The sequence below is a fragment of the Octopus sinensis genome, linkage group LG20 (genome assembly GCF_006345805.1).
Source record: "Octopus sinensis linkage group LG20, ASM634580v1, whole genome shotgun sequence".
NCBI lineage: Eukaryota > Metazoa > Mollusca > Cephalopoda > Octopoda > Octopodidae > Octopus > Octopus sinensis.
This window is the reverse complement of record NC_043016.1, coordinates 23,205,087-23,312,687: the sequence shown is the minus strand read 5'-3', so window position 1 is coordinate 23,312,687 and position 107,601 is coordinate 23,205,087. Positions and strand designations below refer to the sequence as shown.

At 37.6% G+C, this 107,601-nt stretch overlaps 2 protein-coding genes and 1 long non-coding RNA gene across 5 annotated transcripts in view; 2 read left to right on the top strand and 1 right to left on the bottom strand.

Moving 5' to 3' along the window:
• The window catches only part of LOC115222494 (dynein assembly factor 6, axonemal), a 62,264-nt gene extending 48,822 nt beyond the window's left edge, over positions 1-13,442 (bottom strand). The window contains exon 1 of the mRNA XM_036511617.1: positions 13,233-13,442. Coding sequence (XP_036367510.1) covers positions 13,233-13,442 — 210 coding nt within the window. The remainder of the gene's footprint in view (positions 1-13,232) is intronic.
• Positions 13,443-26,232: 12,790 nt separating this feature from the next.
• On the top strand, positions 26,233-37,787 carry LOC118767277. 2 transcript variants are annotated; one of them, XR_005003183.1, is made up of 3 exons: positions 26,233-26,281; positions 28,723-28,726; positions 37,594-37,787. It is a non-coding gene; the product is annotated as an uncharacterized LOC118767277 (long non-coding RNA). The 2 variants fall into 2 exon arrangements; XR_005003182.1 differs by having other exon boundaries at positions 26,253-26,265.
• Positions 37,788-48,183: 10,396 nt separating this feature from the next.
• LOC115222568 (OCIA domain-containing protein 1) lies at positions 48,184-86,066 on the top strand. 2 transcript variants are annotated; one of them, XM_036511740.1, is made up of 8 exons: positions 48,184-48,438; positions 53,012-53,087; positions 59,520-59,573; positions 65,445-65,492; positions 66,518-66,641; positions 81,478-81,629; positions 84,334-84,522; positions 85,823-86,066. In XM_036511740.1, the coding sequence occupies exons 1-8, from the start codon at positions 48,328-48,330 to the stop codon at positions 85,870-85,872; spliced, it is 804 nt and encodes a 267-aa protein (XP_036367633.1). In that variant the 5' UTR covers positions 48,184-48,327; the 3' UTR covers positions 85,873-86,066. The 2 variants fall into 2 exon arrangements, with proteins under 2 accessions (XP_036367633.1, XP_029648705.1); XM_029792845.2 differs by having other exon boundaries at positions 48,185-48,438; positions 84,334-84,528; positions 85,829-86,066.
• Positions 86,067-107,601: the final 21,535 nt, after the last annotated feature.

Sequence of the window (107,601 nt, the reverse complement as noted above, 5' to 3'; positions counted from 1 at the left end):
GGAAGGAAGGAAGAAAGAAAGAAAGAAAGAAAGAAAGAAAGAAAGAAAGAAAGAAAGAAAGAAAGAAAGAAAGAAAGAAAGAAAGAAAGAAAGAAAGAAAGAAAGAAAGAAAGAAAGAAAGAAAGAAAGAAATTGTATGCATGTGGATTAATGATGGATTCTCTCGTCTCGAACAACAAATGAGGGATCATTAAAATAAAGCGGTAATCACGTGTCTCTTGGGGCCTTGCAAACCTTTTAGCAAATGGAACAAGCTGAGGACTCAGTATGCTTAAATGCTTGTGGATCATTTACTATGTGTTTTCTTGATTTGACAGCACGGCCTGCTTTGCTTCATGCCACAATACCACGACAAGTAAGGTTTCCATTTAGAGGAGCAGCGTGTTGCCAGCAGGCCTTCCAATTTAATGCATGATATATGGATTTAACTAATCCATTGGTACTTACCAAATAAATTATTATTCCATGATGTTGGCTGCCCAGAGATCATAATCTTATGAATATTAACTGGTGAAATAAATATGTAGGTGCAGTTATCTTCCCTAACAGCAGCTGCCTAAATTAGCTGGCGATGGGATGGTATCATATGGTGTGGATGTGCTGAACTCCGAGCAATCTCGAAAGCTCACGGAACAGACAAGCTTCAAATTGGCATCCATGGTCAGTGGTAATTCTAGAGGGTGCTCTGAAGCAAGATATCCACCTGGAGATGAGTGCTCTGGTCATGGAAATGTCCACAAGAGAGATGGCTTCAGGCCATCTGGAGAAGCAATTGAAGCAGGTCAATATATAAGTAGATCTGCAACTGACCGGCCAAGGACCAACCAGGTCAATGTGTATTTGACAGAACTTGGTGTCCAGTGGCTGGAAGTGTCCAAGGGATGCTTACATGTGATGATGCACCTTGGAACACTGACATGGTAGATAGATAGGCATGTGACCAAGCAGTAATAGACTGACACCAGAAAAAGTGGGCCAAGATAAGCATTGTGTGGCCACAATGCCAGGGTGTGACAGTGAATGCAGTGCTTCAAAAACAGTACAACGGTGATATTCAGGAACGAGGGGTTACCATTTTAGATGGTGCCGTTCTCACTGTGAAGCCATCTAATGGTGACTCTGTTCAGAAGGCTGTAATAAGTCATTTGATAAAGAAACATGGTACAATGAATTCATAGAACGAAACTGTAACTTTATATACCTTTACACATGGTCTCAAATATATACAAGTTGAATGATAGTGGAAAGAGTTCATGAATGAAGGGCCATGTTCATCTTCTGTGTACATAGAGAATCAGTGTAACACACACACACACATACAGTATAAGCAAGATTTAATGCACACACATGCATACATACAAACATTCATACATACTAATATAGACACACACATACATACAAACATACATACATTTATGCATGCATACATACATTCATACATGAATACATACATATGTACATACATGCATGCATGCGTGTGTGCATGCGTACGTACATGCATGCATGTGTACGTACGTACATACATACATGCATGCATGCATGCGTGCGTGCATACATACGTATATACATACATACATACATACATACATACATACATACATACATACATACATACATACATACATACGTACATGTATGTATGCATACATAAGTAACCCAAGTATGGCTCTGTGGTTAAGAGGTTTGTTTCTGAAATCAAATTCTGTCTGTAGATTCTATTTAATTTTGGAAGTGAAGAGACCAGTCTCAGAACCATAAAAAAAATGGTCCAGTTAATCCTTTGATGATAAACCACACCATACTGAAACTCCTGGTAAATTCTCAGGTCTGCAGTTTTTGGTGGTTAATTGAGCCATTTAATTTCAACGTATCCTCATCACTCCATAGAACCTCTATTGGAATGTGTGCTGCTTCTGCACATCTTGTCAAGCACCCCTCACAAAAACCTTACCCATTAGTCTGGATCATCTTCATTGAGAGTATGGACTATTCTTGGAATGTAACTATTCCAACGATGGTGCTTCAAATTGTGATGGACGCTTAATTTTGAAATTCTTATTTCACTTGGGCTTGCTGCAACAATTTGTCATGCCAAGAATTCAATACTTTGAAGATGTGGAGTTTTGTTTCCAGTAAGATTGAACACGTCCACACTACTAGAGTAATGTAAGGGTCCAACCTTGATGAGATTTTCCCAAACAGTTGGTTTAGACAAGGAGGTTCAGTAGACTGTCTCTTGCATTCACCAGATTTCAGTCTACAAGATTTTCTTTTGTAGCGATACTTAAAGGATAAAGTTTACAGCACAAAATTGGAGCAGTCAGTGAAATGAGGCCAACTATTGAATGAGAATGTGTATTAATACCAAAAAAAGAAATGTTTTTTTGATGTTAGCAATTACATTGCTTCAAGTTAGCAGCAGTACCTGGACCAGAACAGTCATCAGTTTGAAAAAAAATAAATGTCCGTAAAATAATTCATTTCTGTCTGTCTGCTAGTTTGTTTTTGTGTACGCATGTGTGTGTGTGCGCATGTGTGTGTGTGTGTGTGTGTGTGTGTGTCAAAAACATTGAAAAATTTTAACTGTATCATCTTTTTATCATATCAATTTTTCGATTTTTCTATCTATTTTTATATGTGTATATGTGTGTGTGTGTAAATATATATATATATGCGTGTGTGTGTATATATATATATATATATATGTGTGTGTGTGTGTGTGTATATATATATATTTCAATATATATATATATATACATATATATATTTATTTTATAGAAGGAGCTTCTACAGGACTAGAACTGTTTCATTCAAAAGAAATCATCTTTTGAATGAAACAGTTCTAGTCCTGTAGAAGCTCCTTCTATAAAATAAATTAATTTACTCTGCTATGTATTGAGTACCTTATTTACTGTGGTTAACCCCGACTCAACCCGGGACCTACATATACATATATATATATATATATATATATATATACATACATATACACACACACACACACACAAACATACATGCACAAATGCGTATATTAGCTAAAAAAACCTAACTTAATTGTATTGTGTTGATATGATTCACTCACTGACGGGGGGGTATTGTATCCCACCCAGTTTAACAAGTTTCAGTTGCTGTTGCTCATGTTGTTGTTGTTGATGTTGGCAAGTTTGTTGTTATTGTTGGATTTACCAACCAAAGCATAAAACATACATTAAAATATTTAGCATTTCAAGCATAACACTCAATATGCATCGTTCAACAACTGACAGATTAAATGACGGGAGGAATGTCACACTTGGTGCCTCAACATAGAAGAAATGAGGGTGTCTATATTGTTAGTTGTCTCGACCTGCAAGAAATAACAGCCACCTGTCTGTCAAGTGAAGCTTTACTGTCTTACACAGAAAAAAAAAGGATACGCTGGATAAAGCAGCCCTGGGTTCCCAACAAGCAAGTAAAGGATGGGGTGGTCATGAATGGAATGCATTTCATAATAGATCTTCTTGATCAAGGAATAAATAACAGCAATGTAAAAAAGGAACAATCAAAGGGAGGCAATGCACTGCGGTGACTCGACTTTACTCACATAACAATTCCCCATCCTCTCTGCTATCTTTACAGCAGACAGTGTGAGGCAGTGATGGTTGTCTAATATAACAGCCAAATTTTTCCTCAACAAACAACCCATTGTCTTTAAAATAGTGACAAATACACTTTGAACAGGAGACGAAACTTCTATATAATCAACTGTTCTTTATTCAAAGTAACAGTGAAATTTCCCCTTCACAATGCCCCTTTTATAATCTTTAACAAAGGGACTACATAATCGATGATGGAGCTTATGCGTAGTAATTTTACCTCCTCAATGTAACACCCATAACTACATCTTCTTATATACATATATATATATATAAATATATATATACATATATATATATATATAATATATATATATATATATATATATATTATATATATATTATATATATATAGGTGTAGGAGTGGCTGTGTGGTAAGTAGCTTGTTTACCAACCGCATGGTTCCTTGTTCAGTCCCACTGCGTGGCACCTTGGGCAAGTGTCTTCTACTATAGCCTCGGGCTGACCAAAGCCTTGTGAGTGGATTTGGTAGACGGAAATTGAAAGAAGCCCGTCATACATATGTATATATATGTATGTGTATGTGTATATGTTTGTGTGTCTGTGTTTGTCCCCCTAGCATTGCTTGACAACCGATGCTGGTGTGTTTACGTCCCCGTAACTTAGCGGTTCGGCAAAAGGGACCGATAGAATAAGTACTGGGCTTACAAAAGAATAAGTCCCGGGGTCGAGTTGCTCGACTAAAAGGTGGTGCTCCAACATGGCCGCAGTCAAATGACTGAAACAAGTAAAAGAGTAAAAGAGTAAAAGAATATATATATATATATATATATGAGAGCTTATATGCCCCATTATTAGACTATTTTCCTTAGTCATTGCATGGTGATCGCCATAAGCTTTAGGCTTATATAAAAATACCATCATTATTATTTACAGGATTGTAAATTCAGCGCCGTATAAAAAAACATTTGTACTGAAAGCATATATATATATATATGTTATGAGAGGTAATGGTGTCAATAAGACCCAAAGGTGTCAAGTAATGCTGAGTAAGTGCTATGTAGACAGACTGTAGTTAAGCTCCAGGTTCGATGATTATGCGAATGAGGAGTCCAACGTAGGTCAGCATGTGTATATGTAAAAAAATTAACAGAATGAGATAAAAATCCAAGGGTGTTAAAAATTACAGAACATTTATAAATAGGTCTTACGGCTGTTTCCAGGATATTTTATATATCCGGGATATTTTATATAATTCTAGAATAACTGTTGCTTAACCATTTTCTCACACCGTCTCCAATGAAGGGATATATAAAATATCCTGAAACAGCTGTAAGACTTAATTATAAATGTTCTGAAATCTTTCACAGCCTTGGATTTTTATCTCATTCTGAAAATTTTATATATATATATATACATATATATTATATATATATATATATATATATAATATATATATATATATATATATATATTATATGTAGAAAAATACAAACTGGGACAAGAATGTAAAACATTTAGAAGACGATACAGAAAACATGGACGGGACATTCGAAGCCTTCAATCTTCAGTCAAGAACCGAATCATACTTGCAATTTCGGCTGGTTAATCTTGAGATCGCTCCAATCCAGCCAGCCCCAAAGGAAAAACTAAGCTACGAGCATTAAATATCTTGGAAAAAGGATCGAATGTATACGGACGATGCCACGCGAATATAAATACAAAAAACAATAATAGTAATAACAGGACAAAAACAGCGGGTGTCTTATGACTATAGACAGTACAACTTAGTTTAGCTGGCGTATTTGGAAAAAAATGCCTTTTTCGGCAGACGAAGACAACGATGTTCTCGTGGTGCTGGTTAGAAGCCGAAAGGCTGGTTGACCAGCGGTCACATGAGAGGAGAAGAGAGAGGAAAAAAACGGGGGCAAAGGAATCAAAGAGAGAGAGAAAGAGAGAGAGAAAAAGAGGGACGAAGACACCAAAGGGGGGAGAAGAGAGAGAAAGAAGGAATTAAAGAGGGGAGAAGAAAGAGAGCGTGCCAAGGATTGGCTTGGCGACAGAATCAGTGAGGTGCAAAGTGAGAAAGACAGAGAAATGTGAGAGAGTGGGGGAAGAGGAGACCAAAGAATCAGAGGCAAGAAAAAAGAAAAGGAGGAGAAGTAGAGAGAGAGAGAGAGAGAGAGAGAGAAAGAGACAGATCAAAGTAGAGTGCAAAGTGTGAAAGGCAGAGAAATGTAGGAGAGAGAGACAGTGTTATAGAGTCATACCAAATTTAAAGGAATATGTACTTACATACAAGGCCAAAGAGGGTATGGACGCCGCTATATATATTATATGTAGAAAAATACAAACTGGGACAAGAACATAAAACATTTAGAAGACGATACAGAAAACACAGACGGGACATTCGAAGCCTTCAATCTTCAGTCAAGAACTGGATCCAACCCTTTAGAGTTGGAATTTTTGAAAAGTAAAAATTTTGCATTATGTAGCTTGTTATTCTCTTTAAGTGAACATTTTTCTGGTTGAAATACACCGAAAAATTGTGACACAGAAGTTTAAAAATATATATATATATATATATATATAATATATATATATATACACACACACACACATATATATTTTTTGAGACCCCCTTCAGTCATGACTGACCATAGGATTGCACCTAAAAAGTTACCCTCCCAGGCACAAGTCCGGGCAAGGTTGTTTATGGAAGACCAGCAGTCACCCATGCATACCGGCCTCTCCTCTCCATACCACCAAGGGAAAGGCAAAGGCCATTACAGCTTGGTACCTGTAACGTTGCAACTCATTTCTACAGCTGAGTGAACTGGAGCAATGTGAAATAAAGTGTCTTGCTCAAGAACACAACACGCAGCCTGGTCTGGGATTCAAACTCACAACCTCACAATCGTAAGTTCAACATTCTAACCACTGAGCCATTTGCCTTCACGTATGTATGTATGTATGTATGTATGTATGTATGTATGTATGTATGTATGTATGTATGTATGTATGTATGTATGCATGCCTGCATGTGTGTGTGTGTGTATATATATATATATATATATATATATATATGTATGTATGTATGTATGTATGTATGTATATGCACATACAGGCATTGCTCAAGATTTCTCTGTTGAAATTTCATACACCTCAGTCTTTCAAAATCTCGGGACGTGCAAATCTAAAATGTATAAATTTTGAGGATTGCCTGATGTGAAAACATTTTCATTCCCCACACTTATAAGTTGCACTATGTAAACAGACAAAATACATTGCTGACTTTAAGCTAGAAGTTAGGGGGAAGACATTCTATTCAAGAGTCTATTGTACTCAAATGGATACAGTATATCTATTTTTTTCCTTTCTTCGTATTTAATTAATTCTAATATTTTTATGTTCACCACATCGAATACATTATCACTCACTTGACTAGTATTTGCACAGTACATTAGTACTTTTATTTACACCCCATTACGTTCTGTGTTCAAATGCCACCAAAATCTGTTTACTTTTCACATTTTTTTTGGAGTCAATTAACAACAACAATAGCAACATCAACATCATCATCATCACCACCACCACCATCATCACCATCACCACCATCACCACGACCACTGCCACTGCCACTGCCACCACCACCACCCATCTTTCAATATCTATGTTGACACGGGTTGGATGACTTGACAGGAGTCAATGGGCCAAAGGACTGCATCATACCCCAGTTTCCACTTTAGCATGGATTCTATGGCCGAATACCCTTCCTAATGCCAATCACTTTACAGTGTACACTGGGTACTTTTGACATAGCACCAGCACCAGTAATGTTGCTGTGCAACTTGCAAGACCACAAACCCCAAGGGGATGGATTTATACCCGAATTGAGATAATAGTATGAGAGAAGGGAGCCAGTCAATAAATGAAATATCTTTCTATCTAGGGTGGGTAAAATTCCCAAGATCCATGGACAAGTCTCTCCAGTGGTCTTTGTCCCCCATCATTGCTGCCATGTCCTGTGTCTCCCAGAGACTAGTGTCTATCCTTAGGACATCAACATGTCATCCTCGGTCTCCCTCTTCAAGTGTGTTTGTGTATTCAATAATATTAATATACAAGCAGTATAGCCCAGTGTTGCTCGGGCTTGTTTTCTTTTCAACCCTTTAGAATTGGAATATTTGAAAAGTAAAAATTTTGCATTATGTAGCTTGTTATTCTCTTTAAGTGAACATTTTTCTGGTTGAAATACACCGAAAAATGGTGACACAGCAGTAAAAAAATCATTAAAAAATAGGGATTTTCATAGAAAAAAAGTACCTTTTTGATGTAAATAATTTTTGGTGTTAACATGGTCCAAGCCTTCTACTCTCAATTTTGGTTAACTTGTCCCACAGGGTCTCAGAGGAGATAGTGCTAGTTGAAGGCTACCAAACCTATTTCTTTACTACCCACAAGGGGATAAACACAGAGAGGAAAACAAGGAGAGACAAACAGATTAAGTCGATTATATCGACCCCAGTGCATAACTGGTACTTATTTAATCGACCCCAAAAGGATGAAAGGCAAAGTCGACCTCGGCGGAAATTGAACTCAGAACGTAACGGCAGACGAAATACGGCTACGCATTTCGCCCGGCGTGCTAACATTTCTGCCAGCTCACCACCTTAAACCTGCCACACACAGACAACTTCAGCTTTATATATATAGAGATTAGTCATATACTGAAAACCAATTCAGTCGGCAACATCCTTTTCCCTATAAATTTGTTGTATTGTGATATTGCACAATAAGCACAACTGTTTCTTGTTTCCGACTTACAAGGTTTTAACCTCAGGTTTTCATTTTCAATCAAGATGTTCAGTCATAAATTACTTTGCACTGTTGAACAATAAACATGGCTGCTAACACATCGGTGCTTAAACCTTTTGATACCAACTCACCTGAAACCATTGCCTTTGGCTTTATGTTACAACCTTCTTATTTTATAGTGATCTAAATTAAAATTTCCCATCAAAATTTCATGCTAATTTATCTTCCAAACAAAGCTATTTTACAAAATATTGTTCATGCTTTTCAAAATTAGTTGAAGCAATGATAGTGGGTATTATTGTCGACAGCGATTTGCATTGGACAAAACACATTGCTAAAATTGCCAAGAAGGCTGAAGGTGTCTTGGCATCACTTACCAAGTCCTTTGTGAGCCGCTCTCCGGCTATCTATCTGAGGCTTCATATAGCTATGGTGCAGCCTCACCTGGAATTTGTATCACCAGTCTAGAACCCCTATCTTGCCCAGGATATTAATCGTCTGGAAACCGTTCAGCGATGAGCAACCAAGAGAATACCCTCCATCAGGCATTTGCCATATTCTGAATGCCTTACTTCCCTGGGCATGGATACATTAAAACTCTGAAGTCTGGCAGCTGACTTGGCAGACACCCATAAAATTATTAACCATCTTACTAACAATAACTCTGAGCACCTTTTCAAACTCCACCTGTCTAACACCCGTGGACATGTTTACAAAGTCAGAAAACAGCACAGCTCCCATGACTTTCGGAAACATTCTTTTCATGCTAAGTGTTGCTGAAGCATGGAACAAACTGCCAGCATCTGTTATTAGTTGTCGGAGCACTGCATCCTTCAAAAGTTCCATGCTTCCTGAGATTCGCCAACACTACACCTGATTTTCTCCCCTCTATACACACACAAGCATGTATCTGACTCATACACTGTTCACTTTCCTGCATATGATTTATATGCACTTTTGACAAGTTGTGGTGCACCTGAGCACTGTATATAATAATTTCATTATTATTATTATTATTATTTTATATATTTCAATGGAAACACGATAACACAAGGGTTAAAGTGATCTAAATTAAAACTTTCTCATAGTGATTTATGTTCTCAAAACCAGCTTGATTATGACCAAGTTGTTGCTAAATTCTTTAGCATTTTCAAAGTTAACTAAAACAAAGGCAGTAGATTTCAAGAGAAATATGGTAACAAAGGGGTTAACCATCCCAGAGCATGGTGCATGTTTCATTCTGGATTTTATATGTGTGTGTGTTATATACATACATACATACATACATACATACATATATATATATATATATATATATATATATTATATATATATATATATATATATATATATATATATATATATATATATATATAAATATATATATGAATCTGTGTTTATTCAGTTATTTTTATTTTGGTGAATAATAGCATTTTAGCTAAGGGATTTCATTGCTCTAATTTCTGGTTCAATGCATTTTCTGTAAAACTGACAAGGGAGTGTCTGCATAATTCAGGTAGAATAAATAATACACAAGGTATTTTTTTTATTATTTGAAAACACAGGTTTATCAGTTAGCACATCGATGAAACACAAACACATACACATACATACATACATACATATATGTGCACTTATACACCCACACACACACAAACATGCATATATACACACATATAAGTGCATGCACGCTCATACACACATGCACAAACACATACACACACACAGTATGGGCTTCTGCACAGTTTCCCCTCACAAGGTTATCAACTTGCGACTATAATAGAAGACAATTACCCAAGGCCCCACACAGTGGGTCTGAGCATAGATGAGCACATGATTCTTATTTATTTATTGCCCACAAGGGGCTAAACATAGAGGAGACAAACAAGGACAGACAAACGGATTAAGTCGATTACATCTACCCCAGAGCGCAACTGGTACTTAATTTATTGACCCTGAAAGGATGAAAGGCAAAGTCGACCTCAGCGGAATTTGAACTCAGAACGTAGCGGCAGATGAAATACTACTAAGCATTTCGCCCAGCGTGCTAACGTTTCTGCCAGCTTGCCACCTTAGATGACACATGATTGCAAAGTAAAAACTCTTAAGCATACAATCATAATGTTTATTTCATTTAGTATATCTCCTGGTAACATTCATTACGTCCAGTTTCAGAACTACGATAAATGTTACAAACATGTTTAAGCTATCTTTCAATCTATCCCACATTTGTGTCATCGCCATCATCATTGTTACCACCACCACCACTACCAACACCAACGCTGTCATCATCACCATCATCATCATTTTAATGTCCTCTGTCCCATGTATGCCTGGATCAGACAGAATTCACTGAGGCAGGTTTTCTACAACCAAATATTTTTCGTGTTGCGTGTTTCCAGGCAAAGAAATATTCCCCTAAGACTGGACATGCTTGCAGAGAAGATCATAAACAAATGACACCACTTGCATGACAGTGGTCCTCGTTTACAACTACAATGTTACGAGGGGCGTTCAATAAGTAATGCCCCTGACCCACTTGCAGTTGTTTGATCTAGCTGAAATTTTGCATGTGCACTTATTTATACCTCTATAGATTAAGTGGCGAATTACAGCTCTGAATTAATTGTGGTTTCTGATTTACAGGTGTTTGAACTGAGTCAAGTGTGAAATGGAGCCTTCTACAAAAACGGTCTCCACAGCTGTATCAAACGATGGGAGAAATGCATAACTCTGGGTAGTTCCTATGTAGGAAAAGACTAATAACTGTGCCAAGTGTCGTTGCTCTACTGCTATTGGAAGTGGGTCAGGAGCATTACTTATTGAACGCCCCTCGTATGTCAGGATTAGGAGACACACATACACACACACACACAGATATACAATATAAAACAATACTTGACCACGTGTGTCTTTGGCAATCCGAATAAAGTTACATGAACTTGGCTGTGATCTCTTACTCCAACCACTATATTCTCCTGATATTGTGCCATCTGACTACAACTTGTTTTTGTCTCTACAGAACTCATTGCAAGGAAAAACATTCAATGATGTAGATGGAGTCAAAATGCATCTAGATTACTTTTTTTCTTTAAAACAAGTCAAATTTCATGCTGATGGAATATTTAAACTGTCTGACAGATGGGCAAATGTCATTGATAATAATGGAAATTATTTCATTGAATAAAATTTATTGAAAGGTCAATTATTTATATCCTATTTTGCATATGAAAAACACTCAGAGCTTTCCAGACAACCTAATATATATGACAGGCTTCTTTCAGTTTCCTTCTACCAAATCCATTCACAAAGCTTCGGTTGGCCCAAGGCTATAGCAGAAGACACTTGTCCTAGGCGCCATGCAGTGGACTGAACCCAGAACCGTGTGGTTGGGAAGCAACCACAGAGCCTGTGTCTATACATACACACACTCACACACACACACACACACACACACATACAGGTGTATATATAAAAATAGATTTGGATGCTTAATTTTTGAAATTCTTATTTCACTTGGTCTTGTTGCAACAATTGAGACTTTGAAGATGTGGAGTTTTATTTCCAGCAAGACTGAACACTCCCACACTAAAAATAGCAGCCAAATGCTCTTTCTAATGTCAACCAATTCACAGAGTATACTGGGTGCTTTTGGTGGTAAAAAAGCACTAGTAAGATTGCCATGTAATTCACATGACCAAAGAGCTCCCTTGACAGAGAAGTACAGTAGACAAGGAGTTGACTTCATGTGAGATATTAAAAGGTTAAAGAATGATTGGAGGGAAAGGAAGAGATTTGTTGTAGTGGAGAAGATGCAAATTATCCTATATTACTTGTGGGTGAGTGGAAGTAAATCAGGTGGAGCTGAAAATAGAAACAAAAGATGGCAGTGACAAAGTGTCAGAGCATACACTTAAAGTACAAGAAGAAGAATAGAAGATAACATGAAGGCAAAATGATAGCCACTAACTTCTGTCATATGAGTTTAGTTTCAGTTTGGGTTTTTTGGCTCTAAAACCCCTAAAAACAGACATAGAGAACTGAAATTTTCATGTAGCTTAGACATAGAGCTTTCCAAAAAGATACAGTATGCCAAGATCAGATGATGATCAAGGTGTACGCAAATAGGCGCAGGAGTGGCTGTGTGGTAAGTAGCTTGCTAACCAACCTCATGGTTCCGGGTTCAGTCCCACTGCATGGCATCTTGGGCAAGTGTCTTCTGCTATAGCCCAGGGCCGACCAATGCCTTGTGAGTGGATTTGGTAGACGGAAACTGAAAGAAGCCTGTCGTATATATGTGTATATATATATATATATATATGTGTGTGTTTGTGTGTCTGTGTTTGTCCCCCTAGCATTGCTTGACAACCGATGCTGGTGTGTTTACGTCCCCGTCACTTAGCAGTTCGACAAAAGAGACCGATAGAATAAGTACTGGGCTTACAAAGAATAAGTCCCGGGGTCGATTTGCTCGACTAAAGGCGGTGCTCCAGCATGGCCACAGTCAAATGACTGAAACAAGTAAAAGAGTAAATATTGAAATGAACAAATGAAATTAAACATTAGCTTTTTGGTCAATATACACCTTATTTACTGTACAAAAAGTATTAAATGAATCAAAAAGGTATAGTATAGTATAGGTATCATGCCAAGATCTGCTGATGATTAAGGTGTACTAATCTAGCTGAGCATTCTCCATCACCTTGATATGATGCTGGTTGCCTTTCATAAACACCAGCCTCTCAGAGTTATCATCTGCAGCACTGGCTGGGATTGCAGTGTTATACTTGGTAAACAGGTCAATCAAGACCTGCTCACCCAAAAAAAGGCAACTTCAGTCAGGACCGCCTTCAAGATGGCCTCTAGCCAGGTCTTCACCAAATTCTGCACCTTGGATTTCAGTGACCTGTGGCTTCTGCTCTCCCAGAACCGAGTGATGTTCCTGAAGAAATCATCTTCATCTTTATTGCTGGTGGTGCTGCTCTCCTCATTGGTCTCCATTATAGCTATCTCTACAATGGTCTCCATGGTGTTCATTACTCTGCTAACCTAGCTGTTATTATTCTGCTCCAGCCAGAACAGGTGAAACTTGAGGGGGAAGGTAATGGCCAGCTGGTACTCCAGGTCTTCTAGGAAGAACCCAAACCATTTTGTGATGCCTGCCAGTATCATGTCTACAGGAGATGTTTGAACTTGGCTTCCTTCAACTTCATGACAGTAGATAAGCCTGGTACTCCCCCTGGATTTTATCCAAGGTCTTGACAACATTAGACATCACCTTTGATTTCACTTGCCTCAATAGGTCTTTGCAAGCAAGGTTTATTGTCCAATGAATGAGGGATACTCATAAGTGGGCTGGTTACACCCCACACTCTGATGTGCTTTTAACGTTCCACTGGCACTAGTGCCAATCAGGTGGTACTGTCATCAGCCTTCATCCTCCAGCTGAATAAAAATGCCTTCACCTTCCATAAGAATAAGCAATAACTTGATATGCTGATAACTGCTGTTGCTGACACTGTAAGTTTGTCTGTAATGTGATAACGTCATAAGTGAACACAACTCAAAACTACAGAATTACACAAAGCTCCTCAGCTAGCTGCTACTGTGTTGACCAATCACATTTACACATGTACATGTAGTCAGCTAATATCACACCTTAGGGACTCTTTGAGACATGCCCACAATATACAATAGCAAACGTATGAATTTTGTTTGTGGACTTACAGTTAACAGAATTTTAAAGTTAGTGGAACATTATAATCGTTTAATTAAATTGCATTGTCAATAGTAACTTTATTGTAAATTTTTAGGAAAAGTGTTTTGGTATTAAATTCTCTCCAACAGCAAATTATACTAAAATTTATATTATAATAATTATATTACTTTCCAATATCAACAAGTACAGGCCTCAAACTTAGAGGTTTAGGCGATTAAATCACCCCTTAACATAAGCAAGCCCTATGATATCCACCCACTGACAGACGAAAGCAAAGTGGAACTCAGTGGGATTTGAACTCAGAACACAGACATCAGTAACCAAAACAGATGCAATACCGATTCTCCCAACAATTATGACTTCATGAAGGCAGCAAACTGGCAGAAACGTTAGCACACTGGGTGAAATGCTTAGCAGTATTTCATCTGTCTTTACATTCTGAGTTCAAATTCCACCGAGTTCGACTTTTGCCTTTCATCATTTCAGGGTCGATAAATTAAGTACCAGTTGTGTACAACAGGTGATAGGGCTGCTTCACCTATTGTAGAGAGCACATCTAGTGTTAGGGTTGCCAGCTATTCATCTGTCTCAAATAGGAGTATTGTGGTTCCTTGTTCTTCTGCTTGGGTAGATGCTCAGCTGGGCAGGGGAAATCTGTCATCCTATTGTTCTCATAGATTAGGTTTCCTTCTGTGCTGCTCTAGAAGAACTGTATCCATGTCTGCTCTAGACACAAATCACACTAGAGCTGGGGACATAGAGTTGGGTAGGGGTGATGCCGATCGTAGATATAGATAGTAGGTAGATTGGGGAAGTACATATTGTACATAGCTAAGGAACCAAATATAGATATCTAAAATGAGCAGCTCCACTTTCTATGATACCAACTTACATCCATATTACACGCTACCTTTTAAAATGTAGGTTTAGCTGAGGCTCCTTCCCACCTTGGCCTTTTCTAAAGGCAGTATTGACATTGAGTAGACATTCTTGGACAAGTGAAAATGAATTCATTCACCTAGTGACATCACTAGAACCAAATACAACAGAAAGCAAAGCAATGGAGAGCTGCCATGACATATACTCAACAGCCATTGACTTCTACCAACTGCAATGGAAGACAGGCATCAATGGAAGCTTGTTTTAATGAAACCCCACTAACATTGATCCCATGATCAGATGAAACTCCACAAGACTCAAACTATTGTGTTCAATGGAGATTTTAATGGCCTAACCGGAGATATTATAGGGTCCTCATTCTCAAAGAGGCCTGTTGAAGGTTGCTCCAGCAATTCATGTAAGTTTAATATATATTTACACTGGTAGGATGATAAAAGAGATGAGTGGAAGAAAGGCAGGGAAGGAGGAGAGATGAGATAAAAAGTATTGATAGCAAACAAAATGTGTGAAAATGTAGATGAAGCAGTTCACTTGATACAAGGAGAGCCTTCAACTGGGGTCAATCAAGGAACCCCACAGATCCAGGATAAGCCTGACCACAAAAGGGCTAAGCCATTGGCCACCTGTTGTTTTCCAATCTGCAGGTGTATGCTTAGAGTACTATTCACCCTAATAACTTTTACCACAGTCACCAATTTTGAGAGATAAGCTGGAGGAGAGCACTTTCGTCTCCAGCCTCACTTTTCTTTCTCTGTGGAGCTTCTAAAAGGGAATGTGGCTCAGCCAAGGAGCAAGATATCTGTACTCAATCTTTTAAGCCTGATCCACCACAAAAATAACAAATAATGATAATCACAATAATGATGATGATAATACTCTTCAAAATGCCTTTTTTTTTTCAGTGATTGATTATGGTACTTTTAACAGCCATGAACTTAACCAAATGAAAAGAAAGACAGACATCACAATGACCTCATTATCAAAGAATTTGATGACAATGATGTTATCAAAGCTACCCAACAATTTCTGAAAGTGTCTACATTTACTAACAAATATTTGTACAATAAAAATATACATATCAACATTCTTGTTTTTCTTCAGTCATTGGTCTATAATATTGCTAGGTGACTGGCCTGAAGTGTTATTTAGTTGATGAAATCAATCCCACTACATATTTTAAGTCAGGTTTTTATTAATCTGTTTTGTTTTTTTGTTTTTTTTGAAGCTGCTAATTTGGAGGGATGAACAGAAACCAACACAGTGAGAGATAGGGGTGCATGCCTGCACACACACACACACACACATTCACTCACAAACATACAACTCCTTTCACTAAAGTAAATCCTCAGAAGAATTACCCCTATTCTTCTCCAAATTTTGTGGACTTCATTCTAATCTAGATCTCACTCAAAGTCTTATACCCACACACAAGCCATACATCCTATTCTTCTCAGACACCAATCACCAACCCATCTCACTGGTACAGGCTATACTTTCTATTTTATGTCACCCTGATAGGTGGTGTCTGTGCTTACATAGACACCTCTCTTACCTGCTACTCACCTTTCTCACTTGCATATCATTAGTATTGACACCCAGCTACTCTGTATCACAGCCTCCCACCATTACCCCTCAAATTGAGTTTGTACCCTGTGATGCTCTCCTAACATCTCAAACTACCAGCATCTCTCTGATCACATATATCACTTCAGGGTATATGCCTTACTTCAACCTTCTCTGAATTCATTGGTGACATCAACATTCACCCTTACTTGTGGCTCTCTCATCCTTTATACGTATGTTCATTTATATTCATATATATATATATATATATATATATATATATATATATTGTTATATTTCGGAATGGTCATATTGCCAGTTTAGCCAATAAAAACACACGCACTATATATTTGGTGTTATTTTGCTTCAGTGATATTATTTTTTACATTAATCTTAATCTTATTTCGGCCAAAGTTCTTTCGTCACACTCCTGTGACCGCATCAGTGGTCCTTTGTTTTCTTCTCACTTACTTGTGTCTCTCCTTACTAACCGTCAGCCATTTTGTATTTCTATTGATACAATAGAAATACAAAATGGCTGACGGTTAGTAAGGAGAGACACAAGTAAGTGAGAAGAAAACAAAGGACCACTGATGCGGTCACAGGAGTGTGACGAAAGAACTTTGGCCGAAATAAGATTAAGATTAATGTAAAAATAAATATCACTGAAGCAAAATAACACCAAATATATAGTGCGTGTGTTTTTATTGGCTAAACTGGCAATATGACCATTCCGAAATATAACAATATCTGTTTCAACACACGACTTCACATAAAAAATCTTGCACAACAAATATTTAAACGTATATAGATATATATATATATATATATATATTGTTATATTTCGGAATGGTCATATGCCAGTTTAGCCAATAAAAACACACGCACTATATATTTGGTGTTATTTTGCTTCAGTGATATTTATTTTTTACATTAATCTTAATCTTATTTCGGCCAAAGTTCTTTCGTCACACTCCTGTGACCGCATCAGTGGTCCTTTGTTTTCTTCTCACTTACTTGTGTCTCTCCTTACTAACCGTCAGCCATTTTGTATTTCTATTGATACAATAGAAATACAAAATGGCTGACGGTTAGTAAGGAGAGACACAAGTAAGTGAGAAGAAAACAAAGGACCACTGATGCGGTCACAGGAGTGTGACGAAAGAACTTTGGCCGAAATAAGATTAAGATTAATGTAAAAATAAATATCACTGAAGCAAAATAACACCAAATATATAGTGCGTGTGTTTTTATTGGCTAAACTGGCAATATGACCATTCCGAATATAACAATATCTGTTTCAACACACGACTTCACATAAAAAATCTTGCACAACAAATATTTAAACGTATATAGATATATATATATATATATATATATATCATCATCATCATCATCATCATCATCATCATCATCATCATCATCATCATTTAACGTCCGCTTCCCATGCTAGCATGGGTTGGACGATTTGACTGAGGGCTGGCGAACCAGATGGCTGCACCAGGCTTCAATCTTGATCTGGCATAGTTTCTACAGCTCAATGCCCTTCCTAATGCCAACCACTTCGAGAGTGTAGTGGGTGCTTTTACGTGTCACCAGCATGGGGTCCAGTCAGGTGGTGCTGGCAACGACCTCACTCGAATCTTTCTACACATGCCACTGGCACAGGTGCTAGTAAGGCGATGCTGGTAACAATCACGCTCAAATGGTGCCTTTTACATGCCACCAGCACGGAGGTCAGTTAGCCTCTCTGGCAATGATCACACTCGGATGGTGCTCTTAGCACCCTACTAGCATGGGGCTTAAGTGCCAGTAAGGCAACGCTGGTAACGATCACGCTGGAATGATGTCTTTTATGTGCCGCTGGCACGGAAGCCGGTTAGCCACTCTGTCAACAATCACACTCGTATGGTGCTCTTTGCACCCCGCTAGCATGGATGCCAGTCATCAAATATATGAGCAAATATTCAAACGTTTACATTCAAAATAAGATATTACTATTGTTAATATTATCTATGGTAAATATTAGTAATATAGTCATGCAAAATGCACCTTTTGAGCATTGGGACTCATAGAAGCAATGACAAATGACTGAGACCTTTGGCAGTATACTGTGCTTGAGAAGAAAACCCATCAAAGCAGAGTTGATAACATCATTGTCATCTTTGTAGATAATGGTGTCACACAACTGGCATCCATGCCGGGGGTATGCAATGGCATCCATTTCACTCTCAGAATGGTTGATATTAGGAATGGCATGTAGCCATAGAAACCATGCCAAATCAGACTGGAGGCTTGTGCAGGCCCTCATCTTACCAGTCCTAGTCAAACCATCCAACCCATGCCAACAAGGACATCAGACATTAAATGATGATGATGATAATGATCCATCTATATATCATCATCATCATCATCATCATCATTGTTTAACGTCCATCTTCCATGCATGGATAGGACAAACATCCATCATAAGTGAATGAAACTATCAAGGGTCATTTAAATAAATCTAAATTATTGGCTACCCACAAAACGTTTGGAACTGCATGTGCCAAAAATAATAAACCATAGACTGACCAATTTGATTTGTTGCAATTACAAGAATTGAATGACACAATCCTGAAAACAAGGTGACTATGTACTCAAATCATTTAGGTGCCTTTGTTCAACAACAATAGCAAAATCAAAAGAATGTCTTGGTGGACCTAGTTGGGCAATTCTATTGCAACTGTATCCAAGAGCAAAGATTGAAGGTAAGTCTAAAAAAATTATTTTGAAAATGTATTTAATTAACTACATAGCTTATAGAATATGGAATCATGATTAGCTATACATTACCATTGTGAAGAAGGGTTTGGTATCAAAACTGAGAGGGGGAAAATATTACCAGCTTCTATAGTACAGAATAGTAAATTTACTGTACATCATCATCATCATCATCATTTAGCGTCCGATTTCCATGCTAGCATGGGTTGGACGGTTCAACTGGGGTCTGTGAAGCCTGAAGGCTGCATCAGGCCCAGTCTGATCTGGCAGTGTTTCTACGGCTGGATACCCTTCCTAACGCCAACTACTCCGTGAGTGTAGTGGGTGCTTTTTACGTGCACCCGCACAGGAGCCAGACGGAGCTGGCAAACGGCCATGGACAGATGGTGCTTTTTACGTGCCACCAGCACGGGGGCCAGGCGAGGCTGGCAACAGCCACAAACGGATGGTGCTTTTACGTGCCACCGGCACGGAGGCCAGGCGCGGCTGGCAACGGCCACGAACGGATGGTGCTACGTGTCACCGGCATGGGGGCCAGGCAAGGCTGGCAATGGATACGAATGGATGGTGCTTTTACGTGCCACCAGCACGGAGGCCAGTCAGGGCGGCGCTGGCAACGGCCACGATCGGATGGTTCGCTTACTTGTCACCGGCACTGGTACCACAGCTGCAATTTCCATTGATGTTGATCGACTTCGATTTTGGTTCTGCTTTCTGATATCTGATTTGATTTGGTTTAATTTTGATTTTTGATTTTGATTTTGATTTTAGATTTTCACTTGCCTCAACGGGTCTTCCTTCGGAAAATGAATTCCAGCTAAGCAATTTTTTAACTTAATACAGTTTAGTAAATTCAGCTTGTTCAGTTGTCACAATATTCCTCTGACACTACGAGACAAATTATAAACAAAATTGCTATATATTTTGATTAGACATTTATAAGGGTCAGTTAGTCACTAATGTTATCTGTAGTGCTGAGGATTCCACCTACACCTCTTTTCACTCACCACAAGAATATAATTTGATAAAACATTCTCTCATGGAGCTTACATTGCCTTCCATAACAACAACTGAATGGGTTCACTGCTCCCCAACAGTCTGAATAACACTTTCAACTGCATTACCTCACTTCTTTTAGCACTACACCACAATATATATACATGTGTGTGTATGTAAAAAGGTTGAATTATATCTTGTCCTTTAATTTGGAAGATTCCAAAAAAAGATTTCTAATATAGACTCTTCATATTTTGCTGGTAGCTTACTGGCATAAGTTTGCAAATATGAAAACAGCACTTGTATATGGTGTGTTATGTGAATTTATGGGAAGGAATCCCATGAAACTCAACAAATTTGTTAAAAATGGAATAGAGAAGATGTTAAAATGTAAAAGAACTTTAATTCATGCGGACGATCGTGTCGAACAGCAATATTAAAATCATGCAAATTCATGGTTGAATAGAAATAATTAAATTAATTTAATTAAATCAAATTATCACATATATCACTGTTCTCTTCAGTGCAAGAAGTATAAACAAAAAAATCTTTTTTACAAAGGACTTGGTAAAGAAAATGAAGAGTCTATATTAGAAGTCTTTTTTAGAATCCTCCAAATTAAAGGATGAAATATAATTCAAACTTCTTATATATATACGAGCAAAACGCCCCCCCCCCCTATCGAATGGACGGTGCTGAGTTGTCAAACATTTAAACCAAATTTTCTCAAAACAACTTGTCCGACTGTTCCATAGCCCCCCCCCCTTTGAGAAACACTGATTTAACCTAAATTTGAGACACCAGCAAAAGAAGAAATAAAGATAGACTTTTTTTCTATTCCAAGGAAAACGATTTTACAAATGCACGTTCCCACGGCTTTATCAATCGCATTCTCACCTGGAATCGATTTTTGTAATTTTTTCAGGACTTATACACACCTTGATAGCATCGGTATCTACATATCAAATGTGAGCGCAATCAGATGAAGGATGCCCAAGATCTTAGAAGACACACAGACAGACAGAACAGATTTTATATAATAGATTGTGTGTGTGTGTATATGAGGAGGTACCCAAAAGTAATCAGAAACGTTCTCTGTTGGACAAGCCCATTATAGTTCAGGCTTCCACCACTAGTAGCCTGAACAGCAGCATTGAGTGGGGTCATGCTGTCATGTTTTGCAGTGTTTCTCCAATGTTTGTGATTTTTGTGATTGCTGAAACAAAGGAACACCGTGCTTCCATGAAATTCTGTTTTCTGCTGGGGGAAACGGCAACCAAACAGTTATCATTCATGCTTCAAACAGCTTATGAGGACACTGCCATGAGCAAAACACAAGTTTACCAGTGGTTTTCACGCTTTAGGACCGGTCACTTGTTACTTGAAGACCAGCCTCATTCAAGGCAACCCTCAGCCTCCTGAACAAATGAAAACATCACAAAAATTCATGAACTGATCCTGGAAGTCTGTCACCAAACAATTGATGAACTTGTAGATATGACTGGTGTGTCCTGGAGCTCCTGCCAATGAATTTTGAGTGAGGAACTGTGAATGAAAAGAGTTGCAGCAAAATTTGTGCCTCACTTGCTTACAGAAGATCAAAAGCAGTCACAACTGAATATGTGTCTTGAACTGAGAAAACAGCTGGAAGTTGATCCAGACCTGTTTTTGAAGGTCATCACTGGTGACAAGTGCTGGTGCTATGGAATTTACAGATTTGCAAGAGGTGAAGAAAAAATGACAGAGCTATTAAAAGGCATCATTTCGCAAGAGTTCCAGCACTGCTTTGAACAGTAGATAATGCTTCTGAACTGATGCATTGCTTCAAATGGACAATACCTTCAAGGCAATAAAAGTGTAAACTGAGTGAATAAAATAATATTGCAAAATTCTGGTTTCTTTTGGGTATCTCCATGTGTGTATACAAACACAGTCATTATGCGAGGTGTACAGATTCTCAATATAGAAAACATGTACTAGCTCTCTAATGATTTGAACTTAATCTCCAAAGTCTTAAAGAGTGGCTATAAGAGAAAACCAGGTGAGCTGATATGGAGATAGTTATGCAGATAACCACAATTAAACTTGATGTATATAAATATACATATATACATCATCATCAACATTGTTTAACATCCGTCTTCCATGCAGGCATATTATTGAGGTAGTCTGCAGAAGGACCTCATAGAATTGGTCCTTCTAGTCATTAGTCAGCCCAGCCTGTGGAACATAGGCAGAGACAAATGTATTGGGTTGTCCGGGAAGTTCGTGCCGATTTATAGTAGCTTACCTTTCAACTTATTTTAGAACATGGTTGAGTCCATAAAAGAGGATTTGACTACACTTCCATTTAGAGCACAGTTTAAGCTATCTTTTTGTGGAAGAAGGTTTATGTTCCTATAACCTGTGTTAATTCTGTAACCCTTTAAAATGGAAGATAAGAAAGTTCATTTTCAGCACTTGATGCTTTGGGAACCAGGCAAAAATTGCTGTAGCTTGGCTAGGATGTGTTACCCCACCCTCCATATTCACCAGATATTGCCCCTTTGGATTTCCACTTATTCAGGTCTCTGCAGAATAGTCTTAATGGTAAAAATTTCAATTCCTTGGATGACGTAAAAAGATACCTTGATGAATTCTTTGCCATGAAACCACCTCAATTCTGGGAAGAGGGTATTTTCAAGTTAAAGGAAAGATGGAGATGCATTGGGCAACAAAATGGTTCATATTTAATTGATTAAAAATGTAATGGCAAGTATTTATTGAACTTTTTCTTTCCTTTAAAAATCGGTACAAACTTTCCGGACAACCCAATAATTATTAATCTATTTATGATAGGTCCCAACTTCACAACTCAATCACATACTCTGACTAACTCAGTTACCTTGTCTACCCATTTTTCTGCCAAGAGTATGCCCACACCATCCACTTCATCACTCCTGCCTACCCAGAAGAATTTCAACATCTGTTTCTCACCTGTGAGGAATCTAGTAGAGGCCCCCCTCCCATTGCTCCATCATTTCAATAGTCTCACTTGATCTTCCCTCCATTGTACCAACATTGATGGTCGCTGCCCTAAAATTGTGTATTTGAGGGGGACAATGGGAAGGTAGTTGTTGTGGGGCTTTTGTCAATACCTGAAAAGATCTGCACAAATGCTTGCCAGATAGCAATAGAGCCTGGTACATCATGTATTCAATTCAGTGAGGTACAATTTCCCCATTCCCATACAGCATACAGATTAAGGGACAGTAATGAGAGGGGTAAAGAGGGCATGAAAGTAGTCTTATATGTCTATATATATACATATACACAGTATATGTATATATTCAGAAAATCATCATCATCATTGTTTAACGTCCGCTTTCCATGCTAGCATGGGTTGGACAATTTGACTGAAGTCTGGCGAACCAGATGGCTGCACCAGACTCCAATCTGATCTAGCAGAGTTTCTACAGCTGGATGCTCTTCCTAACACCAACCACTCCGAGAGAGTAGTGGGTACTTTTACGTGCCACCGGCACGAGGGCCAGACAGGTGGTACTGGCAACAGCCACGCTCAAATGGTACTTTTTACGTGCCACCTGCGCAGGAGCCAGTCCAGTGGCACTGGCAACAACCTCGCTTGAATGTTTTTTCCCGTGTCCCCAGCACAAATGCCAGTAAGGTGACGCAGGTAATGATCATGCTCGAATGGTGCTTTTTACGCACCATCAGCACAGAGACCAGCTTATTGCTCTGACAACAATCATGCTCGTATGGTACTCTTAGCGCTCCACTAGCACGGATGCCAGTCATCGAATTTGATTTTGATATACAAGCAAATAGATATTTATGTGCCACCACTGTAGATGCTAGCCTAGTGGAAACATGGTGTTATTACCCAGCATTTACATACTACATTATAGTGTAAACAGAAAGTATCAAGTGGACTGAGTTAAGAGACAATTGCAAGTTTCTCTACCAGCGATGGGCTTAGAATTTATCCCTATTGTGGCCCAGTTCATATCATCAAAGAAAAAAATGGATGAGACATAACTGAACAGCAGAACTCTCTGAAAAACCAACTTTCTTCTCAACAGCAGCTTGTCCTCTATTTTCATTAATGAAACAGTGAATTTTAAGTTCCTTAAAACCTTTTCATAACCATTTTTTTAATGAAACACACTAATTTACTCTTTACTCTTTTACTTGTTTCGGTCATTTGATCGCAGCCATGCAGGAGCACCGCCTTTAGTTGAGGAAATTGATCCCAGGAGTTATTCTTTGTGAGCCTAGTACTTATTCTATCGGTCTCTTTTGCCGAACCGCTAAGTGACGGGGACATAAACACACCAGCATCAGTTGTCAAGCGATGTTGGGAGAGACAAACAAAGACACATAAACACACACACATATATATAAACATATATACAACAGGGTTCTTTCAGTTTCCGTCTACCAAATTCACTCACAAGGCTTGGTCGGCTTGAGGCTGCCCAAGGTCTCATGCAGTGGGACTGAACCCGGAACCATGTGGTTGGTAAGCAAGCTACTTACCACTCCTGCTTCTATTAAATTGAATTGCCATCAGAGATTTTAAGGGATATAGAAGTGTGTAACTTCGTATATATTGAAGTTTAAAAAAGAAATTTAAAATGAACCATAGCTTTTGGTTTGTCTATGCATGTTTTCTTTTTGAGAAGAATCTCCAAACAATGGTTTCTAAATAATTCCATCACTGGAACCAATACTATGAATATATATATATATATATATATTATAATATATATATATATATATACATATATGCACATATTATGCAAAATGTAATTTAGATTCACTTGAATAAGATACTTAAATTGAGGCACCTTGTTAGGACAAACTAATTTGCACACTCAGACAATATCAGGTAAGTCTCAAACACTATGCAGAATTCCCCTTGATATTCCCCACCTGATATTCTTGCAGTGTATGCAGATAACATGTCCTAACTCAGTGAATAAATCCACTCTTGTTTGTTCAGACATGTACTTTATATAAATCAACTGGATGTCTTATAAAACTATTCCGCACATATAATAACAGCCATTCCAACAATCCAACACACCTCTATCATCAGCTACTCCACACATATCTTATGGAAAGACACTTTCCATAATACTTCCAAAGTGCAGATTCCAGGTGAGTAAAATATGAGTAACAAAGACATTTAAGTGGCCATAATGAACTGACACTTATACATCTTTGTTACTCGTTTATGTGTGTGTGTGTGTGTGTGTGTGTGTGTGTGTGTGTGTGTGTGGTGTATGTGTGTATGTGTGTATGTATGTGTATGTATGTATGTATGTATGTATGTATGTATGTATGTATGTATGTATGTATGCTCAAGGTACTAGCGACTCAGAGAGTTGACCTGGGCGCCATGTGCTCGGGAACATGGAGAAGGGCATGACAATGACAAAGAAATTTCCACAACCGTCAGCTTGTACATGCCGAAGTTCAGCTTGCTCAGGCACCAGTAACCCTAGGGCCAGCCATGCATGCATGCATGCATGTATATGTGTGTGTGTGTGTATACAGGGTGTCCCGAAAAGATGTATACACATAGTGGTTTGGCAAAAGAGAACGATAGTATAAGTACTAGGCTTACAAAGAATAACAAATTTACAATTATTTAAGGTGTGTATACATTTTTTGGGGACACCCTGTATGTATGTATGTATAAATTTATGTATGAATGTATGTATGTATGTATGTATGTATGTATGTATGTATGTATGTATGTATGTATGAATGTATGTATGTATGTGTGTATGTATGTGTGTATGTATGTATGTATGTATGTATGTATGTATGATGTATGTGTGTGTGTGTATGTATGTATGTATGTATGTATGTATGAATGTATGTATGTGTGTATGTATGTGCGTATGTATGTATGTGCGTATGTGTGTGTATGTATGTATGTATGTATGCATGCATGCATGCACGCATGCATGCATGCATGCATGCATGCATGCATGCATGTATGTATGTATGTATGTATGTATGTATGTATGTATGTATGTATGTAATAAAATGTGTAAAAGCTTGGCCGGGCCTAAAAGTCATATAATGGCAACAATCATGAATCATTTCTGTAAATCTTCTTGGCAAGGGCTTTTGTTGTGTAAGGAAGATGCTCCTGTGTGATGTACACACATACACACATTAATCACAGAGAGAAAGTTATTAATTAATAGGTAAATTTAATCAAATTAGTGATGTTCAGAGTGGTTTCATCAACTTTCAGAAAGACGACCAAAATATACATACCGTGTGTGTGTGTGTCTGTGTGTGTGCATATATGCATGAATGTATGTGTGTATGTATGCATAGGAGTGGCTGTGTGGTAAGTAGCTTGCTAACCAGCCACATGGTTCTGGGTTCAGTCCCACTGCATGGCATCTTGGGCAAATGTCTTCTGCTATAGGCCCGGGCCGACCAATGCCTTGTGAGTGAATTTGGTAGGCGGAAACTGAAAGAAGCCTGTCGTATATATGTATATATATGTATGTATATGTTTGTGTGTCTGTGTTTGTCCCTCTAGCATTGCTTGACAACCGATGCTGGTGTGTTTACATCCCCGTCACTTAGCGGTTCGGCAAAAGAGACCGATAGAATAAGTACTGGGCTTACAAAGAATAAATCCCGGGGTCGATTTGCTCGACTAAAGGCGGTGCTCCAGCATGGCCGCAGTCGAATGACTGAAACAAGTAAAAGAGTAAGTATGTATGTATGATGTATGTATGTATGTATGCATGTATGTATGTATTTATGTGTGTGTGTGTGTGTGTGTATGTATGTATGTATGTATGTATGTATGTACGTACGTATGTATTTATGTATACACACACACATACGCACATAATACCTGCAATTATACATACCTTAGTTGTTCAGCTTTAGTTTTAGCTGGATGCTTCCTTGAGCTGTTTGTTTGAAAAAGTGCTCACGTGGTAACCTTGGCAACGGATTAAGTTTTCCAGTTTAATCTCGTTTCCTTTCGTTCTTCCCGATTTATTTCACGTGCAGTTTTTTTTCGTGGCTAGTAATTCATTGGTGGACCTATACAAGGATTATCTTCTTTATATATAAAAGTAAGGTTGTGCGTCTGTCTACTCTGATTTAGATTCCTAACTACTCCCACATTTTGCGGTGCAGTTTAACCAAAAGCGGGTATCTTATAGTCGTGATTCATATCGAGCCCTTCTGGATATTAGCGCGAGTCTACGATGAGTCTACGATTTTAAAAATAATTTACCATCATTGTATCCATTTTAATGCATATTTTTCTAAATATAAGGGAAGTAACTCTCTAAAAATGTCTACGATGCGTCAACGATTTTTAAAAAAATTTACCATCATATTTTTTCCCATTTTAATGCATTTTTTTGCTATTTTTTGGCTATAACTCTCTAAAAATGCTTTATAGTTATTTCCCTTACAAACCCGAGCAACGCCGGGCGATACTGCTAGTATTATATATAGAGGGAAGGGTGGGGGAGAAGGTGGGGACAGTTAGATTCTGTATTATGTAATACATTACTTGTTGGTCAGTGCGTATCAAGGTTTATCACCGCATCAGAATGCAAAGACACTTTTGGTACTCAACCACACCTTAATTAACAGGAGTGAAAGGCTAGCCAAGACAGAGGATACTCTGCGTTCGTGGGTGGGAGGGAGGGATGGACGACTACCCACATTCCCACCCCTTCTTGCTACACGTCTGCTTGTGATTTAACGGTCTGCGTAGAGAGTATCTCATACTATGAAGAATGGACATATTTATTAATATATATATATATCAGTTAAAGATCCTTCGGCGTAACTTCGGTATAGGTACCGGAAGTACCGGATACATTTCAAGAAAGTGTTTTTTATATATATATATATATATATATATGGGGGGGGGGTTAGGGTTTGTGTTAGGGGTAGGAGAAAAGGGTTTCTGTTATCTTCAGAAATGTAAACAAAGCCACTTACGGTACCTATACCGAAGGATCGTCGATCCTTCCTTATATATGACTTTCAGTTTTATGCTGGCGAAAGAAATCACTGGAGAATTTTTATCTAAGTAAATAATGGTTAATACACCGCATTCGGTATCGATGACAACGCATTGTAAACATCCGGTTACGGTGCACGCTAGCTAATACGATTCTTCGCCGCAATATGTCTGTTGTCAACTTTGAAATTACGATAAAGTATGACATAGAAATTTTATATACACTCCCTGATACGTATTAAAAGCTCTACAATTTGATTTAATTTTACCTAACACTACTTACAAATATAATACCATATATACATGTATAAAATACAGGAATTAGCGATACAACGAAGATGAGTTACGTTTCCTTTAGATACGCTCTTTTATACACGGTGGTGCGAAGTTTAAGTGTGTGTATGTGTATTCATATCGTTTATCTTTTGCTTGTATCAGTCATAAGACTGCGGCCATGCTAGGGCACCACCTTGAAGAATATTTTTAGTCGAATGTATCGACCCCAGTACTTTTTTTTTTAACCTGGTATTTATTCTATCGTTTTCTTTAGCTGAACCGCTAGATTACGGGGGCGTAAACACACCGGCATCGGTTGTCAAGCGGTAGTGAGGGGGACAAAGACACACACACACAGATACATACATATATACATACATGCATGCATACATACATACGACGAGTTTCTTTCAGTTTCCGTCTACCAGATCCACTCACAAGGCTTTGGTCGGCCTGGGGCTATAGTAGAAGACACTCCCCCCGACATACCATGCAGTGGGACTGAACCCAGAATCATATGACTAGGAAGCAAGCTTCTTATCACACAGCCACGACTGCACTTGTAGAATAGAGTTAGGAATTTTCTCGTGCACAAAAAAAAAATTACTTTGGAAATTTTTCCCCCAATAGGTCACGTCAGTTTTCAGCTGTTATGCCCTTGGTGAAGATGAGGAATGTGTGCTTATCAGATTTTCATTTTCACCAAATGCAGCAACCTGAGATTTTGAATCAAATTTTGTTAAAATCTTGATGATACTCATGCTCAAGTGGCGGCACGTGGCTTAATGGTTAGGTTGTCAGCACCATGATCGTAAGATTGTGGTTTCGATTACTGGACCAGGCGACGCGTTGTGTTCTTGAGCAAAACACTTCATTTCACATTGCTCCATCCCACTCAGCTGGCAAAAATGAGTAACGCTGCAATGGATTGGTGTCCCGTCCAGCTGGGGAACACATACGCCATAGAAACCGGGAAACTGGGCCTATGAACCTGGCTAGGCTTTAAAAGGGCGCATTTATTTATTTATGCTCATGCTCAAACCATACACAAGATTCAGCAGGCCTTTGGTAATGACTCCGTGAGCAAAACTCAGATCAAGGAATGGTACAACCACTTCAAATATTGCCACACCTGAGTGAAGAGCAAGGCACACTAAGGCAGGCCATCCACAAGCCAAATCAAGGTGCCAATTGAGAAGGTTTGGCAAATACTGATGAAAGACCATCATGTAACAATCTAAGAAATTGGAGGATTTATGCTTGCAGAGAGTGTTGGCAAAATTTGTCCCAAAGGTACTGGTGGAGCAACAGAAGCAACTCTATAAAGAAATCACTCAGGACATGTTGGACTGTGCAAACCATGACCCAAACTTTATGAAGACTATCATCCATCGCTAGTTTATCATCTCTGTTCAATGTGTGTGAAAATGAAAATCTGACAAGTACACACTACACATCTGTATTCTAAACAGCCAGATATTGACATGGCCTGCTGGTACTAAAATTTTCATGCATGCACAAGAAGGATGGTGTCACTTCCAACCCAAAATATTTTGTCCACGTGGCATTAGTTTTAGCAGGAGACAAAAATAAAATCAGATACTTTTTAAATGCACCTCATACATATTGAATTGTCACCTTTGATAGAGAGAAAAATGGTCATGCCGGAACATCTTTGATCATAGGTCTACTAAATGAAGATAGATGAGTTTTATCAACAGCAACAGCACTGTCACTACTGTAACAAATAGAGCATATGGTAATATTTTACCATTTTACTTATGTAATTTCAGAATTGTACTTGCCTAACAAAAATACAAAATACTGTTAACTTCATTTAAACGTTTATTATTTGGTGTCAAAATTTTCGTTGCATCACTCTTGTGGAAATTTCATCAATGACCAATGTCGCAGTTGGTGCAACAAAAATCTTGACACAAAATGGTATAAATGTTTAAGTGAAGTTAACAGCCGTTGTGTATTTTTGAATGGGTTTTCAATGCTGAAAGTGGTTTATATAATTGTTTCTCATCTAGGTACATGGCCGTCAATTTTGACGGAGGAAGATAATCAATTACATTGATACCAAAAGGACGAAAGACAAAGTTGGTACTTGGTAGAATTTGAACTCAAAATGCAATGAGTCAGAATAATTGTCACAAAGAATTTTGTACAACTTCCTAATGATTCTGCCAGTTCAGTTAATTTTATTAAACTAGGTTTTGGCGGGCATTTTTCAGACTTTCACATTAGTCCTTTAGCATTCAGGATTATTCTGTTAAATTATTTACATTGTTTTCAATTAATCATGCATTATCTCATAGCTTTGAGATTTCAATGATTTGGTCATATTTTTAGAACAACATTGTAGGAAAGCTGTTAGAGGCAAGATCTAGCCAGTTTGAATATAAAACTTGTAGAATATGTGGGTCAGATACAGCCTTTTTATATACTAATGGCTTAAATATGTACAACATTAAAAAAATATAGATTAACAATAAACTAATTATAGCAAGCTACTTTGGGTTGAGGTGATGATTGCTCTGGTGGAAGAGGTGAACAATTTTTCCAATGGAATGTTGAAAATCAGTGAAGATGTAAACAAACTATACTTCTTATGCAAGGAGGGTAGCTGTGGTCTTAAATCTATATTTATGTCATATAAAACAGACATTGTGACACTGAAGCAGCCGGGGGAAATACAGGAGGAAGAAAACATGTATGGACAATGGATAAGGAGTTTGCAAATCTAGTACCTAAGATACTCTTCTAGTTTCATATCTATTATTATTAATGAAACAACAGGATATATACCAACCTACAGTGGTGAGCTGGCAGAATTGTTAGCATGCTGGACATAATGCTTCGCAGTATTTCACCAGTCGTTTAGTTCTGAGTTAAAAATCCGCCAAGGTCAACTTTGCCTTTCATCCTTTCAGGGTCGATGAATTAAATACCAGTTGCTTACTGGAATCGATCTAATCGATAGGTACCCCCCTCCTCCACAATTTCAGGCCTTGTGCCAATAGTAGAAAGTATATATACCAACCTGCCTGGAGAAAAGCATAACTGAATTTTGGTTCTTAAAGAAGGAATGTGACTCTTTCATTCATATACTACAAATGATCGAGACTATCTGAGATGATAAAAATCTGCAAGATTTAAAAGATAGTAAACTTCCTTAAGATTTAAAAGATGGTGAGCAAGACAAAGAGTATTTCATGCATGCATGCATACATACACACACACACACACACACATACATACATACATACATGCATACATACATACATACGTACGTACGTACATACATACATACGTACATGCATGCATACATACACACATACATACATACATGCATACATACATACATACACACACACACACACACACACATACATACATACATAGTTCTTATTAGAACAGAAAATTTCTTCGGATGTGTATTTAAGATTTGGCTTTCCTTCATTTGCCATAATTGTTTAGTCTTATCTCAGCTCATCCAGCTGAATCGTTCGCATTCTATTCTCGTCAAAGTTTCTGTTCCCATTTTTAGACAAACACCATCGAAAGAAAAACAGGAATAAACAGCTTTATTATAAACAGAGAGAGGAAGAGAGGGAGGGGGGGGAGAGTGTGTGTGCGCGTGTTTGTTTGTGTGTGTATGTGTGTGTGTGTGTGTGTGCAGGCGTTTGCAAACACACCTGAGAACTGAGAAAACTTCAGAAAAAAGTATGATACAAGGGAGAACACTCTTATAATACTTTAAGGTAAATATCAAAGAAAAAAGACGAAAATTACACACACACACTCGCTAATACATAAAGTACTTCGAAGAATACGCGTTGAATGGTATTCTCGAGATTTTTTTTGTTTTTGGGGGGGTTTTTTTCAACATCAGACATCAGCAAATATTCATAAAATTACGAATAATTTAGGGCTGTGACAAGTTTATTGAGTGAAAGAAGAGAAGTAAATAACTTAAACGAAATATGGCAAATCTGGAAATTTTATTACATATATATATTCTTTTTCTTTTTTCTTTTTACTTGTTTCAGTCATTTGACTGCGGCCATGCTGGAGCACCGCCTTTAGTCGAGCAAATCGAACCCGGGACTTATTCTTTGTAAGCCCAGTACTTATTCTATCGGTCCTTTTTGCCGAACCGCTAAGTGACGGGGATGTAAACACACCAGCACACAAACACACACACATACATATATATATATATAATATATATATATATACATATATACGACAGGCTTCTTTCAGTTTCCGTCTACCAAATCTACTCACAAGGCATTGGTCGGCCCGGGTCTATAGCAGAAGACACTTGCCCAAGATGCCACACAGTGGGACTGAACCCAGAACCATGTGGTTGGTTAGCAAGCTACTTACCACACTGCCACTCCTGCGCCTATATATACTCTTCCTTTATTTTATCCTTTGTGTGCATGTAAAGATATTGTAATTTGGTGGTTGATTTGTTTGGTCACTGGGGAAAATGCCATGTGGGATTTTTTTATGGTTCTGAGCCTAAATCCTGCGGAAGACAACTTCGCTTTTCATTCTTCAGGGATCAATAAAATGAAATATTAGTCTGGTGATGGACGGGATTTACATGACTAATCCCTGCCCTCTCTACGTGTGCGTGTGGAGAGAGCAGTCCCTTTTATATGTCGATATCATTTATCTTTTCATCTCTTGCTTGTTTCAATCATTAGACTAAGGTCATCCTGGGGCAACACTTTGAAGAATTTTTAGTCGAATGAATCGACACCACTACATTTTTTTTAAAGCGTGGTACTTAATTTATCGGTTTCTTTTGCCGAACGGCTAAGTTGCAGTTACATACACATACCGACACCGTTTGTCAAACGGTGGGAGGACAAATACACACACACACATGTATATATACGACGGGCTTCTTTCAGTTTCCATCTACAAAACTCACTCAATGCTTTGGTTGGCCCAAGGCTATAGTATAAGACATTTTCCCAAAGTTCCATGCATGGAAACTGAACCCAGAACCATGTGGTTGGCAATTAAGTCTGTGTGTATATGTGTGTGTGTGTGAGAGAGAGAGAGAGAGAGAGAGAGAGGAGGGAGATAGATTTTTGGTGGTGGTGGTGGTGGTGGTGGTGGCCATCATCATGCGATCTAGCATGCTGCATTTTTAACTTCTAACATATTCATTACTAGACATGATTTACTGCCTTGACTGTTTACAAAAGAAAGATGCTGGTAATATAACTGGTGACTGAGAAGAGAAAACTGCTAAGTCTTGTAAAAGTTTAACATCGTGTTTGATTGTCCAAAGTTGTTTGTTGCCCAAGATTATCTGTCCGAATGTCTAAGGTGCTCTGATCTTAGTGGTTTGCCTTCTGTGAGTGCCCAAGGTAGTCTATGCAAGCACCAAATGGTCTTTAAAGGATGAAAAGAGAACAAATTCTAGATCACCCAAAGAAATAGATCATGCCATAGCTTCACGCTAATTGGTTGATTTATAGATCAATCACATGAGACCATGATGGCTTGTTTGTGATCCTTAACAGAACATCTTATATTTGGGGTTTGAATCCCTATATATCACACCAACCACAAACCAAATGTATCTGTTCACCTCCAACGATAGAGAGCAGTCACCATATTCCATTCCATAACTGCCATTTCTGAAGAATGCAAGGTTACATAATCGGACTGTTACCTAACACTCTGTTGAACCCCTAGTGCAAAACCAATCGGTAACATCAGCCATAATAGATGTATAATACTGTACACTTCAATTAATATCTATCTATTTATATATATATAGATACACACATATATATATATATATATATATATATATATATACCAGAGTAAGCACATAAAGTGAAACAAGGTGGGAGAAAATAGTACTCGAATACCAGAGGTAGAGTAATATGCTTTATTAAAAAGCAGCAAAAATATCACAAAAACTGTTACTCAGAGTTTCACGTTCACCAGGAACATGAAACTCTAAGTAACAGTTTTGTGATATTTTTGCTGCTTTTTAATAAAGTATATATGTATGTATGTATGTATGTATGTATGTATGTATGTATGTATGTATGTATGTAAATATGTATGTATGTATGAATGTATGTAAATATGTATGACTGTATGTATGTACTAGAGCCTATTGCAGCTTCTAGCTTTGCAAGCTCATGTCAAACTGTACAATCCATGGAAAACAGATGTTAAATGATGATGATGATGATGGTGATGGTAATGATGATGATGATGATAATGATGCTATATGAGCGTTTTTAAGGTAAACTTAACAAAAACGGAGGTTTTAGTAAGTAGGAAAGGGAGGTCTTTGATATATTCAGGAAAATGGTCTTGCTCAGTATGCAGAATGGAGTAGGAATAAACTCCATATGTTATACCCAATGTAAGCTATGGACACACAAGAGATGTAGTAGAATGATAGGTAGGCTAGATAAGAACATAAGCTTTGTATGTGATGGATGCACTGGAGTAGTATACACCAAAAATATGTCCTCTTAAATGCTCTGATGGCATTCTTGAAACAGTTGATAACTTTTGTTATCTCGGAGATGTAATTAGCAAGTGTGGTGGTTGCTTTGAAAGTATAGTAACCAGAGTAAGGACATGAAGAAAGTTCAGGGAACTTCTACCTTTATTGGCAACAAAGGTCTTTTCCTACTGCTTAAGAATTAGATTGTATGATGCTTATATTAGAACTACAGTGCTGTATGGTAGTAAAACATGGACCTTGAAAATAGAACACTTGAGAAGACTGGAAAGAAATGAAGTTAGCATGCTCCATTCGATGTGTAACATAAACACTGATTGTCCTCTGATTCACAGGTTCTTGTCAAACATCCACCTCATGCGAGCTTGGAAAATGGATGTGAAAGAATGATAATGATGATGATGGGATACGTATACTCCAAAGTTTCATATATATATATATATATATATATATATATATATATAATATATATATATATATATATATATATATATATATATATAAAATATTATTAGAGACAAAACCACTATTTTGCAAAACAAACAAGGAAAGACTTAATCAATACATAAAATTTTAATAAATAGTCAAAAAAAACCGCCACTACAATTGTTTCTTGTCTTGATCGACAATCTTCAGGTGGACTTCCAATAAGTCAGTTTCAAATTATATATGTATATACAACTTATAAACAAGGGCAAAAGAAAAAAATTTTAAAGCCAAATATGCCGAAAATAGACAAATCGTCAATAACCATATAATTTATCACTGTAAGCATGCGTCTAAAAAATTCCGGGCCAACCAAAGCCTTGTGAGTGGATTTGGTAGACGGAGAATGAAAGAAGCCTGTCATATATATGCATATATATATGTATGTGTGTGTATATGTTTGTGTGTCTGTGTTTGTCCCCCCAACATCGCTTGACAACCGATGCTGGTGTGTTTATGTCCCCATAACTTAGTGGTTCGGCAAAAGAGACCGATAGAATAAGTACAAGGCTTACAAAGAATAAGTCCTAGAGTCGATTTGCTTGACTAAAGGTGGTGCTCCAGCATGGCCACAGTCACATGACTGAAACAAGTAAAAGAGTATATTATATTTATATTTATATTTATTTATACGAATTGTACTTATTGTATCATATTACTCATTGATGTGCAGTTTTGTTCTATATTATTGTGTTTGATCTTGATGTTCATATGTAGTTGGTTAATAAATTATGTGAATGGGTATTATCTGGTAGTTGATTATTGATTAAAGTGTATTTCTCCATTTTCTTATTTTGTATATATATATATATATATATATATACATTTGATCTGTAACCGTTAGTCCAGTAAAATTATATTTGGCTTCAGTAATAATTATGGATTAGATATTATACACACATACATGCATATATATTCGTATATAGATGTATGTGCGTTTGTGAGTGTGTGTGCTTGTGATGGATTCTCTTATTGTGTTTGTGTGTGTGTGTGTGTGTGTGTTTGTGATGGATTCTCTTATTGAAGGTGTATGATCATTCAGCTTTTGCCAAAAAAAAACCTGTTTATAGTGATCAAAGTTATGTGCTGTACATTAAACTCATTCCCTCCACCAAATGAACATTGCCTGAACAGGTACGCTATGTACCAATGCATCAGATGTTGAAGTAATTGCTGAGCAATGTGAGATGAAATGTTTTGCTCAAGAACACAACACATCATCCAGTCTATGTGTGTGTGTATTATATATCTTTTAGATTCATTTATGGTAATGTTAAGGGTATGCAAACAGAGCTCCAATTTCATTATGCCGGCTGCTGTCTAATTATACTGACTAGTAAGTCAGTTTTTCAAGGTTGCATCATGATTATACCAATATAATGTAGGATAAATATAACAATAACAATAATTCTAGGATGGAATTTATAAATATTTAATACATTGCTACATATGTTTCCACAAGTCACATGAGTTTGACATCAGAGTCTGTATCCTTAAGATTAGCACAGTATAGTTGTATTATCTATGGTCATTCAGTTGATCATCATCATTTATTTATTTCATCAAGCAATATTGATGAAATGAATTAATAATGATAATCAACTGGATGCCCATGGATAATACAGACTATAATACTGTGTTAATTCCAAGGATACTGACTCTAATATCAAAATCATGTGATTTGTGGAAATGTACATAGCGATGTATTAAATATCTATTAATTCCATCCTAGAATTATTGCTATTGTTATATATACATCCATTTATTTTCTCATCTTTCTTTCTGTTGAAGAGCATAGGCTCAAAATGTAAAAGACTTTCTCACCTTCCCGAGCGTTAAACTAATACACCTGTTTGTTGTTTACACACCTGTCTTCATTTTTTTTTAATTGTAAATTCCAACTATATATATATATATGCGAGAGAGGGCCCAAAAGAAACCAGAATTTTGCAATATTATTTTATTCACTTGGTTTTGCATGTTTACACTGTTATCACCTTCAAAGTATTCTCCATTTGAAGCAATGCATCAATCTAGAAGTGTTTTCCACTGTTCGAAGCAGTGCTGGAACTCTTGTGAAGTGATGCCTTATAACACCTCCGTCATTTTTTTCTTCACTTCTTCCAAATTTACAAATTCTGTAAAAGCACCATCCGTTCGTGGCTGTTTGCCAGCTCTGTCTGGCCCCCGTGTCGGTGGCACGTAAAAGCACCATCTGTTCGTGTCCGTTGCCAGCATCGCCTGGCCCCGTGCTGGTGACACGTAAAAGCACCATCCGTTCGTGGCCGTTTGCCAGCTCTGTCAGGCACCTGTGCGGGTGGCACGTAAAAAGCACCCACTACACTCACGGAGTGGTTGGCGTTAGGAAGGGCATCCAGCCGTAGAAACACTGCCAGATCTGACTGGGCCTGACGAAGCCTTCCAGCTTCACAGACCCCAGTTAAACCGTCCAACCCATGCTAGCATGGAAAGCGGACGCTAAATGATGATGATGATGATGATGTAGCACCAGTTTTTGTCACAAGTAATGACCTTGAAAAAAAGGTTCAGATCAGCTTCTAACTGTTCTTTCAGCTCACAACATACATTCAGTCATGACTGCTTTTGATCTTTCATGAGAAAGCGAAGCACAAATTTTGCTGCAACTCTTTTCATTTGCAATTCCTCACTCAAAATTCATTGGTAGGAGCCCCAGGACATACCAGTCATATCAACAAGTTCATCAATTGTTTGGTGACGGTCCTCCAAGATCAGTAAAATTTATTTATTTTCCTATATAACATATAACGTACAGTTCATGAATTTTCATGTTTTCATTTGTTGGAGAGATTAACAGTTGTCCTGAATGAGGTTGGTCCTCAAGCAACAAGTGACCAGTGGTGGCTCATAGATAAAATTAGTTGGGGTGCTGCTTCAGAAAATTTTTAGCCATTGTTTTAATATTGTGTAAAAGGAAATATACATATAAAGAGAAAATCTATACATAAACTTGAACGGTTCACATTTTAAACACTGCCAGGTAGTGTGTTTAATTTCTTCACTAAACACCGCCACAAATTCCCCCTTGTTTTTCAAAAATCCCCTCTAAATCACAAAATAAGGTGGGGAAATGTGCCCTATTTTTCAAATCCTGGCAGCAACAGTGAAGCTGGAAGCAGGATAATAATCTAATTCTGCACTTTATCACATTCAAGAATATAAACACGTTTTTAAGTACAACACACACAGAGTCAAAAAGAAACACTACCTTTCACCTGGTACTGAATTTCATGCAGTGCTCTCTCTCCCTTGTGTGAAGCTTCCTATCTCAGACATATGAACATGCCCACAACAGCCCAACACTGCGTCGTTGGAACTGTGAAGCACAAGCTCTATAAAGCATTTTTGTATTTTTTCCTAAACTAGGGGATGGCTACTGACATTAAACTTAAGGATTATATAATGTACATGTATAAAGAAAGAACTAAAGAAAAAAAGGACTCATTATATTGAATGCTATCAATAATATTCTTTTCTACTCTAGGAACAAGGCTTGAAATTTTGGGGGAGTGAGCCAGTTGATCAGACTGATCCCAGTACACAACTGGTACTTAATTTATCGACCCAGAAAAGATGAAAGGCAAAGTCGACCTCGGCAGAAATTGAACACATAACATAAAGACAGACGAAATACCACTAAGCATTTCGCCCGGCATGCTAAAGTTTTTGCCGGCTCGCCACTTTGTCAATGCTATCGATAATATTGAGTGGAAATAGGGTGTACTGCAGTTTCACAGTTCCTATACACAAGCCACCACTGCAAGTGACCATTCCTAAAGCATAAAAACCTCTTGTATACTTGTGTTTTGCTCATGGAAGTGGCCTTGTAAGCTGTTTGACGCATGAGAACTGTTTCAGCAGCTGTTTCCCCCAGCTAAAAACAGAATTTCACAGAAGCATGCTATTCCTTTATTTCGGAAATCTCAAAAATCAACGAACAGGGGAGAAGCACTGCAAAACAAAGACACACCACATGGCAGTAAGACCTCAGCAGACAATGTCTGTTGGCAGATCGATGCCTGAAGTTTGCATTAAGTGGCTACTAGTGGTGGAAGCCTGAACTATGACAGGCTTCTCCCACAGTTACAGTTACTTTTTAGTACCCACTCATATATAAATATTTGTGTTTATAGGCACAAAAGTGGCTGTGTGGTAAGTAGGTTTCTTACCAACTACATGGTTCCAGGTTCAATCCCACTGCATGGCACCTTGGGCAAGTGTCTTCTACTATAGCCTCGGGCCAACCAATACCTGGTGAGTGGATTTGGTAGATGGAGACTGAAAGAAGCCCATCGTATATATGTATATGTGTGTGTGCGTGTATCTGTTTGTTGTCTGTATTTGTCCCTCCAACATCGCTTGACAACCGATGCTGGTGTGTTTATGTCCCCGTAACTTAGCAGTTCAGCAAAAGAGATCGATAGAATAAGTACTAGGCTTACAAAGCATAAGTCCTGGGGTTGATTTGCTCGACTAGAGGCAGTGCTCCAGCATGGCCATAGCCAAATGACTGAAACAAGTAAAAGAGTATGTGCCTGTGTGTGTACATATATACACACATACATACATATATATGTGAGTGTGTGTGTATGCATATATATATATATGCATACACACACACTCACATATGTATGTATGTGAATGTATGTATGTGTGTATATATGTGTATGCATATATATATATGCATACACACACACTCACATATATATGTATGTGAATGTATGTATGTGTGTATATATGTACACACGGAGGTTAAATAGAATTAAAGAGTGATTTTTTTTTGTACACAAGGGTCAAAGTTCATGACATTTTTTGTCAATGGAATGTCTTACTCTATTGTCAATGTTAAAGCTTGGTCCATATAAATATTTCACATACAATCAAAGTGGCTGTGTTGTTCTATATCAGCAAGACTTATTATATTATGTAGTAAAATCAATAAAAACGAATAGAGTGAACTTGTCATGAGGAATGGAAGATTGAAAGTTTTGGGCAGAGTGAAAAAAATGGCTGCAACTGATAAGGAAGGCATGAACACGCGGTTTCATATATGAACAAGATGTGGAAACAGTGGGAGAAATACGAAGGTAAGAATAATGGAATGAAAAGAAGCAGGCAAAATCAAGAGTGAGGTGAAGGTAAAAGATGAGGTAATAGAAGAAATGAAGGATAAGAAATGGTTTAATGAACTAAAAGGAGGTGTAAAAGAAGAAGTAAAAACAGCCATTTAACCCTTTAGTATTCAGATTACTCTGTCGAGTGTAAAGTTTATTTATTCACTTTGATTTGAATTAACCCTCTTGAGACATCCAAGTCTATTGATCAGCCCAAGTGAGACAAGGTGAAAGGACTTTGAGGCCTGATAGAACAAATGTTGTGAATGGTTGGTTTTGAAGTGTAAAAGCTAATCAGAGATTGTCTTTCAGTAGATGTATCTCAATCGAAAATAAATATTTGGTCTTTTTGGCTACACATACCAAAACATCGGATGCCCTTCCTAATGCCAACCACTCCGTGAGTGTAGTGGGTGCTTTTTATGTGCCACCGGCACAGGTGCCAGATGAGGCTGGCAAACGGCCACATTCGGATGGTTCTCTTACGTGCCACCAGCACTGGTATCACAGCTACAATTTCCATTGATGTTGATCGATTTTGATTTTGATTTAGTGCTAAATTAATATCTTCAACTGCAATGAAAAAAAAAATACATAGGAATTACAGAAAATATATCAGTTGATCCAAACATACATAGCATTATCACATGTTTGGTTTAAAACCAGAGTTCACTGGGGTCCTTTTATCTACAGAGATAATGTTATCAGGTCTAGACAGTGTATATAGCACATAAGTCCTCCAAGTATACCTTACTGCAAATCAGAGTTATGGATGAACTCAGTTCACAGACAATAACATTATGAAATACCACCTCACTCTCATAAATCAGTTCCCTTCATTTTACCATGGCAATCCGCTTCATTGATTGATGGACAGAATGCTATTGCATCTCTGCTTATAATGCATTTGATTAGATTGTATTCATTTCAAAATTAACTCCCCTTTTCTTTGAGAGCTGGCATGCTTCAATAAGTTCCATTGAACCTTGTGGCGTGCAACCAATCAAAGCATTTACTGATGAATTGATATTATTTCTTTCTTTCTTCCTCTTGTTCCTCTTTTTTTCTTCTTGTTTTTGTTTTTCTTTCTTCACTCAAGCTTGTTTTCTTCGGTTTGGGATTTGTATGTCAATGCAGTTTTGTATTATATATGTATGATACACAAATGTGTTATTTATGTAACTATTATCTTTGCCACATTTTCCAAAATATATAATTAGAAATTTGAAATTGAGAAGAAAAAAAATAATTAATAAAATCAAAAATTAAATAGGTGCAGTTATGACTGCATAGTAAGAAGCTTGCTTCCCAACCACATGGTTCTGGGTTCAGTCCCACTGTGTAGCACCTTGGACAAGTGTCTTCTACTATAGCCTTGGGCCAACCAAAGCCTTGTGAGCGGATTGGTAGACAGAAACTGAAAGAAGCTCATCGTATATTTATATAAATATATATATATATATATATATATATATATATATATATATATATATATATATATATGTGTGTGTGTGTGTATATATCATCATCATCATCATCATCTATATATATATATATATATATATATATGCATATATGCATATGTTTGTATCTGTGTTTGTCCCCCCACCACTTAACAACCAATGTTGGTGTGTTTACGTCCCCAATAACTTAGCAGTTCGGTAAAAGAGACCAATAGAACAAGTACTAGGCTTACAAAGAATAAGTTCTGGGGGAGATTTGTTCAACTAAACGCAGTGCTCGAGCATGGCCGCAATCAAATGACTGAAACCAATAAAAGAATAATACAAAAAAAAAACTACCATTAGATTTTTTTGTTTTGTTTTGTCTTCTCCAACTAATAGGCAGATTTCAAGTGTCAGAGCAAGGAATTTTGAAAGTCATCTATAATTCCTAACTTAAAAATTCTCCAGGGAAACTGCTCAGTCAATCTCCAAAAGCGACCAGAGTGTTTCTCTCCTACAAAACATTATTGCAATATTCACCACTATGCTCATGTAGCAGGGATGTACTTGACTTTTTTCATGGTCCTAGGCCTCCGTCCCCATACTTTGTTCATTTGTTCATTTTTTTCCTTTCATTCAATCAGCCATCTGTCAAAGGATTGCATAGATTGAATCTTTAAGAAATCGACAGATAAGAAGTATAGGATATCAACAATTGTGGTCTATATACTTAGCTAAGTTACTTAATCAGAAATCTACTTCTCTAGAATAAGACCGGAATCAAGAGAAGAAAACATTTAATAATAATAATAATGAAATTATTGTATACAGTGCTCAGGTGCACCACAAGTGCTCAGGTGCACCACATAGATATAACACATAGTGAGCTCGATAAGGAGTAAAATTAAGATGAAATTAGTTTAATAAGAGTAATAGTTTAGCCAGAGAGCTAATTAGTAAACTCAAAGAGAATACTAAGAAAGACATCACATTTGAAGTGCAAGTGGTAAGAATGTATCTTAAGCATTTCTTTGATGCAAAACACGAAAACAGTGCTAAGCTAAAGTATATGCTCTTAGACACAGGGTAGATGAAAGATGTTTACTGAGTCTGGTTGGCAGAGGTGCAATCTAGACCTTGGTGGGAGTGTTTTTTAGTGGTCTCTTGACTATACTGGGAAAAAATATTTGACTGCCGTTTTACCAGATCAAGCAACTACGTGAAGGTTACCTCATTTGGTGGTGGTGGTGGTGGTGGTGGTGGTGGCAGCAGCAGCAGCAATAGTAGCAGTAACAGTGACAATGACAGAAAGGAGGGTTAAACAAATCCTGGTGAATTGTTAAATAACAAAGAAGCTGACTGACTCAATCTTCATCCCAAGCAGTAAAAAAAAAAAGGAAAGAAAGAAAGAAAAACACAGAGGAATCCTGTTTTCATAAAAACAGTGGAAGCAGTCAGAGAGCAGTCAGAAAGGCAAAATCACAAAGCAATACACTAGGAAAAGTTCAGTGTGCATGGGCACAGAGTGATGAAATGAATCGGAAAATTGGAAGCACATCACATAGAACAATCAACTTTCAATATTGGGGTGGTCAATCTGTATTGAAGTAGATTCAGTTAAGAGATAAGGATTTGATAAAAATGGGATGCAAAATTTAAAAAAAGAAACCAAGGGGAATGTTGGAACATGTTTTCTGTTGCTGTAGACATGTTTCTCTCAGCTTATACTTGAAAACACCATCCTGTACTCCATCCGCTGGAAGAGGTTATTTACAAAGTGGTGCAAACGAGGAAGGATAAGGGACCGCAAAAAAGGTATTAAATCAAAAGGTATTAAGGCGGCGAGCTGGCAGAAACGTTAGCACGCCGGGCGAAATACTTAGCGGTATTTCATCTGCCGTTACGTTGTGAGTTCAAATTCCGCTGAGGTCGACTTTACCTTTCATCCTTTCAGGGTCGATAAATTAAGTACCAGTTACGCACCGGGGTCGATGTAATCGACTTAATACCTATGTCTGTCCTTGTTTGTCCCCTCTATGTTTAGCCCCTTGTGGGTAATAAAGAAATAGGTATTAAATCTGTGAAGGGGCAAAATAAAAAAGAAGGGAAGACTGTAATCTCCCTTCACATATGTACTTGTAGGATGTCAGCAGTGTTAGATAACTGAGAGAATGTTAGTGGATGAGGAAGGGAAGTAGGCAATGCTAACAGAAATGATGAACATGGTTTTGAGACCTGAATTAGTTCTTGTGCCAAATGCAGTTCATTGTATGGACGGCATGAATTGACTGTGTTATGGCAGACAAGGATACAGGAAGCAAGAGGAAGGAAGGCTCGAAATTATACAATGTTAATGGAAGAATATCAGAGAAATAGATGAAGGGCAGTGCTGTGAATGATGGAAGTTAGGTGTAGGTAATTTGCAAGTTTCACAGTTAGAAGGTGAATTCAGACACTGAATGTGATTGGATGTGAGGTAGAAGGGTGAGTGAGGCAGAAGAGATGATTCATATTGGATAATGTAGATATTGGCAAAAAACACCAGAAAAGATACATCTCAGTGGTACCAGGGGTTGTGATAACGATGATGATGGACGTTGTTACAGCAACAGCAGAGGAAACAAAGATTTTTTGGTTAATATCTAATTTAACACCAGCCACCAAAACAAAAAAAAAACACAAGTGTAATAGGTGCAAAAAAAAATGTGTAGTAAACGAATCTGAAAACCAAACTTTGCTCAAATGAACCGGGGAAGTGAGGGAAAAGAGGACTTTTGGAAAATTCGCACGATACAAGTTTTTCTTTCAAAACTTTCAAGGAAATGGATTTTTTTAATGAAATTTTATATAAATACCTTTCAAATGGCATAAAACTTAGATAAAACTTAGATATGTTTTGACCAAAGATTGGTCCAGGCCATGTCTAACTTAATAGCACCACCTGATAGGATTATTCGAATCCTGTTTAAGTCAAGTTTTGTTTATGGTTCATTCAAGTAGTGAGTTCTTGTTGGGTGAGTTGTATCCAATTATGGGTGGCTTATCTGGTATTCTTTGAAGGAGGATTACAATTATAAAGAAATTTGTGGGGAAAAGTTTTTCCGAAGGCGTGGGGAGAGGATTTTGGAAAAATTCACGCAATCTGATTTTTTCCCTCATAATTTTCAGGAAAATTGGTATCTTTTAATGAAAGTTCATACAAATACTTTTCAAATGGCATAGATTATGATTATAAAGAGATTTGTGAGGAAAATTTTTCCAGGGGGTGGGTAGAGGGGTTTCAGATCAGAAAGACCACATAAGTTCATTTTTTTTACTCCCCCAGACCGATTTTGGCCAATTTTTTGCACTTAAAACTATGGGAGGAGACTTTTCAGTGAAAAATCAAAAAAAAATTGTAAATATTTTCAGAGGAAATATTGTGATATAAGGGAGATTTGGCTGAGGTTTCTAGCACATTCCAAGACAACCCTCCTCATTTCTTCCACACTTTCGCATGTATTGATGTTTTTCAGTATTTTCCTCCCCATAAACACATTTATACTATTAAAAAAAAAAATTGTAAATTTATGATTTTTTTTCAACCCCACTCTGTACCCTGATTGTTTAAATTTTAAATATTGGAGAGCCTGAGGTCATTTCTGGCATTTATCCACAGTGATTTTTTAAAATAGATATGTAAAAGATAATTCATTTTAATAGCATACTTTTCTGTAAGAAAATGTTTTTTTTCTTACACACACATGGCCTCACTTAATTAAGGTGGGAATACAAATTTAAATTACCAATTTTTTACATTATTTACATTTGACGGATATTTGTCCTCATCTTGTTTGTTGTTAACACAACGCTTCGGCTGATATACCTTCCAGCCTTCATCAGGTGTCTTGGGGAAATTTCGAACCTGGGTTCTCATTCCTAAGGTATTTTTCGATGCTATTATTATTATTATTATTATTATTATTATTCAGGTCACTGCCTGGAATCGAACCCGGAATTTTGAGGTTAGTAGCCTGCGCTCTTAACCAATATGCCATATGCCTCGTAACTTTGAGGAAAATATAATCCTTTTGAAATCATAAATTAGGCTTTTCCTCAAGAACTTAGGATGCTAAACATCACTATGAAGGGTTCGGGTCTTTACTTCTACTATATATATATATATATATATATATATATATATATATAGTAGAAGTAAGGATGTTTAGCATCCTAAGTTCTAAGTTCCTGAGAAAAAGCCTAATTTGTGATTTCAAAAGGATTATATTTTCCTCAAAGTTACGAGGGAAAAGTTCGGATCTTGTTAATCTTGCGAATTTTCCAAAGTCCTCTCCCAACTCCTAGTCGCTTTTCGTGCATTTTTGCTTTCAGATTCGTTTCCTACGTGAGTGTGCAGTAGAAAGATATCCATTTTCCTCAAAGTTACGGGGGGAAACATCGGATCTTGTGAATTTTCCGAAGTCTACCCCCTCGGAAGAGATTTTCCCAACAACTTTCTTTATAATCGTAATCTATACCGTTTGAAAGGTTTTTTTATATAAAATTTCATTTAAAACAGACCATTTTCCTAAAAGTCACGAGGGAAAAACATTGGATCTTGTGAATTTTCCGAAGGCCTCTCAACTCCTCCTGTTACTTTCTCGGCATTTTTGTTTTCATATTCGTTTCCTACACCTTTTTTTAACACCCGTTGCACTTTTTTTTCTTTCGATTTTGTTTCTGGGTAATAATGTCAACATTAACACTAGATGTTAATTGACTTTTTTCCTTGTAATTTTTTGATGCTCCTTCTATTAAGCTATTCTAACATTAGACTTAACCATTGAATTTACACACAACGTAAGCCGTTTCGGCAGAATTCTGTTTTAAGAAAGCCATAATAACCCCTCATAACTTATTAGTTTTGGGAAGTTTCAGAAAATTTTTACGAATTTGAATTCTACACACGGGAATTCACACGACTGGGATTTAAGCCAAAAATTTGGACTGTCCGTATTTTAAACAATGATTTAGAAATTTTACTTTATATATAGGCGCAGGAGTGGCTGTGTGGTAAGTAGCTTGTTTACCAACCACATGGTTCCGGGTTCAGTCCCACTGCGTGACACCTTGGGCAAGTGTCTTCTACTATAGCCTCGGGCCGACCAAAGCCTTGTGAGTGGATTCGGTAGACGGAAACTGAAAGAAGCCCATCATATATATGTATGTATACATATGCGTGTGTGTGTTTGTGTGTCTGTGTTTGTACCCCTAGCATTGCGTGACAACTGATGCTGGTGTGTTTATGTCCCCGTTACTTAGCGGTTCGGCAAAAGAGACCGATAGAATAAGTACTGGGCTTACAAAAGAATAAGCCCCGGGGTCGATTTGCTCGATTAAAGGCGGTGCTGCAGCATGGCCGCAGTCAAATGACTGAAACAAGTAAAAGAGTACATATATATATATATACTCTCTTTTACTATTTATATATATATATATATAGTCGTGTGAATTCCTGTGTGTAGAATACAAATTTGCAAAAATTTTCTAAAAATTCCAAAAAAATAATAAAGTTATGAGGGGTTATATGGAGTGCGTATTGCAGAACTCCGCAGGTGCTTATAGTCAACACTCTGTTCGAATAATAATGCCAATCACCTGCTGATAAAATTTAGCAAATAAGCAGTTAGAAACCCCGTTTACGGATTAATGTTTAACAACAATGACTTGATAGCATTGGTTGTCTCGATACAATACCGTTTCTCTTTCTGATTCTGTTCGAAGTCAAAATTAAGTAAGTTAATTAAGCCGCCACGGACGAGTTATAAGTTACCAAAGACGTTGATAGTTGTCTCCCTTTACGTTACGGAAGTACTGACAGAATTACCTATTTCTTTACTACCTACAAGGGTCTAAACACAGAGAGGACAAACAAGGACAGGCAAACGGATCAAGTCGATTAGATCGATCCCCAGTGCGTAACTGGAACTTATTTAATCGACCCCGAAAGGATGAAAGACAAAATCGACCTCGGCGGAATTTGAACTCAGAACGTAGCGGCAGCCAGACGAAATACCGGCTATGGACGGAGGTCACCCGGTTAAGGGTGGCGACGAGGATCCGGATAGAGTCGGTCCGTGGAGGAATTTTAAGAATCCCTACCCAGAATCGAATAACCCTAACTTGCCTCAGGTGAATTCACTAAATTTACGTCTTTATCTGCTTCCATTATTTGTTTTACTTACATGTGCATCTATATATTTAAATATTATTGTTAGTAGTAGTCGTAGTGGTGGTATCTTGTTACTATAGACTGGGACTTTGGATGTGTTACATTCTCGCAATGACATCTGTTATTCCGTACATCAGACACGCTTTTAAATGCTGCTAAGTACCGTCGAAGAATAAAAGCAGATTTTGTTTTGCATGCTTGATGAGTCTGCTAAGTTACAAGTCCATGTGCCATGTGTCTCTTTAAATGTAATCATTGTTCATGTGAAAATAAAATACCATAAATGTTCCTCTTAATTGGGAATGGTGGGGGTCATACTGTGCCGAGGAAAAAATTTAATCCTTCTTTAGATAGGCGTCCCTCTACCAGATTTGTGTTTAGAAAGTGAAAAGAAATGTGGTTGTTAACCAACGGATTGGAAGGCATAAAGCAGAGTGACATTGAAAAGAAATGAGTTTCCGATCCGATCCGATTTGCAAGGACGTTGCCTCTTGTTTTATTTCCCAAAACGAAACTGATGTTATAGTCGACGCAGTGCTTGATATCGACAGAAATAACTTTGCCTTTCAACACGTCCAGAGTTAAGAAAGACACAGTCCTTTCCCATACCCCTCTTCTCTTCTTACTACTTTCAAAACGAAAAATTTACCCTTTCTTACTTTGTCGAAAAGGTAATTTGTGACGGCTTTATTAAGACATCTTAATTTGAGGTAGGCTCAATTTGAACTACCTCTTGCCTGTAATTTAAACTATGACCTTGTGTTTATAGGACGTGTGCTGATTTTCTAGTCCTTTTTTGAGAAGTTTTGGAGCTCTGAGTGCCGTATAAACCGTCAATACTGAAATTATTAGGAGTAACATTCTCACGACGGTTGGCGGTCATAAAGATAAATACCTGTACTGAGGTATAAATACCTGTACTGAGGCGATTCGGCATATTATATTACATTCCTTTGTAAGTGCATACCATTTGTATTAGGATATCAGTAAACTCTTTAACGAACCGAATTTCACTGGCCTGTTTTAATTACCTTGTGGAAAGAAATCATTTTTGTTTTTGTTGTTGCCTGCCTCAAGTCAGTCCTAGTCAAGTACACCTAAGATCAAAAGTATTCAATCAATGACCATGCCTTATTTGCATGTCTCTGTGCTTAAAGTATTCAGAACAACTTTTGCCTGGTTCGATATATCTCCTCGCCTTACGGAAAACAAGGATGTGGTTTTGAGAGAAAGAAATTTGATTGCTACTTCTAGCATTTCTAGCAACCACCTATACGTTCCCTCTTTGGCTTAGAAAGAAATCTTTTATATCAATAAGATGCGAAACATGTACAGATGGAACAATCCATTGAGGACTGGAGGTTACTTTAGCAATAGCCCAAAACTGAGTACTTCAAAATTTTTATTGTCAAATCCTGGTATATCTTCCATTCCTTCATTCATACATTCCTTTAGAATCGATAAAATCAGTTCCTGTGATGAACTGTTCAAAAGAAAGTACTATTCTTTTACTATGAGACAGATGCTTTCCAAAACTCTTTTAAGCCCCAATCAACACTACCCTTATGGTGAAAAGAAATAATGAAGTAAAGGTAATATGCTTGTTGATAGGTCCCTATGATTTAATGTCCTTCAATTAGAGACTTGATCCAAATGTTTGCACCAACAAGACAAACACTGTTAAATGCAACCAATATGATAGATTAATTCTTTCATTGCCAGAAACCCAATAAACCCTTTAGCATTTAAACCAGCCATATCAGGCCCAAATATTCTACCTGTTTTATGCTCAAACACCCAGGTCTGGCCTCCCACATCTACCCTACAGTGTCATTCTAAAAGCACACAATCACATAATCAAACTTTCAATTCCTTGAGATAATGTATGATCAATTCAAAACAATGTGAATATAATGCATTATATTTAACAGAATAATCTGAATGTCAAAGGATTAAATAAACCATGTGTTTCCATTATTTTTTAAAAGAATCAAGAATTTGGTGGAAAATTTAATAAAACAACCAGCATTTTCTTCAACTTTTCTTATGAATTCATCCATGATTGCCCCTGGTTCAATAATACAAATTTGATGTTTAAAGTGATCTAAATTAAATTCTTAAATCAAAACTTCATGTTAACCCTTTAGCATTCAGATTACTCTGTCAAATGTAAAGCCTGTTTACTCACATTGTTTTAAATTAATTGTACAGCATCTTGTGACTCTGAGATTTTGATGATGTCCCTGTTTATTTTTAGAATGACTTTGTAGGGTAGGTGTGAGAGGTCAGAGCTGGCTGGTTTGAGCATAAAACAGGAAGACAATTTTGGCCTGATATGGCCGGTTTAAACACTAAAGGGTTAAAGTATATGCTAAACAGCAGCATAATTCTGCTAAAGTTATTTTACTAAATTCTTAATTATTTTCTAAATTAAACGAAACAAACACAGTGTATTTCAACAGAAATATGGTAAGAAAATGTTTTAAAGCTAGTATTATTTGACTCATAACTTGATGAAGAGTTTTTTCATAGAACCATGACATGTGGCTTTAGTTAAAACTGGCCATATCTGGCCTAGATATTCTTCTTACTCTATGCTCAAACTAGTCAGATCTGGCTACTCTCACCTACCCTACAGTGTCATTCTAAAAATATACAATCACATCATTGAAATCTCAAAGCTACAAGATAATGTACGATTAATTCAAAACAATGTGAATAGATAAGCTTTACATGTGACAGAGTAATTTGAATGCTAAAGGGTTAATAATAAACACATTGGAATAGATATAATTTGTATGATAGAATTGGAAGCTGTCTCTGACAGGGATGATATTGAATGAGTTAAGTCTATCACCGAAAAAGAAGGTATAGTTCTTCAAGTGGGTTTCTACACAGTTTCTGTCAAGATTTGAAACTTTTATAGAAGACCCTACAAGATTGTAAAGTGAATTTTTTAATCACACAGCGACATGACTAGAACAAGATCACAGATCTACTTTGTCAGAGGTTACACAACAATGTACTCATGGTTGGGACATCTTTGATCATAGGCTTCACATACGTAGCCAATGGAGAGAGGCTCTACGAGTTATATGTATATCTTGTATACACACACGTGTGCATACAAAAGTAAGTTAGATAGCTGATGGTGAATTCATCTTACTACTTGCAACCCGCTTTTCTTCAAAATCCTGGCTACGCTCATGGCTCTGCATTCAACCAGACCTACCTAGCATTAAACAAATCAGTCAGTTCCACTTGTGTGGAGTTTGTTGTTCTCCATTTCCATCACACCTAACACAACTGCTTTTATTTGAAAGATCAATCTATCTATAGGTGTTGCTGTGTGGTAAGAAGCTTGCTTTCCAACCACATGGTTCCAGGTTCAGTGCTACTGTTTAACACCTTGGGAAAATGTCTTCTACTACAGCCTCAGGCCAACCAAAGCCTTGGTAGTGGACTAGGTATACACTTGCGTCGGAAATTAATTAGCACTTCTCAAATTTCTACATTTTCTTACATTTTCTTAATTTAATTAACTTATTATCAGAAATGAACTCGTTTTTAATCAAAAATTTATTAAAACATATCCCAGCACACCACATAATTGTTATTAATCGTGAAATTTAGTCAATATCTTGTTGCTCCTCCTTTGGCAGCAATGACAGCTGCTACGCGGGTCGGCATGCTGTCTATGAGTGCCTGCAGGTACTGTGCAGGGATGGCCCCTCATGCAGCAAGAAGTGCCCCAAACAGCTCGTGTCGGTTCCTGTATTGCTGCACATTCAAATCCCTACCCAATCGACTCCAGAGGTTCTCAATAGGGTTCAGGTCAGGTGACTGGCCAGCACGTACTCCTCGCCACCAAAGAGGTATCCCATACTATCTCAACGTACTTTGCTGCGTTGATGTTGCCTTCGACGGCATAGAGCCGCCCAACACCACTGTAGCTGAACGCCCCTCACACCATCAGACCACCCCCACCATGCTTCATGGTGAGCAAATCAAGGGTGCTAATTAATTTCTGACGGTAGTGTATGTCTGTGTGTGTGGCTTTGTGTCTGTGTTTGTCCCCCTTCCCATCACTGCTTGACAGCCAGTCTTGGTGTGTTTACATCCCCATAACTTAGCAGTTTGGCAAAAGCGTCCAATAGACAAAGTACTAGTCTTAAGAAATAAATCCTGGCGTTGATTTGTTTGACTAAAACCCTTCAAGGTTGTGCTCCAGGCTAGCTGCAGTCAAATGACTGAAACAAATAAAAGAATATGTACACATACACACACACACACACACACATTTGTTGTTGTTGTTGTTGTTGTTGTTGTTGCTGCTGCTGTTTGCAGAATCATGTGCATGCCAGGCAAGATGCTTAGCAGCATTTCATCCTTTCCAAGTTGACGAAATAAGTACCAGTTGAACCCTGGAGTTGATGTAATTAACTAAGCCACTTCCCTGAAATTGCTGGCCCTGTGCCAATATTATCATTGTTATTGTTGTTATTATTATTATTGTTATTTATTTTTTAACAGAAAAATCTAGTGACTTTGAGTCGTGATGAACTCAGAGTTCTTCATGAATGCAACAGAGAAAGCTTTTGGTATCGAAGTAAGTTACTTATTTTTTTTTTTAACTTGTTCATTAGTTTGTTTGTTTAGCATCCATTTTTTTCATACTAGACAGAGACTTAAAGGGGCAACATTTTATAACTGAATACCATTCATATTGCCAACCCTTTTTTTTTTATCAAGTAAGGGATTTTTTTTTTTATTCCTTTAATCTTAAAAAGCACAGTGCAACTGGTCATAATGTTCACAAAGAATGTAAACATCGTGTCACCATTTCTTTCAAACAGTGACAAACAAACCTTTGGAGTGTCAGCATTCATGCGTGTGCGCGCACACACACAAATGCACAGGCATGCATATATACATCACACGATAGTTGTAGACAAGAATCATTGTCACGAAGGTGGTTTCATTTGTTTCCAAGATTCCATAAAAAACATGTCCAGTCAAAAGGAAATATTTCTTTGCTTGGAAACAAGTGAGAGTTGACAACAGGCAGTGCATCAGGCTGTAGAAAAATCTACCTTAACAAAGTCTGTCTTATTCATGCAGGCATCATGGGAAAGTGAACATAGAGAAAATACCAAACGAGTTCCCTATGGATACCGTATTTATTACAACGAGTGGCTTGTAAACGTATCTAACGAGCGAAAGCGAGTTAGATACGTTTACAAGCCACTCGTTATAATAAATACGGTATCCATAGGGAATGAGTTTGGTATTTTATTTATTACACACGAATAACGACCATATTTTATTAACCCAATAACTAAATTCTTCACGTTTAGTTGTAACTTATGAATGACAAAAGTAGTGCCGTCACCGTGACCTTGGGTCATCACCATGAATTGACCAATCAGAAGCAGCGCTGTCACCGTGACCTCAGGTCATCACCATGGATTGACCAATCAGAAGCAGCGCTCGCAGTATCTGACATATGTTAGATACCAAAAATATCTCAAAGTGTTCTCACTCACATGTGTGTAATAATAACCCTTTAGTATTTAAACCTGCCATATCAGGCCCTAGTGTTCTACCTGTTTTATGTTCACACTGGCCAAATCTGGCCTTTCACACCTACCCTACAATGTCATTGCAAAAATTAAGTCACATCATTGATATCTCAAAGCCAGCATTTCTCAACCAGAGTACCATAGAACACTAGGGTTCTGCGAGAAAGAGTGAGATAAATTAGTGCTAATTTCATGATCGCAATGTTTGTGTGTGTGTGTGTGACATTTACTATGTGAACTACAATGAAAAAATATGAGAAAGACATGGTATATAATTTTTTTGTGCAGGGGTTCCTTGATATGTGTAATTTATTTTAAGGGTTACGTAAGGGGAAAATACATATATATGTGTGTGTGTGTGTGTATATATACACACACACATACACATATATTTACCTATTCATCAATTGGTCTTTAGAAATGGATTAAATAGTTTTTATAAACTCAGTTAAAACCAGAAATATGACACGACTGCTACTACTAATACAGGTTTCTCTACCTGCTAGAAATAGCAGCCAAATCTCTCAAATTTTACCCTACCTTGTTGCATTACTAAAGAAAAGCAATGTTCACATTGACTAATGTAACTCTAGATATACAAAAGGACAGGATAGTCCATGGCTGGAATGCCTTTGATCATAGTTTTGCTTAATCAGAGCCTGCTTAGGGCTAAACCACAATTACTACTACAAATGTTAACTCTGATCAGAATGCTAACATTTAGCTGTACACCTAAGTGGTAATCACATAGTGGTTACTACTACCTCAGCAATGAAATAATGATAATGATGATGATGATGATAATAATAATAATAAATGCCCTGATGTAATACCAGGCACTGGCTCTCATGGTTTCTGATCTTAACTGATTGGAAGTGTTATCATATACATTGTTTTGTCTTGGTATAAAAGATGAGCTACAGCAAAAACTCTGCTCAATACCACAGATTTACTTGTCAGTTGGTTGTTTGTGCATCTCGGATCATGAGCAGGAGTAGTGTGGGAGCACCAAAACCATGTGTTAAGAAGAATTCTTTGAATAGTTCTCCTCTGGAAACATGGGTGTTTTGTTCAACATACTTAAACGACCCTTATTCAGGGACCTTTTGAACAGGATGGGCTACTCAACCTGGGCCTCGCCTGCCAGGTCATGCACTGCTTATCTTGATATGAGATCACCATGTTATGCACATATGGTTGTGATGCATGTGTCTGGTGTACTCTTACCTGATGGGGAGTCATGATGGGTATATTAGGATTTGTATATTTGTACCCCGGTGTCATTTTGATGGCATGTGCTGCTCTCTTTCTCAGTAATAATAGTATTAATAATAATAATAATAACAATAACAAGAGCACTTAGAGAGTGCAAACCTCCACCAAAGCAACATCAACGATTAGCCAGAGATGATTTTTAAAATTGGAATATCTGAAATAAACGCAACTGCTCTGACAAAGGAGAATACTAAAAGTGAACCTGACCACTCTCAAAAATTAAGTAGAAAAACAGAAAAAATAATCCAGAATCCTTGTCCGGTACCAACCAGATCGATCCCAAAATCTAATCAGTTCATGCCAGTCATGAGGCCAAAGATCCCTGAAAGTTTCATCTGAATCCATCCAGCGATTCTTGAGATATCTTGTCCACAGACAAACAAACAAACATAACTGAAAAAATACCTCCACCTTCGCTAAGGTGGAGGAAATAATAATAATAATAATGATAATAATAAGCTTGTTGTATATAGCGCTGATTGCGCTACAACTTGTCAAAAAAGAGTAAAGAGGGCTCAGAAAGTAGCAATAAGTTAAGAAAAGAATCATAGCCAAATATACATGAATAAGTACACAGAATAAAACCAAAAAAATGATAAACAAAAGAATCATAAAGAATAAATAAATAAGAAGTCAAGAGTAGTGTTGACAAATTTCTGGAAGCATGGAATTTTTAAAGGATGCAGTGTCTTGACATCTAACAACTAATGTGAGTAGTTTACTTCATGTTTCAACAATTCTAAGTGCAAAAAAATATTTCTGAAAGTCATGTGTGCTGTGCTGTGTTTTTTATGATTTTATAAGTATGTCCATGAGTGGTAGAGGTATTGAATTCAAGAAGGTAGCCAAAGTTGTTGGTGAAAGATGGACTCTAGATCCGACCAAGTCATTGTCAGACATCATAACTGTAGTGTGTCAATGCCCAGGGAAGCAATGCTCCAAGATATGGTGATTGACTGACATTTGGTTGCATGTCTCTGAACAGCTTCCACTAGATCAATATTCTGGACAATAAATATTCAGAAAGCTACTCTTGTTTGAGACACAGATCTGGGTTTTTTTATTCATTTTTTTTTTAACAGGAAATGTTTCTACTCACTGGAGCTACCAACCTCCATGCCCAATTCCCCTAACATTGAAGATCAAATTCATGTTTAGTAGCCTTCTTTTATTTTGTTGTGCTCCTAGGCAACCACTCTATAAAGATCCCATTGTATCACTTAGTGATTGGGATCCACAGCCACACTAAGGACACTCCACTTGGTCACTCAACATACCATCTTAAAGAGGATTATATCTATGGCTTCAATGGATAATTTAGTGTTAAGCACATAAAACCTGAAAACTTGTTTATAGCTGACTTGGGTCAAAACAATAACAGCAACTACATCTTAACTATTCTAAACATCTTCACATGCATTTAGTTTACCCACAAGTTATGTGGGCCACTTCAAATTCCTGTCTGTTGTCATATAACCAATAAGTTCCACCCTAACTTTAGGGTTATTTCCTAGGTAAATTATAACTGACTTGTGTGGTCAAGAAGTCTACTTTGCAGCCATATGGTCTGGGTTCAGTCCCACTGCGTGGCACCTTGAACAAGTATCTGCTACTATACAGCTCTGGGGTAACCAATGCCTTGTATTTGAATTTGATATTTGCAAACTTTGGAAGCTACATGTGTGTGTGTATTTGTCTCTACTTGACAACTAATGCTTTTTTTTTATCTCTATAAATTAGCAACTCAGCAAAAAAAAAGAGCAATAAAATAAGTACTGGAGTCAATTTAATCAGCTAAGTCCTTCAATGCAATGCCCCAAGCATGCCAATAGTATAATGATTGTGACGAGTAAATGAATATAGGCATAGGAGTGGCTGTGTGGTAAGTAGCTTGCTTACCAACCACATTGTTCTGGGTTCAGTCCCACTCTGTGACACTTTGGGCAAGTGTCTTCTACTATAGCCTCAGGCCGACCAAAACCTTGTGAGTGGATTTGGCAGACGGAAACTGAAAGAAGCCTGTCATATGTATGTATGTTTGTGTGTCTGTTTGTCACCCCAACATCGCTTGACATCCGATGCTGGTGTGTTTACGTCCCCGTAACTTAGCAGTTCAGCAAAAGAGACCAATAGAATAAGTACTAGGCTTACAAAAAAATAAGTCATAGGGTCGATTTGCTTGACTAAAGGCAGTGCTCCAGCATGGCCACAGTCACATGACTGAAACAAATAAAAGAGTAAAAGAGAATAAAACATCAACTGCAAGACGACCGTTTCTATTTTGATATGGCTGTAAAAAGAGTGAAACAACCGTATCACAATATTTCCATATTTCCTACTAAGATTCCATATTCTCTACTTCTAACCATTTCCCATTTCTTTATTTTTCCTCATCATGTTAATGTCTACATTTTCATGCTTGCATGGGTCAGACAGTGTTTTTTTTTTTGAGACAGGTTTTCTAGTACTGGATGCCCTTCTTGTCGCCAACCCATATCTGTTTCCAAGCAAGGTAATATTCACACCCTCACATTCACACAAACACTCATTCTCATTAGAGGCAGTGAGCTGGCAGAATCGTTAGCATGCCAGGCAAAATACTTAACGATATTTCATCTGCCGTTATGTTCTGAGTTCAAATTCCACCAAGGTCAACTTTGCCTTTCATCCTTTCAGGGTCGATAAATTAAGTACCAGTTACACACTGGGTCGATGTAATCGACTTAATCCCTTTGTCTGTCCTTGTTTCGCCCCTCTGTGTTTAGCCCCTTGTGGGCAATAAAGAAATAACAAACACTCATTCTCACATGCACAAACATTCACACACACACACACACACACACATCTTTTATCTGTTTCTACTTTTCATATATTTCATTCGTTGGACTGCAACCATGGTAGGGCTGTCTTGAAGGGTTTTAGTCAAAGAAATTGCCTCTAGGATTTATTTTTTAGCCTGGTAACTATTTTATCAATCTTTTATGCTGAACCACTAAGTTACCAGTTGTCGAGCAGTTTATGGAGACAAACACAAACTCAAAGACAGACACACACACATATCATCAGCATCTTCATCATTTGTTCACTTTCCATGCTGATATAGGTCAAATGGTTTGACAGGTACTGGCCAGCTGGAGAGCTACCCAGGCTCTATATGTCTGTTTTGACAAGCTTTCTACAGCTGGACCCCTTCTTAACACCTACCACTTTACAGAGTGTTCTGGGTGCCTATTACAGGCGCTTTTATGTGGCACTGGTATGGACAATTTTACAGGGCATGACAGGCTTCTACACAACTTCTATCAAAGGAAACCTGCTGGAACTACCTCAAACAATGTCAGATTTTACCATGATGGGATCAGCCTGGGGTACTTTTGATCAAGTATCAAAAGATATGACACCCATCGAGCAGAAACCTTCATCATGCCGAGCTCACTGTGTAGAATATTCTCAAATCTCTCGGAATATGCTAATAGCATTGGCTATTTGATTTATAGTCAATCATCTTCCATCCATCATCGTGTGGTGAACACGATCAGTGGTGGTAGTTGCAGGACCCCCTCCTAAATTCAGCTCCCCACTTTTGCTATGTTGATAAACCTGCAATGTCATCCCTAATGTAGGAACCTCATTAGCATGAATGTCCTTGGGGCTAAACCTTTTTCTTGCCAATGCTTGATAACACCACAATGCCAAAATTTGTTCATTTTCAAGAGAAGTCGGTACTAATTACTTTTGAAGACTTCTTTGAACAATCAGATGTCAGTTTACCTGGAGAGAAATAATGCAGAGTTGAAATCAATGCGTGCAAGATTTCACAGATATAGTCAGGTTATGGACATTTTAGCCCACCCTTGTATGTGTGTGTATATATGTTATATATAAGTGTGTGTGTGTGTGTGTAGACAGACAGACAAATACAAGCTTCTTCAAGTTTCCATCTACCAAATCTACTTACAAGGCTTTGGTTGGCTCAGAGCTATAGTAGAAGACATTTGCCCAAGTTACTGCTACACAGTGGGATTGAAACCAAGTCCTTGAGGTTGGGAAGCAAACTTCTTAACCACACATCTTTGCCTGCTCTTTAGAAAAAAAAAGTAGTATATGCATTTATGAGTTATTTTATATATTTTGTAATTAATTTGTTCCCATGTTAATTGTTGGTTTTTAATTATATTCTCCAGGTTTACCAGCTAGTATGATATTTATTGGTTTAACACAGTTTGCTGTCAACAAAGGTAAGTTTGTTTTTCTTTCTTTCTTAAGTGGCAATAGGTTCTTTGATAAAAAAAAAAAAGGAGCAGGGAAGGCTCCCCAGCTGGTTCTTTCTGTTATTGTTTAGCTCTACATCAGGTCAGTCCTGATCAAGTAGACATGATTGATTAGTAGATGCTCCAAACATGCCCCTTCCTAACTTATATTTCATGACTACATTATCTTATGTGTTTCTTACTCTTTTTAAAAGCTGGCTGTGATTGGAAAAAAATATGACTGTTACCTCTAATAGGTTAGATAGATTTCATATAGAGGCACTCTTATTGCTCATCTCACAGTTTGTTACTCTTCCTAATATTAAACAGTGTGTTCTGCTAGTTTTTTCAGTCAATCCATTGCTTGGCTTAACATCACCACATGGCACCTTGCATACCTTTCACTAAGTCTACTTTTAAAGCAAATATTCTTGCCATGTTTCTGGCCTAAGAACAGCTTTTCCTTTCTCTACTTCCAACACTCTTAGAAACACGGATTCAGGGTCATGCACACCACACCCTCCTCATCTAATTTTAAAAGTATCTCTTCATTAACAAATATAACATAGAGCATATTTGCTAGACAAATATTAAATAGGGTAACAGGATTATCATAAAGTAATGTGTATTTGATCCAGTTAAAGGCCTACTATCAATGTTTTGGGGTGGTAGAACTTTATCTAAACTACTTGTTTGGGATTTGGATGCCTTTAACAGAGTCCACTTTGTTACAAGCATTCAAGCCAGGTTGCCTGTTTAAGGGTACCTTCCTCCCTTTGTCTTTCCCATCACTCTTGGAGACACTAAATAAGTTGTGGGTGTTGCATGTGTGTATTACTGTCTACTTGCCTTGACTTTGTGTGAGTGTCACCATCATACAGTCTTCCATAAAAACATGCCTGGTTATGGGGACGGGAATCACTTAGTTGAAAACAGGTGAGGGCTGGTAACAAAAAAGGATATTAAGTTGTAGAAAATTCACCTTAACAAATTCCATCCAACTCATGCAAGTATGGAAAAGTGGACATTAAAATAATGATGATGGTATCTCATTCATGATACTAAAGTTGTATGGTCAATAAGACCAGTGTTTTTTATCCTTTTACGCTTGTATTTCCTCCTTTATCAATTGACTGTCCTGATTTTCTTTCAAATATGATAAGAAAAAATAGTCTTTCATACATCATATGATAAATATTGATTTCAAATTTTGGTACAAGACCAACAAGTTTGGGAAAGGAGGTAAGTCGATTACATTGTCCCCGCTACTTCACCAGCACTTATTTTATCAACCCCAAATGGATGAAAGGCAAAGTTTACCTTGGCAGAATTTGAATTCAGAAAGAGTGGCTGTGTGGTAAGTAGCTTGCTTACCAACCACATGGTTCCAGGTTCAGTCACACTGTGTGGCACCTTGGGCAAGTGTCTTCTACTATAGCCTCAGGCCGACCAAAGCCTTGTGAGTGGATTTGGTAGATGGAAACTGAAAGAAGCCCATCATATATATGTATGTGTGTGTTTGTGTTTGTCCCCCCCAGCATCACTTGACAACCAATGCTGTTGTGTTTACGTCCCCGTAGCTTAGCAATTTGGCAAAAGAGACCGATAGAATAAGTACTAGGCTTACAAAGAATAAATCCTGGGGTTGATTTGCTCGACTAAAGGCAGTGCTCCAACATGGCCACAGTCAAATGACTGAAACAAGTAAGAGTAAAAACTGACTGAACGTAGCTAAGCATTTCACCTGGCATGCTAATGATTCTTCCAGCTCGCTGTCTTAACATGTTCTTTTAAATATATTGAATAAACTGTGTATTGTAGGGCAATTAGAAATTGTGGATTTAAATACATTTATATATATGTATTTTTTTTTGTCTGAAGCCCAAGGACTCCTAGGGCCAGTTACTTGGTTTCTATGGTATATAAGTGACCAAGATCACAACATTCCTCCAAAACAGGTTGCCAGTCTGTTGCAAGGTATGAAGGCTAGTAATTTTGATGGGTGGGTGGGTGGGCAAGTCGATTACTTGGTCAGTACTTTATTTTATCAACCTTGTAGGGGTAAAAGGGGTAAAAGACAAAGTTGACCTTGGCAACATTTGAACTCAAAACATAAAGAGTTGGAAGAAACTTTGCTAACAGTTCTACCAACTCACTGCTTTACACTTACATAACAAATGTACTTACGATTACCCAAAATACAAGCTGGCACTCTGCCAGTTACGACAACAAGGGTTCCAGTTGATCCAATCAACAGAACAGTCTGCTCTTGAAATTAACATGGAAGTGGCTGAGCACTGATAGATACACATACCCATAACATAGTTCTCAGAGAGATTCAGCATCGCACAGAATGTAACAAGGCTGGCCCTTTGAAATACATGGTACTACTCTATTTTGCCAGCTGAGTGGATTATGGCAATAGGGTATAAAGTATTTAATTCAAGGACATAACATGCCACTGGGAATCAAGCTCACAACCTTACAGTTGTGAGCCAAATACCCTAACCACTAAGCCATGCACCTTCAGTCACAAAATATTGATGTTGCATTTAGTGACATCTATATTTTGATCATAGACTCTAACTAATAACGCTAACTTATGGCAATCAGAAATGTTGAATGAATGAAACATTGGTTTTTAGAATAACCTATATTCACTGAAATGTATGTAATTTAGGCTTCACTGATTATATTTTGTTGTATGATTGTAAATTCAACTCCTTTATAAACTCTAAACTAGAACCCAAAGTTTTTTAAAAAATTGGATATAGGTTAAAATTCTTATTGGAATATTTGGTGATAAAATTATCATGTGGATTATTAATTAAGTTTGAACTAAATGGAGAAAAGATTCCATCCATCCATTTATTTTCTATGCCCACTATTCCTAAAAGGGTTATGAAGATAGAGTCCTCATGCACCTTCTCCAAAAGGTCTTACCAGAAGCAACCATCATTACATTTACCAGCTGGCTTCCCAAGTCTAATCAAAACTATGGATATTTATTATTCAACTGTCTCATTCTTGGTCTACCCATAGGTCACCTGCTGATTGTCTTGGCTTCAAAATTCTAATCACCTCTGTAGTACCAGGGCTGTGACCTCTCAAAGTAGAGAAGAAGTGGCTCAACTTAGAGAAGTACCCTGAGTTAAGCATCCTATTGAGTAACATTTGTCCAGAGATCCTTCAGAGGAACTCCATTTCAACTGCTTTTGTTCAGTGGCTGTAAATTAGGGCATGACTTTGAAGGTGTATGTTGATGGTCAAAGAAGTTATTAAAAACATCATTTACAATAATTATGTTTTATATAAGAGGCATAGCTGTATCGTTAAGAAGTTTATTTCTCAAACATTTGCTCTCAGGTTCAATCCCACTGTATGGCATCTTGTGAGTGGATTTAGTTGACGGAAGCTGAAAGCAGTCCATCAGATAATACACATGTATATGTGTGTTTGTATCTCCTTGTCTTGACCTTGCGGGATAGTTGTAATCAAACGTCAATGTTATACTATGAATATTCTTTCCAATCTTTTGTGAAAGCATGCCCAGCCATAGGGTTAAAATACTTCACATGGAAGTAAGTGAGAGTTGGTGGAAAGAAAATCATTCTGCTGTAGAAAATTTAACTCAGCAAATTTCATCTGATCCATATGAGCATGGAAAAGTGGTCGTTAAAATAACAACGATGCTGCCATATCTCCACTATTCTGCCCAAGTTGATGTTTTGAGAAAATTTAATATCAATACATTTCTCTTTGAGCATAATTTGTACCAAACAATTACGACATCCTTTTCAAATAAGCTGAAGCATTCATATGTATAGAATAATACATAGTATGAAGAAAAAATTTTATCGACTTATACATCTACACGTTTTACGTATTTCAAAACTGCAGACGTATAGCTATTCAATCATGGTCCCATTTTAATTTAACAAGTAGTTTCTCTGTCGTTTTTGTTTTACTTTTTTTAAAACAAAACAAATAAAGCTGAAGATAAGGTAGGGAAGAGGGCAATGTGAAGCAAAATGCTTTGCTCAAAGATACAATGTACCACCTAGTCCGCGTATGACATTAAGACCATGTCTCCCATCCTCAAATGTTAGGCTACACATGCTTGTGAAAACATTTTAAGAGTTTTCTTTTAGCAGAGGGTTTTGTAAGGTTTGTGCAGATATTGCAAAACCAAGTTATATACTAACTTAGCAGTTAGTAATGCGTGAACAGAAAGCTTCAGCAAATAAATTGTATGCTCTTATATGTTTGAATTGGTAATATTTTAGTTTATGAAAAGGTAGTGAGCTGGCAGAATCATTAGCATGCTCTTTTACTCTCTTACTTGTTTCAGTCATTTGACTGTGGCCGTGCTGGAGCAAATCGGCCCCAGGACTTTTCTTTGGAAGCCTTGTACTTATTCTATCAGTCTCTTTTGCCGAACCACTAAGTTACAGGGACATAAATACACCAGCATCGGTTGTCAAGCGATGTTGGGGAGACAAACACAGAAACACAAACGTATACACACACACATACATATATAAGACGAGCTTCTTTCAGTTTCTGTCTACTAAATCCACTCACAAGGCTTTGGTTGGCTCGAGGCTATAGTAGAAGACACTTGCCCAAAGTACCATGCAGCGGGACTGAACCCGGAACCATGTGGTTCATAAGCAAGCAACTTACCACACAGCCACTCCTACATCTATGCCGGGCAAGGTGTTTAACATCATTTTGTCCACCTTTACATTCTGAGTTCAAATTGCACCTCGGTTGACTTTGTCTTTCATCTTTATGGGGGTCAATTAAATAAGTACCAGTAGAGTACTGTGGTCAATGTAATTGACTTATCCTAAATTTGCTGGCCTTGTGCTAAAATTTGAAACTAATATTTACTTTATGATGAGAGAAAAATCAATCCATCTTCATCAACATTTTACTTTCTACTTTTCTTTGCTTGCATAGAGATCAAATGGAATTTGTTGATTCAGATTTTCTATGGCCAGATGTGCCTTTTTTCTTATCAACCCTCACTAAGCAAGGTAATAATCCTCTAGTCTATTAGATAACAAACAGCTTCACTGAAGAAATGACAAAACACCAGGATGTCTAGCAATGTAGGCACTTCACTTAATCAATCCTCTCTTCATATTGCCCTCTTCCCTACCTCATCATCCCTACATATCTCTTTGAAATACCATCAATTCATTCTCATTCTCTCCTCTAAATATGAATGGCCATGTAGCCCCTTAACAATGAATACCTGCTCTAACCCCAACCTCTTCTCTCATATCTTGACCTGCATCTTACATAAGGATTCAACCCACCTCCTCAGATTTTCTAGACTTGCACACTGCATGATAGCCTCACTGTTGCCAGTGGCACATAAAATAGCACCAAGTGGTTAATGTCAGGAGGGGCATCCATCTGTAGAAACCATGCCAAGGAAGACACTGGAGCACAATGCAGTCTTTGGACCTATCAGATCCTTGTCAAACCATCCAATCCAAGTTAGCATGAAACATGAATGTTAAATGATGATGATGCTAATATATATATATAAAGGCAGTGAGGTAGCAGAATCATTAGCACACTGGGCAAAATGCTTAGCACGGTGTCTCAAATTTAGGTTAAATCAGTGTTTCTCAAAGGGAAGGCCAATGGGACGGTCAGACAAGTTGTTTTGAGAAAATTTGGTTTAAATGTTTGACAACTCAGCACCGTCCATTGGACAAGATAAAGATATATCATATATACATAAACACACATATCAGTGTGTGTGTGTGTGTATGATTTGTTTTATTTAGCCAATATTTTGTTTCGTTTATATCTTAACCTATGAATAATTCTATCTTTCAGGATATCTTAAACCACATCCAAAATTTGGAGCAACTTTAAAAAATATAGGTATGTTGTTTTGTTTTGTTTTTTTTTTCTTTTCTCTTTTTCTTAATACACATTTATGTTAAAAAGGCTAAACAGAACAAGGGAACAAAGTTTGAAGAATATGAAATATGGTATAAGTTTAATGCTTGTAAAGTTGAAATGCAAGCAAAGTCTGGTTTAAAATAATAGCCTTATTTTCACTCATATAGCCTTCTTTTAGTTTCCATCTACCTAATCCCACAAAGCTTTGGACATCTACCAGAAGACACTTGCCTAAGATGCCATACAGTGGGGCTGAACCTGAAACCACGTAGTTGGGAAGTCAAATTGTCAATCACACTGCCGTGCATGAAATTAGACATGCAGAGGATGAGTTTATTAGCCTGAGAAATTTTTTAAACCAATGTTGTGGCCGTTGCCAGCCTCGTCTGGCCCCCGTGCCGGTGGCACGTAAAAAGCACCATCTGATCATAGCCGTTTGCCAGCCTCGTCTGGCACCTGTGCAGGTGGCACGTAAAAAGTACCCACTACACTCACGGAGTGGTTGGCATTAGGAAGGGCATCAAGCTGTAGAAACACTGCCAGATCAGACTGGGCCTGGCGCAGCCTTCTGGCTTCCCAGACCCCAGTTGAACCATCCAACCCATGCTAGCATGGAAAACGGACGTTAAACGATGATGATGATGATGATGTTTCTCATAGGACTGAGCTGTATAAATTAAAGATAGGGTGGAGGGCAACAAACTTCCATATTTGGGACTTTTTAAACTCTATTTTTGAGAAAATGAACCTGTACAAAGAATTATATGAATGAAAACTCTATTTTGTCTTCTCATTATTAAAGAGAAAAAGACAAAAAAATTTCTGTAGTATTTATGTGTGGGAGATGGATCTTATTTGTCAATATGAGAACTACTGTTTTGGCTGTCTTAAATTGCCTTCTTTAGCTTTATAGAAATAGCTCCATTTACTGACTTCTTGTTGCCAACTATCTTAATTCTCTTTCCAACCATTTTGCTGACCATTTTAATTCTCTTTCATTCCAGGTGCTGGTTTAGCAGGTTATATTCTTGGCAAATTATCTTATCAAAATGAATGTAGGAAAAAAATTTTATCTCTCCCTAACAGCAAGCTTGCTGAAACTCTTCGACAACGTTTCTCAGGAGGCAGGTAATTTTCTCTTTCCCCTTAAATAATTGCTTCATTATTTAAAATTTACTTTTCTTGATTATTTTAGTTCATTTCCCCTTTTTCCTCCTCCCCAGTAATTAAAATACAGTTCAATATTGATCACTTGAAAGGTTGAAGGTATAGCAGTAGAAAGAGCCAAAAGCCATCACCTATAAATGTGTATGGCTTGGTAACATAATAATAATAAATAATAATAAACATTGTGTACAGTGCTCAGGTGCACTACAACTCATCTAAAGTGCATATATAATCAGGTGTAGTTTCGGCGGATTTCGGAAAGCATGAGGGCCTTAAAGGATGCAGTGTCATGGCAGTCAACAACTGACGCAGGCAGTTTATTCCATGCTTCAGCAACTCTGAGCGTGAAAAAATGTTTCCGAAAGTCATGGGAGCTGTGTTGTTTTCTGACTTTGTAGGCATGTCCACGTGTGTTAGACACATGGAGATCAAAAAGGTGTTCAGTGTTGTTGTTGGTGAGGTGGTTGACAACTTTGTGGGCGTTTACCAAGTCAGTCGCCAGACGCCGGAGCTTCAGTGAATCCATGCCCAGGGAAACAAGGCGCTCAGAATATGGTAGGTGTCTGATGGAGGGTATGCGTTTGGTTGCACGTCTCTGAACCAATTCCAGGAGGTCAATGTTCTGAGCAAGATAGGGGTTCCAAACTGATGATGCAAATTCCAAGTGTGGTCGTACCATAGCTGTATACAGTTTTAAATAGATGGCTGGAGAGCGGCTAACAAAAGTCTTGCTGAGTGATGCCAAGACACGTGCTAGGCTTTCACTATTTGTTTTAGGTGTGTTTAGTAGGTGGAAGCCAGGATGTTGAATCAAAAGAAAAAAACAAAGCAAAGATAATCCAAGAAGACTAGTAGGGATTCACTTCAACAACATTTGTTTTTAACACTTTAGCATTCGGATTATTTTGTCCAATGCAATGCTTATTTATTCACATTGTTTTGAATTAATTGTATTATTTCATAGCCTTGAGATTTTGATAATGTGATTGTTTATTTTTGGAATGACATTGTAGAGTTGGTATGAGAGGTTAGGTCTTACCAGTTTGAATATAAAACAGATAGAATATTTGGGCTTGATATGGACGATTTAAATGATGAACAGTTAATGGCAAAAATAACTGTAAAAGTTAAGCAAATATGCTGTTGGGAGTAGAGTAATAGACATGTTAGACAAAATCCATCTTAAAGATTAAGATAAAAGGGTTTTTTTTTTTTTTCAAGTACTGAAGACGCAGGAGTGGCTGTGTGGTAAGTAGCTTGCTTACCAACCACATGGTTCCGGGTTCAGTCCCACTGCATGGCATCTTGGGCAAGTGTCTTCTGCTATAGCCTACCAATGTCTTGTGAGTGGATTTGGTAGACGGAAACTGAAAGAAGCCTGTGGTATATATGTATATGTTTGTGTGTCTGTGTTTGTCCCCCTAGCATTGCTTGACAACTGATGCTGGTGTGTTTACGTCCCCATAACTTAGCGGTTCGGCAAAAGACACCGATAGAATAAGTACTGGGCTTACAAAGAATAAGTCCCGGGGTCGATTTGTTCGACTAAAGGCGGTGCTCCAGCATGGCCGCAGTCAAATGACTGAAGCAAGTAAAAGAGAGAGTAAGACAAGTGTGTTTAAGCTCACTCTGTCTGAGCAACTGGAAGCAAATGATAGAGAATGCAAAACAATATAAGAGTTCATATGGAGAGAAGTAGTGGGAGACAAAACTTGATGAGAGAGGGTGGGAAAAGAGAAAGAAAAGCTGGGCAAAGGTAGGGGTTGAAAGGGAAATTAGAATAAGAGGAAAGCTAAAGGATAAAACAGGAATTACTGTATTGGGGCTGGTATTACATACAAATTTTAGTGCTACATTTAAGGTATATATATTATAATGTACCTACCTCATTACATATGATATTGTTAGAAGGTGAGGAGGGGTTTGGCAGGGGGGGTGTTTTCTTTTTTTTTTTTTTACCTTGTGTACTTCAAAGTAGTAAAGGTGAATGAATATAAAAAAAATACAGAAGTGGAAAGACTTCAAAAAAATATGACTAAAGTAAGGGAAAGAGAATAAAAAAAAGTTGTGAATATATGTTGCTTTTTACACTTCCTTAACCCTTTAGCATTTAAACCGGCCATAACCGGCCAAAAGTATTCTTCCTGTTCTATGTTCAAACTGGCGAGATCTGGTCTCTCACACCAACCCTACAATATCGTTTTAAAAATTAACAGCTACCTCATCAAAATCTCATAGCTCCAAGATAATGCATGATTAGTTCAAAGCAAAGAGGATGAAAAGTATTGATTTTGGTAGAGTAATGCGAACACTAAAGGGTTAAGTACGTGATTCTATATTGAGCATGTCTCTCTCTTCTCTCTCACTCTCTCTCTCTCCTCTCTCTTCTCTCTCTCTCTCTCTCTCTCTCTCTCTCTCTCTCTCTCTTTTCCTCTCTCCTCTCTCTCGTCTTTTCTCTCTCTCTCGTTCTCTCTCTCTCTTTCTCTTCTTCTCTCTCTCCTCTCTTCTCTCTCTCTCTCTCTCTCTTGATTGTGTCTTAATCTCTATCTTTATTCCAATATGCCAGAAGGAAAAAAAAGAGAAAAAGAAACAGTTTTATGTTATAAGTTTCACAGACATATCACCTCTATCACCACTCTCACTCTATTCACCCCTATATCTATTTTTCTATCTATCTATCTATCTTTCTTGTTTGTCCCTTACTCTGTCTCTTTCACTTTCACCATTCCAGAAAGATTGGTACAACTACTATTTCGACATTCTAATCTTCTATACCGCCTATATAGTTAATATAAAGTAGGGTATTGGGATACTGTTCCTCTCTTTCTACACTGCCTATATATTTCTGTATAATAGCCTATATATTTCTGTATAATAGGGTATGGTTTGAAAGAGATTTGGCAAATATTTTCCAAAATAAACAGTTTTCCTACGAGGTTGACAAGTAATTAATATGTGATAGGCATCACTTCCCATCAGCATTCAAAGGGAGATAAATCTGTCAAATGATTACCAAACTTCACACCCACATTTCACAATATTCACAATACAAACATAATACTACCTCTATTCTACTGACCCCACCCCACCCAATTATCATTAAAAAGTTTTGTATACCTGATGAGTGGATTGCACAGTTGTGACTCAATCTCAATAAAATTTGTAGTTCACCTTTTTGTCTAATAGTTTAATAAACTATATCAACATGGCATAAAGTATTCTCATGCCTGATATGAGTATATACATACATACACACACACACACACACACACACACACACACACACAGCAATCACACATATGCACTGTGTGTGTATTATTTATTTCTGTCAAATGAATTGACCTCAGTGTTTATTTTTTTTAGCCTAGTTCTTATTTTACCAGTATCTTTTGACAAAAAAAAAAAAGGTTACAGGGATGCAAACACACCAACACCAGTTGTCAAGTGACGATGGTGGAGGGATCGAAAACAGACACAAACATACATATACAGTAGGCTTTCAGGTTCCATCTGCCAAAACTGTTCGCAAGGTTTTAGTTGGCCTTATGCTGTAATAGAAGACACTTGACCAAGTTGTCGTGCAGTGGGACTGACCCCAGAACTAAGTGGTTGGGAAGCAAACCACATAACCGTATGTGTATGTATGGAGTGTTAGATATTGATATATATATATATATATCGTTGTCATCATCATCATCATTTAACGTCCATTTTTCGTGCTGGCATGGGTTAGACAGTTCAACAGGATCTGATGTATCAATGGACTGCATTGTGCTCCAATGTCTACTTTGGCATTGTTTCCACAGCTTTACACTCTTCCTAATGCCAACCACTTTACAGCATGTACTGGGTGTCTTGTCTTGTCTTTTTTTCATGCCATCAGCACTAATGAGATTGGCATGCAGCTTGCAAGACTACAAACCTAATGAAAGAAAACTTTATGCTAGGAGACGAAGGGTTAAAGTATGCAAGAAGTGGGGTGGGGAGTGAAAACCAAATTGACCTGTCATATAATTTGCATACTGCTATAGGTGCCACTTTTTCAAGGGCTTCCAAGCTATTAATTTTGGTTCAGTGGTTCTGCTCATGTTTTATTGCAGTAGTTCTTACTTCAGTTCTTACTGTATTTATTTTTTTTTATGAACAGCTGGCTTGTTAATTAATGTTTTGCTCATACTCAAAATACTTTAACTATTAAAGTTCTGTCCTGCAGATATTCTCACCTTTCCCCAAGTCACAATTCAACTAGTATTGTTAAGGGTAGCAGTCTTCTCTATGAGAAACAAAGTTTAGCCTCGTTTTAGAAAGAAATTCCCGTTGAAAGACTCTTTTTTTCATCATGTGTGTTATTTTTTTCTTCATAATTTTCAAGTATACTGATTATTAATACCTCAGGTGTTGAATTACAATTCACTAATATTATTTACTTATGGTTAATTTATTATTATTATTTATTTATTAATAATCTAATTAGTAAATTAATACCTAGGAGTCAATATTCTGTAAATAGATATGGAAACACATCTGTGTAACCAGCTTAACTGTATTTAGCCTACTTTGGCATGTGACAATACATAAAATATGACAATACATAAAATATGACAATACATAAAATCACCATGATCATAATGTGTGTTTGTACTCTTTCTATCACTGCTTTGTGCACCTTCTCACAAAATTGTTCTGATCTGGCAGTCACTATTATTGACTATAATCAATATTGACTGATTTACAATCAAGAAAGCTTTACTTTCTGGTCAGCTTAGGCTGGTATCTTGATATCTGGTGCTGAAGAGAACTCATGAGTTCAAAATACATCCATCAGTCAATAGAGGGTGCTCTGAGCTGACTATAGTGTTTTGACAGCTTTTATCTTAAATATCTCTCAAGTTTATTTAAACTGGTCTTAAATTTGTATTCTTTCCATTACTGTTTTAGACATCTTCTCACAGAATTATATATAAATCTGCCAAGAACTGCACAGATTGGTGTTGATATAGCAACCATGTTGACAATATCACTAACATTGTGTACATTGAAGATTTCCAGTGTTAAAACCTTCTTGATTTTCTTCTCATCTGGCTATTTAATTCGCTTAAAAACTATTTCTCTTTTATGTGTTTCAGTCATTTGACTGTGGCCATGCTGGAGCACCGCCTTTAGTCGAGTAAATCGACATCAGGACTTATTCTTTCTAAGCCTAGTACTTATTCTATCAGTCTCTTTTGCCAAACCGCTAAGTTACAGGGATGTAAACACACCAGCATCAGTTGTCAAGTGATGCTGGATGGACAAACAGAGACACAGAAACATATACACACACATACATATATATATATATATATATATATAGATATATACGACAGGCTTCTTTCAGTTTCCGTGTACCAAATCCACTCACAAGGCTTTGGTCGGCCTGAGGCTATAGTAGAAGACACTTGCCCAAGGTGCCACACAGTGGGACTGAACCTGGAACCATGTGGTTTGTAAACAAGCTACTTACCACACAGCCACTATAAGTTTTAATACTTATTTAATTTTATCTTTTATTCAAATCATTAACCTTCATCATCATCAACAATTATGACAACTATTGCCTACAAAAGCAAGAGTGAGCACACTTGTGTACAATATATTGGAGTTGTGTATCAGAGAATATTTAGTTCCTTAAATAACAATGTTATGTGAGAAGAAATTTGCTTAACATGTTACAAATGCATTAGAAAGCTAAAGATTTGTGTTCTTAGTTTTGCTTTAAAATGAAATCAGAATTTATAGGGGTAGGGTCCAGTCATTTAAATTCACCACAGACTAGTTTTTTGGATAAAAGCATTGCAAAAGTTGTTAATGTCCAAACACACACACACACAATGGGCTTCTTTCAGTTTCCATCTACCAAAACTAATCACAATGTACATTATTTACATTTGACGGATATTTGTCCTCATCTTGTTTGTTGTTAACACAGTGTTTCGGTTGATATACCCTCCAGCCTTCATCAAGTGTCTTGGGGAAATTTCGAACCTGAGTTCTCATTCCTAAGGGATTTTTCGATGTTGTTGTTGTTGTTCTTATTATTATTATCATTATCATTATTATTATTATTCAGGTCACTGCCTGGAATTGAACTCGGAATCTTGGGGTTAGTAGCCCGTGCGCTTACGCCATATGCCTGTGGGCAATTATGGAGTGAATTTTAGGGCTTACAAATCTAATATTTTTCTATCCTTCCTTAATACCAGTTCCCATATGTTGCTCATATCTGCACTTGGTCTGCTTAGGAGGTTGTTGTGTCCTAGCATATGTACTGCTTCTTTTAGTTTTCGTATTTTCCAGTGTTGGTCTCCATTTTTCCATACATGATCAGCTATACTCGAATTATCAATACCTCCTCGTGTCATAGCTTTGCAATGTTCGTCTACCCTTATTTGAGGGTGCAGCATGTTTTGCATTTTTATAACCTTCCACAGCTGCATGGGATGAAGTACATGCAGTTAAAATAATAGACAGAGAACACCACTGGAAAATACAAAAACTAAAAGAAGCAGCAACAACCTCCTAAGCAGACCGAGTGCAGATATGGATAGCATATGGGAACCGGTATTAAGGAAGGATATGAGAATATTAGAGTTATAAGCCCTAAAATTCACTCCATAATATGACTCCATGGGCATATGGCATAGTGGTTAAGAGCGCAGGCTACTAACCCCAAGATTCCGAGTTCGATTCTAGGCAGTGACCTGAATAATAATTTGTTAACAACAAACAAGATGAGGACAAATTACTGTCAAATGTAAATAATGTACATATTTTCTCATCTCTTAAATATAGAACTGTATAATCACAATGTTTTGGCTAGGCCAGAGCTTTAATAGGGTCATTTGCCCAAGATGCCATGCAATGGGACTGAATCCCAAACCATGTGGATAGGAAGCAAACTTCTTACTGCATGTGCTATTAGATCCTGAAAGCAATTATAATTTGATTAAATAACTAGGTTTTAAGTTAGATAAAGATATGGTACGAGATCTGATCAACATGTATCTAGATTGGTGCTATAAAAACAAAACTACAACACATACCAATTTGGCATTTAATCTCTTTCAGAGTAGTCCCCTTCAGAAGCCTCATTCTTAATGCAGCACTGTTTCCATTGATGGAAGCATTCCTGGAACTTGTTTCCTGGGATAATCAGCAGCTGCCTCATTGCATTCACTTTGATCCTTGACATCCTGAACTCTTCTTTCCTTCAAGCGGGATTTGATTTAAGGTACCACACAGTGGGACTGAACCCGGGACCATGTGGCTAAGAAGCAAGCTTCTTACCACACATCCACACCACTCTTGGGATGTTTTTCTCAGTTCTGCTGGTTGCGGGTCTCCCAGCAAGTTCATCACTATCAACATTTTTCGCCCATCTTGGAAACATCTGAACTGCTCATTCCCTTGTGTGCGGCTCATACAATCCTCTTGACACACTTTCTGCGACTTTGCATAGCCTCTGAACAGGTATTGCCAAGCTTTTGGTTCAACTTTCTCTGTCATGTAATTGTGAAAATTACTTGGTGTTGTTAGAATTATTAACCAGGATTTTCCTTTGTCTGCCAGAACTTATAGAAATATATACAAACATATATCATACCTATCTAAAACAACATGTAAGGAGTTCAGCAATCTAACTGGATCCAATGTTTTGGATCATATCTGTGAAATGAAAATATGATCCATGTATTGTTCCATTTCTTTGGATTCTACTCCAATACATCTAATGAGAATCAATTAACTTTTACTTTGTTCTATGTTTTGTCGTCAGGTTCTACCAAACAATTTATGAAGGTTTGGGTATATAGAAAGTTCCTACACTTGCTATCTCTTCTCTCTTTTCCCCTATCTCCCATCCATACTTCTAGTGCCTCTGTCTCCTCTCACTTCTACTCACTCTGTGCCTTGAGAGGCTACCTGGATGCTTTTTCACCACTTTATCTCTTTGAAGCTCCTACTAATCATTCTCACCCTCTCTTCTAAATGGGAGTTGCCATATCACTTCTCTACAAAAAGAAACCCGCTCTACCCACTTTTCTCATACTTTAAACAAAAAGTGTCCCCATCCCTTAAAGTTCAGTCTTGTGAGCTGCATGGTAATCCAGTACATGCTGTAAAGTGGTCGGCATTAGAAAAGGCATCCAGCCATAGAAATACTAAAGAATTAAATATCGTCAAATCATTTCTCAAAGATCTGGAAAACATCTTGGTTAAAAAAAAATATTTACTTTTTAAATTTTTTCTCATTTCGATCATTAGACTATAGTGATGCTGGGGTCCTGTTTTGAAGGGTTTGGTTGAACAACTTGACCCAAGTACTTATTTTATTTTTAAGTCTGGTAATATCTGTCATTCTCCATTGCTTAATCGGTAAGTTATGGGAGATGTAAACAAGCCAACACTAGTTGTCAAGCAATGGCAGGGACAAACACAGGTATAAAGACATGCACACAGATATGAATGTGTGCCTGCACCTATAATCTGAACATTTTACTGAAATGTTTAAGCATGGACTTAATTTCCATACTGGTACCAGACAAGGCCTTGTAGTTTTACTGTTTTATCATTCAATAACTGACAATTCTTTGGTGTGTTATTTTCCAAATGTAGAAAATACCTTGCATCTCTCTGTATTATTCATGGTTATCAACTGCAATGAAAAATCCCATTTTTAAAATTGATCATTATGAGTCAAAACAGTCTCACTGTAATGAGCATTGAATGAGAAATTCTGTGTATGAATTGGACGTTCAATATCAATAGATTTTATTGTCATCATTATCATTTTTTAAAGACCACATTTCAGTTTCTGTTTACCAAATTCATTCACAAGTCTTTAGATGGCCCAGGGCTTTAGTAGAAGATGCTTCCTCAAGGTACTGCGTAGTGGGACTGAACCCAAGACTATAAGGCTGGAAAGTAAGCTTCTCAACAACCGCAACAATACTTTCCAGCTGGGGCATGTATCTTTTACTATAGCTTTGCTTAACTCAAGTTTTGTGCATGAAACTGAGTAGAAAGGAACTATGTGGAAGCATGTCAATTGGATTGTACCCATAATTTAAAAGTACAACCATGTCACACAGTATCACACTTAATTCTCTCTGAGGATTACATTAAGGGAACATGCATCTGTGTTACACTCAACCACTTGGACTATAATCAGTTAGCTGATCATTCAGTTGATTGAGCAATTGGTAAATGTTAGTGACAGGAAAGGCATCCATGTGTAAAACAATGCCTCAATGCATTTTTCATCAAGCCCATTGTAGCATGAAAAAGCCAACTGTAAAACGCACATGGGGTGGGGGGTGTTGTGAGGGCTGTTCAAGCTATGTACAAAAATGGATTAAATAATGTGAGAGTCAAGGATGAATTCAGTGACAAATTTATTAGGAAGATAAGTGTCCAGCAAGGCTCAGTATTCAGTCTCTCTATTTATCATAGTCCTACTGGTCATCACATAGGATTTCAAGACCAATTGTCCACAAGAAATCTTCTATGTTGATGATCTAGTTCTCATAGCTGAATCTATAATGGAATTAGAAAGAAATACCGTGCTTGGTGGTTAAGCTTAGAATCATGTGACCTCAAAGTAAACTTAGCAAAAACTAATGTTTTAATAATTCAAGAAAATGGCCTTGCTCAATATGCAGAAAAGGAGTAGGTATAAATTCCATTCACTGTACTCAATGCAAGCTATGCACACACAAGAAGAGTAATAGAACCACAAGGCAGGTTGACACAGAACATAAGGTTTGTATGTGATTAATGCACTGGAACAATATGTATTATTAGCACACTGGAAATAGTTTCTCTTAAATGCTTGTATGGCTCACTAAAAATAATCTGTTATCTAAATGACATAATTAGCGGGAAAGGTGATGATTCAAAAAGTATAGTAACCAGGTTAAGAATTAGGAAAAAGTTCAGGGAGTTACCACCACTGCAGGCAACAAAATCTATCCTCTCTGAGTGAAGGGCAAATTGTATGCTTGAGTTAGAACTGCATGAAAGTGAGACTTACGAAGTTTCATTGAATGCAGAAGACTTGAGAACATTAGAAAGATATGGATCTCGCTTGTTCAAATGGATGAGTAATGTTAGTATGCATGAATGCTCAAAGTCAAATGAGCTAAGAGGGGGGGGGGGGAGTCAGGTGTAGTGTGCAAGAAAGAAGACTACAATGATATGGGCATTTGATGCATATAGATAATGACTGCTGTACCATGAATTTCAAGCTAGTGGAACTTGCAGATGAGGGAAACCAAAGGAGGAAGTGGCGAAGGCTGACCTGAAAATGCTGCTTCTACTGTTGAGGTCAGAAAGAACTGTTTGATTGGCAGTATGTAGTGCTATAGAGAACCCATCCATTCATAGCAAAACATACCTTGACACAAGTGTTTAGAAGCCTATATATATATATATATACGTTTTATCTATTATTTTGCACATTACTTAATCATCGTTATATGTTTTATCTTATATTTAATCTTTTTATAATATGTAATTTTTCTAAATGGTATAACTTAATTTTTCATTATTGAATTGATAAAAGGTGTTTTTTTTCTAATTTATATATATATATTTTGGGAAATTTGATTTAGTATTTCTAAACTGAATTTTTCCCTGTAAGTTTGAAATTATATTCCCTCATATTATTATTATATATATATCATCATCATCATCATCATTTAGCGTCCGCTTTCCATGCTAGCATGGGTTGGACGGTTCAACTGGGGTCTGGGAAGCCAGAAGGCTGCACCAGGCCCAGTCTGATCTGGCAGTGTTTCTACGGCTGGATGCCCTTCCTAACGCCAACCACTCCAATCATCATCATCATCATCTATGTACACATACATGCTTGAAATTGGATGCTCTAAATGCACAACAAATTACCATATCAGGCTGTGGCTCTGAATAATAACTAAGTTAAACTCCTGCTGCTGATCCAGCAGATGGAGCATTCATACAGTTTAGGGCTATTGCATAGGATGAAATAAAAATTGGAAGGTATTCCAATTAATGCCAATTCTAGTTGGTCTTTCATCTTACTCTTAGCTCCAAGAGCCTTCAGTGCTATCAGTACAATGTGCAGCAAGCTGTCATCCAGCATCCCAATTGTTGGCTTTCCTTTTTACTCAACTTGGGTTGATTTCCATCACTATCATGTTGTCCTGGAATGTATTGTGCCACGTCTTCCTTGATCTTTCACTCGGTCTTTTTCCTCCTTTTGGTGTCCACTCCATTGTGATGGTAGCATGTCTGTGCTGCGGTAACCAAAGTACATGGCCAGTGAACAGTATCCATTACTTACTCCTACTCTCTCTTTTACTTGTTTCAGTCATTTGACTGTGGCCATGCTGGAGCACCGCCTTTAGTCAAGCAAATCGACCCCAGGACTTATTCTTTGGAAGCCTAGTACTTACTCTATAATTTTCTTTTGCTGAACTGCTAAGTTACAGGGACGTAAACGCACCACCATCAATTGTCAAGTGATGTTGGGGAACAAACAAAGGTACACAAACATATATATATATACATACATATATACGACGGGCTTTTTTCAGTTTCTATCTAGCAAATCCACTCACAAGGCTTTGGTCAGCCTGAGGCTATAGTAGAAGACATTTTCCCAAGGTGCCATGCAGTGGGACTGAACCCAGAACCATGTGATTGGTAAGCAAGCTACTTACCACACAGCCACTCCTGCGCCTTAATCCATGTTCTGTATTATTTCATACTATATAAGGCAGATTTTGAAGAGAAGATGCATGTCATTGATGCGGTCACAAATAGTTATAAAAGGACTTTGATAAACAAACAGCTGATTGATTGTTTAACCAACAAATTAAACAAAAGATTGGTTAGATATTTAACCGGCCCACTGATTGACTAACATTAAAGAAGTGATATTGAACCATGAATGTGTTAATTTGGCATAAGCCCCCACCCCACTCCTCGCCAATCCAAAACACTACAAGATTTGTTTCAACACACAAATTCACATGAAGAATCTGCAAGCCAAATATAAAAATGAAGTGCACCACTGTCTCATATCTTTATTGCTTACTCCCCCTTCGATGACCCTCTCCCATCTCACTGCCTTCCATCTCTCATCTCTCTACCATTTCTGCCCTCACCCTTGTCTAGGCTCACCAGTGAGAGGCTATGTTGGATACCTGCCACATATATTCTAGCACCCTACCAGCCAGCACTCTCTTATTGCCAACTAATTCCTACTTTGTCCCTTCATCCCATCATCAACTCTTAACCTTTGTTCACCTCTTCTATTGCCAATCATTCCTCTATTGACTCCACCACTAGATATCCCTATCTTTACCCATCATACTCTTGCCCTTTCTAACTTCTCACCCATTCTGGGTTTTCTTCTCTCTCCCTCTCATCCCTCTCTAACGTCATGCCCTAAGTTACTACTGAGCACTCTCTTCACTTGAACTCCTATCCCCACATACTCTCAACTATTTCTGGTCTTTCTTCTGCCATTAGTCCATCTCCTAACCACGAGAAAATGCTCCCAGCACCGTGTGTAAAATGTCTAGCAATAGGAAGTGCATCTAGCTGCAGAAATCAAGTGAATGTAAGTGATAGTGATTATGTATATTTATTGTTATACTTGGGGATGGTTATCTGTTACCGATTGAACACGCGCAGCGTGTCTTTAATAGGCAAGAGGTGACCATCCCCAAGTATGACAATATCTCTTTCCAAACACGATTTCACATCAAGAATCTTGCAAACTTTGTGTGTTCAGCTACCAGCCCAAGCTCCGTTGCTCGTCAGACTGAGAAAAGCAAACTGTCAAAGTATCGGCTGCTCTCTGACTGGGTTACCACTGCCATAAGTTCATCGTGGCAGTGGAGACCTCCAACATTCTTGGACCCTGCAAGTGTGAGTCCAGTGAATTTGACTGTTCCAGCACATCTCCCTCCCCATCCTCCGGGACAACGCCTTTTCTATTTTGTCTACTGGGACCATAAGGCAGTCTGTAAGAATTTCGTAGCTTACTACATGAACAATAAACTTATACAATACATAAACGATGTGTATAATTTTTTCTACAAATATGTCAGTGTGACCTATATCTTTCCAATTATATTGATAATAGTGAGAATGTATACAAACGATTACATGGGAATTAATATTTTTAATCAAGATATAAGACTAGGTTTTTTTTTATTGAATCTGTTTTTATTTAATTGTTTTGGGGTTGTTTTTTTTTAACTACATACTAATCCAAAAGACACAGACGTAGACGTTAGGTCTCAGAAGTTTGCTTTGTAAATGTACAGCTCACACACTGTGTCGCATTTTTTAGCAATATTCTTCTAGTCCTGTCGACTGATTCCTTGTATGTTGAATTTGGCAGGCATAAACTGGGAAATACAGATGTAAAATAAATTAAAGAATTGGCAAATTCGTTAGAGCATTGGATTGAATGTCTTTGTTTATTTGTTTTGGCTATTTATGTTTGAGTTCAAATCCCACCAATGTTAACTTTCCCTCTCAGCCTTCTGGGAACAACAAAATAGTACTATTCAAGCACTGAGGTCAATTTAATCAGCCATTCCTTTCCAATAATTTTTGGCTTTATGCTTTGCTAGAAATTATTAGTTTTTGTTTTGATTGCTTGTTATTTTTTTATTTTTTCAAAAATAATGTTTCTCAGTTTATTTATTTACAATATTCCATTTAAAATTTTATCTGAAGATAAACTATCTCTCTTACCAGGTACTGCATTCATAAACATGAACTGTACAATATCTTTGTCTTAGATGCTTATACAAGGAATTTGTCTTATATCTCATTATATGTTGGCTAATTGAGATATTCAGTAAACAAAAATATGCAGTGTAGAAATGTTGACTGGATATATAGATATGGTGTGTAGATGTTTAACAGGATATATAGACATAAGGTCTAAGCAAAACCCCACTCTGGACTATGTGAATGAGAGGAAACCATCTAAGAATTTCTGAATGGCATAGGATATGGCATTGGGTTGTAGTAAAATGAACTTTTATGAGGTTTTCAATATTGTTTTTTGTTTTCGTTTTTTAAAGATACAGTATGATGTTCTTTTTATTATATTCATTTTTTGTGATTAGAGTTATTAGAGTTTTGTGATTAGATTAATTAAATAATATTTTACAGCTTAGAGAAGTGTTCATAAACTACAAATTATAAGAACAAAAAAAATTATCATTTAAAAATTGATTCGTGTTTTGTCTTCGGGGGTGCAGGTGGGGGTTCTGAAATCTGGAAAAAATTCCACAGTAAACTACCCTGGTGCACAGTGTGCAGATTCAAGCAATAAAAATGATGAATACATTTTGGTGGTAGAGTGAATGTAAAATTGTAAATTTCTATGTCTATTCTAATTTTGGAAAAAAGTTAAACATTGACTCCATTTTTGTCCTACACTCTTATAGACCCTGTGGTTATTGAAGAGATGGATAGAAACGGTGTGTAGATACTGACTAGATAGATGGACATATTGAATATAGATGCAAGCAGGATATATCTTACATATGTTTTTTCTGAACAGATATTTAACTTGATACACACCCACCTACATTCTAAAATCACAATACATATTGATCAGCCACATATCTTGTGAGTCTCTGAATTTACAAAATTAGCTAAGATAATTAAAAAGAAGTGGAGAAAGATATTTTGCTAATGCCTTTTCAGGTTCTGAAATTTGCTTTTTTTGTTTGTTTTTTTTATATAGTCAACCAACAACAGAATTTGTTCCCGAAGTTCCTATGGATACTACGCTGACGACAAGCGATACAAAGATTTTTGAAGATTCTAATGTCTTTCAGTCAAAGGCCGAACCAAAAGAACCACTTCCCACCTTTTCATTAGGTGACCAGTCTCAGGGTAAAATATATTGTTACTTTTTAATTTTACATTTTTTTTGGAGGAGGAGTGAGCCGGCAGTGGGAAGGTACCAATTTTTAAAATCGTTTTCCTCATTGGACATTATAAGAAAATTATTATGCTAGATACAAAAAAGTCTACAACAATAGATTATAGCTTTCTGGATGAACAAAAAGCGACTCTAGATTGGTGTGGGGTCAGTACTATGGAAGAATTCCAGGTGCATGAAAGCTTAGAGATGGAGGTATATCTGAGATGAGAGAAAAATACATCTTTAACTTTAAAAAGATCATATTGCTATGGTTTTACTTCCACCCCAATGCCATGTGGTTTTAGAAAATTCTTCAGTAGAGGATATGGAGTTACTCACTTCAACTTCATATAATTATTCAACCTGTTAGAAATTCTGCACATTACCCCCTACTATTTTAAATATATATATGTAGATAATAGGTCATATATAATGTATATATTTTTTTTGTTTCTTTTACTTGTTTCAGTCATTTGATTGCAGCCATGCTGGAGCACTAACCTAAAGTGTTTTAATCCAAGAAATTGGCTCCAGGACTTATTCTTTTTAAGCCTAGTGTTTATTTTATCAGTTTCTTTTGTTGAACCATTAAGTTAAAAGGACATAAACACATCAACACTGATTGTCAAGCAATGGTGGGGACAAACACACACACACATAAATACATACATACATATTTCAGTTTCCATCTACCAAATCCACTCACAAGACTTTGGTTGACCTGAGGCTATAGTAGAAGATGCTTTCCCAAGGTGCTGTGCAGTGATATGTATATATATATATATGTATGTATGTATAAAAATGTCTTTTATCTTTTATCGGTCTCTTTTGCCAAACTGCTAAGAAACTGAAACATAAACACACCAACACCAATTGTCAAGTGGCGGTAGAGGACAAAGACATACACAAATAGACATATACATATATATATATATATATATAAAGTGTGCTTCTTTCAGTTTCTGTCTACCTTATCCACTCACAAAGCTTTGGTTAGTGTAAGGTTATAGTAGAAGACACTTGCCCAAGGTACCACACGGTGGGACTGAACCCAGAACCATATGGTTAGGAAGCAAGCTTCTTAACACACACACACACACACACACACACACACACACATACATACACATATATATAATAAAAAGCAACAAGAGAATGAGACCTCGATATTAGAGAAATAGAGTATTATTTTATATGTTAAAATTTAGAACAAACTGTAAAAGGTTGTCATTATAGTAATCAGAGTTTCGAACGTCAGAACAAAGAGCTACGATGCTTTCTCATCGACTATCTTTATATACACATTACATATACATCATCACCATCATCATCTTAACTCCCACTTTTCCATGCTTGCATGGCTGATAAAACTTGAGATAGATTTTCTGTGACCAGAAGGTTTTTCTGTTGCCATCCCTCACCTGTTTCCAAGCAAAGCAAAATATTTCTCCTTGTAACTTCAAGCATTGAACAATTCATTTGTACACAAATGACACTGAATGAGAACTTTTGTTTTGATCAACATGCAAACATCAAGGCAAGAAGACACAAATGTACACACACACACATGTGTGTATGCCATATAAGATCTGCAAATCTGATGGAGGCCTCAAAAGACATGTTAAGATCTACTAAGATTGAACTTAATGCAACTCTTGGTGGTCCAAAAGCAGATATGCAATTTATGTAAGTGTCTTTTTAAAAAATTGGTTTAAAAAGCCACATCAGATGCCATTATAGATCTAAGGTGTAAGTACAAGAAGTGGTCAGACTCTGCATAGGGAGTAGGCAACCACCATATATATATATATATATATATACACATGCACACACACACACACACACACACACACACACATTTATATATGACAAACTTCATACAGTTTCTGTCTGCCAATTTCATTCATAAATCAGCAGTTGCTGTGGAAGGTATTAGTTTGACAGTGTATCAAACCTTCAACAATGTGGTTCCTAAGCAATGTTCCTATCCACACAACCATACCTGCATCTTATATTTGTGTGTTTGTGCATACACACGTACTGTTATGGAGGCAAAGTGGCTGAATTCCCTTTCAAGTGATGAGTCTCTCAGAGGGAAGATGGCTGAGTTCCTTTCAAGCATTGGACCTCATGAAGGCTGAGTTTCTTTTGAGCTTTTGGCCTCATGGAGTCAATGACCAAGACCTTTGGCATTAAGTCATACTTCAGAAAAAGACCCATCAAGACAAGCAAAATCGTAGTCATGGCAGATACCTGTGTCACCTGTGCCGGTGAAACGTAAAAGCACCCATTACACTCTCAGAGTTGTTGGCATAAGGGAAGGCATCCAGTCTTAGAAAACCATACCAAATCAGACTGGAGTTTGGTGCGGCCTTCCAGTGTGCCAGCATGGACAACGGACGTTAAATGATGATGATGATGATGATGATATATATGTATGTGTGTGTGTTTATGTGGGTATGTCTATTTTTACTCTATAAAACTACTGTTGTTTATATTGTGTTCCTTTATGCCCTATAACTTAGCAGTTCAGCTGTTAAAGATCAATGAAACAAGCTGTGAGGTAATATGATTGATTTCAAGGTGGGTCCCCTGCATGGCTGTAGTCCAGTGGTCGAAACCAGTGAGAGAATAAAAAACAATCAAAATTACTTCATGGTTTTTCTCATTCAGATGCACAAAATCAGGAATACAAATCATATGAAGACCTCCGACGCCAGAATAGGAAGTCATATACAGAAGGCCAATATTCAAGATGGACAAAACAGACAAAACCTCCATCATCACCGCCACCTTCTGTTCCTGAGTCTAGACAAGAACAAGATAGTATACCTATTAGAGTACCAAGATCTTCATCAAATATGCCAGGTAATTATTATTATTTTTATTATTTCTTAATTGCTTAGTCAGAGGAAGAGGCTAACTGGTTGTGGATCTAACACTGCACTGTGATTGCCTCTGAATATGGTTTAAGGGGAAAGTCTCCCTTTTCTCTGACTGTTCTCTGCAGTGACTGCAGCCTTCACTTGTTTTGCCACCAGCCCTTGCCAGTGGAGTTTGGTAACAGATAACCAAGTAAGAAAGAAAGTAGCCAGCAAAGTCTTTATTTCTTTATTCCAAATTGCTACCCAACTTTATGAATTACAACAGAGTAAAAGAAGAGTAGTACTAATAATTTTATCCAATACCTCTGTGACAGGTGCAAAGAAAGTAGTTATCCTCAGACTGGAGACCTGATCCAAATACTTATAACAGGGTGGACCCTACTAGGATGAGATGTCAATGTAACAATGGGTATTGGATTAAGTCTTTCACTCTTGAACAAAAACAGCCTCTTTCTGTGAGCTTCCACATTTCGTCCATCTTCACATTCTGAGTTCTAATTCCCCCAGGTCATCTTTGCTTTTCATCCTTTCAGATTCAATAAAATAAGTACCAGTTGAGCACTCGCGTCAATGTGATCGATTTACCCTTCCCCTGAAATTGCTGGCTTTGTGCCAAAATTTTAAATTAATATTAGTCTGTAGAGAGAAGGTAGATAACTCAGCTTGCTTAAACTTCACATTGCTTAGAGTGGACAATGAGACTATTAGAAGCTCTAGTTTGTGAAGTCTAAGAGGCAACAATGGATAACAACAGATTATGAATTTGAGATCTAGACATAAAGGGGAGAAAGATGAAAATAATAAATAAAATTAAAACTTTATTGCTTTTTGTAATAAAAGTTGTAATAAATACTTTAATTCCTACATTTACATGATTTTCTTGTGAAAATTTTTTTAAAAAATTATACTTGTAAGGGTGCCTGAACTTTGCTTGCTTGGGGTACCATCAGACATAAGGGTTTGAGTCTGCTTTTAGTTATGTATTGTTGATGAATAGAAAAAAAAACACAGTGTTTGGTATGTGTTTTTTGATTTGTGTGGTACCAAGTTTATAGTGCTATTGAACAAAATCTACTGAAACAATACTAATATAATATTGGTATTTATTTTATATTCTAAAGAAAGATTAAAGTTTAACTTAGATTTTGTGTGTGTGTGTGCAATTCAGAATGTAATAAAGATAAATTTAAACACTATAAAACATCTTTTTAGTGCAATAATCTACCACTAACATCATTGTCACAACATTCTTAATTATTTATTTGTATTTGTTTTGCTTTCAGTTAAATCTAAAAACGAATATGGTGATGTATGGGAAGAAGAATAATTTCCTTTAATACAGTGAGCAAATTGTTTCTTTGCATTGCTAGATTAGTTGTGCTTGAATTTCAAGTTAAAGGGGTTTTCTGTAAAAGGATGGAAATAATTCCCCTCTTGGTTATTGGACTGACTGGAATTTGTTTTGGTATAATAAATACATAAATGAACAGTTTTGTTCATCATTCCATGTTACCTTTTTAACTTGGTAGTCTTTTTTATTTTATATTTTTTATTTTTCCCCAAAATATTTGTGAAGTTTTTTGTTGCTTCACACACACACATATTGAAGCAGAATCAGCTGTAATGTTAAGGTTTTTGACTATTGATCACATAGTTCTATGTTCAGATCTTGTCAGTTGATATCAGTGCTTGCTGTATTCTTTAACTAGATACCTAACTCTGGTTTCTCCAGTTTTCCTGACTGACAAATAATTACTTGTTTGCTACTGCATAGATGTCTGTTTAGTGGAAGAAGGTAGGAACAGCATCTACCGTTAAAGATATTTGCTTCCACAACTACACCACCTCACCTATGAGATCACAGTTAAATGGATGTAAAGTTACTATTTCTATCGAGTCAAGGAGCTACATAGAGGCATCCTAGATGACACAGAGTAAAAATTTTTTTCTCTGATAAAATGTAAAGAATGCATTGTAAGTGAGAGGTACCAACAGTCTCAACAAAACCAATATTGAATGAATTGGTTCACTCCTGCTACGTAGCACCTTGGGTGTCTTCTAGTATAGCTCCAGGCCAACCAAAACCTTGTGAGTGGATTTTGTAGATGAAACTGAAAGAAGCTTGTCTTATGTATGTGTGTGTTATGCTGTGTCTCTCACCCTCTGCTTGACAACTAGTGTTGGTTTATTTACATCCCCAAAAGACCAATAGAATAAATACCAGGCTTAAAAAATATAAGTATTGGGATTGATTTGTTTGACTAAACCTTCTAAGGTAGTTTCCCAGTATGGTTGCAGTCCAATGATTGAAACAAATCATTGAAAAGAAGATAAAAAGGTATACAAATCATTTATAAGCGTGTGGTAAGATGCTTGCTTCCCAATCACATGGTTCCGGGTTCAGATTGTTTGATGCCTGTGTGCTATGCTGCATGATAGTGAAACATGGGCCATGACAGCCGAGGACATGCATAGACTTGAAAGAAAATGAAACTAGTATGCTTCGCTAGATGTGCATGTTCAACAGAATCTAAGCATCTTGAGAGAAAAGTTAGGCATAAGAGGAATCAGATGTGGTGTGCAAGAGAGATGACTGCACTGGTATGTGATGTGTATGGATGAAGACAGCTGTGTAAAGAAGTGCCAATCTCTAACTGTGGAGGAAACCTGTAGTAGAGATAGACCCAGGAAAATATGGGACAAGGTGGTGAAGCATGACCTTCAAAATTTGAGCCTCACTGAGACAATGACTGGTGACCAAGACCTTTGGTGATGTGCTGTGCTTGAGAGGACCCATCAAGCCAAGTGCACCAGTGCTGGTGGCACATAGAGAACATCTTTTGAACATTGGGCCTCATGGAGACAAAGTGGCTGAGTTCCTTTCAAGCATTGGGTCTCACGGAGGTAAAGTGGCTGAGTTACTTTCAAGTGTTGGGCCTCACAGAGGCAATAACCGAGACCTTTGGCATTATGTTGTGGCAGATACTTGTGTCGAGCAAATTGGTATGTAAACGCACCATGGTGTCATGCAAATGGCACCCATGTCGGTAGCATGTAAAAGCACCCATTACACTCTTAGAGTGGTTGGCATTAGGAAGGGCACCCAGCTGTAGAAAACCATACCAAATCAGACTGGAGTCTGGTGCACCCTTCCAGCATGCCAGCCAACGTCCAACACATGTCGGCATGGACAACAGATGTTCAATGATGATGATACATACATACATATATGTATGGAGTACTTTTTTTATTGAATTTTCTATCACAGATCAGTACATTTTATATATATATATATATGCTAGGCTTCTTACAGTTTCCATCTACCAAATCCACTCATAAAGCTTTGATCAGCCTGGGGCTTTTATGAGAAGACATTTGCCCAAAGTGCCATGCAGTGGGATTGAACCATGTAGTTTAAAGCAAGCTTCTTACCGCACAGCCACACAAGCACCATTAGGTCACAAACTGCAATTTTTTTTTTTATTAGTAATTTATCATATACATGAGGAACAGTGAGAATAAGAAACATGATATACATATTCATTAATATGTTCTGTTAAATTAAAATGTGAATTTGCTGACTGTTGTTGTATTTTATCTTTGGAGAACACTTTCCTTTTTCAGACGAATGTGTGTTCAGAACAGATTTGATTCATTAGTGTTAATAGGACTTTTATGATACCACAATGTTTCAACCTAGTTTTTTTTTTTTTTTTTTTTTTGTCACTTCAGTCAGAGCTACCTCTAAATCAATGAATCTAAGCAAGAATTACAGCTTGTGTTTATAGAAATCAGCAAACAAATTATTTTCTAATCCATACTAATGCCTGCCTAACTGAAAGGCTCAGGTTTTGCTGTGTGGTAAGAACCTTGCTTCCAGCTACATATTTTAGGGTTCAGTCCCACTGCATTCGTGTGTGTGGTCTTTGTTTACAACCCAATAACTTAGTGGTTTGGCAAAGGTAACTGATAGAATAGGTTCCAGACTTTAAAATTTTCTTGCCTGTCCAATGAAATAATTTCCATTTTCCAAATTGCAATGATATTACAGAAATAATTTAACAGTAGTAGTGATTTATCTCATTTTTCTTATAATATTTAAGATTTTATGCTAATAAAAATTAATTTTACTTTTTCATTGTTGACAAGGCTGTTACACTTCGCTATCTACACAAGTCTAAGAATTTTACTTACCTCCTTAGGACATTTTTGTTCAAAAAGGGTGAGTCTCACGAGCCTGGTGAATATTAAACCACCAGTAGAAGTCTTTCAATTTTAATCCCCATATATAGGCCATCATGACCTAATTGTTTTAGTAGCCGGGGAAAGACATGTTTCTTAAATAATAAGTCAGCTCATCTCAAAATACATATTCAAAGAGTGTTAAACGTATCATTAGCTCAATGACTATTACTATTTTTATCATTTTATCAAATATTAGTAAACAGCTGCAGTTCTGATCCAGTCTTATTAGACCTCACCATATTTGATAGATAACTCATTGATTAAAGTACTACAAAAATACTACATCAGTAGGTGAGAAAAATTAGCTATTTAAAAATTAAAATAATGCAACCTAGGTTGAATACTCAGGGACGCCATTTGCAAGAAAAACCATCAACTAAGTTATAGTGAGCATTTAATACCTACTTCAAAATAATTACTCAGTGAGGAAGATAACAGTAGCTCAATGACTAGTATTCATCATCTTCAGCAATTCAAAGTCCACTTTTCCATGCATGCATGGGTTAGACAGAATTCATTGAGGTAAATGTTCTGGTGGTGGATGCTGTTCCTATTATGAACCTTCAAGCAAGGAAATATTTCCCCATGGCTAAGATATGTTCTTCATGAAAGATGTGACACAAATGACACCACTTGTATGATTTCGATGCTCATTTATAACTATCTTATGGTGTCAGGATTAGGGGACACACACACACACACATATATATATATATTTAATAGGGAAGGCTAGTTTATGGGATTACCACGGGTTTCCCGTCCATACAGCTAAACCCTTTATGGACAGGAAGCCCACAGCAATCCCATAAACTGGCTCTGCCCATTTAAATATAATCTGCTCTATGTCTTAGAGTGTGCTTCTTCTCCGGATTTATGTTTTCATCATCATCATCATCATTTAACGTCCGCTTTCCATGCTAGCATGGGTTGGACGGTTCAACTGGGGTCTGGGGAGCCCGAAGGCTGCACCAGGCCAGTCAGATCTGGCAGTGTTTCTACAGCTGGATGCCCTTCCTAACGCCAACCACTCCGAGAGTGTAGTGGGTGATTTTATGTGCCACCAACACAGGTGCCAGACGAGGCTGGCGAACGGCCACGCTCGGATGGTGTTTTTTATGTGCCACCGACACAGGTGCCAGACGAGGCTGGCAGACGGCCACGCTCAGATGGTGTTTTTATGTGCCACCGACACAGGTGCCAGATGAGGCTGGCGAACGGCCACAATCAGATGGTGTTTGTTACGTGCCCACAGCACGGAGGCCAGTCGATGCGGTACTGGCCATACAAACATATATATATATATATATATGTATTATTAAAAACATGTGATGGAGGAAGTTCAGAGAGCAACTACCTCTGTTGGCAACAAAAGGACTCTCTCTGTGAAAGGTAGATTGTATGATGCTTGTGTGAGAAGAGCTATATTTCATGGTAGTGAGACATGGGCTCTGAATGCAGAGGATATGTGTAGACTGGAGAAGAATGAAAGCTGTATGCTCTGTTGGATTTGCAACATCAGTGTGTATGACTGACAAAGCACAACTGTGTTGAGAGAAAAGTTAGGTATAAGAGGAATTAAATGCGGTATGCAGAAGAGAAGAATGTGTTGGTTTGGACGTGATGGTTTTGCTAAAGAGTTGTATACAAAAGTGCCTGTCATTAAAAGTTGACAGTACTTGTGGAAGACATGAGATGAAATGGTAAGGACCAATCTTAGGATGTTAGGGCTCACAGAGGAAATGACAATGGACTGAGATGTTTAGCGATATGAGGTTCTAGAGAAGACCCACCCACGTCAACAAAACTGAGTGCTAGAAGCATTGTGTCTCACCCACATGTAACATACTTTACCCCAAGAAACTGGACAACACCTCTTCTAAACTGCATCATTCTCTTCCTCACATTTCCTCTTCATAAAATATGATTGTCTTCCAGTCCCCTTTCCTTCCCTCACTGACCTGCTCACTGTATTGCTGCTTTCCCTCACCCCATTTTTATACCCAAGTCTTCACCAGTCACTGCAGTCCCCACTCCCTACTTGCACCTTCTTGGCAATGCCTGACCGCGTATATTATGAACTCCATACCTGTCTCTTCCTTACTCTACCATTACATTTATGCTCTGATCCTTGTTACTTGTGAGTATACCCTGGCACTTCACCACCATCTCTCTCCTGCTCTCTCTCTCTCTCTCCCTCCCTCTCTCTCTCTCTCTCTTTCTCTTCCCTCTGGCTGGGTAGCCATATATCTCCTCTACAGCAGCAAACCTGTTTCTGACCTCATACTTGATCACTCTCTCTCTCCTTTTTGCTTTTCCCACTGACTAGGTAACCAAGTATCTCCTTACATCAGCATATCTGTTTCTGTCCTCTTTCTTGTATCTCTCTCTCCCTCTCTCTCTCCTCTCTCTCTCTCTCCTCTCTCTCTCTCTCTCTCTCTCTCTCTCTCTCTCTCTCTCTCTCTCTCTCTCTTTCACACCTCCTCTATAGCAAGAGACCTGTTTCTGCCACTTTATTTCTCTGTCATGCTCTAACTTTCCATCATTTGACACTGGATCACTCCCAATGACCCCTCCAGTATACCAAGACACTTGTTTTTGCCTCTCTGTCTCTGTGTCAGACCCTAACTTTTCATCATCTGACACAAGTTCCTCTCTTCAAATGCCCTTGCCTTAAAATTCCTTATCTTGCAAGTTTCTTGATGATCCTGCCTGTGCTGGTGCCATGTAAAAAACGTCCAATCCACACTGTAAAGTGGTTGGCATTTTGGAAAGGCATTCGGTTGTAAAAATCAAGCCAAAATTAACCTTGCCTGTGCTAGTGCCATGTAAAAAGCACTGAGTGTATTGGGAGAAGGTTGAGACTGGGAACCTGTCGTTGCAATCATGATGGAGTATGCAGGTACGATAGGATGTACTTCCTTTCATGTGAGCAAGGATATTCAGGTAAATATCTGGATGTTGGGCACTCTTTAAAATTGCTCTCTTCTCAACCAGGCACAACATGCACTTCCTATTGCTATTGAAATATACTTTATTTAAAGCAGCAGAAAATTCAACAAAACCTGTTACTCTGAGTTTCCCGTTGCCGTTCATCGGACAGTTTTTGCTAGAATCTGCACAAGTCTTTTTTCCGCCTTGTTTCACATTTATGTGTTTACTCCGGTATATATATATATATATATATATAGCAATAAGAAAATGGAGGAGATCAATAGGTGGTTCATCAACTTTTAGACATTATATTATATTAACCTATTTATTTACTAAACTGATAATTACAATAATATACATACATATAACATTATTCTTTACATATAATAATAAGATATAAAATATAGTAATATATAAGAATACCAGTAATTATTATTAAAAACATGAATATAAATTGGGAAAATAACTTACAGCTGTTTCAGCCAATAGATAAAATACCTCATTCTACCTTTATTACTCAAGTGGATTGAAGTAATAGGTAGATGAACATGAGGTACTTGTATATATCTATAGGCTTTGTCGGGACATAGTGGGTAACTGGAAATTCCTATGGGACAGCTTACTGAGTGCTACAGACCAAATCTTCAGCTTGTGCAAAGTCCCTTCCAAACCTAGAGTAATGTGATAGTGGAATAATATAGTAGACAAGGCCATTAGAGCAAAGAAACAGGCCTGGAAACCCTGGAAGAGTGGGAGTATCAGGGAACTTGTACCAGATAGCCAGAAGGGAGACTGGGAGACAGGTATACATAGCCAAGGGAGAAGCAGATAAGAAGTTTGCCAATGTTCAGTGACAAGAGGTCCAAAGAATTGAAGTATTTCAGATTGCAAGACAGTGTGTGAGAGAAAATTGTGATGTCACAGGAGAGAAATGTGTCTGCATGGTTGATGGTGCACTTGCTTTTAATGGTTCTGCAAAGAAAGAGGCTTGGAGAAGCCATTATAAAGGGCTGCTGTATGTGGAAAATGTTGACCCAGTAGAAGGTCCAGCTACTCAAATAGACAGTACCCTGGTAGATAAAGCAATTAAGGATATGAAGTCAGGAAAAGCCCCCAGCCCATCAGGAATCACTGCTGAGATGCTTAAAATATCCTGAGGTGTGGGTCATGGCCTAGTCACCCGTATTGTAAACTAGGTGGTTCACAAAGGAGTCATACCCAATGACTGGTGTAATATATAAGAATACCAGTAATTATTATAAAAAACATGAATATAAATTGGGAAAAATAACTTACAGCTGTTTCAGCCAATAGATAAAATACCTCATTCTACCTTTATTATTCAAGTGGATTGAAGTAATAGGTAGATGAACATGAGGTACTTGTATATATCTATAGGCTTCTATATAGCACTACAGTCAACTGCTACAAAGGTAAAGGTGATGCTTTAGATAGAAATAACTGCAGGGGTATCAAACTGCTGGATCAGGTGATGAATGTCACAGAGAGGGTCATAGCCCAACTAATTAGGGAGAGAGTCTGCTTAGATGGGATGCAGTTCAGTTTTATGCTAGGTAGAAGCACCACTGATGCTATATTCCTGGTATGGCAACTGCAGGGGAAATACCTAGCCAAAGATAAACCCTTATACTTGGCTTTTGTTGACTTGTAGAAAGCCTTTGACAGGGTCTCCCAATCTCTTATCTGGTGTGTGATGTACAAACTGGGGATTGACGAATGGCTAATAAGAGTTTTACAGGGGTACCGTTAGTAAGGTAAGGGTCAGCAATGAGCATTGTGAAGAATTCCAGGTAGAAGTAGGGGTTCACCAAGGATCAGTCCTCGGCCCCCCCCCCTCTTATTCATTATAGTCCTCCAGGCAATAACAGAGGAATTCAAGACAGGTTGCCCCTGGGAGCTCCTCTATGCTGATGACCTTGCTCTCATAGTAGAATCACTACCAGAACTAGAGTAGAAACTTCAGGTATGGAAACAAGGTTTAAAATTGAAGGGCCTTGGAGTCAATGTTGCAAAAACCAAAGTCCTATTAAGTAGGAAGGCAAACAAATCCCAAACCCCTTCAGGTAGATGGCCCTGCTCAATCTGTAGAAATGGTGTAGGTAGAAACTCTATAAGATGTATCCAGTGTAAGCTATGGACATGAGATGCAGCAACACCAAAGGAAGGTTAACCAGGAAGAGAGCTTTCATGTGCGGCGGATGCACAGAGGCAATAAACACCACAGATGCTCAGAAAACTGATTCCATCACATGCCATGGGAGAAACTAGAAGTAGTTGATAGCTTTCACTACCTAAGTGACCAAGTCTGTAGTGTGGGGGGCTGATGCTCGGAGAGCATTGCCACTAGAATAAGAATAGCCTGGGCAAAGTTCAGAAAGCTCCTACCTCTCCTGGTGACAAAGAGCCTCTCGCCCAGAGTGAAAGGTAGATTGTATGATGCATGTGTGCAAACTGCCATGCTACACAGCAGTGAAACATGCGCCCTGACTGCTGAAGACATGCGTAGGCTTGAAAGAAATGAAGCTAGTATGATCCGCTGGATGTGTAATGTCTGTGCACACACAACAGAGTGTAAGCACCCTGTGAGAAATCTTGGACATAAGTAGCATCAGATGTGGTGTGCAAGAGATGCAACTGAGCGGGTATGATCATGTGCTGCATACGGATGAAGAGAGCTCTGTGAAGAAGTGTCACTCTCTAACAGTGGAAGGAACCTGTGGTAGAGGAAGACATGGGATGAGATGGTGAAGCATGACCTTCGAATGTTGGGCCTCACAGAGGCAATAACAAAAGACTGTGACCTCTGGAGATACACTGTGATTAAAAAGAACTGGCAAGTAAAGTGAGATCACAGCCATAGCCTACACCATTGTCGCATAACCAGCCCATTAAAAAGTACCTTTGAATCATCAGGCGACATTCCATGCTTCAGGAGACATATTGAGTCAAGTAAAATCAAAAATCAAAATCAAATCAAATCACAATCAAATGGAAATTGTAGTTTTGGCTGATGCCAGTGCTGCCTGACTAGCATGCAATAAGCACCATGCATGCATGGGTCATTGCCAGTGCCACCTGACTAGCTCCCTAGCCAGTGGCACATAAAAAGCACCCACTACACTCTTGGGGTGGTTGGCGTTAGGAAGGACATTCAGCTGTAGAAACACTGCCAGATCAGATTGGAGCCTAGTGTGGCCTCCTGACTTGCCAGACCCTACTCAAACTGTCCAACCCATCCCAGCATATAGCATATGGAAAACGGACGTTAAATGATGATAATGTATATATATAAGTTAAAATTTAAGGTGAAAAGGCACATGTGTAGATAAAGATTATTTAATCTATTTTAATATGTGCTGAGTCGACCAGTATCGCTTTGCTAATCATGACTCAGTGTCATGAAATCATTATAAGCTTTTGATTTAATCTTGCGTAGAAGCAGGTATGATCTAGTTTTGTGGTTATACAGGAGAGTATAGCTCAAATCAGTGAATATAATGTATTTAGCTAAAGGGATAATCAGTGGATATAATAGTTCTTAGCTAAGGGGAGGTAAATCTTTTTTCTGGTTGGTTTTTCATTTGTGAATTCCATTATATATTCATGTTAAGTTCTGGTTTATATTTTTCAATAAATGTGACCTCTTTATTTAGTTGTTGCTTAGTTGTGTTTTTTTCCATGCATTGGTATAGTGGAAATATTGTAAATTATGGTTGGCATTCCTTAGCACATTTGTCTATGTGACCATTGAGTGGTATTTAATGGTATTGGGCTTGGTAGATTTGTTGTCTGTGTAGTGTAGCTACATCTTAGGGACATTCCTGTTGAACCTATATAGTTCCTACTGCAGCCAGAAAATGAGATTTTCAGAGGTGCAAGTGAAGTCAGTTTTAATTTTAAATTTTTATCCTTGCTTAAAATGGAATTCTGAGCCTTCCATTATGTTGGGACATGTTCCACAGTTCGGTCATCCACATTTTTTAACTCTTACTCACAATATTTTTTAGTATAGTTTTGCATTTGTGAGTATCTGTTTTAGTGGTTTGGGTTGTTTGTTGCTTTTAATAATTTTATGGGTGCGTAGAATTTCATACAGCTTAAGGTCCTTATGTAGTATGGGAAGGTTTTGGATAATATTGATACATATATATATATATATATACACACACACACACACACACACACACATATGGAAACTCAAAGATCCATCAAACAGTCAGAGGTTTAGAAGCATTCTGATTAAAACATTTGATGAGAAAGTAGAGGAGGTTGTAACATATAATGTAGTGGACAGCTGTAAGTTCTTATGAGACAACCTTGGTACTTTTTCTATTTAGTCTGTTGTATATTTTAATGTTGCCTTGTGGATATATTTTTTTAATACATCAACAGTCAGTTCCAGTATATGGCACCTTGGCTAAGTGTCTTTTACTATAGTTCTGGGCTAACCAATGCCTTGTGATTGAATATGGCAAATGGAAACTGTGTGGAAGCTCATCATATATGCACGTGTGTGTGTGTGTGTGTGTGTTTATATAAGTGTGCCTTTCTGTCTGTGTTTGTCACACATCCTATCACTTGACAACTGGTGTTAGTTTCCTTACATCTCTGTGACTTCATTGTTCAGCAAAAGAGACAGAGAGAATAAGTATCAGGCTTGACCAAAAAAAAAAAAAAACTCCTGAGGTTGATTTGTTTGAGTAAAGTCCTTGAAGGCAGTGCTCCAACATGGTCACAGTCCTATGACAGAAACAAATAAAAGGTAAATTGTAAATTAATTGTGTTAAATATATGAACTGCAGTGAATGTGTCCTTATGCTCACTCAATCTGTTTGAAACAGCAGTCAAATCTTCTTCAAATCATACCCTGCCATCTTAACAATAGTGTTTTGGGTTGTATGGGTCTGGGCTGAAATGAATAGATTATATTCTTAAGTTCATGGCTATAATAATGTTGGTTTTGTTTTTTTACTTTGTTTATACACAGGTTGGTTTTTATGAAACAGACCTATGACATGAAGCATTCCAACCATGTCCAACTCATCTCTTTGCAGAACTACATTAACTAATATGTACTTCCATTTTTAAGATTGTAAGATGTGATTTGAGGAAGATTTGGATGTTATTTCTAGTAGGTAGAGCAACAAACAAGACTTTCATCATATGTCTGTTTTCAGAATGAATGTTGTTGTTGTGCTCTGAATGTGCCTGGACTGTACAGTTAAGATGGTGTTGTAGTAGCATTGTGAAATATTGGAGATATGTTTGTACGGGTTAGGTATCTTGTGATAAAGCGAGTCCTAAATGTATTCCATTTAAAAGAGACATACCTATCAACAACAATTCTTGATATGCTACCAGACGATAGTGCAAGGGACATAACTGTTTTTATAACTCAAGTTGACATTTCCTGCTGTTCAACTGTTACTATTTGTCTGTATACACACATCATACATTATTATTATTTATAGTTTACATTGAAAATATTAAACCTATTTGTTTCATTTTAATCCAAATAATTTCAGTTTTCAATTTACATTAGTTATTAATTATAAAACTCTTTATTATTATTATTATTATTAAGGCAGTGAACAGGCAGAACTAGCAGAATCAGCACAGTGGACAAAATGCTTGGTGGCACTTCTACCAACTCATTTATTGAGGATCAATAAAATGTCAGTCAAGTACTGGGGTTGATATAATAAAGCTTCCTCTCAACCACCTCTTCAAATTTGCCGGTTTTTGTACCAAAAGTTAGAAAGAATTATGAAAGTCATGCTATAAATCAAAAAAAAGAAAATTTTAAATTATAATTTATTAAAAATAGAATTTACAGATTATACAAAATATTTTAACAATTTTTAAATACAATACTTAATAATATTTAATTATAAAAATATAATAGCATTTTTTAAAAATATAGAACGGCTGTGAGAGTCCATCAGAATAAATTAGGAATCAAAGAAGTCCATAGGGAAAGAAATGGTTGAGAATAATGATGGGTTTAGCAAAATACCTTTATCATCATTAAGCTGGTATTTGGAACATAAATCGACAAGAAATTCTGAAGTAAGATGGTTTATTTTAGATCATTTTAAAATAGGAGGTGAGGTGAGCTGGTATCAAAAGGGTTACAGCTGCAATCGTGAACTAATACAAATCATAGAAATTCATGTTTTCATTGAACTTTTGAATTTGGATAGTGTCTATTCATACAATTCATTGAGTGGTTTTATATAAAGATTTAAAATAGCTTGAAAAATGTTTTTCAAATGTTGCAACATTTTATATAATGTTTACAAGATTAGGTCTAAAATGTAGTAACAAAAATTCTAGTTTGTTAGGATTAATGTCAGGAATAATGGTCATTAAGAATGTCAGGTCTAATTACCCTGTCCATTTTGACTGAGTGATTAATATCTTAAATTAACTAACTTGAGATAAGCAAAGTTTCAATCAATTTAAAAGAGACATATATATAATATATTATTAGTTAATTAATCATATGGTATAAACTTGTAGCACATTCACTCTCTCTGAGGTCATTGGGCATTTGATTAATGAGAGAGATGTAAGATATGAGTTAATACAGCATAAAAAGTATTAGATTGTGTATTTGTTCCTTTTTGTATCTGATATTTGTTGTTGGTCTTCTATAATAATGAAGTTGTATCCCTTAATTTGTTGCTCTTGTATACACATACCAAGAAGAAATCTTGTGGAATAGATGTTATTTTAATGAGAGAGCGGCTAACCGGCTTCCATGCCAGTGGCACTTAAAAGACACCGTTCGAGCGTGATCGTTACCAGCATCGCCTTACTGGCACATGTGCCGGCGGCATGTGTAAAAGATTCGAGTGAGGTTATTGCCAGAACCGCCTGACTGGCCCCGTACCGGTGGCACGTAAAAGCACCCACTACACTCTTGGAGTGGTTGGCGTTAGGAAGGGCATCCAGCTGTAGAAACACTGCCAGATCAAGATTGAAGCCTGGTGCAGCCATCTGGTTTGCCAGCCCTCAGTCATTCATCCAACCCATGCTAGCATGGAAAGCGGATGTTAAACGATGATGATGACGATGATTTTGTAATCACCTGAGGAGACACTTGTACACTGACGGATACACCTTAACCAGATATTCAGTATCCCTCTCATGAGGAATAGATGATAGAGGAGTCAAAACAACTGTAGTGTTCAATAAAAATTCTTGTATCTTCCATCTTTCTCATTAATCAAATATATATCATCATCATTTAACGTCCACCTTCCATGTTGGCATGGGTTGGACAGTTTGACGGGAACCAGCCAGGTAGAAGACATTGTTTAGTAGCCCAACATTGCTGTTATAGTACCAAACGTTGATGTAAGGGCCATAAATGTTTTTATAGATAAGCAGATTTCATCATAACAAGGGATATTGTAGTAAAAATGTTGTAGAATGATGCAGATATATCTGGACTGAAATGAAGATGTGTTAAGACTGAGTAGCAGGGATAATGCAGTATGTTTCTGGAGTGTTGTAGATTTATCTCAGCTAAATAGAAGTGATAGTGTCGTATATATGTTATGGCTTGGGTATAAGGAGTCTTGTGGCAGTACATTTGTAGTATAGGTTTGTAGATGTGTCCGAACTGAGTGGTAAAGATAGTGTTATAGTAGTATTATGGTATGTTGTAAATGTTAAAATGGATTGATAGATAGCATACTGTTGTATTTTGACTGGCTAGTAGTGATGGTGTTATAGCATGTTCTGGGTTGCTTTATTGTTGTCTGTTCTTCAAATTGGGTAGTTTGGTTGCTGTCATGTAGCCCTAAGCTAATCCTGACCAAGCAGTCCTATAACTTGTAGGTATTTTACCAAACCTGTAGGTACACTTCTCAGCTCTCCATTCTTGGTTATACTGTGCCTCTGTCAAACTGAGGATTACACATCATTTCTAACATGCTATGATGAACTACCCACAACAAGGCCCAGTCCTTGTATGCCGCAGTGACCTTGGGAACTATGCTAGCAGAATGTAAGCTCCTGATAGAGTCTCCTGTGCTGGACAGGTCAAAGGATGGACACCAGGTTTATAAAGACCACCTGTTCCTAACACCAGAGCTAACACCCCCACCTAGAGAAAAGCAGAGTTATAAAAGCATCGATGACAATTCAAAACCAACAAGATATGGGAGAGGAAGACTGCAATTGAGAAGAGTGGAGAATAGTTGTTGATGGTCTATACTCCATAGGGGGTGAAGGGTAAGTAAGTAATGACAAACCATATAGGATGCTGTATATCAGTTTGGACATGGTATAACTGTGTTGATTCTGATGGTGGTCACAGCAATAGCATTACATATCCCAGTAGTGTTCAAGTCTAACAAAGATAGTAATGTTGCAGCTGTTTAGTGTTTAGGTCTAGTGAAGGTTGTAATGTTGCAACTATGTGCACTTTTTACATTTGTCTAAGACACCTGGGAGAGAAAATATTTTTAAAATATTGTAATTGCATTCTAAAGATATTCCAGAGTGTTGTATATGTATTCTTTTCTTTTATTCTTTTACTTGTTTCAGTCATTTGACTGCAGCCATGCTGGAGCACTGTCTTTAGTTGAGCAATTCGATCCCAAGACTTATTCTTTGTAAGCCTAGTACTTATTCTATCGGTCTCTTTTGTCGAACTGCCACATTATGGGAATGTAAACACACCAACATCACTTGTCAAGTGATGTTGGGAGGACAAACACAGATACACACGCATATATATATATGTGTGTGTGTGTATATATATACACACACAATGGGTTTCTTTCAGTTTCTGTCTATCAAATCTACTCACAAGGCTATAGTAGAAGACACTTGCCCAAGGTGCTATGCAGTGGGACTGAAACCAAAACCATGTGGTTGGTAAGCCAAGCTACTTACCACACAGCCACGCCTGTATTTGAGTGTTTGGAAATTTTTTTTTATGCAATGTTAGAGACTGTGAGGGTTGACACAGCATATTTTGTTCTATAGTTTCTTGTCTTTCTTTTTAGTTCAATACCAAGTTCTATTTCGATTATGTGTGATGATGGAGGTTGTGACCTGTGTCTGAAGCTATTCTTGGTTCATCAAATTAGCTCTGTTGCATAAATGTGGCTGTGTTTGTTTTTATGTTGCCTTCTGGGATGCATATATAATTTTTTTTAATACATAAACTGAAGTTTCTATGTTGGTGATTGTGATAGCATTTTATTTCTGCAAACTTTGATTTTGCTTTCTTGTGGACTTTTCTAATGTAATTCTTGTGGACTTTTCTAATGTAATTTTACTTTGTTTTTCATTTGTGAAGGTGTTACAATGATAAATAGTAAGTGGCCAGAAGAGAGTAAAGGGATTGTTTACCATGTGGTTGTAGTGGTTAAGTATGTTGACCAAATGGTGATATTTGAGAAGGGAAAAGTTGTAGTTAGTCGAGTGAAGTATGTGAATTGTTAAGCTGAAAAGAAAGCTTAATGGTGTTGCAGTAACATCAATTCTTGTTTTATGTGTAGTTTTTGAACTTGGAAATGTAAGTTTGAAGTGTCTCCACAATGGGGGTATTAAGGTATTGTAATCAAGGAGTGTAACCTTGTAGGGCGATCCATGATGGCACAAGGCACATGGCTCAGTGGTTAGAGTGTCAGGCTTACAATCATTAGGTAGTGAGTTCAATTCCCGAACCGGGCTGTGTGTTGGGTTCTTGAACAAGACACTTTATTGAACGTTGCTCCAGTTCACTCAGCTGTAGAAATGAGTTGCAACATCATGAGTTGTGCCAAGCTGTATTGTCCTTTGCCTTTCCCTTGGATAACACTGGCAGCATGGAGAGAAGAGGCCGGTATGCATGGGCAACTGCTGGTCTTCCATTAACTGCCTTGCCCGGACTTGTGCCTGGGAGGGTATCTTTCTAGATGCAATCCCATGGTCATTCATGACCTAAGCAAGTCTTCACCCTTCACCCTTTTATATATATATATAGGTGTGGCTATGTGGTAATTAGCTTGCTTACCAACCACATGGTTCTGGGTTTGGTCCCACTGTGTGGCACCTTGGGCAAGTGTCTTCTACTATAGCCTCAGGCCAACCAAAGCCTTGTGAGTGGATTTGGTAGACAGAAACTGAAAGAAGCCTGTCGTATATATGTATATGTATATATATATGTATGTGTGTTTGTGTGTCTCTGCTTGTCCCACCACCACATCACTTGACAACCGATGCTGGTGTGTTTACGTCCCCGTAACTTAGCGGTTCAGCAAAAAAGAGACCGATAGAATAAGTACTAGGCTTACAAAGACTAAGTCCTGGGGTCGATTTGCTCAACTAAAAGCAGTGCTCCAGCATGGCCACAGTCAAGTGACTGAAACAAGTAAAAGAGATATATACAATAGCAGCCATAATATAAGGGTCAGTAAGAACAAGTGTGTTGAAATAGATATAGAAGATTAATATGTAGGGACTGGATATTCTACACATATTTATATATATATCTAATATCTATCTTTTGTAAAAATTTCAAGTAAATGGAATAAATATTTCGTAAGTTATTAGAAAATAAACAATCTTCCACATTGCAGCAGCCAAAAGTTAAGGGTCATATAGAAAAAAAATTAACTACTGAATGAAGTATTTGTTGTTTAGTAGACTGTTAATGGGCTAACAGTTACTTATGATCTTACATTATTGGAAGATTCAAGTTTCAACATAACATGGTGGCTTGTGTGAGATAACCGGTGTCCTGTGATGAGAAACAAAGGATCGTGTGCCTTCACCAAGAGGGTAAGTCGAATTCTGTTATAGCAGCTACTGTAGGAAGGTGTAGAAGTGTTGTGCAATGAATTGTAGCTTGTTTTAAATCATCAGGATCAACAGATGATAAACCCAAAACCGGTAGATCTTAAAAAACTTCACTGAGACAAGGAAATTCAGTAGTTAAGTAGGTCATCTCTTCAGCTAGGTCATTCCTTCAGTGTTCTCTGCCTCACAGCTCTGGCACTCTGCCTCAGGTGCCTGAGATGTGGTGCTTTTATAGCAAAAAAAAAAAAAAGAAGTCAGCTGAGAGACAGCTCCAAAAAGCTAAAATCTCTGCAGGAGATCAGCTCTAGGCAGTGTCCTGATTGGTCAGAATTTCCTTATTTTAGCCAGTTGTGACATTGGATGTAGTGACTGAAAAAAGCCCTGTCTTTGCATCTGTATTTGTTCCCCGCCACTGCTTGACAACTAGTGTTGGTATATTTATGTTCCTGTGACTTAGCAGTTCAGCAAAAGCAATTGATAGAATAAGTGCCAGGCTTAAAAAAAGGTACTGGGGTTGATTCAATTGACTAAAGATTCACCAAGGCAGTGCCCCACTGACTGAAACAAGTAAAAAAAAAAACTTTAAATAAAGGATTTGTATAGACTTCTAAATTATATATATTTTAAGATCTGCATTGCATGTACAAACCTCTTACAATGTACTACATGTGAGCCCCTAGTTTAGTCAAAAGTGACATCCTCAATACTTATTTTATTGATATTTGTTTGTCAAGCCACTAAGTTATGTATGGCAGAATTCTATGCAGTTGCTATCTACCAAATTCAACTCTGGCTGTATTGGTAAGTTTGTTTCTCAACCACATGGTTCTGGGTTCAGCCCCACTGCAAATATCTTCTACTCTAGCCCAGCCCAACCAAAGCCCTGTGAATGAATTGGGGAGGCTGTATGGTAAGAAGCTTTCTTCCCAACTACATCGTTCCAAGTTCATTCCCACTGTGTGGCACCTTGAGCAAATTTACATCTCCATAACTTAGTGGTTCAGCAAAAGTGACCAACAGAATAAGTACTAAGGTTAAAAGAAAAAAAAAAATAAAGTACGTAAAGTTCATTCAACTAAATATTTTTCGGGGTGGTGCCCCAGCATGGCTGCAGTCTAATGACTGGAACAAGTAAAAGATAAAAGAGGTGTGCGTGTGTTTTATTGTTTCTTTGCCTTGACATTACATGCTAGTTGTGATTGTCACTGTTCCGCAAGCTGTGTCCTTCATCTTAAATCTTTTGTGAAAACATGTGAGAATTGGTAACAGGAAGAGCATCCATCCATAGAAAATCCAGTTCAATAAATTCCATCTGATCCATGCAAGTGTGGAAAAGTGGCTGTTAAAAGGAAAATGATGATAATAATGAAGGTATGAGTTATGTCTAAGATAAAGACATGCCGAGTATCAGGACTATGTAGAAGTCTTATGATCTTAGAACTTGTCCTAGAATATTGTAGATATGAATGGATTTAATGGCTGGGAGAAGAGGTGCTGTAAATTTGCTGATTGAATGGAAGAGAAAACGGTAGGGTTCTGATTGTGTGGTAGATATGTCTAGACTGAGTGAATGGAATAGCATTACAGATGTGTCGGAACAAAGTAGCAGAAACAATGTTGTGACAGTTTTTGTTGGAATTAAACCCAAAACAATGTAATTGCAAAGTAAACTTCTTATAACAACACAGCCATGCATATACATATTGTTGTGGTAAGTTTTCCATTCTTGCATGGATCAAACAGAATTTATGGAGGATAATTTTCTATGGTTGAATGTTGCATCTGATCACCATCCTGTTTCTGAGTACGGTAATATAAAGTAAGTAATTGGATATTTTTTCACAGAAAGTTGGAAATTAACAAAAGTGCTTGCATGTCAATAATGCTTGTTTGTGCTATGTCAAAACAAGCATTATTGACATGCAAGCAGTTTTGTTCATTTCCAAATATTCTTTCTAAGCCTAATACTTATTCTACCGGTCTCTTTTGCTGAACCGCTTGGTTACGGGGATATAAACACACTAGCATCGGTTGTCAAGCGATGTTGGGGTGACAAACACAGACATACAAACACACACATATATGGCATGTAAAAAGCACCATCCGATCGTGGCCGTTGCCAGCCTTGCCTGGCCCCCGTGCTGGTGGCACGTAAAAAGCACCATCCGTCCGTGGATGTTTGCCAGCCCCGTCTGGCACCTGTGCGGGTGGCACGTAAAAAGCACCCACTACACTCACGGAGTGGTTGGCGTTAGGAAGGGCATCCAGCCGTAGAAACACTGCCAGATCAGACTAGGCCTGGTGCAGCCTTCTGGCTTCCCAGACCCCAGTTGAACCGTCCAACCCATGCTAGCATGGAAAGCGGACGCTAAATAATGATGATATATATATATATATATGACAGGCTTCTTTCAGTTTCCGTCTACCAAATCCACTCACAAGGCTTTGGTCGGCCTGAGGTTATAGTAGAAGACACTTGCCCAAGGTGTCACTCAGTGGGACTGAACCCGGAACCATGTCTTCTACTATAACCTCAGGCCGACCAAAGCCTTGTGAGTGGATTTGGTAGATGGAAACTGAAAGAAACCTATTGTAAATATATATATATGTAAATGTGTGTCTGTTCTCCACCACTGCTTGACAAATGGCACTATTGTGTTTATGTCCCAGTATTTTGGTAAAGTGGCCGATAGAATAAGTATCAGGCTTAAAAAGAAATAAGAACTCGGGTTGATTCATTCATTCAACTAAAAGTTCTTCGAGATGGTGCCCCAGCATGACCACAGTCTAATGACTGAAACAGATATAAAAAAAAAGTAATTGGATTGTGACTATTCAAGCCATGCTGCATCCATTGTAACCTTCAAAAATCTTCACAAATTTTGGATCTCAAAATTTTTAATGATTTGGCATGGCAGCTCTTTATATAACATTGCCAAAATAACATCCTGAAAAAAAAAATATTCCTCTTTGAGACTTGGAGATACCTTTTCTTCATTTAGTTGGCGACTTTCTACAAAGCTTAAATGTGACATTCACCAAAGTATTTTTCACATATGCAAGACAGCACTTCTGCTGCTAGACTACATTGAAAGAAATATTTGACTGCTAGTCAAAGAATTCATTCACCAACAAACCTCTGGTTCACATATATATATTGTATTCCACTCTTTGTTAATCTGAGCTAATTACTTGACTTTACATCTCTGTCTAATTTCTCTTCTTCTGCTGCCCCTTTAACTCTTTTATTACCATATTTCTGCAAAAACAATTTAATCTGCATCTTCTTCATTGTTTTAACATCCACTTTTCCATGCTCACATGGGTTGGACAGAGTTTTTTTGCAGCAGATTTCCTACAGTTTGATGGCCTTCCTGTTTCTGACCCTCACTTGTTTCCATGCAAACTTATATTTCTCCACAGCTAGAAATGATTTTATAGGTGTCATTAGCAGATGCCTCTACAGCACTATACTCTTTACTCTTTTACTTGTTTCAGTCATGTGACTGTGGCCATGCTGGAGAACTGCCTTTAGTTGAGCAAATCAACCACAGGACTTATTCTTTGTAAGCTTAGCACTTATTCTATTGGTCTCTTTTGCTGAACCACTAAGTTACAGGGACGTAAACACACCAGCATCGGTTGTCAAGCGATGTTGGAGGGACAAACATATACATACACATATATATACGACGGGCTTCTTTCAGTTTCCATCTACCAAATCCACTCACAAGGCTTTGGTCGGCCCGAGGCTATAGTAGAAGACACTTGCCCAAGGTGCCATGCAGTGAGACTGAACCCGGAACCATGTGGTTAGTAAGCAAGCTACTTACCACACAGCCACTCCTACACATTAACATTTTGGGTATCTTTCGTTAGGTGACTGCAAATCAAAAAAATACTCACTACATTTGTGAACAGTTGTACATTTTATATATATATATGCACATGCATGCATATTACTCTATAATATGGCATTAGAAGCTAGTGTTAGCTTTCATACACCTTGCATTAAACATTAACTACAAAACAATTATGCAGTGACAGAAAAGCAATATTAGCCATTGACTAATAATATTTTAGGTCTTTTTGCAAGTGCAGGAGACAACTCGGTGCAACAAACTTCACTATACTTGTGAAAGTATTGATGAGAGAATCACTAAGTAAACGTACAATAATGTACACTAATTAGTAAAGAAAACCAGAAATGATCTGAAAAGTTACTCTCAGATGCCAGCTGGGGGGGGGGGAACACATAGTTATCACCATCAATTAATGTTCATTTTCCATGTTGTCATGGGTTGGATGGCTTGATTGGATTCAGTAAGCCCCACTGTGCTCCAATGTCAGCTTTGGCAAGGCTTTTATGGCTGGATGCCCTTCCTAATCCAAACCACTGTACAGTGCGATAAGCAACTTTTTACATGTCACCCACACTAGTGTGGCTGTCAAGTAACTAGCAAGACAAGAAAAGCCTCCTTAGCTAAATGGTGGAGAGAAGTGGTTTTATGCCAGGTGTTTGTAGGGTTAAAGCATGATAGGTCAAGCATAGGTGTCTTGCTATATTGAAGATACATGGTTACTCCACAGGGAACAATAAATCACTTATACATACATACATACTCACACACATATATTCTTTTAAATGTTTCAGTCATTTGACTGCAGCCATGCTAGAGCACCACCTTGAAGGGTTTTAGTTAAAGAAATTAACCCCAAGACTTATTCTTTGTAAGCCTATTGGTATCTTTTGCCAAACTGCTAAGTTACAGGGGACTTAAATACACCAGCATCAGTTGTCAAGTGATAGTGGGAGGACAAACACAGACACACACACACGACAGGCTTCTCTCAGTTTCCATCTACCAAATCCACAAGGCTTTGGTTGGCCTGAGGCTATAGTAGAAGACACTTACCCAAGGTGCCACAGTGGTACTGAACCCAAGACAAGGTGCTTGGTCCTACCACACATGCACACATATCACCCTATTGTTCCACAGGTAACTGTTTTCCAAATATTTAAACCCAAGAGCAATTTTAGATTCAGGACCAAATA

Bases quoted from the DNA above. Each gene is read 5' to 3' on its own strand.
- LOC115222568 (XM_036511740.1), top strand. From the start codon at position 48,328: ATGGACGGAGGTCACCCGGTTAAGGGTGGCGACGAGGATCCGGATAGA. The intron at 48,439-53,011 runs GTGAATTCACTA...ATTTTTTAACAG, and splicing joins ATAACCCTAACTTGCCTCAG to AAAAATCTAGTGACTTTGAG. The intron at 53,088-59,519 runs GTAAGTTACTTA...TATATTCTCCAG, and splicing joins AGAAAGCTTTTGGTATCGAA to GTTTACCAGCTAGTATGATA.